This window comes from Phalacrocorax carbo, chromosome 3 (assembly GCF_963921805.1).
Source record: "Phalacrocorax carbo chromosome 3, bPhaCar2.1, whole genome shotgun sequence".
Taxonomy (NCBI): domain Eukaryota; kingdom Metazoa; phylum Chordata; class Aves; order Suliformes; family Phalacrocoracidae; genus Phalacrocorax; species Phalacrocorax carbo.
The window spans coordinates 61,647,417-61,757,719 of NC_087515.1; the positions used below are offsets into that span (position 1 = coordinate 61,647,417).

The 110,303-nt window shown below is 40.4% G+C and overlaps 3 protein-coding genes across 5 annotated transcripts; 2 read left to right on the forward strand and 1 right to left on the reverse strand.

The window, feature by feature from the left end:
• Positions 1 to 4,735: 4,735 nt before the first annotated feature.
• On the forward strand, positions 4,736 to 72,099 carry SYNJ2 (synaptojanin 2). 2 transcript variants are annotated; one of them, XM_064447099.1, is made up of 27 exons: positions 4,736 to 5,614; positions 14,436 to 14,522; positions 23,567 to 23,837; positions 26,276 to 26,501; positions 35,665 to 35,748; positions 37,593 to 37,654; positions 40,470 to 40,566; positions 43,811 to 43,983; positions 44,394 to 44,475; positions 44,693 to 44,842; positions 44,957 to 45,122; positions 46,430 to 46,621; positions 48,771 to 48,855; positions 50,085 to 50,225; positions 53,118 to 53,310; positions 55,035 to 55,193; positions 55,415 to 55,571; positions 56,848 to 56,965; positions 59,008 to 59,226; positions 60,412 to 60,490; positions 61,758 to 61,926; positions 62,312 to 62,464; positions 65,142 to 65,276; positions 66,476 to 66,588; positions 67,327 to 67,435; positions 68,776 to 68,978; positions 70,910 to 72,099. In XM_064447099.1, the coding sequence occupies exons 1-27, from the start codon at positions 5,494 to 5,496 to the stop codon at positions 71,708 to 71,710; spliced, it is 4,545 nt and encodes a 1,514-aa protein (XP_064303169.1). In that variant the 5' UTR covers positions 4,736 to 5,493; the 3' UTR covers positions 71,711 to 72,099. The 2 variants fall into 2 exon arrangements, with proteins under 2 accessions (XP_064303169.1, XP_064303170.1); XM_064447100.1 differs by lacking the exon at positions 4,736 to 5,614 and having other exon boundaries at positions 23,677 to 23,837.
• Positions 72,100 to 76,254: 4,155 nt separating this feature from the next.
• SERAC1 (serine active site containing 1) lies at positions 76,255 to 104,294 on the reverse strand. Of its 2 annotated transcripts, XM_064447101.1 has the most exons (17): positions 103,971 to 104,294; positions 102,409 to 102,500; positions 101,002 to 101,038; positions 100,554 to 100,690; positions 99,351 to 99,440; positions 98,288 to 98,419; positions 96,144 to 96,265; positions 93,973 to 94,101; positions 92,496 to 92,609; positions 89,546 to 89,708; positions 86,551 to 86,701; positions 85,577 to 85,718; positions 84,767 to 84,867; positions 81,958 to 82,055; positions 81,235 to 81,417; positions 80,610 to 80,753; positions 76,255 to 78,704 (listed from the first exon to the last, which is right to left on the reverse strand). In XM_064447101.1, exons 2-17 carry the CDS (start codon positions 102,497 to 102,499, stop codon positions 78,568 to 78,570), a joined length of 1,971 nt encoding a protein of 656 aa, XP_064303171.1. In that variant the 5' UTR covers position 102,500; positions 103,971 to 104,294; the 3' UTR covers positions 76,255 to 78,567. The 2 variants fall into 2 exon arrangements, with proteins under 2 accessions (XP_064303171.1, XP_064303172.1); XM_064447102.1 differs by lacking the exons at positions 102,409 to 102,500; positions 103,971 to 104,294 and adding an exon at positions 101,742 to 101,885.
• Positions 104,295 to 104,459: 165 nt separating this feature from the next.
• On the forward strand, positions 104,460 to 107,724 carry GTF2H5 (general transcription factor IIH subunit 5). The gene is made up of 3 exons (XM_064447103.1): positions 104,460 to 104,588; positions 104,973 to 105,091; positions 107,328 to 107,724. Exons 2-3 carry the CDS (start codon positions 105,057 to 105,059, stop codon positions 107,506 to 107,508), a joined length of 216 nt encoding a protein of 71 aa, XP_064303173.1. The 5' UTR covers positions 104,460 to 104,588; positions 104,973 to 105,056; the 3' UTR covers positions 107,509 to 107,724.
• Positions 107,725 to 110,303: the final 2,579 nt, after the last annotated feature.

The following is a 110,303-nucleotide window of genomic DNA, read 5'->3' on the forward strand; positions in this document are numbered from 1 at the left end:
AGGCGATCTGGGATCGCCCCTGTCTGGAGTTTTCTTAATAGCTGACTCATGGATAAGAGGAAGGCCTCTTTCACCTCATGAAAACCATATCCCTTGATAGGGGGTAATCATGGAACTCTGCTTTCACTGTTGATGTTCAACAAAGGTGTGCACAATTTGTCAGAAGATAAGGCATATGCTTACTGAGAAAAACTGCCAACCAACATACTGCATCTCTTTGTGTAGGTTTGAAGCAGTTCACTTTAAATTTGAACCTTCTATTTTATTAAGCATTTTGGTTTTTCTATCAGAAGTTCCAGAAAATTAGGCAAGAAGCAGTGGAAAACTCTGTGGCTTCCTAGTCCTTCGAATGTGAGAGAGGAATATGAGAGAGGAATACCTACAATTAATCACAAGCATGTCAGTCTGGAAGAAAGAGTAAAAATTTTATCTGGTTGTCTGGTCACTATTGCTGCCTAAATAAACGCTGTCTGACTAATGCCGCTCATCTGCACATAGTTTTGGGATGAAGGAAGTTAAGCTTTAAAACAGCTGCTGTTACTGAAAATAGCCTCTTAATAAGAAAAGGCTAGTATCCGTGAATGCAGTCAATCTGCCTCTCTAGATAGACCTCTTTAATTTATCTCACACACACATTTAAAATATAAGTGGAAGAGCAGGTGAGAAATGCCACTGACCTCTCAACAGCACTTCAAACACAAATTTTCATTAGCAGCATTTTAAAAGCAGTTAGCACTCCACCAGAGCATTTCTCAGCCACTTCTGGTACATGTTCAGAGCTTGAATTCACAGCCCAATCTTCTGCCAATCTGGAGCTACAGCCCGCAGCCAGATAGGCCCTGACTCAGTCTAAACCTAAAGCCAGTTGGCTTCCAGTCCAACTACCCTTAGCAGTTGAACTGGCACTGTTTATTCACTTGAGAAGTCTCACCCAAGCAAGGATCTGTGAGATTTAGGCTACTGATATTCTTAAAGTTAGGCATATGTTTTAGTGTCCTGCTGAACTGGAAGCTCAGGTCAGCTTTAACAACTTCATTATTTATAATTGGTTAATGGGCACTACTGATACTACTGATACAGAAATACTTGTATTAAAAGTTTCTTTTTCCTGCTGCAGGGATCCCAGACCTCAGGGGCAAGGGCAAGAGGAGCTTGTCAGGAAAGGTTGTAAACAAGAGTGGAAAGTTGAAAATACTGTCACTGGCTTAAGTGCAGAAGATGGCTCTGCATCACTCCTCTTACGCTCACGGTGAAATCAAATGTTCTTTGTCAAGCTCTGAACACACAAATAAAGCATACTAATTTATCACTTGTGCTTCTCATGCTCTTCAGAGTTATTTTTAAGGAAATGCTGTTGACTTTGTCAAGAAACAGTGACCTAGCTCAAAGTATATCATACTGTCTCTGTAACAAAGTACCAGATGTCTTTTGCACACAGAGTTCTTCACACAGTCAAGACAAGCGTAACCAACTAGAATAGAAAGATCTCTCGATTTCACTGAGAGTGTAAGAAGTGACATTAAAAACTCACAGCTACTTTCAGAGCAACATTTTGAGCACTTTAGCCTACAAGTGTTGCAAATGCTTCTCTGTGGCAAATTCAGCTTTAAAGAATAGTTATTCTAATATTAATTAGAAGATGTGAAAACAATAAAAGGTTTTGCATATTAGCAGCAGGAGTTACTAGTTGTTTTGAATGTCATGTGTAGGAAAAGCTGTGCTGAGGTATTTCCCCTAGTTCTTCTTTACTTACTGAAGTAAAAAGTTTCTCATAAAAGGCAAAACCCGAACTCTTTTCAATGACCTTGTGGGCACACACATTTCCTGAGGAATTTGTGACCACTGAGGCTGAGTGCAAGTGGCTAGAAATCTCCAGGAAATACCGTCACAAGTCATCTTTTATATTTAGTCTCAGAGCTTAAAAAAAAATTACTATTGCTTCCAGTAGCATAATATTGGAGACACAGATATTTTTTGTTTGTTTCTACTGTGTGTCACCAAAGCTTTCTGTACAAGAATCACAGATTGCAAATATCACTCAATAGTACATAAAGACAGACAAGTGATACTACAGGGACATTCACCCCTTCTACGCCTCAAAGCCTAGGATATGGGGTTCACACAACCCTTCCAGACAGCCAAACCCAATACGTCCTGCTCTCCCTAGTTCTGCTAAACTGTTTTGTAACACCCCTGTTGTTATTCTACTGATGCCTCTCCAGACAAACATTACAATGCCACCTGCTAAGATGAGCATGCAGGACTCTCTCTCATTAAGGCAGTTATCCAGAACCTGTAAACATCCATTACTATAGAGAGCTGGGAGCTGGAGTTAGTATAACACATAGCATGCTTCAGAGGTAAACAAGGGGCTGGCAGCAGGGGGGGAGGGAGTGACTGGAAATGTGAACCAAACTGAATAATGACTTGGAAGAAGATGGAAGTGTTCAGAAATTACACTGAGGTAATTTCTGCAGCTGAGATAACAGCTGAATTTCTAATGACAGCAAAAGAACTGTGCTTAAAAAGCTGTGTAAACACTGTGTGGACATTATCTTCAACAGAATTTATGCCACAGGTAAGTTAACAGGAACTAAACTTTATTTAGCAGCTGAAGGCTGTATCCTCCTACCACGGGAGGCTGGCCTTCTACCATATCAGGGCTGCAATTTTGTTTGAACTGCATTTCACATAGTTCTGCAGTCAGCAAACAGGAGATCTTAAGGATTCCCCCCCGTTCTGATAGGGAGAGGGAAGGATCTCCCTCCCCCTGCTCTAAAGATAAGAGCCGGAAAAGGTGTTGGAAGGAGAAAAGGAAAGCAAAGGAGCACTACTGCTGACAAGAGATATTCCACCCCACAAAATACTCCCACTATTCTGTGCATGCAGAATATGCACATATGCAGAATAAGGTTCCTATCTGAGCCCTCACTTTGGACGTTGTTCCATGTGAATGAGGTTTGTAAATTGTATGGCTTTATTCACCATTCCTCTTCACCATTTTCTGATAGGTGCTTTCTCAGTCTTATGTTTCTAAGGTAACTGACCTGCAACACAAAGTCTAACTTAACTGACTTACTGCTTTTTCAGTAATCACGACATTACACCTTTAAAAATGCATTTTTCCAAGCTGTGGATGTTTTGCAACCAGACCCCTCTGAAAAGATCTGTTCCTAACAGATTAAAAAAGACTCGCTCGCAGAGCCACCTGTAGAAGCAGTGCTTTGTCATACACACCGGTAAAGGTTTCCTTCCAGTTTCCTACCTTCATCCGAGTTTTCCTCTCACATCTTCATCTCCTCATATCGATTTGAGGTGCTGAAAAAAATACTATCCCAGGTGCACCAGTCCTTTATCTAGTATTTTGCCCAACAAATACGACAGTAAGCTTTTTATTAATAATCCTAAATTTTGTGTTCTTGGACTTTTCAGTGAAAAGCACTAATGACAAAAATTACTAATGAGTTACAAGCATGGGCAACAGAGAGTGACATACCAATGTCCTCCAAGTGACACTTTACTCTCATGATGGAGTTTAAAGATGACTATGAAGAATCATTCCTCAAAGCCAAAGACACACACACAAAAAAGAGTGGGGTTTTGCTGTTGTTGTTTTTAAATACAAAAGTGCATGATCCAGGGAAACTTTTTAAAATCATATGTGGTACAACTGTCTTAGGCCGCTCTGATCGTTTAAGTGATACTTTGAGTATTTAAACTCAAGTAAGTACTTTTCTTTAGGGAAAGAGGTCATGGTGAAAGATGAGAAGGATGTAAACGGATTCTTGGTCTGCCATCAGAAAGGCATCTCTTTCCTGTTTAAAATCGAGAACGGTTAATTTGCACTTTTTCACATTCCCCAAACTTTGAGCTGTGTGCTTTCTCACTTTTTTTCATCCTGGTCACTTAATTTCTACAGTTTCTGGGTCATTTCTTTCACATTACCCAGCACTCTCTATCTCACCCTACATGCTGTATCAAAGATTAGGATCAGGGGGGAAAAAGCCCTATGCAAACACCACTCCCACTTTCCCTACCAGATCCTTTCGAAATGCTATCTGTTTTAAGAAGTATAAACAAACCTGAAATAAGTCTCCTTTTCAAATTACTACTAGTCATAAAATAAACAAAACGGGCGTGCGACAGGAAAACAGTACCTGTTTTTTTCAGTTTGTTTCCATCAAGTTCAACAGGGGCAGGGACTGTTATATCCACCTGGCAGAGCACAGCCGTGATGTCCTCAACGTTAATGTGAAACGGCAAGAACAGATGGTAGTTCGGGTATTTTGACTTTCACGATTTTCTCTACATATAAATGTAAAGTACAATTCTGCCTTATTAACAAATTAGGATTGTGCTTGATTTACCTGTGTATAAATAGGACTACACCTTCTGCTAGTAATTACAGCAGGCTTCCTCTCGTCTGAACACGTTTGTGTACCTGCGCCTGCCTCCTCAATCCATTCCTTATGGCCGAGCTGTGGAAAAAAACCTAACACTTCATCCCGTACAGTCTCAACAGGGAATTGCGATGGGAATCCTGCAATATCAGCGGAAAACAAAAGACCAACAGCAGCGCGTACTTTTATACGAAGACACGCTCGGGAATCGCCTCACGCCGGGCGGCCGCTCCCCGCGGGAGGCGCGAAGGAGGACCGCCTCACCCCGGGGCAAAGCCAGGCGGCAGCCTCCGCCGGCCCGGCGGGCGGAGAAAGCAGCGTCGGCGCCTCAAGGCATTTCACTTATCCCGGCCCTCACGCTGCGCGGCCGCGGTGCAAAGGCCGCTGGGCGCTGGTGGGGAGCTTTGCCTCAGCCGCCGCGGCCCAGACGCGCCGCCGAGGGAGCGGGGAGCGGCCCCGCCGGACCGGGGCCTGTAGCGCCCCGCTGGGCGCGGCTACGCGGTGCGGGCGGTCGCGGCCGCCGCCCCTCCCCTCTGCCGCGGGTGGCGGCCCCTTGTACCTGTCCCGGAGGAGGAGGAGCCGCAGCCGAGAGGGAGAGGGACAAAGTTAACTGGAAAGTTTACAAGGGACCGCGGGTGGGAAGAAAAGGGCGGAGAGGGGAGGGGAAGGTGGCTCCCGCGCCGCTGGCCGCAGCCAGGGACTCCCAGAGGAGGAGGAGGAGGAGGAGGCGGCAGCAGCAGCCGCCGTACGGCCGGGCCGCCGGGGACACGGAGCAGCGGCGGCCGCAAACCCTCCGGTCCCCTCCCCTCCCCGCCGGCCGGGCGCCCCCTCGCAGGCACTTGGCGGCCTGCTGAGCTGACCGGCTTCTGGGAAGGGGACGCGGCCGCCCTCCTTGACCGCCTCCTCGACGTTCTCGCCGCCGGGCAGAAGCGGGCGGCTAGGACCGGGGACCCCACGATCGGACGAGCTCCTGCGGGGTCGTGGGGCTGCTGGCAGCCCCCCCGAGGGTCCTTCGCCACCGGCGCCGGGGGTCGCATCCCCCCCTTCGCCCCGGCACCCCCTGCTCCTTTGCTCCCTGCGACCGGCAGCTCCCATGGCTCTAAGCAAAGGGCTGCGGCTGCTCTGGAAGCAGGAGCCGGGGCCGAGCGCCCTGCTGGAGGCGCGCACCCGCCAGGACTGCCTGTTGCTGGAGGCCGGCGCCGTGGCGGCGCTCAGTAAGTGCCCCGCGGCGGGGTGGGCCGGGCCGGGCGGCTTCCCGCGCCGTGCCTGTGGGGGAGGCTGTGGCGTGGGGGGGTGGCGTGGCTGTGGGTACCCGCCCGGTGACTCTGCCGTGCCCGCGGGACTCGAGGGGTGCCGGGGTGCGGTTGCGGCGGCCGATGCCCGGGAGGTTTGGGGTACTTTCCCCTGCGGCGTGGAGGGAGGGAGGGGAGAGCGCAGACCTGGGCCCGGTGGGACACTGGCCGACCTTAGGGGGGGCTCTCCCACTTCACTGCAAACCCCGGCCTCCAGCATGGCTCCCCAGGCCTGGCCACTTGCTGCCCGGTTGGGGTGACCCCTGGCTGCCCTGCCATGCCACGCCACGCCACGGAGGGTTGGCCAGCATCTCCTCCCGGTGCCACGCCGGGCCCGATCCATGTCCGAACGTCTCTCCTGCTCTGGATGCCTTTATTCTCCTCACCAGCAGTGGCGGTGGAAGAAGCGGGAGAGGCCACCTGCCTATCTGGTGGCTGTGGGGTCTCTTACTGTGCAGGCCTTTACCCTACAGCCTTCTGCGAGCCTTTACCAACTGCAGAGAAGGGCCCGGTTGAAGACATGGGGCCCTGTGCCTCTTGAAGGAATTTCTATTCGGCTGCATCTGGTGCCAACCACCAGCGTAGACATCCATTTCACAGCAGAGTTTGTTTTGGATGACTGACTTGAGATTCATGTCCCGTAAAGAAAACGTGGCTTCTTGCTGTGGTGCCATACCTGCCCTTGTGGTTTGCGCTGTATATGGTTGTGTCGGGCTCTTACTGGAGGAGCTCGAGTCTCACCTGAGGCGGTGGAAGTCCTAAACTTGCTCAGGGTTGTCTGATCTTGTGTTTTGATATTTGCCACCCATGAGTTAATGCGATGCTAATGTTGAGGCAGACACAGGAAAATGAGGTGGCTGAGGATCTAAGGTGCAAAAAATAATGCAGGGGAGCATGTTGTGCTTGTGCTGTGTTCTTAAGTTGTTTACTGTGTAATACTTACCTGTTCCTGCAATCATGCCACTGTTCACAGTGCTGTAGAAGTCTATATACAAGCAGCTCAAAGGAAAAGGGGAAGACTTAAACTGAGAACGCTTTGTAATAAGAACTCTAAGTATGTTGTGGTTTATAAAATGTCAGTTCAGGATCTGGGCCCACTGAGCTGAATCTTCCATGATATGCAGTGACAAGACACCCAGACTAAAAGGTCTTGGGGATTGCATGAAGAAAGCCAAAAAGGTCTTCAGGTGGTAGCTGATTTTCACGAGAATAGTTCTGATAGTGGAAAAATTTTCACCAGTTGTGATAAAGATATGTTATTGCCACACTGTTTTGTGTGGCGCTTTTTTAAAATTTTGTTGCAATTTTATATTGTGTGATACTTTGGGGGTTCAGTTTCTTGTTAAATTAATTGGTAATAGTGGACATTAATGTGTGAAATTTTTGTAGGGTTTTTTTTTTTGTGTCAGTTTTCAATGAACTGACAAAGTGAAAAGTCTGGTACTACTGAGCAGCATTTTATGCGCTTTCCCTGATTCAGAAACCTGTTGACATTAAAGATCTCCAGAGATATCAGTGGGCTTGGGTCTGTATTGCATTGTTTTGATACAAATCTAAAGCAGCTCCACTGCCCAAAGCCAATGTGCAGGACTGAAATTGAGACATCAGTGTTCATCTAGCTGACCCCAAGCCGTTTGTATGAGCAGTAGTTGGAAGGATTATTTGCATTCTCATTGATTAAGGGAATCATCAACTTATAATAGATTTTTCTCCCCCAGTGTTGCTACCCACCATTTGAATTCCTATAGCTAAAAATTATGAGAAAATTTTGTGTGTGTTAGAATGTGCGTTAAAAGAATTAAATGTGTGTTAGAAGAATTTTGAAGTAGTGATCTGTACGGTGGCAGTGTAAAAGCCTGTTTGCCATGCCTTTTGAAAGTCCAGTGTCAGCTCTTGAGATAACTGTAATCATGCATTGGCATCCAGCCCACTCCATGTTAATAACTTTGTCATTTTATTTAATTTGGTTTCTCTTTTCCTGCCTGGGTTGTTGGTTCCTATACTGTAGGGAAAGCTAGTTTATCCAGTTGAGCCTGTTAGGTCATGGCTTCTGTTTATGCAGCAAAGGACCAGAAAAGGAGGGAAAGCCCTGCAGTAGGTATTGTGATGGTGAATCTACAAGAATTGGGAAGAGGAAGCTCTGCAGCCAGGGTGGTAACAGAAACAACATTAATTCTGTTTTGTTTGACTGGCCTTTAGGTTAACTAACCAGAAACACTTCAGTGGGAAGTTAACGATTTGTATTATGTGTGGTTTCAGATATACTAGCCCTAGGATTGTGTTAATTTTGGCTTCTCTGTCTAATTTTCCATTTCTTCAATAAAGTTTTTTTTAAACAATTGCATGCCTGTGGTGAGGAGGAATTATGCAACTGCACCTTATGCAAACTTCCACACTAAGTAAAAGCACATATGAATACCTGGAGCACTTAAGTTGTACAAGTTTATGCAGTTTTGCAGTAGCAGCCTCGTGTCAATAGAAGTGTAGAGGAATAATCGTGGATGGACAAGGAAGGCCTGAGAGCAAATTTCAGTCATTATTCATTACTCTTTTCCATAATTACCAAGTGTCTCTTTGCCCTAGAACAGGCAGGACATCACATTTTTTGAAAGTTCAGTTGCTTCTATAATACTTTGGTACTAGAAGAAACTCTAATGTTGAATTTAATCCAGTTCAAGTGTTTATACAGGCCATAAATTCTGGTAAATTCATAATTGAAATAAATCCTTTCACATAGGTAAACCAAAAATTTGATACAGTGTTGTGAATTGATGACTTTGTACTTTTTCCTCTCTCAGTATGTTATAAAGATCATGGTGGCAATTTTAGTTGTAAATTGGTTATATTTCAGAATTTTCTTGTTGCATACAGAGATTTAATACTTCTAACTCAAAAATATTTGCACATTTGATATCAGTAATGGCAAAGTATTACAGAGATCTCTAATTGTCTGAGATGTCAGCAATTTATAAAATGAACATGGGCCATAACAGAAATATAACCTAAGAAACTTTTGGAAAAATCAAGGAATCAAAAATCACAGCAGGCAACCTAGCTATATAACCCCAAACTCCTTAACATAATGTGTATAGCAATGTAATATAAACAGAACAATTTTCTGTTCTATCGTAAATTAAATAGTATTTTTGAAGATGGGAATTTTTCTTCCTCTTCTCATGGTGTCACTGTAGGGTGGAGGGTAAAACTCACTGCTTTGAATTTAACAGCACATATTGCAAGAGGCTTTTTCTGCCACTGGCAACTGTGAAACTTCAATCATCTCCAGAAGGATGGGTGACAGCCTGAAACTATTCTTCCAGGAATTCTCTGAACTAGAACGTTAATAATTAGATTTTGTGGAAGAAAGAGTCATGAAGGATCAAGAAAAATTGTCATTGATTTAGAAGTTTTTGCTTATTCGAGAGGGAGTATAGATGCGTATGCTGTTCCTACTTTTAACACATTACAGTTTTGAGGCTTTATAGGTGAAGTGAACTGCACAAGGCAGTTCTGAAATCCTGTCAAGGCAGTTGCTGAACTAAACTAAGGCTATATGCAGAAAATACAATTATTTAACTTTATTATAGCAGGTAATCTCAGTGAAATGATGTCAACAGGAGTGCTCTGCTATTGAAATTCAGCATAAAAATATGTTTTTGCAAGGGTAGAGCCCAAGGGTGCACAGAAGTTTTTTTTTTTTTGTAAGCACTTTGATTCTGCAGTTGCTTTTATTAAAGGATGTTACAACACCTGTTACAGTGGATCCTAAGTGACTGTAGTCTTTTGAAAATACTGAAATTCAAAGCTGTTACAGTGCATGTTTTTGCAAATATGGCTGAAGCTTTTCCTCCAGGCTTTCACCCACAGATCTGGGAAGTAAGCCTTTACCAGACGCAAATGTATATAGAGTTAAGGGGTGTGTACGCTCTGCAGAGCAGCTCTGTGCCTCCTCTGCAGCTTCAGTTGCAGGTATGTGTGTGGTTCCCTGACGTGGCTGAGTGAAATTAGGGTACAGCCTTGCAGGGGGAGGGATGCAAAACCAGGAGGTGTCAATTATTTATCTATGTATCTTTTCTTGAACAGAATGCAGTTTCTGTGCTGTACGTACATTCACTGTTTACAATAAGCTTTAGTTTTGTATTAAGGTGGATAAATATGCCACTGAGTGGGGTATGGAAATCAGACACCAATACCTCAGTAGAAGCATTGTGAATGTGTTTCTAAGCACTATACGCTATACAAAACAATGAGCCCTACAGCATCACTAATTTTTACTCTTATGACAGGATATTTGTATAGCTAATCTCCCTATTCTATCTGTATCCTAAAACTTCATGTTTAAATTAATTGGATTATTTGATTATTATTTTTTTTTAGACATTTTGGTGAAGTTTTCTGCAGTTCAGTGGTGTTCAAACTTTTTCCATTTGTAAATCCCTACAGAACTTGTGGAAGTAATCTACGTAGCAGAAGCCTTGCTTTTCTTGGTTACTCTGGCAATGGACACTTGCAAACTACGGTTTCTCAGGCTGAAATTCACTGCTATAGGTTACAGGAACAAGTGTGTGTTACAATTCTTTTGCTGTTGTTGAAATGGAAATTGAGTACACAGAAGAGGGAAGGTGTGTTGGTATAAACACAGAGTGTAGATTACAAGACTCATGATCTGTGCTAGGAAACTCTTAGTGGGTGTGAGGTTCAAATTCTACTTGGTGGTTTATGTCTGTGGTGGTTACAAGTTGCTGTGTTAATATATGTAAGAAACTACATAAAGATAATGGTCAAGCTCCAGAGAAATGGTTTGGGGACTTCTCTTTTACCTCGATGGCCTGCAGACCACAGCGCTGGCCAGCAGAAACCTGGTGGTTTTAGAAGTCTGTTCTTCTTTGGTTGTGAATAAAGTATTCATATATACACATGCAACCATGAAAACGTAATCCTTCACTAGAAACAGAATGTTTCCAGTCTAATACAGGAAGCTGGTGAACTGATCTTTCCAAAATGCCACTTTCTTGATTTGCTTGCTGTGTTTTCAACCAGAAGTACCACTTTCTAGAAAATTTGTAAATATATTGCTTAATGTTTTGAATATCCAGACTCTCTTAACTGTAACTCTGACCACAAACCTCTTCCCAACTCTGTATTGCGTGACCTCTATGGTATTTCAGAGTGCAGTATGACTTGCATAACGCCTGTGTAGCTCAGATTGAATGTGAACAGGAAGATTTGAGTAATGAAAGATAGTAAAAATAAATGAAAAAATAAATTAACAAAGTGCATTAGGCCTGTCTGAGGATGACAGAGAATAAGTTGGAGGCAAGTTAATTTTCTAAACTTATGTAATACCAGACATATTCTATGATTTCTAGGCAAGACACTGACAGTAGTGTCTCGTGTTTTGGGTTATTTTGTATATAAAATTTCTGTTTGATTATAAATTTGCTCTTTCTGAGGAAAATTCACGCCTCTTTCCCCAAAATGCTAAATGGCACAAATAAAAGAAACAAGCTACCAAGACCCCATCACATCAAACCTATGTTTGTAAAAGTACTTAGAAATGCTTCAGAATATGTATGTATAGTGGTACCTACAGCTAAGCGGGTTTCTGTTTCCAAAATCAGGCTTAATAATGAGCGGGGAGAGCCAGAATCTGTAACCTGGTCCCAGACTCTTTTCTTCAAGAGCTGTTTCTTCAGTTTTATCTTTAAGTCACAGGTATTACTGTGTCCGTTCTTAATGTTGGACTTGGAACAATGGTACCTTTCTGCCCTCTCCCTCTGGTCACTGGCCTTTCTGGACACCGTATGTTTGAGATCCGTGTTGGTTCCTGCTGAAATCTGGAGGATCAGCCCTGAGGAAGGGTTGATAAAGGAAACTACATAAGTCTGGCCAGTTCCTGCTAGCTGTTAAATGAAATTTGCAGCTTATACAAGCAGAAAGTCACTTGGATAGGCCATGTGATATATGTAGTTTTGTGTCTTTTCATGGTGTTTTTCTTTGGCTCTGAAATACCTTACACACAGAAAAAGATCACTTTTAGTTGAGTTTATTGTAGCTTAGTTTCATTGAATTAATGGGCGCCTCTTCTTTATCAAGGGTTAAAATATTGAGCTAACATGCCAACTTTATATATAATTTACATCAGGAGCTTTTATGTAATTGATATTAAGAAAAGTGCTTGAGGAATGCAGACAGAGTGCAGGTCTGTAAAGCTGTTATGAACGCAACACAGGTGTAATCATTGCAGAGGGGTGGAAACTCAATTATATGCTTAGTGGAAGGAAAGATTACTAAAAATATTAATGGAAAGCTTTAGTGGAGTTTAGTAATTACTATGCGTATTCTTTAATTATTAAGTAGTAAACAAGTGCACTGTGTGTTTGCAGACTTAACTTGTTCTCTAAGTAGAAAACTTTTCTGTGAGTTTCATCAGCTTCTGTAGTAGTATTGTGCATTAACTATAGTACATGTGTATGTATCCTAAGCAGTGCAGCCCAGGGTCCCGGACGTTTGTGTTCAGAGCCTGCTTCTCCCTTCCAGGCCGCTCTGCTGTACTGGTGCCCTGACTGATGGTACTGCGCAGGCAAATGTTCTGTCAAATGGCCTGTCCAGATGATGGGGTATTTCTGTACTGCTACTGGTAAAACGCAGCTATTTGTTTGTCCATTGGAAAAGTCCCATGCCAGGCGCTGGTATGTGTGTGTGGTGCTGCTGGCTTGACCTGGGGAGCTTTGGTGGCTTCTGTATGTGCCAGTGTCAGGTGTTCTTGCTGTTAGCAGCATGAGCTGTGTGTTGCTTATTTCCACACTGAAATAAATTCCATTCTTTTGGATCGTGCTCTTACCAGACACTTTAACAGCCAGTTTTCCAACCTGTTATTCTATTTTGAAGAGTATTAGTGTGCTTTCAAGATGTCTTCTAAATGTTTTCAGGTTGTGCCTAGGCTTCACGTTTGTGAGCTCCTGCATCAGTCTGAGATCGGAATCTCTTGCTATTTCTGCCGTTTTCTGTTTCTTCTTAGGGGTGGAATATTTGGAACAAGAATTTTGTTTGTGGTTTTTCATTTTTATTTTATTTTATTATGGGGAACGAAGATAAGCTTTTAAGGCAGAGAACAAATTTAAGAAAGAAGTCAGTATGGTGTTGGTGCTTTTTCTAGCGAAGGTGCCGTGGAAAGGTGCCATTTTTTGGTTAATACTTAAGGAAGGCCTGAGAGGGAGTCTTTTTTTAAAAAATGAAACATTGTTATATTTTATCTAAACTGTTTTTGCTGACTTTTTTTTGAAGTGCCAGAGAACTGAGCTTCCACAGTCTCAGCCTTAAGAGGTGCTTATACTGAATATTTAAATTGTTGCTGTCCAGAGGTTTACCTTACTCAATAAAAATCCCTTTATCTTCTTTCTGTTGCTTATGTTTTGTTTCGCTGTGGTGTGTGTGGTATCAATGTTTTACTAGTTTCTATAATTCACTCAGTATTTGGAAGAAAGCAAAATAGATACGTTGTGAAAGTCTGATGTCAAAAATAAAAATAGGAAAAGAAATAACAAGTCTTCTCTATTTGTCACGGATGCAAAAATTGAGACAAATGTGTTTTGATTTCCTTTGGGGCTTGCCTGTACTAAGGCTCCACAAGAATTGTGCAAGTGGAAGTGTCCTTCCTTTTACTTCAGAAAGTCAGTGATATATGAGATATTTATTTGTTTTCCATGCTTCTCACTGAGCTACTTGCCGCTTGAGGTTTATAAAGAGAAGTCTGTTTCTTTCTTTCCTGTTCTCTCATCAATTGCAAGCAGTTCAGTTTGAAACCTCCAGGCATAAAAAGGACAGAGTTTTTAAACTGCTGAAATTTATTAGGAGCATAAGTCTCTAAAGTATTAGCTAACCTCTGGAAGTACCATGTTGCTGTTAATCTGTGGTAAATGGACATTTGAGGGTCACAGCCTGTTTTCCTGATTCACGAGGCTAGGCTTCTTCCTCATTAGGAAATATATACAAAACGGAGACTTACTCATTCAGGAAGTGCTTTGGTTTTGCTTTAAAGTAGCCAGTGACGGGTTTGAGCCATGTGGCTTAATATGTAAATGTTCAGTTTGTGCCCATTGAAGTCAGTTGTTGCTGAAATACAAACAAATCTGACATCAGCATCTGACCCTTTAATTTTATTTATTTTTTAAACAGCTAATTCTTACATCACTAAAATATAAGTTTAATTCCTCTTGAAATCAACATCTTATGTGTCTGCATCAAATTATGTTATCTTGCATAAAAAAATTCTGATTCTGTCTGAAATTAAACTGTGAGGATCTGGAAACAGAAACCATCTCATCTCTTTTTGCACATTAAGAAGAGATATATTATAATTTAGCTTATGGCCAGAAAAAAATTTATTTTTGTTATTATTTTAGAGTGGTGTAAAGTTTATATGTGCCTGCATATTCACTTATTCTGAAACTGATGTGGCATCTGTACTGTAGAATAAGAAGGACATTACTGGTGATCACGTTGTTTGGAAGGGGTGGTTAGTGCCCTTCTTTCTTCTAGGGTGGCGTGTGGAGAGGTTATGCATTTCTGTCCCATCACGCTTTAATCACTGTTTTCTTACAGCATTTTAACCCCACCTTTGTACTGTAGTTTTGTTTACTGAGCGAAATCAGCTGGGAAGCATTGGTGTAGGCTGTAGCAACCTGAAAATTTGACAAAGACTGGAAAACTAAGGTTTGCTGCCTTTCGTTTTGTTTTTCAGCTCCAGAAGAAAAAGATGCAATTAAAGGACAATATGAAAAACTCACAGATGCTTATGGCTGCTTAGGAGAGCTTCAGCTTAAATGTGGTAAGTGACCATCTGTATGACTGAGATTGTAAAATGCCCAAACAATGCTAAAGGACAAGTGGCTAAAGTTGTCTGATTCCTTAACTTGTGAGTTAATTGCACCTTGTTATGTTCAGTCTTGAAAAGTTCTGTTTCTTTTTCTGTTCTGTGCCAAAAGCATACTGCTAAGCGATAGTCTAAGAATTTTTGATTTTTTTCTAACTTTTGTCTAACATTCTTAGCTGCCTGAAGATAATTGTCTTTTCTTTCCCTCCTACCACATTTGTCCAAGGCAAACTATGATATCTTACTTCTTTTTGAAGGATTATGTTTAAAGAGTGATTAATCATGGTCATCTGAGACTGCAGTAGTACAGATTCCCAGTCCTTGCTAAAGGACTGTTGCCTTGCTAAAGCCCAGTTGCCTTTCATTGGGTAATTCACATGGATAAGGATATGCAGAACCAGGCCTTTAACTTCATCTAGTATAGTAAGGTAGATTTATTGTCATTGCTGTAAATTTCTGTACAGTTTGGGAATCTTGATTTGGCAAAGGGCTTCCTATTACACTGCCTACAGGAATGTTAATGGAAATAGCATGTTTTAGGAAAAGAACTGCAGTCATTGATTTGAAGGTAATAGTACCTTATGCAGCAGACTTCCCATTCACTGATGAAAAAAATGCATTAAAACAAAAAGCACTATATGCCTAGTTACTATGGTCTTCTTACAGTAAGCCTTAATTTTGACTTGGAGGAATGACAAGACTGTTTTCCATATAACTCGATGCTTGGTCAAGGAATCTGCCAAATGCAGTGGTGGTGTGAGCCCTGTGATTTTAGACCAGTAGATATGTGTATCTTTTTATAGCTCATGTACCATTTTATGGCACGAGTAATATGACTCAAGATTGATCTGAAGAGGTGAGTGCAATCTTTCAAGATTTGTGTCATAATTTAAAACTGAAGGCCCATCTAGTTTTTTTTAAATGAATGTGGGCTTTTTGTTTGTTTTGTTTCTTGTGGAGTTAATTAGGCATTTCTGTGGAGATTAATGACGGTTTGTTAATGTAATTAAAAATGGAGGACTTGTGATTAGCTTTTTTTGGCACTGGACCTGTTTTTGTTCCTCGGAGTCTAATGAATCCAGTTGTAGTAAAGGAATGTAGCTATTGAATTCAAGCTCTTCAAGTTAGAGATGAGGGTAGTTTCTTGTACATGATGGGAACTAAATCTATCCAATTTTAGTCTTCATATTAGAAGGTGAACTATTTCAAATGGGGTATGAAATAGTCTCAGCTTTATTTTTTTCTCTTTTCTCCTTACTTCTTTTTGAACAACACCTGCTTAACTTCAGTGCCCTTAAAGTGTGAGGTTTTCCCTCTCTCAGCTTTGTCACTGCACCTCTGTCTTGTTCTAGCATTAAATTGCAAGTCCTGGTACAGGACTTCCTTTGGAAAGGATTGTTAAAAATGTTATTGGTAATTGGATAAAAAAGTTAACTACTGGAGGCAAACTTCTAATTGTGATTGAGTGAAAAGTCAGGAGGGTCATGCTGTAATGGTAAGCAAAGGTAAGCAAACATTTCCTGCTGTCGAACATGTTTAAAGAAGCAAAGATGATTGCATTCCATCTTCCCATTCAAGAGGTAGCCCGGGTTTATTCAGAGCCTTAGTTACATCTTCCATCTTACATGTGAGTTCCATTAGCTATGGCTTACATAAAAGATTAACACTAGAAAGGAATGCAATGTAACTTTTTTTCTTTTTTATATAATGTATTCTAGCAGCTGCAAACAAGGGCATAATTGGCCAGCTCTTCACTGAGCATCAGTGATCACATAGACTTTGTTCAGGAGTATCAGTATTTTTTCTGTCTGCTCTAAACCTGCAGACCATAAGTACTAAATTAACTGAAAATATTTGTGAAAGTACATTCCACTACGATATTAAAAGAGCGTATTTGTAGAGCAGAAGGGGAGACTTTTTGTCAAGATGTGAAAGATATCTCCATTAATTAATCTGTAAATATCACTACTTAGGAATCCAAATAAATCACATTGTATGCCTGCCAAAGTAGATTGTGCTTTTCACAAGAAAGTAGATGAAATATGTGAAACTGGCTCACAAAGTTAATGTTTCCCATCAGTAATAACATTCACTTCTATGTACTTATGTCTGTTAACATGACTCACCAAGTTCTTCTGCTTTCTTTTGTGAGATGGATGGCAGCAGAATGAATTGTACAGTGTTTCTGAGCTGTATCGCAGCCAAGATTTTGCTGCCAAAGAAGATCTAGCAAATACATCTTAAGCAAAGTGTTAAAAGAGCTGGCTTTGTGGTGTTTGGTTTAGACACTGATGTCAGGAAGGGGTACATAGATAAGGTAGTATTTTGACACCATCACCACATAGGTTGTTGTAATACAGCTGCTGTATTTGGGGAGGCATTCTGATTTAGTTTGTCTGTGTATATACTCTTGCTCTTGCACGTATGCAATGTGTAGTTGAAAGGAATAAGTTTCAAAGGCAAAAAGGACAGCTAAGTACCAGTTTTCTGTTCCTTTTGAACATTTCCTAATATGTAGTTATATTTAAAGGAGGGAGAAAGAGTATCTTTGAGACTAAAACTGTAGTTTGGAAAATCTTTGTTCTTTTCATAACTCTGCTATAGATTTCCTCAGATTTTCAGCTAGATGCTTAGAATCCACTCCTCTGCTGTGTTCTCTTGCTAATTTGGGAGGCAGATAAGAGGCAAAACCACCTTGCAAATTGCTTTTCAGTGGACTATAAAGTGGAGTGGAGGTATGTGTGGAGTGGAGATGGAACGGGCTGAGGGAACATAAGGCAATGGCATGACTCTGCTGGAATCGAGAAAGAGCAAAAACTGGAGCAAATTAATTTTTAAAAGGAAAAGGCAGTCATGAGTGAAATATTTACAGTTAAGAAGGACAAAATAAGAGTGGAATATTGCCTCATTTTCAATGCAGTTCATAATAAGCAACTCTGAAGTAATCCCACAAACTCAGGGGAAACAATTGCCTTGAATCATGTAGTACAGGTTATATACAGAAGCTGCAGCTTATTATTGTAGAGTGTGACGTACCAGAACTGTGCTTCCTGTTCAACTTGGATTAAGGCAGTTGGTTTCACAAGAGCTTTTTTAAAAATGGATGCAAGTTATTTTTGTCTTGTTTCTATGCCAAATACTCTCCATCCTCTGCCTCCCTTGTGCAACCTGATAAAAGGGCATTCAGCGCACATTGCTGTGAGCAAAACATCTCTTATGTTTCTTCAAAAGTGTTCTTTACAGATGGTTGTGGTGATTTATAGCTGTAATGGGGCAAAATAATGATCTTGTTCATGATGCATGAACATTTATACCCATCTATCTTAAAATTTGGTCCATAAGCTTTGAAAGATTTTTTTTCTTTAGTACTGTAGGTCAGTCTTGCTTTTTCGTACATGTGTTGATGTAGAAAGCATGATCATTAAGGAACACTTCACTTCTTGCTCTAAAATTATTTCAGAGGTTTCTTTAAAGCATTCCAGATTGTATTCTGAGGAAATGAGGGACATTTCCACAGGTATGATCATCACTTGGAGTTCTTATGTTCCTAAATCACTTTAATCTAAGGCTAATACGAAGCAGGATTGCACATTAAACTACTTGTAAAAAGAAATCTTTTTTTTTTTCTTTTTAAATTGTTTCCAAGGAGTGGGGGGGCTGGTAAATAGTCTGCAGCTGATGTGGTTGTTGGTACAAAGTGACGTGTAAGAGTCAGACCTGGAGCCTTGATCACTTCACAGGAAAGAGTTTTCCATGTTTTTGGGTTGCTTCTTATTGGCCCTAGTGCTGGCCCCATTCATCATGCACTTTGCAGCTGTCAGCTGAATATAACATGCTTTCTTCTACTGTAATGCACACGAAATCAAGGGAAAATTACCATGAATTTTCCACCCAGTGTATTTCCATTAATTACTTTTTTTGATAGGAGCTGTTGGGCTCCTGTTTCAAGAAATAAGACTGGAGTCTGGCCTGACCCCTACTCCAGATATGCAGGGAGCTCCTAAGAGCTGGGAGCCTCTGTAGACTGGCTTCAGTGGTAGTACTAGCAGGGCCACTGACTCGAGGGAATTGATTTACTGTTAATTCTCCCTTTGATCTTGAGGATACACTGCCAGTATTTTAAAACTCAGCTTCCTGACTTATTTGAGCTTACACTTAAGCAGTGACTGATCATTTCACGGCTTTAGGTTTTTTTTTTCCATGTTGTTGTTGATGTTCTGGACAGAAGAAACACAAATGCCTTGAATCTGTTTAGCTCCTTTCAAAGGCTGTGACCCGATAATATGCTTCCTGATGCTGCTGCCAGGTGGATTTGACTGGACTGTCTGGTGTATTTTTGTTGTGATTGGTGTTAGTCTGGTACTTCAAGTGCTACTTGCATAAAAGCTGTTTCACTGGAAACTTAAAAGGAGCAGTATTTTTAATGTAACTACAGAACTGGAAATGATAGTGAGCTGCAGTTTTGAGAAGTTAAGGCTGAAGGGATTAATAGACTAGTCTTGACTATGATTCTAGCTTTAAGAAATGTCTGGGTGTTTCAATTTGATCGATTTCATTAAAGTTGTGATATTTTTACAGGTTGCTCAGCAAAGTCGATTTAATTTTAAAAAATCTTCTCTTGTGCCATAGCCTCACAGATCTGCCTATCACAGGAAATTCCATGTTGTGTTGAAAGCAGAAATTTTTTGTTGGTTGTGTTTGTTTGGGTGTGGTTTTTTTTTGGTTTTGTTTTCTTTTTTGAGGGGGTGGGGTGGGTGTAGTAAACCAATGCATCTTCTTGCATTCTTCTGTAACATTTACTGGGTAATAAAAATGAATTGTTTAGGAACTAAAAGAATGTTTCAGTAAATTTTTGTCAGCTTAAAAATGTTATTTTCCTTGCAATGAATGAGCAATTACCAAATAACTTATTATCTGCAATTTTCAGAAATGGAGCAAGTTGATTATAAGTTTGCTTTTTATAAAAAATGACTAGCTCTGGTAGCAGCATCCATCCTGATTGAAGCAGTTGAAGCAATTTTTACCCTTAAATTTAAGTGCATTTAGGTATGGTTGTGGTTGATACAGCTGTTTCCATGTTAAGTATCTATTCTTTCTGATTTCTGTTTTTTTCAACAGGAAATATTATGGCATGTTGACATTTACATACCAGAAAGGAAACCACATTGACTTTTTAAGGTTTAAATTTAGAAGTAAATGGACTGATTTATTGCTTTAATGCATCTATAATAACAATCAGACTTTCAGTGACTGGCAAATAAGCAGAAGCATTTTTCCTGTGGCTGGTAATGTTAGGTTTCTGCCATATTAGGTGCTATTTGGATATGTACTACTTTTGTTTTATTCCTTGAAGGAGCATTTTCAATCTGACAAAATGCCTAAGTGAAAGCATGAGTAGAGGTAGCGTGGTTATAATTTCCATCACAAACTTGTCCCATATAAAAAACACTGGCAACCTGCGTTGAGGGGAAGCAATGTGAGGAAAAGGGTTTGTGACTGAAAGAAGAGATTCCCAGACATAAAGTGATGTTGCTGTCAAAGAAGGGAAGACGGGGAGAGCTTTGTTTCACTGTGTATATCTGTGTAGTTCAGTGGTGGGTAATTTCTTAGACCTTAATGGAGGCATGATTAAAAGATTAATAGCAGAGTAGTTTTTGGTAGCATTAATTTTGCTGTGTGAGGTTCTAAAAGGGTGAAAGGCTGACAGGAGTACTACCTCTGCTCACGACCCTGTGGCTACATCTGTGCTGTGAATAAAAATGGGGCAGGGCATAGGCCTGAGTGCTGTCAATAGAATATCATTATTAGCTTGCTCCCTATGCCAAGAGAGGCATGCACATCGGGCCAGGATCTTGCTCCTCCAGGCAGTGCAGTGATAGCCTAGAGCTGATTCCTAGGAGCACAGTCCAAATACTACCTGGGATGAAGGGGGTATCAGAGGATGGGGCTTGGGACTTTTTTTCCAAGGCACAGAGTCAGAGAGATATGTGTTGAGCTGGGGCTGTGGTATTTTAGGGTTTCTGCATTCTGGCTGGTTTGTAGCATATCCCGAGTGATATAAGCAAATTAGAGAGGTTAGAGTTGATCTGAAGACCACCTCAGCTTGCAGAGTGGCAAAACAGGCTAGCTTTATCATAGCTTAAAGCTATTTGTGTCTTTACTTCCTTCTTCTCCAGTTTTCTGGCCTGGAAGTGTGAACTCCTTTGCCAGCCTGCATTTGTTCAAAGGCATCATGAAAAGTGCATGAAGGATGAAGGCTGCTCTGTGATTTGGAGTACTGTAAAGAGACTTATTCTGTGTGTATGGAATCAAAGAATGATTTGGGTCAGAAGGGACCTCTAAAAGGTCCAACCTCCCTGCTATGGGTGGGGATGTGTTTCACTAGACCAGGTTGCCCAAAGCCCCATCCAACCTGACCTCGAATGGGGCATCCACAGCTTCTCTGGGCAACCAGTTCCAGTGTTTCACCATTCTCATAGTAAAAAACTTCTTCCTTATATCTAGTCTAAACCTACCCTCTTTCAGTTTAAAACCATTGCTCCTTGTCCTGTCACTACAGGCCCTGGGAAAAAGACTCTCTTAATCTTTCTTATAAGCCCCCTTTATTATACTGAAAGGTTGCAATAAGGTCTCCCCAGAGCCATCTCTTCTCCAGGCTGAACAACCCCAGCTCTCTCATGTGCATGTGGGGTTTCTGCACAGTGGCAGGAAAGGGTATTAAAGCTTCAGAAAGCCATCAATCTCCTAATGCTTCAGGAACAATGCAGTAGCTCCTTAGCTGTGATTACTATTTATGAGCTCATTAGCTTAGTAATTTGGGGGAGTAGTGATGCTGGACCTCTGCAGGTGTAGATGTGTCTCCCATTTTGGGGGTGAGTGGCTGAGTGGAGGAGGTAGTAAAAAGAGTCTAGAGTCTCTGCTAAGGGATGGCAAGTTTGTAGGTAAGGCAAAATGGTATAGTTTTGATCAGCTTTTCTGTCATGCTTTACTCCTACTTGTTGCCTTCTTAAACTAAAGCATTGCTTTGTTAGATCCAGTTATTTTCTGCTGGTTGCAAGCTCCTCAAAGGACAGAACCACAGATAAAAAGCCTACCGTTATTAATTTTTCGTTCTTTTTGGCTATTTTAATGTTGACTTTCTCATTTGATCTGTTCTGAACCCTCTAGGAAAGTTTAAGGTCAGTGAACACAATGAAAGTGCTTGTATTCTTTGTCTCAGCATCCCAGCCAGTCAGCTCTGTGAGTCTGTTGCTACTGGTTTTCTGTCCCTGAAGCTGACTGATAGTAAGGCATATTAATAGTGTTTCTATACATTGTTTCCAAATTCTCAGGAGTGAAGTTTACTTTGAGCTGATCAGTTTTGCATGGTTTCAGCAAAGTCACAGAAGCTATTAGCTATCCTGAGAGACAGCTAACTCCTCCTAACCGCTTCTGGATGCTGCAAGACAGTATTTAGTCAGATATGAACTCCCATGGTGACCAATGATATATTTCCTACTCTTAAGCCTTTACAATTATGCACACTCATGTGCGAAGGGGAAGAATAAACTGTCAGGTTTTATGTATTTCTAACCCTCTACTATGGTGTCATCTAGAAAAGTACAAAAGATGTACTTCTGAAAAACTCTCAAGAAGGAGAACGCAGCATACCCTTGTTACAGAAAGAAATGTGATGAACAGAGGTTTTTAGTAAATACAACCTACGCTGGCCTTTATGCAAAACTGGAGTCAGCAAAACAGAATGAATAAGATCTAATCTCCCGCCTTGTCCTGTCATTCCAGTCCCATGTGCCTACGCAAATATTCTGGCCCTGCTGCAAACCACCCCTAACTCAAGTTTCTGTAGACAACCTGCAATCAGGAAGCAAGGAAACCCCTGCTGGTGTTTCAGAAAAAAAAATTAGTTGTTGCGTGGGAGTTGGTCCACATTTTCGGGCAGCAGACCACCGTGGAGGCTTGAAGAGTGGTTCTACAAAGTGTTCCCTTTTGCTGTCTGAAACCATACTGTCCCACACTGTTGCTGTGCCCTTAGCTAATTAGCCTGCTTTTGGCAGGTCAGTCGTCATTTCTGCTATGCTAGAGCAATAAATCTTGGCTCACTTCCACCCTTTCTTACTAACTGGAGTGCATAGGATGACATTGTCCCCATTAGAGGCCAATTCAAGTGTATGAAACAGTTTCTTCCTCACAAAACCAGCGTTTTCAGAACAGTTGTTCTACTGTTTCTTAATTACTTTATTGTTTCAGAGAGAATGAGCAGAGGTTGAAATCCTGCTGTGTATGAGAGACCTGATTACAGTGGTGTTCTCAAGCTTCAAAACTTCTCTTTTAGTTTTGGGGTCCTGAGATTCAGCTGCTTCATGATTTCACACTTTGCTTCACAGCTGTGAGAGCTGGAATTCTTTTTAGTGATAAATGAGGTTGTCTTCTAATCATGTACACTCTTTTGTGACATAAAAACCCAAAATCTTAAGAATTGGTAATACTGAAACTTTCTGAATGGCTGAACACACCCAGCTTCAACTGAAGCCAGTAAGAAATCTGAATGCTTCGTATCTTTGAATTTTTCAACTGTCTTCTGAATTTTATAGCGAGGAATACACTTTATTTCATAAATGACCAGTCTTTTACCTTTCCCTTCAGTCAAATCCAATGAAAACTGTATGTTCTGTAGAGTGGTGAAATTTGACTTTTGATTAGCGTCCCAACGCCAAGCTCGTTGCGCCTCATAAAGTAAGCAGGAAAAACACATTCTAATGCAGCAAAGGATGGGAATGTGTAACTACTGTGGAATATTATGCAATGGCACTCACCTGAAATCAAAAGGAATTCAGAAACATAACAAGCACACAGCCTATGTTCATTTATTTGCTTTCTTCTGAAGCAAAGATACTGGCCTCTGCTGGAGCCCTGTCAGCATTGCATATGACAGGACTGATGCGAATTGGCATAACCTATGTCCACCTGTAACCCTTTTGTAACTATCTGTTGCCTTCTAGGTAACACTCGGCTGCACTTTCTGGTCCTGGTGACAGGCTGTACGTCGGTGGGAAAAATCCTGGACGCTGAAGTTTACAAAATTACTGCAACAGATTTCTGTCCTCTCCAGGAAGAAACCAAGGAAGAGGAGCGTGTTACTGCCTTGAAGAAAATACTGAACTCTGGGATGTTCTATTTCTCCTGGCCTAATGCAGGCTCAAACTTTGACCTGACTGTGCGGGCTCAGAAGCAGGGTGATAACCACTATGAATCTGGTAACTCGTTCTTCTGGTTAGTACTGCATGTTATACCAGTCTTCTGTCATCCTCATCTGTATGTTATTGGTGAAACATTCTCAGAGGGAAATGAACATATGCATTTTAGGTGTGCCTTCTCCATTTCATTATCATGTCATTTTACAGGGCATGTGGCTTTAGCGCATTCATGGTAAACCTGGGTCAAACAAGTAAATCCTGTTTAATTAAAATTAATCTGATAGTGAAATGCAATTCTAATAATTGGATATTTTGTGTTCTTAAGAAGGAAACGCAAGATGTATTGCTCACATGACAGAAACATGTCTCTGCATGTCATGAATAGTTTCCCCTGCAGTTCTTTTTAATAATTTGCTTTAAAACCTGCACTTGAAGTACCATCATCTGTGGTGAAATATCTTCTATTTCTTAAAAGAATATGTTTTTAAAGTCTGTAGTTTAATGTTTCAATAACGTGCCCTAGTTTTTATGTTGGAAACATCAATATTAGTATGTTTGCAGCTCAGTGTTAGTGTAAGTTGCACAGAAGGAAACTCTTGTGATACTCTGCTCTGTCCTTCTTACTTTCTTGTGCTTATAAAGCAAATAAAAAGTATTCCTGTTGTGGCAAGTATTGGTTGAGTGGAAAGGAAAACACACAGGTACTCGGTTTTGTCTTCCCTAGGTGGGTTCACTGTTGATGTAATTCAGTTTTTGCTTTACAAGTTCTGGCAGAATGCTTGAATTCCTTTACCCTCTTTTTTTTCTTATTAAACAAAAAAATAGTCACACAGGAAGCATAGATGTACTGGAAATAAATGAGGGTTATATGATGTAGGTGGAAAATAACTGGCAGAGTTAAATGTGGGTGTGCTACTAGAATGTGTGATCAGTCGTGTTACCCGAAGGTGAATATTAAATAAGCAAAAAATATGCAAAAAAAGTTCATAATGGATGATAAGTAAACATGAGAGCGCAGATCTTTCAGGCTAAATAATCTTTTTAACCAGGGTGTGATTTTTGACTGGTAAGGTCTAGTGTTTTAGTGTAACTCAGAAGAGAGATATATAAAACTTGTTTTCAACTGTGCTAATTATGCATCTCTCAAAAAGGCTCTCCAAGCATGTCAGGTTAGACACATGGCACAAGTGATCTCAACAGTGATGAAACTCCTAAGGTGGCAGTATCCCTTAATAAAGAAACAATATTTAAAGCAACTTTTCTTACCTGTACTGTCTTTTGAAACTTTTCTTTGTGGAAGATAAATATTTAAACTTTCCTTCTTTGCTGCTTCTGGCTAATATAGAAGTAGGCCTTGAAGAGGTTCCATTCTCCTACATGTTGTAGAACAGGGATGAACGGCAACAACATCACATTTAGGGCAAAAAGACATTCCAAAGAAAATTTATATTGAGGCAATTATGTGATATGGGAAATTTTAGACCAAACAATAGATACTTGAGAAAAGAAAACAATGGGATAGCCACATGGTGAAGAGTATCAGACGACCTTAGTTATAAGCAGTTATAAGCAACACAAACTGCCTGTTAAATGAACTGCAACAATAACAAAATTCTACTGGAATTTGTCTGAGTGAAGACTTCTTCTGTGAGTACAGTTAGGAGAAGGAGGTGGAAGAAATAACAAAAATTATTTGAGTTGCTTTTTTCAGTTACATATTTAGCTTAAAAATATAAGAATGTCTTGCACCTTTTTCAGAGAAATGCTGTACTCTAGAAGAACAATTCTTCAGGGGTTTTGCTAGATGTAATAACTCTCGTACAGATCTGCTGTTGAGCAATAAGTGGTCATAAAATTGATTTTTCTTGGCCCGTATCTGTGGCTAAAGGCACATTTTGAAAAATGAAATGATGAAAGCTATCATAATAGAAGAGACTAGCATCACTGTTAACCAGGCATTGTAGGTTTCTTGGGTTGTTGATCTTAAATAAACTGAAGGTTAAAACAGACATTCCTCTTAATTTTAGTAGCACTTTTTGCAATATCTCCATTGACTTATAGGTCCAGTTTCTGCTTGGAAAAATTTTCCTGAAAATCCTGGTGTGTTTTAAAATGGTTCTTAATCCTGTAGTGTATACTAAGGTCCAGGCAGTACTGTTCAAAAGTAATTAGCTTGACAGCACTGTAATTTATGGAAAAGGTTACTAAATATAAATGTATTTCTGGAGCTGAAAGAGGTGACTTTTGCATCTGAATTTATAAGACAGAGGTACAAGACATAAGGACAGCACCTTGGTGGTAGCTGTGCTATTTAAATTTGCCATGTTCTCTTCACTGTAGTAGTTCACAAGGATTTCTTCCTGATATTTCCTGGTTTTGCATAAAGTAAGGGTACAACAGAAAAAGGGTCCCAAAACATTAATTGCTTAAATTGGTGATTGTTGTGGGGTGGCACACATGCCTGCCTGTCTTATTTTGTTCAGTAATGTATCTTTATATTGTTGAACCTTTCAGGAACCAGCTATTGCATGTGCCCTTCAAACACTACCAGGTGAACTGCTCTGACTGGTTGCTTAAAGTGATCTGTGGTGTAGTGGACATTCGCACTGTTTATGCTTCCCACAAGAAGGCGAAAGCCTGCCTCATCTCTCGCATCAGCTGTGAGCGAGCTGGTGCCCGGTTTCACATTCGAGGGGTCAATGATGATGGGCATGTGTCTAACTTCGTTGAGACAGAGCAGGTAAGCAGATGTATCTGATAGCTTTGAATAATTTAGTCCACTCAGATGTTTCAGGCAGAGTTTCTAACAAGAATTAAAGTTCAGCAAGTGTTTTTCTGAAAAATGCTTAAAAATATGATTGCATGACAGATCTATTTGTTCTTGCCCATTAAACTTTTCTTTGTGATCTGTTCTTTTTCTGTGTTTCTGAGTTTTCCATGCACTCAATTTTCATTAATACTTTTGATTTTTTTTCCTGAATGTGAAAGTCTGGCCATTTGCTATTGTAATGAAATATAGACATGGGTTTTTAAACCAGTCAGAGAGCTCTGTGTGTTAGTTCATGCAAAATCAACATGTGTAACAAGAAGTTTCTTAATTGTGCGAAACTTGCTTAGAGTTATCAGTCATGAGGCCCATGTATTAGACAAAAGAATATTTTCAAATCTGTTCCAGAATAAATGTCACAATTCTATGCATTCTGCATACACTTCAAAATATATTTTGCAGAGAAGAACTGGTTTGAAAGATTTTCTATAAAGTAATGGTCTCTACACTTCATTTCTCTTCAATTCATTTTAAGTATCTCTATTAGTCCATACCACCAGGTTTGCTGGGCTGGCCATTGAAAGGCCCTTGCTCTACAGTGGCATAACTATATCTACGGTTTTGTATAAGACTTTGGTTGTGGATGCTGGGGGTGATTTTCAGTAAAGATTAGAGCTGAGGTTTGCTTTTGGCTCTAAGGAAGTCACTTAGAATCATATGAAATCTTATGATCATAAATATTCATGTTTCAAGTTCCTCCTGTCTGCCTTATTGGATTGAAGCCATCGTTGCTTGGTACAGTAAATTTTTCAGCTATAAAATGAGGATGCTTATTAACTTCCTGCCTCACAGGACTTTTGCAGACCAGTGAGGACAGCATTTATAGAAGGTAGGTAGTGTGTGCTGTGCTGTGGTGAGGAAGAACTCTCAGTGCTCAAATATATAATTCTAGTTAAGAGGAAGCTGCCCAGCAAAGGAGTTGAGCTCTCCGGGAGTCAAACCATCTTTGGCTAGTAAAGGAAACGGAGCAGAAACATGATCTTCTCAGAGTCAGGCAAACTCTAGTGCAACTCATTTTGGAAGAGGCTTTGATTTATATTCCCCTTTGCTTTGTGGGGGATTCTCTCCAGTGAAAGGTGGTTTGACACCCTTTTTATACTTACAAGGTAAAAACCTTATTTCCAACTGATGCCAAGACAAAATATATGGGTGAAATGCATTCAGCAGGCTCCCTTAATTGATGCAGCCAAACAAAATAACAGTCAGTTGGTTTTATTACACGTGATTTAGCTTACTACCTTGAAAGCGAACAAAAAGCAGTGGACCCTGACGAATCTGAGATCTTCTGTGCCAGCTGAAATGAATGCTTTCTTATTCAAGTATAATCACCTTTTCCATTTTGAATAGAAGTAGTAATTACTAACAGTCAGAACCATCATACAGAAATAGATGTCTCTATAAGCAGAATAGATAAATGGCTGGAGGTAGTTATGAACAAAGAACGAGGATCTGCTCCTAAAATTTGGTAGTTTTCAGTGTCTTCTGGGCAGATCTACAAAACTGTATGCAGTGTAGACTGTTGTTGCATGTGTATGTATGCGTCTATATGTAGGTGCACATACAATGTAAGTAGATTGCTTAGGTTATGTTCATGATGGGAGGCTGGTGAGTCATCTCTACATGACACAGTGAGTGTAGCATAGAGTACTTAAGCTAGCTGTGTCATTACTTGTTCCAGATTTATAGCTGTGTCATTGTAGGAGCGTGCCTGAGGGTGGCGTCCCACCTCAAAAGTGCATGTACTTTACTATTAGTATTTCCTCATGGCATTGTGTGAGTGTGGTGGCTCACACTCAGTGCTGTCCTTTCTGTTGTCCCACTGCATGAGGTAGGCATGCCTTCAGGCACCTGTTTGTCCAAAATCCAGCAATGTTTGGACACTTTCAAAATTTCCTCTAAGATGTTGCCATGATGGTGCCACTTTAACCTCGTCACCTGGTTCTGCCTAATGGCACATGTAGAGCTACCTTAGACCTGACAGTGCTGTGTTGCTCAGCAGGCGGCCTGGAGGAGTTGCAGACTGGTATTCCTCAGACACGTTTGATCCCCAAGGCATGTTCGAAGCATGCACAATGTTACATGTGTGACTTCCTGCCCAGCCGTCAGAGTTCTCATCAGGGATGTGGGTGGCTTTTTGCTCATGTCCTTCCTTTTACTGGTTTGACTGCATTTTCAGTAAGCTGGCCTGGCAGCTTTCCACTTAGTGTTCAGGCTTCCAAAAATTCTGCTTGTTGGATGCCAAACTCTTCCCCTGCAGTGCTTAGGTCTCTAATGTCAGCCTCTGAATTCTCTGCTAATAATTCTCTTTTGTGCCTCCGCTCAAAAGCAACTGCAAGTCAAGTCCTGCAGCATCTACATCTTTCTAGAAAGTCTGTCAGTGCACTGGGAGATGCAGATAGGTCTGCTCACCAAAAAGTGGAGTTTTCCCCGGAACATGGGAACAGAAGAAGGGACATATGCCATTTTAAGTAATAACTTGGTACAGTCTGCTATTTTAGTTGAGTGCCTTCTCATGAGCATTAGTGCAAAGTACATTACTCAGGATTTGAAGAATGTTCTCTTGCTGAAATGCAGAGGAAAGAAAATGTTAGAAAGGGTTATCAGCTTTCTTTCGGATCAGTCTCGCATTTGTGGCACTGCACTTAGCAGTTGTCTAATTATGGGAAATACTGCTGCGATCCTGCTCACTAGTTGGGTCAGAAGTAATTAATTCTATTTAATTACATTCCTGGAGTACGTTATGTTGCAAATGATTTGCATGAAAAATAAGATGGCCTTTGCATCCCAGCAGAAACCTGGGGATTGGCTCCTGGTGAGTGGCAAAAGAAGTACTTGGTTGCTGATGCTTCCTTTAGCTGGGGCTGGGTCAGGCTCTTCACAGGAACTGCAGTGCTTTGTTCCTGTTCAGCCAAGGGCTGCTGTGAAGAGGAAGAACTGAAGGCTTTTGAGTGTTTTGCAATTGGGTAAGCAAAAGCACACGAGCAAAGTGGTTATAGGGTGAAAGGCTCAAGTAGGTTGAAAATTATAACAAGGGTTTGCAGTTTTAAAGGATTGTGTGGTTTTGTTTGGTTTTTGTTTTTAAAGGAGAAAAGAAGGTTGCTGTTGCTAATGGTGATAAACACTAGTTTTACCAAACTGCGTGTCCTAAGAAAGTGAAGTTGAGCTAACCACTGGGATGCCTGAGATCCAGTTCAAGCTGGCATCCACTTACCATTAGGAAGGAAGAGTCCTAGAATAAATTCTCTCCTACTTTCATAGTAGACTACTGACTAATCGCCTATGAGGTAATATCTTGGCTGAATAACATTTTGTTTCCATTTGCTGCAGCCTGTACAGCATAATGGCATGCGGGCTGTGTGCTTTCATGGATAAATAGCACCCTAGGATTCTGAAAAGCCAGGACTTTTCCCCCCTTTATAGGAATTACTTCTAACGTTTTTCGTTTTTCTGTTTTTAGAAGAGGGAGAAACAATTAGTCTTATCTCCAGGCAGCTCTTTTATGCATAGATGGTATGCTTTTGTCTCCCACTGAGTTAGCCTTGTGGCATTTTAGCTCTGCAATGAGTCATTTTTTGTGGGCTCAGTTAACTGCTGTGACTCACAGTGTTAGAGAAGAAGGGGAGAAAAGTTAAATATCTCACTTCACTTTTGCTTTTAAAAAAAAAAAAAGAAGCCACTAGTAGACCTTTCAGATACTTGATCATTTGGCTTGCATCTTTACAAAGAAAGAAGAAAGAGAAATGGTAGGAAACACTTAAGGTAAAACAAAACGTGATGGGAAGAGAAAAGAGGGCTTTTTTTGAAATCTCTCTAATGTGTACTTACAGATTTGCTTCCAGTATTTTGTAGTGGGACATCAGCCTTTTCTACTTGCAGTGTTGCAGTTAATCCTCAAATAGTTTTAAAATCACACTGTTTCCCAGTGATAGCTTAAATGTTTCCCTTCACCCTTTCTTCCTTCCCTATTAATCCCCTAAAGTTGAGACTGTATCACATTCTTTTAATTCTTTTCTGCTGATAGTGTTGAGAAACGAGCATGCTTTCTTCATTTCCTTTGTCTGCCTGTCACTGTTTACATTTCAGCTCCTCCCCCAGTTATCCTCCAAAGAGTTGTGCTAAACTCTTAATGTCTTAGTATGTGACTTATGGGGAACAACTCTAATTTACCAAGGATAAATTAATGGTTTCAGTTGTTTTCCCCTTCGTGGAACTGTTCAATAAAAACATGGAAACCTTGACAAGGCATTAAAGGAAAATGCCATGAATTTGGATTAGCCTGCCATTTCTTCCATTTCAAGAAAAAAATGTTGGGCATGGATTAAGAAAAATGATCCCTATTTCACAATAACTCCTAGACCATGTTGGATAGCTCTTAAGGAGAGGAATGGATGCAAGCATGTGGTTAATTTATTTTCTGGATCAAGTTTTTGTATGGCCCCAGGCGGGGCAAAGAGGATTATTTTGGCAAGTATACCCTTGGATCCCGTGGTCTGAGTTAAAGGGACTCACAGAGAGGTATGTTTAGACCATCTGTTATCCACGCTCTTTGTGGGTTGTGTGGCAGAGCTGGGGATCCCAGAGCAAGCCATGTGAATATCCATTTCATCATGGACTGTGTCTCCATGCCTCTTGAGTCTGTAATGAATTTTGCCATTTGATGTTGTGACTGGATAATTATTTCCTTCTAAAGAAGCTAAGTGATGGAGATTAGGGAATACATTATTCCAAGTGATGAATGGGAGCAGCATGCTGGGATTAGAACACCAGCTGGTTGACATAGATGTTTGCTTCTTGCTCAGAAGTGGTACCAGTTTGCTTCTTTCTAGCAGTACCTGTGCATGAAGCTTGTGTTACCAGGAAAGGTCTCTGGATCGCAGGGGCAAGGTCTGGCTCTATGCAACAGAAGAGAAAGATTGAGAAATATCCTCTTGAACTGTCAGCACTGTCACCCTTGATCCTGGAGTTCGAGAAAGAGACCACAAGAAGAGTCTAAGACAGCAGAAGTCGAAAGAAAAAAACATGGCAAATTCTAACACCAGAGGTCAGAGGACAGGCAATCTATTATCGAGGTGAAGATGTCCTCCACATGGGTTAAGTACCCAGTTGCTATTGTGTTGTCTGATGGAAAACTGCAGGAAATGTGTCTGAAAATCCATCTAGCTAACTGGTTTGGATTGTTCTATGGGCTAGACCCTTTGAGATGAATGAAGTAGTCCTTGAGTGTTTTGAGGACTTGATAGGAATGAACATCCTCCCTGGGATAAGCAGGCAACAATTTGCTGTCATTTTGGACAAATGATAAAACATAAAATGATTTGGACAAAAGATAAGACTCTACAATAGTTCTATGAAGCCCAAAGACAAAGATTTAGGAGTATGTATCAACCCTGATGACAAAGCGTTGTCCAAAATGAAACTGATTTTTGCTGAACTTGTTAGAGGAAAACTTGTGTGATCTTCTTGGATATATTTCTTGTCCATGAGTTAAGGAAAATAGAGGACAGGAAAATTCTGGAAATAAAGCTTTTTAAGAAGGAATAGTTTATTCTCTTAACTGTTCATCTTTTGTGTAGTGCCTTAGAATAAGAGAAATGGATCTGCTAGAGGATGAGGTAATAAAGTCAAAACTAGAATGACAAAAAAGTGGGGCAGGTATGTGCTTGTAGGAAACATGACATTGTGAACAAAAAATGATCAAGGCTTGGAAGGATATGAGAAAAGAAATTCTGTAATATGCATAAATGCTGGAACTGCATAAGCTATGAAGTAGGAATATTTTATTTATGAGTGTAAATTTAACCTGGGTGTATTATCAGGGCTTATTTAAGACTTTAACAAATGTGGTTTTTTATAGTGTATATGGGTGTTAAGATGATGTCCATTCCTGAACTGGAAAGTCGTCTTAGTCTCAGTGTTTCAATGCTTAAGATGTCTGCTGGTAGGAAGGCTGTTGCCACTATTATTGTAATGTCAAGGGGCATACATAGTAGAAGGCAACATCAGGATCAGAGGTCATGTTCTTTGGAGTGGTGAATGAAGGGTAGTGGGTATTGCTGAAATTCAGGGAAGATTTACTCAGTTGTAATGCTTAATGAAATGGTTACAGTCTGTTGAGGAAGGAATGACTGGTAGAAAAGGGTGTTACGCTCCCACTCACTAAAAAATACTAGGTCTTTTTCCAACTCACTGGCAGCTTTGAAGAAAATAATTTTGGATTCATCTGGGTCATGAAAATGAGGTGAGAGGATTGTGAAAGACCACAGAATTGCTCCAGAGAACAGAATGATGAGCCCTGTAAGTGAAAAGAAAAAAAAAAAGTGCTAATATGGAGAACTTTCTCGTGAATGGCTGTGCTGGAAAGGCCATTCTCCCAGTTCAAACACATCTGAGTTTCTAGAAGCATAAAAATGCCAGTTTCTTTAAAATGCCCTATCATCATAGGGGAGTTCTATATTAGACCTCATCCTGACAGAGGATGTCCCCAGCCCATCACATCAGGACATGGGCATCCTGTTCAGATCACAGGAATGATCCCCAAATAGTTTGAATTTTTTTGTTATTGTTCAGTTCTCCAAATGGACAGCTTAATAAAGCAGAAAATAGTTAGCAGAGGTAACGGGTGAAAACCAGTGAACATAAAATGTGAGTGATAGTAGTAACAAACATCTGTTAACTCTTAGGATGTTGAATCACTAGGAAGTGGAAATGTGAGCATCTGATAATGCAGAATGGCAGAAACGTTTCATCAGGTTTTTTCTTCTGTACTGGGCATAAAGAAGGCACGTTATATATTCATGGTCTGTAACTGTGGTGAAATACTTTCAGTTTAAAGTGTAGCTCAGGAAGATGTTAAACTACAGGTATTAAAATTAGAATTATTATTACTATCTCTTAATCAGTGGGTCTAGAGAATTTGCAGCTGGGACTTTTAAAAGAACTGGCCAGAGATAATTGAGCTGTCGATTTTTTCATTTAGGTAATGGAAGCAGGATGTTCTAGAAGGTTGTAAAGAAAACCGATCCTCTGTAGCAAGCTCTTTGAGTGGCCAAACTGTAGTTCATATGAAGCTTTGTCTGTAATCATCATCATTAGGTGTTTCATTTCAACTCATTGCATCACTAAGATGATGATTTGTGTCAAATGTTGAAGTGAGCCAGTCCTGACTCGTTTCTGCATAGATTCAGGATGTGTTCGTCATGTAGTGTGAGTCAGGATAATGCTGGGGCTGTCAGTGGAGCTACACAGATTTGCTATACCTTAGAATTGGCTCATCTGGGTCCATGACTGTGAGTGAAAAGATGATTCAGTGTTTAAAAGTCACCGACTCATCTTGGTACAACCTGTCTCAGTGACGATGTGATAAAGAGGAAGAAGGTGGGCCTGCTCACTCCTGTAGTCCAGCTACAGGATGAACTCTTCTGAGCATAGACGTGCAAAGGGAGGTGCACCAGTGTGTTGCCATGGTAATTAGCTCCTGCACTCAGATATTGGCAGTGTTTATAAAACTTTACTGGGGGAGCATGCTTTAGAGCCAGTTACTCAAGCTGTGAGGCAGGCCTCTCAAGGAAGCTTCTCTGAGAAACCCCCTCTCTTGCAGGGGTTTGTGCTAGGATGAGATGCAACAGAGAAGGCTTCTTAATTCATTGGTGTGAGGCTAAAAACATCAAAACATATAGTTTTGCACTATACCTGGGCTAGCCATCATTCTAACACCGACAATGTGTCCTTGACAAAGCCACTTAAGTCTTTTATCTTAGTGAAACGGGGATAGTATGAAGTGCTCTGCAAAAATATTGTAAAGATTAGTTACATAAGACTGGTGACAGGATATTTAAATACCTACTTCTCTGGTGTAGCTGTACTTCTTTTCACATGTGTAGCTCTAAAAATTGTACATTGGTAGTGATTATAAAGATGAGAGGTCAAGGTAAATGAAGGCACTTGCCCTGAGCCACCCACCCAGCACACCTAGTGGCAAATCCAAAAGCACAAACCACATCAAAGTTGTAGAGTAACCCATTTTCATGTTCTTTTCTATTTTGGGAGCTACTAGCCAGCTGGCAGCAGTTGTGCTAAACGATATGATGTGGTTAGAGAAGCAGCTACCTGGATGACCTGCATACCATTCCTCCTTGGGGCTACAGAAGACTCATTGTCATGCATGACATAACAGAGATGTGTATCATGTGTATCATGTATCGCCCATGGAAAACAGCCAGGATTCCACTGCTAAGTATAGGCCAGGGGAGTGAGCCAGGCTTTGCACAGTTGCTCTGTGGTCATACAGAATCTGAAGATAGTACCTTTTGTGCTAAGCTAACGTATAATGTAACGCTTTGCTTGGGGGCTGGTGGAGGGGGAAGGCAAAGGGGGAAATCGGGCTTTGTACTTCGCATAGATTTGACTCAAAATCAGCTTGTTAGCAGTGATCATAAGAACAAGTATTAAGGGAGAGTTTGAGGTCTGGTTAGGGAAAGAAATGGGGATTTTGGAGCCTTTCGCTCCTGGAAATGCAGTAGATCACATGCTGTTCACTGTATCTCAGATGGGAGTGGCAAAGCCGCTGGTTTCACTGAGATTTATTTGGGCACTCTGACAAGGCTCAACACGCAGTGAAATAAGAAATAGTAAATAAAGCAAGACATAAGCTTATCCCACACCTGACATTACCCATCATCGGTCACAAGGAGCAATGACATTTTGCACAGTTAAATTTTGTGAGAGAGAGGGAAGGAAAGTATATGGCTGGTCTTCCTGAGTGCCTCCACCAGTAGATCAAATCCATCTTCATTGTGGATGAAAGATTCCTTCCTTCCTTGCCAGTGGTGGTGTGTTAAATTTTCTCTTATTTCTGGTGAGTAATGAATTGAATCTGCTGTGATGACATGAAAGTAAATATGTTGTGCTTTGTTCCACTGCCTGTGGAAAAGTGGCTGAGCAGTAAGTGGATACAGTGAGATACGTGGTTTACTTTTTTTACCCTTTGAATTCAGTGTCTTAAACTGTCACCTGATGAAGGGGTCACAGACTGATAGGTCTAACTGTAGAACTCCTTTCCTTTATTTTATTTTTGCAGACAATTTACTTGGATGATGATGTCTCCTCCTTTGTGCAGATCAGAGGTTCTGTTCCACTGTTCTGGGAGCAACCGGGGCTTCAGGTAAACAAATAAACAAAAAGCTTACTGTACATTTCTCTCTTGCTACTTACATGTTAGAAGTTACATAAAAATTAAATTTTTTTAAAGTGAGCTGTAAAACTTATTCTGTGAAAATGCTGAGCTCTTTCATTGTAGGTTTACTTTGTGGGAAATTTTGTGTGTTTAGATAAACAGAGCTAAACCAGACAAATGGCTATAGTTAACTGAAGTTTTTAACATTTTCATGTATTTGTGTGCCTCTGCAGGGAACTATTTGTAAGGGGCTGTGTCCTAATGTCCTAAGCTGAAGCTTACAGCAATATTTCTATAATTTTTCTGATTTGATTTGGAGTAACCTTCCCTTTTGAAATGCCTGGTTGACTTGATGATATTGACCTCCACAATAAAATTGGAGTATCTAAGGACACTAGGAGCTCTACAGGAGCACTTTACCTTGAAACAAAGTATAATGTCTGGATGGTGCATTTTCTAGGTTTCAGGTAAAAGGGTGATGCTGATCTAATCTGATCTTCTGCAAGACAGAGATGTAGGGTTTCATCAGGAGATTATTGCATCAAGCCTAGCGAGTTGCATATGGTCTGTGACTTACAGTTTATATACAGTTACAAGCTCAAATAGAATCGTCCTAGCACTCTTTGCATTCTCTGAACAGAGGGATAAGCAACTGGAATGAGTATGCACATATATGCATATATGTTAGTAAAGAGAATACATATTATAACTTTTTTAAAGATTCTTTAAAGATTATTTGATACTTTTTTATCATTAAATCTAGCACCTAGGTACCATTCAGAACTATTGGATTTAGCGCAAAAGCAAGATGACTAAAGGGTCTGTGTTGTTGTCTGTTAGCTCCATCCAGTGCAATACTTGATTCTTTTTATAAAGCAGTCTCCCTGTATGGTTCTGCACACATCCTGCTCATGGTGTAGCTGTATCCAGCACTGTTGTTCTGTATGTTATGAAGCCACAGATCTTTTCCCCCAGTATTTTTGGGTAGTGGGTAGCTTCTCTAATTAAACAGAATTTTCAACTTTTTAGTAGGGACACAATCTGCTTTTTTGCCTGATCTGGATTAGATTATCGAGCTTTCATTTATGCTGGTGAATGCTCATAACTCTTATTCTTTGGATGTGAGTGTGCTGGCACTGGTGTTACAAAGAATTGCAGAAACCCACCTCATGAAAAACAAAGGAAGATGATGAAGTACAGGAAACAATGCATGATCCTATAAATAATTAGCAGTGTAGTTTTTGGAGAGGAAAGAAATCCTCTGCATACTGTAGTAACAGTAACTAGCATTCAAAAGGAGCTTGAGGCTACTGTTGTTGACACCCATATTAAAAGTCCTATTAGATTGATGGCACAGGATTTCATCCTTCATATTTTCCAAGGACTGTTCTGATGCTTTTTCGTTTCTGTAAATAATGAAAGATGAAAGAACTCAGGACACACAACCCACGGACCTGGCATAACTGCAGCCTTTTCTGCCGAGGGAAGGGCAGGAAGAATGCTGGGCACGCAGCGTGCGTGTGTGAGGCAATGTGGAATATTTGCTAGAGGAAGCTGGCAAAGGGATGTGATTTGTTTGGCCATAAAAAGATGTGTAGGTACCCCTTTGTTTAATGGTAATTGTGTTTTCACTTGTAATTGTAAATGTTGTTGTCTAATAAAAGCTGTGGCTTTCGTATTACGGATATTATGCATCTGGGTGTGTGGAGTCTGTTAGAGGTGTCTGGTGCTGTTTTTCTCTGAAGGAAAAAGGGAGACATCTAGTGATTTAGGACTCCAGCAATTTAAGAAGTTGTTTCTCTCTTTCTCCCCTTTCCAATATTTTATTTTAGGTGGGTTCTCATCATCTAAAGCTTAGCAGAGGTCTGGAAGCTAATGCTCCTGCCTTTGACAGGTAAGCTTCATTCCACTTTGGCAACAACACAGCAGCCTGGCATTTAACCAAGATTCCGCAACTTTATGCCTTCCTAGCAAATCCTGAGAGATGTGAAACACCTCTTAGATGACATTGCCAATTCCCCAGGTGTTGCAGGATTATTAAGTGGGTTTACTTTATTTATTCACTTATTTTTGTTCATTTTCCTTTCTGTTTTCAGTGGTAATTGAATTAATTTGGTCTCCTGGCTTGTTTCTGTAAAAGCTAAGAAATACTGAGTGGTATGCAAAAGCAAGATCTGTGCAACCTTTTGTGAGCCAACAAATATGAATTTACATTTATGGTACACAGAACATATGTTCTTTACCACTGTAGCGCAGGTAGTTAAAAAGTAAACACTGCTTCCTCTCCAGTCTGGATTTGTTTTTCTCATAATCGTTTTACTGCTATACAGAAATAACAGTGTCTTATTCTATGATCAATATTGTATGATGTTGTCATGCTGATGCTTTTCTACTTTACCCAAAGACTGGCTTGTAAACCTTTTTAAACCATTAATACTCTGCTTGTCGGCTGGAAACATGAAAAAAATCCCATACATTAGCTTGATTCCTTTAAGTGTCTTACTATGAAGTGATATCCTTTGAGGGCAAATTCCCATGGACATCAGTGGGCACATTGCCTGAAAAGGGCATGAAGGATTTGGTCTGTGGGAAATTTTGAACTTGTAAGTGCCAGGTCATGTGATTAATTTCTATTTTGATTTGGTTTTGGCAAATCAGAGTTTATGTTAATTTTGGGAATGCCAGTTAATTCCTTGATTTCTGCAACTGTTAGTGAACATGGCATTGGTGACTGTTAATAGTTTTGCAGCACTGAAGACCCCAAAAAGGGATTAGAATCTAAAGGGATACCAGTCCCTGTTCCAAAGGGCCTTCGCCTACATACTCCAAGCTTTTTAAGGCTCTTAAATCCTACTGAATTCAAATGCCTTTGAGACTCATGGTCTTGTGGTCATCTGGTGCCATGATAACTTGCCCTGCCAATGTCCCTGTCTTAGAGGCTTGCATCCCACAGCAGAGATCATTTATAAAAGAAGACGACAATAACTTATTCAGCATCCTCTTGGGCTGCCCAAGGAATTGAGAGTACCTCAGCAAGGAACAACCATTCAGCTCAGAGAATCTTTTCTCTTTGACCCTGATGCAACTGTGAATAGCCTTCTTGTAAGAACCGTGACCATGAGGATCAGCTTGTGCTATTCCTTCTTTCCCGTGTGCGCAGTAAAGCCTTTAGGTCAGATGAAGTTAGAGAGATCTCTGCTTATAGATGTGCAAAAGGCAGTCCTTTGAAAATGGGCAAAGAATAAGTGACTGCTTATATGGAAGAAATGCTGAAACGTAACTACCTGCTATAGCTTTTCTGAGAGTGTTAGAGTGGACGTAGCCTGTTACATTTTCCCATCTGATAGGTTAATGTGTTGAGAAGGCACTGTGAGAAACAAATGGTAATCTTGTTCGTGGATCTTTCCCGTCCCTTCTCCATGAGAAATCCTTGCGGAGCTCTGGTTGCACTACTCAAGCAGATGACCTGAGCTTCAGCAGTTTTGTTGTAAGAAAGCAAGATGGGTGGAGAAGTAGGATCTTGATGCTGGTATCAGAGGGGTGCAAATGTTTTGGGAAGAGTTGGAGTACAGAGAACTGGTTGCAGAATCAGGAACATAAATTGCACCAGAAAATATATTTAGTCATGTTTTTGAAGGCTATGCTGATAATGTTTTCTTTCTTTTCTCCACTTCCCTGATTTTCTGTGTGGCTTATTTCTGGTTATGGGACTTAAAAGCACATGCCAGAAGACCTGTGCTTGCTGTTTTTCTGACACTTTGCTGTTGCACGTTGCTTTGCAGCATGTAATAGCTTTTCATTTGTGTGTTTATTTTATTTTTCTTGTTTATTTCTATCCAGCTTCCCCCTAAGTACTATTACAATGTTGTTAGTACATGATGGAAGATGGCTTTAAGATCTAATTGTTTCTTGATGAGCCAGCACAGCTTCTGTAGCATACGCATGCCAACCTGAAAAAAATTTATTGAGGGGAGAATAGGTGCCTCTGCACCTCGCTAAAAGCTCTTGACTTGAGAGTCAGGCTTTGAGGGGTTGGAGATATATGCCAAAAAACCCCCACTTCAAACTTGTCCTATTTTGTGTTTTTTTTTCTGAAGAATCTGGGCCAGGCCACTTGGCTAAAAGGACCTTTGGTCTGATCCAGCGCAGCAGTTCTTACGATTACTAACCTTCCTGCTTAATCTAATGAAGGTGAGAGCGCATGTCTCAGTGTTGCAGTAGCTCAGAGGTGTTTGAACCCTGTTGCCTATGATGTGTGTTTGTGCCTCTCTGGCCTTGGCACAGGAGACCTAAGCCCCATTGCTGCTGCTGCCTCTTTGTAGGCTCAGCCCTGCAAGATGCCGGGCAATTCCTGTTGAAGTGTAGTATCTTTTCCTCTCTTCTTGTCTTTCCTATGTAGTTCCCTGGCTGACAGCCAAGAGGTGGAAGCTTATAAAGGGCAATGTCAAAGCTAACAGTGACAGAAGCAGCAATGCTTCTTTTTTTTTTAAAGTTCAGTACAAAATACTGTGTCCATTAATTGCATACTCATCATTTGTAGTATTTTATAATTGCTTGCAAGGAAACTGAGGCAGACGTCTGTAGCTGCTGTGGCTGAAACTTTCTGCTGGATGGAACAACCAGTAATTTCTACTTCTGTATTTTGAAAAAGGTAGTAGGCAACATAACATGGTTTTGTTTAGTACTTATTGTGGTTACTTTTGCCTTAGGCATATGATGCTTCTGAAAGAGCAGTATGGAAAGCAAGTGATCGTTAACCTGTTGGGAAGCAGAGGAGGGGAGGAGGTGCTCAACAGAGCTTTTAAGGTAAAAGCAAAGATTTAAAAAAAAAATTTTTTTAAACTGCTGATTTCTCCAGAGCCTCCATGTTCTTCTGTTTCCCTTCTGGCCCAGTAGGTGATGAATATTATATCTTAAGAAATGATGTTACCTCTTTACTAGATGTTCCATACTGAGAGAATGGAGCCTCATAGTGTCACGGCTTAATTTCCAGCACCGTCTTCCTGCTTATTTCTTCACACATTTATGTACATTATCTTTAAGCAGACTTAAAAAAAAAAAATCACCCTAATTCTCCTAAGAGTAGTTCACATTTGCAGAAATGAATTGTGGTCAGCTTTGTCATGGTATGTAGTCACCTATCCAGTCAGGTCCCTCGTGGGATTGCCAGAACTGCTTGGGGGTCAGGCCCTGACCCTGGCTCGCTGAACATAAGCAAGCTATCTTGCTCTGATTGTAGTGGGAAGTAGCTGTCTTGCACTGATTGTGATGGGAACTGGTTGCCTGAGCACTAGATGACAGCCTGGTGTATGAAGAGAGAAGTTTTCCTGGCCCCTACATGTCCGTAGGCACAACTAATACCTGAAAGCATCTGGGTTATGCTTTCAGGGTGTCGGGCACTGTAGAATTAAAGCTCCACTGACTTCTAGTGCAGCATTCTCATGGCCAGACTTTTAAAACTAATGTGTACTTGAAGCCCTAGACTGGCACAGAGTAGGATTTGTGGCAGTGCATAGCTGCCTGTATCTGGCTGGAGGTTGATGGAAGTCTGCCTCCTAAAGGTCTGGTGCTTTAGAAATACGACATAGGTGCTTTGGACTATATCCTCCTAGGAATAACAGGAGGAATGGTTTAAGTACACACCTGTAGTTAGTGTTACGTATTTATCATTGGTAAAGAATGATACAACAGTTCTGCGTTCAAATGTTTATTGTGTGAAACACAATAGTTAAATAGTTCCTGATTTGTTTCCCTCTCTGTCAGAATAATGTACTTGAGACAAGGAGTATCTTGAGGTTTTTTTGGCAGTTTTTCTGTGTGACCATTTTCTCCTCCTCCAAAAGAGCTGGGGAGGACTATTGGCTTCCCCAGTGGAAAGTGGCAAAGTGAAAGTCTCCCCCTGTACAGAATATGGCCAAATAAAAGTGATTATGGCTAAAGCTTGCAAGGCAATGAAGAAAGTACATAAGTGAAGTCTGGTTCTAGCTTCTGTTTTCAGCTTCTTACTGAATTTCTGCATGTCACAGATAAGCCTCTAAAATGTCTTCATTTCCCTATCTTTAAAATAGTTTTTATAGTTTATTTTGCAAAAACATTGAAATTTAGGGGTGAGAGATGGTCACTTGCAAAATGCTTAGATAATTTATGAGGATACAAATTTGACTTTTCTTGTTAATTTAATACTGGTATTTTATCAAACACTTGCATTCTTGAAGACAGTGTTCTGGCCAGTATCATACAAACAGAAATTAAGTCAGAAACAGGGCACCTCTAGAATAAAAAGCTTGTATTCATTCATCTACTTTAAATAAAGATCTTTTTAAATTGTTAAACTTTATTGATGTTTAAAAATAAATCAATTATGTAGGCACTCTGTGAGCTGAACGAATTTTGACTGAGAGCACTGGAAACTGAAGTTTTGTACCCATTCAAAACAACCACCTCTTGGTCTTTTATTTGTCTTTGAGTTGTAATAAATGGATGTTTGGAAAGAATATATAGCTAATTTTTACTTTGATGATTTAAAAGAGCTTGAATTAAAAAGAAAGTAAGTTGTAGGGGAATTACTAGGAATGAAAACTTTTATCCTTTTCTGTCATTAGCTTATTTCTTTGTTTCTCCATCTTCCTTTGCTTGTATTCCTTCCTCTTCTCCCAAGTCTTGGTGTAATCTTAGTAATTCTTATCAGAGTTGGTCAAAAATATTCTTGTGGGTTTCCTTGATCAGCATGTCACCGCTGCCATTCATTTATGCAACAGGAACAAATGAAAAATAGTAAAAGACCAACTTACCTTCAGCTGTAACCTGAATCAGCTGTTACCAGAACAAAAATCAATACTGTTCCCAGTAATACTGTTCCTCTCATAAGCATCCCCTATCTGTATGTAATTATGTTTACAGTAAATCAGTGCTGTAGTGTAGAGTTACGAATACTCTGACAATGATTTATGCTGAGGCAGTGGGTAAATGGCATCCTAAAGTGCATTACTAGTGCCAGCAGCTGTAAAGGCAAGTTGAGGTGTCGACCACAGACAAGCAGATACCGTTAGAAAACCATTTTGGCTTTTCTAACAGTGCAGTGAAATGTGTTCTGCACGTCTCTCACCAAACGTCCTGCAACAGCTTTAAATTTCTTCCTGCAGGAAAGGCTTAATGGCTTACTTTATACAATTATGCTGGTGTAACTGCTGCATGTACACTTTTAATGTAATATCAGAATTGTTTTTTTTGGTTTGTGTCACAATCCAAGTGGAGTAAAGTATCTGTCTCTTGAGGTGAGAATGTGCAGGAGGGAAGGGAATAGACAAAGGCTTGCAAAGCTAGAGTTAATATAACAGATCTCTCTGGCTTTGTCATGGAAAGCAGGATGTATTATTGTCCTATCTATTACAGATACCTTAATGAAATCTGTGGTGATTACGGAAATGCATGTGAGGTCATGGAAATTGGAGATGAAATAATAAAGCTATTTGTGCCTCTTCTTTCACTTTTGTGGTTTGCCACAAACATTTTATAATAAGTTTCCTGGGACATTTCTTTCTTTCTTACTTCCTCCCCAGGCACCCGCTGCCTAAATTAGGGCCATGTTTTCCCATGTCTCAGCAGTTCAGGAATGATTGAGAAATACACCCATGCACTGTTATGCCCCTGTACTTTAAGCAGCTGTAGACACCCTTCCCATTAGGGTCCCAGTCCTGACCCTGCCCAGAGCATCGCTGTTGCTGTACACCCTCATGCACAGAGGCAGCAGCCCACTGCTGCAGGGCTGCCACTGCAGACAGCAGCAATTCTGAGGTGTACTTTGCAGTTACAGTTTGAGTTCACCTGCAGAAAAGTTGGTGTCTAACAATCCAGTTTACTTTTGGAAAGAAAACAAATAGGGAACTTCATTGCTTTTTTCATGTCTGGCCTTTCAAAATTCCCTATGAACTTCTCAATATTAAAAATGTGATAAACAGTCAAAGTTTAGTAATAATAAAAGCATGCTGGCATCAGTCCTTACACTGTAGCTTGAGCAGGAATTGTTTTCCTCTATTTTCTATCTAAACAGAAACTGCTATGGGCCTCTTCCCATGCGGAAGACACTCCCATGATAAACTTTGACTACCACCAATTTGCAAAAGGTGGGAAAACTGAGAAACTGGAAAATTTGCTGAGGCCTCAGCTGAAGTTGCATTGGGAAGACTTTGGAATCTTCACAAAGGGCGAGAATGTAAGTCCACGGTGAGTGTCCCTGCCCCTCTGTCCCAGCATAGCCAGGCACTACCTGTCTGGGCCTTCCCAGGTTGCTCACTGTGTTTGGACCATAAGCATAAATGACCATCTTGAAATACAGTTTTGAGGTAAAGTGTGGTCTTGGTGCTAAACAGATTATTTGGCTTGACTGAATGTCTATTGTTTGAAACCTGGAAAATTACCAGCGCATGGATTTGCTAATACAGTTTTGCAGATGTAGTCCAGTAATTAGACGTGTTAATGGAATACATTGTGCACGATGTGCCTGCACTGTCAAAACGTGGGTGGCTATATTCAGGCTGAACATCTGATGATCTTGTTCAATCCACTCATGGTTAGATGTTATTTTAAAATATCCCTTTTTTTCCCCTCCCTCCTCTTGTGTTTGGTTACCAAAGTCTGCAGACAGGTACTTTCCGAATGAATTGTTTGGACTGCCTGGATCGTACTAATAGTGTACAGTCCTTCATTGCACTGGAGGTGAGTTTGTCGGAGGACCTTTCATTGATGCTTGTACCACATACATTGTCTGTTCAATGGGGAGGGCAGAAAAGAGGGCATAAGCCCCAGTGATACAAGTCTGTCTTGCCAGCTCTATGATACAGAATGGTGCTGGCCAGAATACTTAACCTGAGGATAAAAAGCAAAAACATATTTAAGAACAACGTTGTTTCTTCTCCTTCTGCACCTAATCCAGGTCCTGTTTGCTCAATTAGAGAGCCTTGGGTTGAACTCTAAATCTATAACTGAGCGCTTTGTGGAATCCTACAAAGCAATGTGGACTCTCAACGGTCATAACCTGAGCAGAGTATTTACTGGCAGTCGTGCCCTCGAGGGAAAGCACAAGGTAAAAAAAAAAGAAAAAAAAGAAAAAAAAAAAGGCAAAACTGTTCATTCACTAGTAAAGAAAGATGTCTGATTTACTCTTCAGTATTGCACTGATGATTCCTGTCTGATGTAGGTTGGAAAGATCAAGGATGGCGCCCGCTCCGTCTCTCGCACCATTCAGTCAAATTTTTTTGATGCAGTAAAGCAGGAAGCCATCGAGTTGCTGCTCATGGGTGACTTCTTCAGTGAGGAATATGCAGACAAAGGCAAGATGCTCATGGACCACACTGCACTGCTGGGTAAGGCCAGTGTAAATCCTTTGTTTTCTTTTGTGTGTTTTTAGCTCTGTGATGTAAGCAATTGCACTGTTCTGAAAAAAATCAATAAATAAGCTACTTTTTGCACAAATCTTTTGTTTAAAACACTGCTCTCAAGTGACCATAACACAATTCTGTGTTCTGATTCCATTGTCCTTGTTTCTCATATTTCGTGTTGGGCTTCTAAGTATGTTTGTCTGCTCTTTGATGATAATCTCCTCTGACAGTTTAGAGGATTTGGACCAGGGAGAAAGATTTTAGGGCTATATTCCCAGTCTGGTCCTGTCTGAGTTTGTCTTGAGGAAGCCTCTTGGGCTCGGATTTTTTCTCTCTTTAATTTTGGCCTGCAGTTTGCACATGCTTTTAGCCATTTGGATCCTTAGAGGCACATTTATGTTGTTATGTTGGTTCATTCCCTGCTTTACTTGAGGCCCTGGTAGTCTACAACATATACACATTTGTTTACACCCATCTAGAGTAATCCAACTTAGCTCTCTCTGAGAAGATACTTGAGTGCAAAATATAGGATAATTATCCCCACAAGCAGTGTCAGGTGGTCAATTTGCTCCAGAGAACTACTGGATTTTAATAGGATAGGCATGAACCATTCAGTGCTACTTCAATCCTGGGGCTGTTCCCTGATGCAGACCACAAGGAAAATACAGATAGCTTCTCTATGCCTGACTGCCAGTGCAAATCAGGTAGTTGAAGATTAAGGTTACCTCAGGTGCTCACACAAAAAAAGCACACTGCTAATTTTCTATACTCATCAAAAATAAATTAATATAACAGTTTCCAGTGAGGAGTTCTGACCAGGCTAAAGAGCCACAACAGTGCGAGTTTTGGACTGATGTGCGACTGTGTACTGCCTTCCGTCTTCCACACCGCCCCGCCCCCGGCCCAAACTTCTTAGGGCTTGAATTTAAGTCATAACTTGTGACATGCTTGATTGCTGGAGGCTAAACTGAAAAGATTAAGGGAGGAAAAAGAATTTGTTTGCTTATTACTTGAAGAAATGCGGGAAAAAGTATGCTGGAAGCTGATTGACCAGCCCTTTACAAGCTTTCAAAGGGTACCTGGTTTCTGGAAGAGAAATTGCTGATCTTGTAGTAATTGTACTTATCTTGTAGTAATTGCCTATGGACTTATTCCTTAGCTTTTGTGTTGTTGCTGCTAGGGTAATGTCATTATTTCTCAGTGACTGTATGGTTGCTGTCTGTATGTTTTCTGTCCTTTTACATCACATTCTTCTTTTACACACTCTCTTTCTGTCTCCCCTCTTCCATCAGTAACTCCAAGTATTTTGAAGGCCATGTCAGAGCGTCAGTTTGAATTCACAAGCTTCAACCGTGTTCGTGTTGCCACCGGGACCTGGAACGTGAATGGAGGGAAGCAGTTTCGAAGTAACATCCTTGGTACTAGCGAGCTGACAGACTGGCTGCTGGATTCTCCCAAGCTCTCTGGAGTTTCTGAATTTCAGGGTAAGACTTCATAGTCAAAACGTGTAAGCAGTATTTGCTGGCATCTCTAGGGACAGTGAGTTGGGACACAGATTTGACCAGCTGTTCTTTCCAAAGGCAGTGCATCTTAGAGGGCATTTTCTGTCAGTTTTCAGGGGTGTATTCAGCCCCATGTAGACTTGTGCTGCCTTCCCTTAGCAGTGGAACAGTGCATGTGAAGGGCTCCTGACAGTCAGAGCAGCTCGTGAGTCTGTGCCAGGTGACTCTGCTTTGAAACTTCAGCAGGTGAGAATTCAGAGGTCTCTTTCACACCATCATAGGGTGCATCTGCTTATGCTGCATCCCATTTTTTTTTTTTTTCTTCTTCCATATCTCTGTCCTTTGTTCTTCATTGCGAGTGGGAGCTACGTGCTTAGGTGTCCTCAGAATGTCTCCTTGATATTTATCTGGAGCTAAACTTGCCTGTACAGTCTGGACTCTGAGATTGTCTGGAAATGTTACTATCAAAACCTTCAGACAAAAAGAGTTATTACATTTGTTGAAGGCAATTTCCTTTCTTTAGCAGTATAGAAAGCTCTTGTGCTTGTGACTTGCTTAAATTTGCTGCTGAATTTCTTATTTACAGAACAAGGTCGGGTATTGTAATTGATTTACAGATTTTATTAAGGAAAATGAAAAGTGAATGTTTTGTTGTTTAAAAATTGAGTGGTTGCAGAACTATGGCAAAACCTGTGCTTTTATTGTTACAGTGGAACATTTAGCTTCTTGCAGGCATCACAGGGATATTCCTGTGCCTAACCTCCAAGCTCAGGAATTCATTCGTCAAATCCTTGGCTACTTACACAAGCCACAAGAGTTGTTTGAACCCTTAGCGACAGAGTGCATGGATATGTGATTAGGTGCAGACAACTTCACCCTGAGCAGCTTGGGTGGGTGATTGGTCCAGTCTGTTTCAGAAACGGTTTAGATGTGTTAGCACATGACTATGTCTGCGATATCAAAATTTGTTGGGAGCCTGTCATGTGCTAGCCTTGCCAGGCCTTCCCCTGAGAGAACCGGAGGAGCAGGACTAAATGGTACAGGCAGCCATAATGTGATAGGTCTGCGCAGCTTCTGGAAGGGAGCTATGTAAAGGGGCAGAGCTGGGGTATGACCATGCAAATGTCTGTGTTTGTGGTAATGTCAGTGCAGTGCCTACACCAATGGGTAAGTGTTCAAAGACAAATGCCCAAAATTATTAATGGGAAATACACATATGACAGTGCCTGTCATGTTAAGCCAGTAAAGGAGGCTAGGTGCCATGTGCTATTTTCACCCTTGTGTCTACGTAGAGTTGCTGCATATTTTAGTTTTCTTTCAGTTCTTGTTTTCTGAGGCAGGTCTGATTTAAGTTCCTATGATTGTCTACTATTTAGGTCTTCATGTTGAATTAAGTTACGGTTACCTTGGTCATATGACAGTTTTTTTAAAAAAAAATCCCTTTAGGTGACGGACAGACATCATGGGTCAACAGATATGCTTGACACTATTATATGAGAGCATTGGATCTTTGGTGTATTACCAGGTTAATATCTACAGGCCTGGGCCAGGGAAGGGAGAGCCACCGTGCTCTAGAGTGACCTAACCTAACCTTAAGTTAGACTTGGAAGAAAGAAGATAAGAAGTAACTTCAAGGACTTCCTTAAATGAGTAGATAAATTTACTAAAGGCATTGAGAGGGAAGGGACATACTGGTGTGTGGACAGTAAGTTCAGTTACATAGCAATCAGTGTCAAAAAAAGAAAAGGAAAAGTATGATGGGTGAAATGATAAGTGGATGAAAGATGGTGGGTAGGGAGATGTTGTGGCTTTAGTGATGAGTGGGGTGAGGGAGAGAGAACATTGAATATTTTCTCATCTTAAAATTGCTACAGTATAATGCTCTGTTCTGAACTGCTTCCTGCAAGAGAGATGGAGACCAACTGGTGGGAGAAAAGCAGGAAAAATTTTCAGAGGAACTGCAGGGGTTGTTTTGTGAGATTATCTTAAAAGAGCTATGAATATGTATAGCTTGGCAGGGAATACACAAGATAGAACTACAGGAATGATCTCTGACAGAAATTAGAAAACAAGTCGTTAGGAGAAACAACAAAATAGTAACTCTTGTATGACTTTTCCCTCTTGCAAACAGATGATGATAACTGCCCTCCTGACATATTTGCAGTGGGATTTGAAGAGATGGTTGAATTAAACGCAGGGAATATTGTGAATGCCAGGTATGTTAAAAATAACCCCAAAATAATAAAAAAACCCAAACCTCAAAACAAAAAAAACCACCCAAAAAAAGAGAACTTTCTCCCCTAAAGGAACCAGCCAAACAAAAGTCTCCAGAATTGTGCTTTATATGATCAGGTGCATTGAATACTTCCTTCCAAGTCTGGTGCTTGTAATCGTAGCTGGAAATGTATTTGCCATTAGCCCATGGCACCGGGACAGTGCTGTTTCTCTGTAAACTTCTATACAGTAGAATACACTGTGTTTTCATAGTCTCTTAAGTCTTTTGTATTGTCAGAGTAGGGTTCTGGTGGTTGACACTCATTTAACGCTTGTCCTTAATCCCCTGTCTGATGTCAGAAAAATGTGCTCAGTGACTACAGACATAATTGGCATTCATGTGGGGATTCTAAACTGACTGAAACGTCTCTGTGGCTAATTGTATTTGTGAAAATTATGGCTACGGAAGGAGTTAAAGGTAAACCCTGAGCTTGGCTCATCAACATGTACAGTAGGCTGTGATGTATACCGGTCCTTTTGAATCTGAAGGAGGAGTAGATCTGGAACCCTGAACATAACGTTTCCCGTGCTGATTTGTCAGGCTGACCAGTTAGTTGTCTGTTTTGGGAATGACAAGTTACAGCAGTGCTTAGTGTGGCTTCTGGGCTGGCAGTCTGTCTGCGTGTATCGGTTTACTTTGGAGATGAGGAAACACTAGTTCTGCAGAAGCGAAGGTATATGCACCCACCCACAAACCTTCAGCTAAGAACAGCCAACAGCTGCGCATAGCCAGTCATCTCCCTGTCAGAGAAGATCTTCTCTTCATTGTGAGCACAAGAAATCTTACATTTCATGAGATTGACATGGGTTTTTGTTTTTATGGTTATGATTGCTACAATCAGCTTACAGTTACCTCCAGTGGATGGGGATATCAAATGCCATGTGAGCATGGGTCTTTCTAAGCATAGTAGACAAAATCCCTCTCACGTCCAGCAGAAGCAGGATAACTGTATTTTTGAGCTGTGTCTGGGCTCACTGACCCTGCTAACTCTGGGCTGGCTCACAAGTATGATCTGTCTCTGCCATGCATCCTACAGCACTTCCATTTCTGGAGCCAGCATGTGTACAGCTTAGTGGATGTCTTTAAACCTAAGGCATGGTTAATCTGCTCATTTTATTGACTGTACGTGGGGTTTTTTGATTCCATTAAATGATTTTTTGTTTGTTCCAGTACAACGAATAGAAAAATGTGGGGAGAGCAGCTTCAAAAAGCTATTTCCAGGACTCATCGCTACATTCAGCTGACTTCAGCGCAGCTTGTTGGTGTTTGTCTTTTCATATTTGTACGACCCTATCATGTCCCCTTCATCAGGTAAAAAAAAACAAACCAAAACCAAAATTGAAAAATACCCCAACCTGTGTCTTCAGTAACATCTGCTGTTGGAGTGTGGCCAGAGAGTGTGGGAGTGATTTTTCAGCTTGGTGGGAATTGTACAAACCTGGATTCCGTTCTCTGCTCAATGTGGGAGAGATGTGTTTCCAGGCAGCAGTAGTCTGGAGTCCATCCTCCTGGTCAAGAAGCCCCAATACCTTCCTCTAGTTCAGCTGAGAAGCCAGGCATGCTCCAGGTGAGCAGTAAGGGTGTAGCACCTTGTTTGGGTGCTGTCTTTCTGGAAAAGGAATGACCTGAGCTAGTAAGGCTGAGCGCCTTTGGAGCACCAAATAAAGGCAAGTGCCTGCCTCTGCCCAAAGGGCAGGTTTTAAATCTAACCCTCTCCTTAGTGTTTCCGTATGGAAACAGGGCTGGTTCCAGGTCTGAAAAGAATGGTGGAGAAGGTGGAAAGGGAGGGGGGAAAGAGAGCTAATTTTGCCCCCTGACATTTTATAGAATTGGGAGCTATAAGGGACCATTAAGTGATTGTCTCTCCTAGATGTCGCAAGAACCAGAACTATGTGCCTAGTTAGGAGGGTGCAGAGCTGTGTATCCTCAGCTTACTAGCACTGATGTCCCTGGAGACTGGTCAAACTCCTTTTGTTCCTAGAAGATTCTTACTTTTATTAAAGAGGAAAGATAAGAGTACCAAGCCACAGGGATTTCTGCATTAAAATGCCTTTGCCATGAGCAAGAATTATGCAGCTAACTGTGAATGGGTATGGAATGAGTAATTAATCCAAATTATCTTTGGGGATCACTCTGTCCTTAAAGTCTAGAGTGATCCAGACAGTGCCCCCTAATCCATGTTAGGGGCACTGGTTGGACACTGCATTTTGTAATTAAAATATCAAAAGCTGCGTCCTTCTTCCCTCTGGCCTGATCTACTGGGAAGATGACTGCAGAGCTTGTGCAACATCAAGTTCTCTGGGCTAGGCAGAGTAATGCAATCCAGGTAACCCTGATGGTTTTGCATTGCTGCCTTCCCAGTAACCTTTCTTCAACATGATTTTAAAGAATTACATATTTTTGGTGGTATGAAGTAATCCAGAAGAGAATAGTTTCTGTCAGTTTTTGACTTTTCACCTGTCTTACAAGAAATTAGAGTAATCCAGCAAGAAATGCATGGTTTAAATGGAGATCTGAAGCAGAACAGCACAGTGGCTCTCTTGCAGCTGTCAAACTGTTAGGAATTGGATGTAGCCCTTTGAAACTCAAGAGAAAAAGGGAAAAGTTTGATTTTAGTGACCGAGTTTCATCATTTAATGCTAATGTGGTGCTTTGTGCTATGTGAACATAATCAAACCTAACTTGTATGCTTGCGTAGTTTTTCCCATATCTAGAAAAGGAAAACAAAAATGATCAGAAGTGCAAAAAAAAGGCTTCTGTGCTTACAAAGATTGAAGAGATTAGGACAGAAGTTCGAGAATAGAGAAATAAAATGAGAGAATAGCTGAAGCTTATACAGCAGGGAAAGGATTGATGAAATACCAGCACTTGAATGCACAGTGGGTTATCTCAACATAACCTTTGCCATGAATGCAAGTCAGATAAATATCAGTCAGCAGTTGGGTAGGCAGGCAGCAGGAAGGGAGAACTCCTTAGCGTGAAAAAGACTGAACATGTGCATCTTTTGGAGCACTTGAAACCCACCTTTTCATAGAAAACATTGATGGTCCCCTTTGCCTCCCCGAGGGTGTCTTTTCTGGAGGTTTTCTGCAGTTGGGAAAAGAGAGGAAAAAGGGGAAAAAGTATAGAAAAGATGGGGGGGCACAGGAGAGAGAGGAAAATGAAGAGGAGGGGAAAAAGAGAGCCTGTAACATCTTGCATCATTGAGATCATAAATGCTTGACAATAACTCAGATAAGACTTAGTGGTTTTCCCCCTTTCCCTTGCTTAAAGCCAGTAATATTCTAGTCCAGATCTGCTTGACTTCTATCTGGAAAGTAAAATTTTCTCACTGGGGAGGACATGCATGGTGCTGGGATTGGTTACAACAGTGATCTCATCATTTACTTATCTGATCAGACAGGCATGCTTAATTCTCAGAGTAGACTGGCTATCTGGGAGAAATTATCCTGTGAGCAGGTGGTCTGCTTTGCCAAGCAAGTCATCTTTCTATAGTAAAGTGTATGCTAATCAGGACATTGAAATACTATGTAATTAACAACATGGAGGACCTAAGAAATTTGTCATCAGTACAGACCTCATTTTTAGGAGTTTAGGGATAAATAGTTGTATCTAATAACCACTGATTTTATTGCATCTGATTTAACAAATTATGGGTCATGACCTGTTGCTCTTTAATTGATTGAAAAAAACACACCAACTGCGAAGTTGGGTGTCAGCACATAGTAACACTAAAGAAATTGTTAACTGTCTGAAAAACAGATTACCATATGTTCAAAAGTAAAAGGAAACTTAATAGTAAATTTAGTTATTGTCACTCTCTTAAAGATCATGGGAGATGTAAACTTGAAGAGTATATTCTGTAAAAATTCCCAGTATTTCAGAAATAATGACTTGCTGACTTGCTGGCCTGTTTGGAAGGGACAAGAAGAGGAGGAAAAGACTTTAAAATAGTTTTATTTCTATACTATTGTATTATACTTAATTTGAAACATAAGTACATTAACATCATGAAGAAACTAAAAGATGTGCCTCAAAGCAGCAAGCTTCCTAGAGGGGAGAAGACATGGCATTGTAAACTGTCTTTTCCTGTATGTTGCTGCCAAAGTTAATTGAATGTTTGTCCCCACAGCCCTTTACTCTCCTCTCTCTCTCTCTCTTTTTTTTTTTTTTTTTTTTTTTTTTTTTTTTTTTTAAATACAGGGATGTAGCAATAGACACTGTGAAGACGGGAATGGGAGGAAAAGCTGGAAATAAAGGGGCAGTGAGCATTCGTTTTCAGTTCTATAGTACCAGTTTTTGCTTTATATGCAGTCACTTAACTGCTGGGCAGACTCAGGTGAAAGAGAGGAATGAAGACTATAAAGAAATCACACAGAAGCTCAGCTTCCCAATGGTAAGTGTAGGTGTATGTATGCTAAAAACACTGGAGATAAAGGCTGTATCTTTACAGCTGCTCTCAGGCTGTCTTTGATGACAGGTCATCAAAGAAGTCATCCCAGTGCCATGGAGAATGAGCATATAAAAGAAAATGGTAAAGAAAACATTTTAAAAAAAAAAGGAAGCATGTTTCACAGGAGACTGGACATCACCCAGTATAATGCTTGCTTTAAAAAAGTTCTGTGCCTTTCAAAAAATATAGTTGCTGGAGTGCTTGTGAAGAGTCCTCGCCTTTGAACAGTTTTGAAGTCGATCTTTCAGGATGCTGCAAGTTAACTGACAAATCTGTAAGGCCTCATGGGTAAGATCTAGGTGACTGGTGTTAGTGCTGGAGAGTATGATATTGATAGCTCTTGCTGGCACTAGTTAGTGAGGGTTCCTAAAAGACCACCTCAGTCACTCAGTACATCAGTGCTTTAGCTGCTCCTGCTTGGGTACAATATATCAGTTCTTGGTCACTGATAGAGTACTTTGTTCCCTTCATTTTGTCTTCATGAATGTGTACTGTCGAGTAACCGCTGGCTTTTCTCAGAGTGTGGCAAGTAGGCACTATTGGTCTGTATGAATAACTTTTCCCCTAAATCGTGTCAAATCAATCACCCTTGTGTTTTATTTCACACTTGTCTCCTCAGGCCAGTAGATAACCCGTGGGATTGTAGCAGTGCTGCTTTGCTTCCCTTAATATTGGTTGCTTTAATTTCCACAATGCTTGCTTTCTCAGACCTCTCTGGAGTGGTCCTAAACCAGGAGGGAATGGACCAGTTTGTGTATTCTGGTTAGCCAGCAAAAAATGGCATTTAGGTTGCAAAGCATAAAATTTTAACTCCCTGTTGTTTGCAAGGTTTAGAGGCATGGCACATGCAGCATATCAATCAGCTGTTTTATGTAAGAACTAATACTGACAGGCTGAACTTCCTGCATAGAATATCTGTTCCAAATGGCCATAAAGTTGTGCTTATGGTAGTTTTTCCTTCTAATACCTCATTAACTATTTTATGTCCTTTACATTTACAATAGCTAAATGTACCCTGTGTGTATAATGCATATAAAGAGTGCCCTCTAGTGCTGTGACAGCCACAGCTCTGGAACATTTCCTTTAAGAATCTTTGGGTTTAGAGGTTTATAGTTTAACTGGGAAAAAAAGAAAAAAGACTGGTTAGAGGATAGGATGTTAAATCTAGAATTGGAGTAAATTTTCATTGACATTTTATTTCAATACATTTACAAAACAGTGACATGCACTTAAGATCAAATTTGGAGCTTGTTCTTACTCGGGACCTTTGTTGCTGACTGTGCCTTGGTACCAAGAAGCACATTGTGTGTTATATTTAGAATATGTAAATATATGTATGTGAAAAGTATTAGGGATTTCAACGTATATTTTTAATATTCATGATAGCCAAATTGTGAATATAAAGTTGGTGTCCCAGCTTAGGCATACCTTCAGGAAATAGGGGTCAGAGTCTGACACCCTTGTTTACAGAATTCATCTTAGCAGGATGCAAAAGGCAGTGAAGGAACCAATCCATTTTAGCACAAGATGGATTTTAACAAAGAGAATGTGACAGTAGATCTAGTATTTAGTAATTCAGAGAGACTGAGTTGTACACTTCAGTGCATTTAAAAGGTGCTTTCATAAATGTAATTTAATGTTAACAGTGTTCTGTACCTCTAAACTAGGGGCGGACTGTGTTCTCACATGACTATGTCTTCTGGTGTGGTGATTTTAACTATCGCATCGATCTAACATATGAGGAAGTCTTTTACTTTCTCAAGCGTCAAGATTGGAAGACACTTTTGGAATTTGATCAACTACAACAGCAAAAATCCAGTGGAAAGGTAAGGCAGTGTGTCTCATTTTCTTGAATGCTTGCATGTTGGCTTGGTCTAATTCCTTGAAAGAGTGAAAAAGTTGCATTTTGAGTCCCTTGTTTGTAGTACATAAATGTAGTTATTTGTTTAAAAATCAGAATGTTGTTTGTTTGCAAGGAAGTTGATAGATCGTAATGGCACTTACCTCAGCTGTAACTTAATCAGGAAGATGGTATTTCTTTTCATAGATTTTTAAAGACTTCCACGAAGGGACTATTAATTTTGGACCAACATATAAATATGATGTTGGCTCAGAGGCTTATGATACAAGTGATAAGTGCAGAACCCCAGCTTGGACTGACAGAGTGCTTTGGTGGAGAAAGAAACTGCCTTTTGAAAAAACAGGTGTGTAGGATCTTTCCTCCTTCTTTCTCTGAAAGTTTAGATTTCGTCCAGAACCCACATAAGGGGATTTAATGTAGGGAATGGCAAGGAAGGGAGTTAGTGAGCTCTGGGCTGAGAACTGTCTTTAGATGTGACCCATAGGCTTAGTCAAATTGCAGTGGCTTTACTCAAGCAGATGTTCTTTTGGCTTCACCAGAATAACTTGCAGAAGTAGAAAGCCCTTTCTTCTTGAGCGTGTTAACAAAGGCTTCATGCTACAGGTTGAAAAGGTGCTGGGAGCTCACTGAGGAACTGAAAACAATCCAGCTGTAGCAATCTAGAAATTGTTCTGTTGCTTTTCAACAGAATCATTAGTCCACATAAAATTCCCATGTTGGTGGTCTGCAAAAGCAGAGGTAGGTTCCTTTCTTTAGAGCTTGTAGGCCTCCCACAGCTAGCTCACGTGGGTATATAACTGACCCCTTGTCTGTTCACCCACTTTCCCAGCCCTGCAAAGCTTTTCTAATTAGTTTTCTGCCAGAGTTCCTCCTCTTTACTGCTGGTGGCAAGGCTTTTCTGCCTCTTGGCTCTAATTCTTTTGCCTTGCTTCTTTTTGCTGCTGTAGGCTAGGGGTCTATTTGCCTTCTGAGAAGAAAGCGTAGCCCCAGTGCGATTGATTAGGCAAAATGCCATATTCCATATTAACTCATTTTCAGCTCCACAGAAAAGAGATACAGTTATCCATTAGCACAAACAGTTACCAAAAACTTCCCGTTACCAACAGCAATATAATACCTCACTCTAGCATAGTATATGGAGTACTTACTGTCACCTTAATGCATTGCAAAAGAAGTATTTGGAGGTTGGTTTTGCATGGGTTTGCTTTCTCCCATCTCTTGTGTATTATTTCTCCAATTCCTGTTTATTATTCAGGTTTGCAGTGTATTTTGCAAGTACAGTGTCTGTTTCTATGCTCAATAATGGGGCAGGAGGAAAAATACTAATGACTCTGTCAACCCAGATTGTACAGGTAATTGATTGGGTGGCATTTTGCAGGTGTCTTATTCTAGTGATCAACTGTCTCTGTTGCACTCCCTGTCCTTTGTGTTGTTTATTTCCTAGTCCCTCATTTGTAAATCTTTCAGGATACAAGCTCTTCTTTGATTGGTACATACAAGAACAAAAAAACCCCACCTCCCACTACTAGGGTCTGTGAAGTGCATCCTGGTAAAATAACTATTAACTGTTAATAAAACTAACTTCGAGTGAGTTTTAAATCATGTTTTGTGCTTCATAGCTGGAGAGATCGATCTCCTAGACAGTGATCTGAATGCTGAAACTAAAGTCAGGCACACCTGGACCCCTGGAGCCTTGATGTACTATGGGAGAGCAGAGCTGCAAGCATCTGACCACAGGTAAAGTCCTAAGCGAATAATCAGAGAAAAGGTTGCTAGGTTAGAATGTGTCATACTGAATTACACCTTCAGAGTGAGGGGCCGAGTCTGACTGTAACAGGAATTACACCCTTATCCTGTGTTCAGAATTTGTTTGGGGTTTTTTCCCCCTCATAGTGGGTTTTATACTAGAGTGGCAAGTATCTATGTTCCCGTATTGATTTCTGCTGCACTGTGATCTCAGCAAGGGTTGGATAATTATAGAAAACTGAGGGCTTTCTGTTGCTTGGTTTTGGAAAGCTCTGATACCAAAACCAAGCTGCTTTGGTGGACTCCCACTCTGCTTGCTGTGGGAAAGGAGGAGGTTGGGACTGTGTGGCCTGAAGAGGTGTAAGCCATGAACATAGGGCCACATGTGACCTCTTTGGAGTAGTGAAGTGTTGGGCTTCTGGGCTTCCCTTAGAAATGGACATGGGAGGAGGAAAAAAAAAGACCAGTGCCTCTGGTTGGTCCATATCACTAACTTCTCTTTAGGGATATGAATGACCTTTCTTGGTTAAACTTGTCACTGCTTCACTTCTCTGAAACAAATTATGTAATAAATACACCCTGAAAGCTCCCTTGCATTCAGAATAATCTTTGTCTCACCCCTTGCATGCCCTGTGGAAATGCTACAATATTGTTCCTCATAGCAGCGCTCAGTGACCCACAGTAGCTGGCTCTGTGCTTCTCGTGGTGCTCTTGCTGCGAGGACTGTTCTGTATTCCTCCAGCAATGGAAGAATATGCCTCTTGCAATCAGTTTCTCTGTGTCAAGGCTTTGACATTGCTGTGTTCCACAAAGCACAGTGGAACTGCTGCACTCATTATATAGGACCCTGAGGATGCAGTCTGTGAAACATGGCTGTTGTACATTGGTTTTCTATTTCAGCAAACCTGACTGCAAAAACCTGCTTTTTAATTACAGTCAGCAGGTTTGCTTTCCCAGGGTTTGTGCTGGAAAAAGGGCTTAGCTATATCTTTGTGACATATTGGAAATGCATTACGATTCACTGTGCTTATAGAAATAGTTAACACTTCCTATACATTTTTTTCCCCCCTTTGCTATTACTTTCTAGCTCTGCTGTTGCTTTCATATGTTCTGGTAATGTGTATTCCAGAGCCTGCTCTATTGCAAGTAGGAGGGAGCAATTTTGACATAGTTAGAAGAGTAGTCATCCCAGTTACTGCTTTGTGTGTATGTGCAGGTGGAAATCTGAGAATGTGGATAGCATCCACTGAGATGAGACAAGCTTTAGTCTTTCAGACAGCTTTCTCAATTTGATTTAGACTTAACACACAGAGAGGTCATTTTTAAGAAATGGCTGAAGAAGCAACTTTGCAGTGTATTGACACATTTGCTCCGTAACCACATTATATACTTGGAGTACCTTGTCCTTAGTTTTTGGAAGAAGACATCTTTATGTGGCCTCTGTTAGTCAAACAGAAAATAATATATTGCCTTCCCAATCTATAGATGTTTTGGGAGACAGCTCTTTGATAATGAGTGAAGTATCCTGGTATTTTTAGACTGCAGGTTTGACAGAAGTGCTACACACAATTGTTATTTGAATTCCTTTATGGTGTGTCCTCACTGTTACGTTCAGCTAGTGCAGGGCTGGTAAATATAATTAGCAGTGTTCAAGGCATGAACTTCCACTGCAGGAAAAATGAAACAACCTGCCAGACTCTGAACTTCTGGGTTATATTACTAGCCACAGTGCTTTTTTGCAGCAAGACCTTAAGTAATTTGTTCCACTTCTCTTTCTGTGTAGAACATACATAATAATCACTTCTTTCTAAGGTATAGCAGGCTTAATTAAGTATTTACAATGAGATTTGGCATTGTGGAGTTAAAAATCATCAGAGATGTATAGAATTTAAACAAGACACTGTTTGTCCTTCACACAACTAAGTTCTTACCTGTCCTACTGCTTGACATTGATTTTAATTTTATATAAGCATTTCCTATTGGATGATGTTGATCTTAATTTTAAATAAGCGTTTCTCCTTTGTTTCATGTAGGCCAGTGTTAGCTATTGTAGAAGTGGAAGTTCAGGAAGTTAATCAAGCTGCCCGTGAGAGTGTTTTCCAGGAAGTGTCATCTTTCCAGGGACCACTGGATGCCACAGTAGTGGTAAATCTGCTATCGCCAACGCCTGAAGAGAAAAACGAATTTCCTGAGGACTTGCGTACAGAGCTTATGCAAATCTTTGAGGATTATGGCACTGTTGTTCTGGTCAGGTAAGTTTGGAATCTGAAATGGCGTGTCATCTATTAAAAAACACAGACTAGAAATTCCCTTTTTGTCCTGACAGAGTTAACTTTGTATTAGAAAGTAGTATGCTGAATACCTTTACTGCATGTTGAATTCTTCATTAGAAATTGAATACAAGTATTTTGAATATCTTTTACCTGTTGTCTAACAGTTGTCTTAGCTGAAGTGGAGGAGAGTTCTATACAGTACGGTGCCATAAAGCAGAGGCTTTGATGTGAATCATCACCTTTATATCTGGGCCTGATTTCCATGCATTGCTTCTGCTGGCGGGTCCTTGGGGCCCTGCTTCACATCCTCCAAGGAGGTCTGCTCTCTTCCAGCACTCTTTCACACTTACTAGGATTTCCTGGCTGGCTCTTCTTTATTTTGGGTGTTATTTGGCTTGTTTTTTAATAGCATAGCTTCATGCAGTTTGAGAGGGGATTGTGATACCGTCTGACAGAGCAGTTTAATTTCATTCTGGTTGATTCTGTAGAGGGCTCCAGCATAGCTATGAGACTTCTGTTTTAAGAAATACAAGCCAAAGACCTGACAGTTGACCTGGGAAACAAGACCAGAAACTTGTTCATGTTGTATTTGACCCATTTCTTAATGGAGAAAACTGATGACCTGGTTGTATGGTTGTGTGGTTTTATGAAGTACCAAATATAAGTTGAGGGTTCAAAAGCAGCCCTGCAGGAACAGCAGCACTACTTTGCTTGTGAAGAAAAGGAGCAAGAAAAGAACATGCTTTGGTGGTTTGGTTTTGTTTTTGTTTCTTAATTGTCTTAGAGCTTGATGATGCACTAGTCTTTGGGAACATCACATGTCCTCTGAGGTGAGGGATATGCAGAGCCATGGAAGTTATTAGTACAGAGGGAGTGTGGATATCAGACTAGGTATCCTGTAAACAGCTGCTGAGATGTTTGTACTGCTGCTGCAGGAGCAACCCAGTAAAGGGCAGGGTGCTGGGATCACACAAGGGAGGGTGGCAGGGAAGAAGAGCCCAACTGGCATTCATAGATCACTTGCTCCTCCCCCAAAAATACAGTTGTGAGGAAAATGCAACTAAAGCCCAATACCTAGCTGTACAAAACTATCATACTTTAAGGCTTTTCATTCAATGGTGAAGTAAAATGCACTGTTTTCTCTCCTCTGCTTTTTTTAACTAGGATCAGTGGAGGTCAAATGCTGGTGACATTTGCAGACAGCAAGTCAGCTCTTCATGTTATGGATATAGATGGTGTCAAAGTAAGACTCTCCCAAACCTATAATAATTTCAGAACAAATTTCTCAAAAGTGGTTGCTTAGAATGAGGTGGTTGAGTTTCTAGCTAAATCAAGTAGCATTATTTTAAAGAAGCCTAGTGCTCGCACAGTCCTTAGCTTTCACAGCTGCTGAGGCTTTTAATGCAGTATTTCAGTTTCAGGAGGGCAGGAGGTAACTTTTCTTGGAGCTCCTAAGCAGTGTTTAGTATCTGGCCTCTTCAGAATACATGGACTTTGTCATTGTTCCGGCATTTGAAGCAGTTCTCCTGAGATGCCAGGAGGATGTCAAAGCATCCTCATGATTGTGGTTTTGGAGACCTCTTGTTTCTCTTAAGTGTATCAAACAAACTCCTTCTACCAAGCCGGAACAACATGATTCATTGGCCTCCATGGCAAACTCAGTGTTAGCAGTAGGTGTTTACCTTCCCATCCCCTGCTCGTTGTTCCCACACACACACTCTACAATTCATCAACCCCTTAATTTATGCTGACAAAACTGTTTGTGGGGCTGCACTATAAACTTAACATTGAAGTAACGGATTTAACCCTCATTCTTCTTTCATATTCGAAAGAAGTTTTATCTATTAATTTGGCTCATTTAATTGATGTCATTTATAGCACAGACCCAGACACAATTGTATGTGTATGTGCAAAAAGTGTGAAGGTGCTGGGAACCCGATTCAGGAACTTGCAAAGTAATTTTGCTGCCGAAGCTGCTTCCTTGGACACATCTCACCCCAAAAGTCATGGGACAACACATATAAGCAGCTGTGGTCTTAATCTGTGTAATAATATACTATCCATATACATCAGCCATCATATCTGGGATTTTCTGAGCAGAAAGTCTCCTTACAGATGGCATCAGGTAGCAAATTCTTGTGTGTTTTAAAGCTACTGACTCAAAAATGGAACCCTCCCACACCATTATTACTATCACAGTATCATTTTGACGATATTTGATGTTTCACCTATTTCTCAAGTATTTCCTAAATGCAGCAGCAGTGCTTTTGAGCTGAGAAGCTAATTTTCTTTCAAGAATATTGTTACAGTCTGAAAACTTGGTTATGGGGATAGGAAGAGTACTTCCTTTTCATTTAGCTTCTGAAATGAAGCTTTAGTTATATCAGTTTCTGAAGCAGTTATATAATAGACTGGGAGCACTTGCTTATTCTCATAAGAATCAGGCGTTCAGGTGTTCTCATTTTGTGATGTTGCTCGGCAAAGGGGAAACAATTCTTTCTTTGCATTAGGTCAGAGGCAGAACAGTGAAGATCCGGCCCAAGACCAAGGACTGGCTAAAGGGCCTTCAGGAGGAAATTGCTCGAAAACGGGACAGCATTGTCCCCATGTCCCCCACAGCAAACTCCTGTCTTCTGGAAGAAAATTTTGACTTTTCAAGTTTGGACTATGAGTCAGAAGGTGAGTAGCAGGTTTCTAAGCTAAGTTGTGAGAAATCGCTTCACTGACTTTGGTTGCACTGAGAAGGTACAGTATGAGTGTTAGTGGTATCTTAATTTGTAATGAAGGCATGCTTCTTAAAAAGAGGATTGTAACTAAAGCCATGACCTGGCCCTGTGCCTGGGAAGAAAACTGTTGCGTAGATTAGCCTATCAATTTAGTGTTATAACATATGTTAGCAAATCCAATGTATGGTACAGTTCTGTACAGCAACAGACTGTAATGAAACACATGGCTTACACAAGAAGCTTGCCCAACACGTGTATTAAATTAATTGATTGGTAGTAGAAAGAGACAGAGAATGCATTTGCTCACTAAGTCTTTGTTATCTAATATTTTAATTCAGGTGATATAGTGGAGGATGAAGATGATTATTTAGATGATGCTTTGTGTCAACACCTGGTAGCAGACACAGCAGAAGGTATGCCTGATGGCTGTGGACATTCTGCATCCGTAGGTCGTTCAAACAAATCTGGACGAAACCCACGGCTGTGTAAAGGTAAATAATCTGTATTCCTTAAAGTAAGACCTGAAGGTTTGTTTTTTGTTTTTTTTTTTTTCCTTTTGTCTCTATTTCCCTGTTCATTTATATTTTCATTGTAGGTCCTCTAAAGATAAGGATCATCCTTTTGGTACATGTTCATACAGTGCTCGACCACCCCTTGAGTTAGTGACTGTAACTGAGGCCCTCAGGCATAACAGCAATACAAATAATAAAGCTTAGATCCTCCTCCTCTCTACGCCAGGACAAGGCAGGAGGGCTGAAAAATGCTAGTTTCCTTTTATAGGAATTAGAGAAGTTAAGTCTTTTTATTCATTTGATGGTGTTTGGCACCAGACCATACAACAAAAAATTGTCCATTATTTTCTTAGTGGTGAGGACCAGAGCAAAATCAAACCAAAGGAATCCTGTTGATTCAGTGATGGGCTTGGCCTGTCCTTTGAGCTGTGGCAGTGCAGTCAGGTGTAGGCTGGACAGTCCAGGAGGTGGTTGTGGTCAAATGACTTACTTCAAAGAAGCCTAAAGTTTCTCCTTTGTTCCTAAATACTATTTTATTCATTTCTGAAGAAGTCAAGGTTCACACAACAGCCATATTAATACTTCTAGTGCTTCATAAATACGTTACCTTTTTTCCTGGTCACCTGGCTTGTTTGCTCATTATTGTGAAATGACTTGGTAAAGAGAAGGTAAAGCTGTCAACAGAATACAGATAAAAACTGCAGCAAGAAATAGCCGAGCCAGTGGTGGTCTTATATTGGGATGTGATTAGGACACGCTTCAGTGACCAACCATTGACAGGCTGGGTCACATATTAAACACCTCATGATGAAAGCAAGCGATTCAGTAGCTGTGTCTCTGCACTCTCTCAGAAGTGCTTTGTCTTCTGACATAAAAGTGAGAACTTTAATAACTTCAAAGGTTGAGTTAGAAGTTGAGTTCAAAAAGATTAAATGAAATTCGTAAGTTTACACAGACAGATTTTCCAAACAATCAGAGTGATATACAGCTTTCTTGCCCACCTTGAGTGATAGGGCTGGGTACAGTGTGGCCAGACCCAGAAACCTAGCCCTGAGCCAAGGAGTAATCTGTCGTTATTAAATACTGTGAAGCCAATCACTTTGTATTATAGGATGCCTTGCCCTCCAAACACCTCTGGCTTACTGTGTGATGATTCATTAAGCTACAGAGAATTGCAGTGATTCTTTTCACCCACACTAACTCTTCTCCACAAAAAATATCACAAAGTAAAGGGAGATTATAAAATATAGTTTGAAGGAGGTCAAGGTGGGGTCATGATCTCACACAACTCAGAATACGATATATTCAATCCATCTTGAAAGTCTCTGCAATTTCAGATGCCTCCATAAGCCTCCAATTCTGCCCACGTAACTCCTAATCAAAGGCATGATGATTGTGTAGCCAGTGTTAGACACAGATGGAAACCAGTGACAGGCAGAACAGTGCGTATGTGTGTTTCTGAGGTCAGAGAAGGGCATAGCTTCACAAAACTGATGTCCCTGGGAGCTGTTGCCTAAACCCAGCAGCCTTTTAGGGGAAGGGATAGAGTGGTGGTGGCTGGTTTTTGTCTTGTGTTCAGTGTTACTTCCAGAATTTCAAGCCATGCATTTAGGTGCCTGCATGACTCCTTGGATCCTGCTGATGAGCCTGTATCAGTAGCTTAGAAGTACTGAAAATGCAGAGAGAAGGTGGGGGGCAGGTTGTGTAGATCACAGGCTCTGTCTCTGTGGCTGCCATCCGCTGCTGAGTGGGTGTAGGAAACTGTGAGGCAGCTCAGTATTCCCTGCAGAGCACAGCTTTCTGAAAAACAGGAACTTGCATAAAAATGCCTGAAGTATGAGAGACTGCTGCTACCACAATTTCTTCCCCATCCTCTCCAAACCGCAGGGACAAAACTAAACCCAGTGGATTTTGGAGCCCTAAAGAACAGAGCTGCAAGGATGGGCTGGGAAGAGAGGTGAGAGAACTGAAGTGAAAGCTCTCACTTCAGCAGGCTGGGAGACTAAAGCAATCCCTACTCCTTGCCTCTCCAGCTGTCAGAGAGGCTTAGACAGGATGAAAGACTGTGTAATAGCTTAGACATGTAAGGTGCAGCCAAGCGCTATCAGATTGAGGCAGGTGTACCTGTTAAGAGACATTGCTGGAAAGCAGAGATGTGATGAGTGAGCCATTCAGACAGATTTTTCTCTGGCATAAAACATAACTTTTCTGACCACGGAGAGTTGTTTAATCCTCAGAGGGAATTCCTGTGTTCAGGAAGGAAGAGAAGGGCTTGACCATGACTAGCCTCCTCGTGGCTGCCGTGACACAGTTTGAGTGAGAGCAGGTTGCTGCCAAGTTGGGCTGTGAAAAGCTCAGAATCTGACAAGATGACTAGTAACCCTGAAATCAGATGGAGGCAGTCTTTGTCGGAACAAACAGTTGACAAATGCTGGAAAAGGAGAGAAAGAAGCATTTGACAAGAGGGTAGATGTTTCCTGGAGTGAGAGAAGGGAGACATTTGGGGAGAGCAAAACAATATGAAGGGAGACATGTTGTGTTGCTGAGGTATCTGATTGAGGCTTGCCATTCATGATCACCTCTCTCCTGACCGCCCAGATTTAGTGCGTTTCACCCAGTGGATGTCTAATACAGATCCTTTCTAAAATTTCCCTAGATGATACAGACCTGGCTGATTTGAAGCAAGAGCTGGAAGCGAGTGGGGAACGCCACCGCCGGCCTCCAAGCAGGTCTCTGTCCATTCCTACCAGGCCTCGGCCACTTCAGCCGCCGCAGAGGCCTCCCCCTCCTGGTGAGTTCAGCTTTCTTTAATGTTGTGTTGGTCCCAGCTGAACAGTTTTGCCTGCCATTTCTGGGTGGCAAAGAAAGTAATACCTGTTCTGAAATGTCAGGCTGTCAAGGTAGTTGTACTTGCTTCCCAGTCTGTTTCAGCCTGACAATGGGTGAAAACAGTTAGCAACAGAAGTTTGTCTTTAGGATGACAGACACTCCACAAAAAATGCCTTTAGTGAGGATGGAATGGCTCATACATTTCATACTAATCACTCAGGTTAGCGAGTTGACCAGCCACTTTGTAGCAATAAAAATAAATATCAGTATTTATGCCTGCTGACTTCCAAAGACACCGACTGTTTTCTTACAGTTTGGTTTTTTTTCTGGCTTAATTGTAATCTTCCTTTTAAAAAGCTTTGACAAAATACCTGTTCTGGACAGTTTTTGTCCTTTCCTGCTTTGCAAGCAGTTCTTGCTGGTTTTGTGTTTATGAAAGAAATGCAAAGTGGCTTATGATTTTCAGTGAGGCACAGAGAAGTGATGCTCTTTACCAGAGCTCTACCTAGCTGAGATGCCATCAGCGCTATGCCGCTCCTGTTTTTATGGCTACTTCTGGATGAATGTTGATTGCTAGATCAGCATAATCATCTTTGCCTTCTGTATGATGCATGCTATACATCATATTTTTCTTGCAGTCCAAAAGTCTGTCTTCTCTGTATATTTTCCAGCCTTAAATCAAAGGTTCTGTCAGACTCACTGCTGGAAGATGAGTTCTTCGGGGTTATTCCCATTCATTTCTGAGTCTGTTGCACAGGAGTGACAACACTGGTGTCTGTATTTCTGTGCCTGGAATGCAATGTTAATGCTCAGCTGAGGTTATTGAATTGATTAAATGAAAGCAAGACTAACAGGAAACTGCTTCCTGAAATGGTGTAAGATTTCAGCATTTTATTCTGTGTTGAGATTTTTTTCACCTTAGATTAGACCAGTAACAGTTCGGCCCATCACTCCTCCTAGATCAAAGTGTCTTGCTCTTGGCACTCAGACAGAGGGACTCAAGGTCTTGCCTAATATGTCTGTCCCTGGAGGAGCAGGGAGGGTGACAGCATCTCTCTTATTTATCACAGACAATTTCAAAGCGCATTGCTTTTGCTCAATTGCAGATAAAATGTTGTACCAGCTCTTGAATGTAAAAATCCATTTTTATTCCTCTTTCAGTGGGAACATCAGGCAAAAAGTCCCCCTCAGATGGTTCCCTCTCTCCAGGAAGCCACTCCACCTGCTCCATCCTGGCAATGGCAAAACTGCTGCCCGGAGCCCCTCAGCAGCCCGTGAGTCCTTCTGCTCAGCATGGCCACTTAGTGTTGTCCTCATCTCCCCCACCCACACAGACATTGAGCATCATGTACATGATGCGCCTGTCATACAAGGAAGGAAGTCCATCACGTGCCTGAGCTGGAAATGCACAGATGAACTTCTTGTAATATAATACTAGGCTGTAGGGCCTGCTAGGCACCAGAAAAATGTTATTAAATTTTCAGGGATGAGAAAGGCCGAAGAGGGAAAGAGAGAGAATGGTGCAAGACCAGGGCACTGTTAGTTTATTCCATATGCTGCTTTCTGACAGATGCTAGCTTGAATTTTCAACACCATGAAAAAGTGCTTTAATTCTTTTCTCACCTCTTTTTGATGGGCCATGCTAGTGCCCAGCATACAAGAAAAGTCTTGACCGTTGCCAGCAAGGCTGCTAGCCCTCTGACTGGAAGACCAAGAACAGAATGTGAAAACACCTCCTGACTCCTCTCTTGTTGGATGAGAACCCTAATGTATTGAACAAGGGAAGTGCTAAGGGTCTAGCTGTGGCAGTAAGCCGTTAGCCTGTCTGTCAGCTGGTAACAAAGATGTAATATCTGTGGAAAACTCCCCACCACTTCCGTAGTATTTCTAGATTGCTGAATAGCCACTGGCAAAACCAGAACTTTACAGGTGTGTGAGCTTAGCTGTAAGATTACCGGTGTACAAGAAAAACCAGTTTTCTCAAGATGACTCATTTCATATTTTTTTTAAAGCCTAAAGTCCGGACTGGAATAAGTAAACCTTACAACGTCAAGCAGATCAAAACCACCACAGCTGAGGAAGCAGAAGAAGCTATTAGATGTCTTATGGAAGCTAAAGGACGTGAGCACAGCTTTCTAACTGACTTATAAAGATCTTTATTTAAAGAAAACTGTAGGTGTATTCATCCTTCCCATCATAGCCCAGATGCATGTATTTCTATTCAGAAGCTCACCTGAACACTGACATACACATTCTTGAAAGACTGTACTTAGTGTTCTCTGTCAGTTTTGATAATACTAACCTTTTTTTCAAGATTACTTAAGTTGTATATTTTGTTGTAGAAGCTGTTACTAGGAGCACCTTGGGTTATTTATGGCCAGATTTATTCTGAAAAATTGAAAGGTAAAGATGGGATCTTCCTAAACGGATGGTGCCTGTGTTAGCTCAGAGTTGCATAAAGGATATTTGCTGCTCTATTTAGCAAATGCTCACTATTCCAAGCAGGACTAGAGAGCAAATACAGCTATGGGAGAAATAACCTGGATCCTGTTCACATTTGGACAGTAAGTATGGTTGTAACCTAGATAAAAGCTTGCACCGCTTCAGCTTGAATAGCTAAGCTGAAAGGCTACTCTGTGTGTAGGGTCTCTATGTAATCCCTGGAGAAGAGAGGTTCTTGCAAGAGCAGGTTAGAGCAGGAAACTAGCTTAGGTATTGAAACTTAGGCCATGTGAATATACCTCCCAGGGTTGCAAGTAGTTTTTCTGCTGATGCTATATGGATGAGAAAGAATGCAGCGTGACTCTGAGATAGCTACCTGAGTTTGCAAGGCTCTCAGTTTAGGAGAAAAACATCCCTTTTCACTTGTAAATAGAGCAAATGCAGTTAGGAATATTCCAATTTAATTAGAAATACCATAAAGGCATCTTGATGTTTGTTCCTTAGAATGTGCTGTACATTTGGTTTTAAATCAGCTTTACTTTCTGCTAATTTTGAATTTCACATGAATTTCAGTGTTGGTAAGGAAACTAGTCCGGTCAGCATCACTTCCAGTCCCTTGTGCTGTACCACCAGTTGGCATTTATATTTCTTCCCAAAGTGCCAGATGCGCTCAGTATCATTATCTTGATTACCCAGACAAGGAAACCAGGGCAAAAGGAGACTCAGGGCTTGAGTCCAATACTCCTGAACTCCCAGCCAGTCAATTCATCCACTTGGCCAAGTGGTGGCACAGCACTGCTGTTTTGGCACGAAATTATTTCAGACAGGGGAGCTTTTCCCTAACTGCCTCTTACAATGTGACAGGATTGCAAAGGTCTGTGTTTATTTCTAAAACCAACCTTCCCGGCCTGAGCACATTGCCTTTAGCCATGCACATTTTGGGAAACATGATTGTGAAAGAAATTATCTTCAAGCTACATTCCAATCAAGCCAAGATGCTAATTGTTTTTGCTTTTTAGGACTAGAGGAAGATGCACTAAAGCCCACTACAACTAGAAACCAAATGAATACCAAACCCGAGCCTCTTCCCAGCATCACAAAATCAGCACCATTGCAAGGGTCACAGGCAGGACCAGTTCTTGTGCCTCATCGCCCGCCACCCAAAGTTCCAGCTACGAAGAAGCCAGTACCTCTGCAAAGGACTGGAGCCAAGGCGGAACAAGTAAGATAGTTGCAGCAAAATGCATCCAGCCTCCATCACACAGTGTGAACGATGGCAAGAGGGGTGGGCTGTTACACAATTTGTAGGAAGTCTTGTCATTTAAAGTACTTAGCCAGCAGGCAGTAAAATGATTCTGTGTATTGTAGTCACCGAGGCATAAAACTGTACTAGGAGACCAGAAAGGAGAAAGAGCCTTGAGTTCCTTACTCAGCCATGTTCAGCTTTTCTATTTGTCAGTCCATTCTCTTCAATTCTATTACTTGTCTTCTGGCTCATCTAAACCTTGTCAGGATTTAAGACTCATCCTTTCTTTATCACAATGTTTACTTTTGACCACATCATGAGTGGTTGGCTCTGTATTGATTTGTGGCAGCTTCTTGATCAGTATGCTGAGCTGTGTCTTGTTTGGAAACGCCTAACTTTTCTCACAGACCTTATATTGGGATTTGGCCTTTCACATTGGATTCTGCATTCTGCTCGAGAGTTCAGGTTCTTAAAAATACAAACCTGTAGGTGTTGGGGTTTTAATTTGTCTCGTTGTCATGTCTCTACATGGAGATAATAGTTCTTCACTGCTAGAGCCGCTAAAATGAGTATTTAATGGTGAAAGCAATTTAAGTAGGAGAGAGACAAATACAACCTTTTATATTTTTCCTTTGACAGAACCTCTGCTAGGAAGCTCTGTTCTGAGTTGTTAGGACTCCTGCCTTACCTTCCTTTGTAAAGGCATTCACCCCTTCTCTATCATGGACTTTGTGCCATCTCTACTTAGCAGATTCACAAAAGAGAAAAACCAGACCACACAGTGTGTGCCCTTCCCTTAAACATTCAGTAACAAGGAATGGTCTGTTTATATTATGTTGTTGCCATTCCCAGGGCACTCCTGAAAGGTGCTGAGGGGGACAGCGATTTTGGTGTTAGTTACATGAAATCTCCTGCAGGAATATATCTATTTCAGCTTGGCTCTGCTTCAGACTTCCACTCCTTCCTCCATCTGAGTGAGTCCAGATGGGAGTTGTGTACTTGAAAACCTCTACCCAATCCACCTCTATCGTTAAAAAAGTATGCAGTCAAATGTAGGCAACTTAACAGCAGCAGATAGACAGAAGTGGCAGGGGATATGGCCATCACAAAATAGTGACTAAATATTTTGACTGCATTAAAAAGCCTGTATATTATCTTTTAATACTATGGGAGAGTAATAGAGAATTAAAATGCTTCCATTCAGTCACACTAAGTGTGAGAAACCTGAAGCAGCCCTTCCCCTCTTGGACTGAGCTGCGTTCCAGTTATTTATATATTTTCAAATGTTGCATATATATATGCTAGACTGTACTTTGAGAGCTTACTTTTAGCTTCCGGTCCCAGCATCAGTGAGACATGACAGAGCCATTAATGCATTTCTTGGGTTAGCTTAAGCTAATTGTCCTTCAACCATATGTATTTTACATACCCAAAGGCCTGTGCGATTGGCCCCACTAATTCAGCCCTCCCGATGCATTCTCTCTTAAATAATATCAGTCAGCAGAGAGATGTGATAATTTGGCCTGGAGCAAAATCCTAACATGAGAGAGAGATGGTCAGAAAGAGATGTATTTCTCATACAGGGAATGAATGTGCTGTAGGATCCTTGTCCTCGAATAGCACTCTGTAAACAACCACTGGTCCAAGGCACGATGCACAAGAACAAAACCAGGCAGGCATGGTGTAAGCCTGTGCTGTCAAGCCTCTGCTTTGTACTGCCTTGGTTTTTTTGTGTGTTTTTTTTTTGTTTTGTTTTGTTTTGTGCTTTTTTTTGGTTTTGTTTTTTTTTTTTCCTCCAGTTTCTGTCAGTTTTTCTCCGTAACGCCATCACTAAGACTTGCACTAGAAGTGACTCAGTTTAAGGTACCATTTTTGTTCTCAAATTTCTTGTTCCTTTTCCCCCTCAGCCTATGTCTACAGAAGAGCAATTTGACCAACAGACAGTGCAGTCTCCTTTTGGCTTGCCAGAGCCCTGTCTAGAAGCCGGAGCTATTCTTAGTCCGACCAAGATTACTCCAGTCCCTAAACCCAGGACGCCACAAGCTGGGAAGCCTCAGGAGAGCAGGGGGAGCAGTGAAGGGCAGCCCCCCACACCAAGCACGGCTGAGGCCATCACACTGCCTCCGCAGAATGCTTCCTTTGCCCCAAAGGTGCCACCGCGAAGAAAGAAGTCGGCTCCTGCAGCTCTTCATCTGCACGTTCTCCAGAGCAGTGACAACCCACTTTTTAGTGGGTTAATGTTCAACTCCAACAACAACAATCCGGGGTTCTGCCCTCAGACTCAGAACTCCCCTGTCCCTGCACGGGCTGCTCTCTCAGCTCCTACAGCCTCTGCCAGCCCAGGAAGAGCCACAGCTACACCGTTGGCACCAAATGCTGCAGAACTGATGGCTAACCTCCAGGGCCCTCCTGTACCAGAAAGCCAGCATCCACGGCTCTCAGGTACCAGCTCCCTTCCAGAGAACGCCAATCTTTTGGACCTGGCCACGGATTCTTCCTGCCCACTTCCCATACAGGCGGCATCAGCTACTCCTCCAGCACACACTCCAGAAAATTCAAAACTCCCCATCTTGAAAGATTTCAGTCACTGGGTTACATTTAGTGATGACGAAGACAGTAGTGTGCCGTCAGAAGGGTTCAACAAACTGCTTGTCTTAGAACAGAACAAAAATACCTTGATGAAGACAAATACTGATTTAGAATTGTAAAACGTTGTCCTCTTAATGTTCCTACAGAAATCAGATATGATGCAAGATAAAATTAAATCTTTTGCACAAAAGATTTTTATTTAAGAAAATAGATCATCTGTCCGTGCTACATTTCATTACCTTTAAACATGAAAAAGATACTGCCCCTGGAGGGAAGTGTATAGAGTATATACAGCCTAACATTATCTACAGCTTGTTTGAAACATTCTTTGTTATAAGTTATTTCTTTCTATTAATCCATCTTAAGATGTTTTATTTCATTTCAGGTACAAATCATGCACAAGAACACGTAATGTTGTATGGAAAAAGATGTTAAGAAAAACATTTTCCTGTGAAATTTATACATTAATCAATCTCTGTCACTTGAAATAAAGAACCCTTATCTTGAATAGTTAGACTGCTACAGTTGTTCTGGAACAAACAAACATCCAGAAGGGGAATACATACCAGTATAACTACAGCAGCAAGGCTGGTATTGTTCTGCTACTGCATTTCTACTGTGGAAACAAAGCTTAGACAGTATCTTCTTGTAGATCTTAAGGAGCTGCAGTGTTGGCAGGCCCTGGTACTTACCTTGTTAAACTCATTCCTGTCTAGAAAGTAAAACGAAAGGTGTGTGCCTTGAGGCTGTGAAGCAGAACCACGAGAAGGTGGTGCCCCCGCACCAGCAAGAAACACCCATGCTTACTCCAGACTAGGCAAGTGAACCCCATATGACACCAGACCTCTCCTACGTGCTATGCTGTTCGCGGCACTGTTATAACATGCCTCAGCTATTCCAGAAGGATGGGGTTGCCTCTCAAAACATTGCTCTGCCCTTCAGTGAGATCGGAGACAGCCCTAGCTGCTTTTCTGCCGGTTCCAAAACTCACCCTGGTTTTCACTCACAGCAAGCCAAGACCAAACAACATACTTTACAATTAAATAGTATGTGGACAATGGCATCCCTTTGTGAAGAAATGCTATAGTCCGCTTCTGTATGATCTGTGCAAGTACTGTGGAACTATGGTGAATAGTTGAGGCCAGCTGACGACATAGGTCATTAACATATTAATGTCTTCTGCTAAGGGCAGTTTAGTAATTCAGTAGTCGTGTCCCTCTTCCCATTCTGCCTCTTCGTAAGAAAAATGCCATGTCAGTTTTTTTATTTCCACAGTGCAGATGAGGGGAGAGCTGGTCATGAACCCCAACGTTATGCATGCGCAACACGGGCTGTTACATCCCAAAGCTAAGCCACAGGCACACAACTGGGGATGGCAGAACCCTCCTGCAGAGCCACAGCCGCTTATGGCCTAATAACAAGTTTGCCCACTCACAATAAAGTTCAGCTTGCACACCAAACTGATGGGGGGTAGAAGTGTGTAGAGCTACTGCTCTCGCTGTGCATTTCTGCTGATCACCAGCTATGCCATCTGTTTTGTACCAGTGAAGGAGCTGCCGCATGCTTCCCATTCACCTCTGCAGCTGCCACAGTAAAGCTGTGCTGCACCGGGGGCCAAGCAGCCCTGAGAAGCAATATGATCACTGATCATGAGCTGGGAAGGCTAAGAAATGGAACTAGGCATGGGCAACTGCAGCTAAGACGGAGGATAAATTTAAGCAGCACGCACACCGCTGTGAATAAAGCTGTTCTCGGGTGCGCTACATGGCCATACAGGGAGCATACCTAGGTGGCGGGTACAATGCACAGAGTAGGACTAACTGGGAAGCAACTGCAAAGATCTGTTCTGTGCAGGTTCTTGCAAACAAAAGGTTTAAAGGACAATCGTGTTTGATGGTTCAGAAAGTGACAGCCTAGGCAGGGGAAATATTCCCCGGTTAACCACTGCAGAAACTCCAGGCGAGTACTCCTGTGTGCCTGCTTTGCTTCTCCCTCACACTTGTCCAGCATTCCACCAGAGCCCATAGGACAAGTGTTGCAGCTGACCCTGTAAAGTCACTTACCCTGGTGGGCTGGCTCATCAAGTATTGCTGCTCAGCTCAAAGCCGCCTTGCTCTTCATAATGAAGTCACCTCTCGCTGATGAGCAAACCAGCAGGCGTGCTTCTCAGAAGCTTAAGATTTTGGCAAGGATCATCCACAGTGCTAAACGCGCCTGTTTTACCTGCACCAGCTGCGCAGGCGTTCGCCTTGCCTGTGCAGTAAAACTGTGCACCATAGATGCCATTTGTTCAAAGTAGGCAATTAGAAACGATAAACAGATTGCAACTTGTCGTGGTAACTTGTTAAGAGAAGCATCGAGATCTTTTATTATTAAAGTAAGGAGAACATTTTTAAGCAGTTGGTGAAGCTGAAAAAACCCTCTTGTTTTCAGCTGATTCTTGCAGAAAAAGTATATTAGAAAAAGCTCAGAGGTTTTCTTTTTCCCCCCAGGAAAATTAATTGGCTTGTTCTCAGCTTCTTGGTAACTGTGAATTCAGCCACATTCTTGCTTGTAATCCCTACCTGTTTCACTGCCAGTACCAAATTTTGAACGTAAGACAGTGTAAAAGAGGATGCTGCCTTTGTCTGAGCACCTGCCATCCTCTTCTGCTCCCTCATTTGCCAGATACTTTAAAAAATATCCCCAAAATCTTCAAAGGCCAAACCAATAAAACCCAGTGCCAAGCTTCTTATGTGAGTGTCGGTTTAACATGGTGGCAGGCTGGTGAGTAATCCTGAAGCAAGGTAGTTGTTTCCCTACAAGATGCCACACAGCCTTAGACTCTTCATCATCCTCTTAAAAAAATCCCAGTGAATATTTATGGGCACATTTCAGTATAAAACATTCAGAGCAGTAAAAAAGAAAGAGTGCGTTATATGACCATATCCAACATTTTCTGCAAAGATAATTAACAGCTCTAGGACAGCTAATTTACATGTTAATGAAAGTGTTAGCAGGAAAGCCAATTAAAGTGGATTTATACAAGTCAAATAAAATCTGCTTTATTACTCTCCTTGAATAAGAGAAGTATGTAGCCTTTAGCGTTATGTACGTGGCAAGCTGCCCACTAACATACGACTCCCTGCAGCTAGCTGGTTTATACTATCAGTGACAGCATACACTGTTCAATCGCAGCAAATCAAGGGGAAGGAACAGACAGTCCAGCTGAAAAGGTTACAGCAAAGAATGATGAATCTCCGGTCTCGATATCTTGCCTTCCTCACTGGTGCCCAGCACCCCAGCCAAGTGTTTATTTCAGAGGCAGGTGCTTGCGACCTGGGTTCTCGTTTTAATGCTCAGGAGAAGATAAGCAGGGCCAGACTTGCTCTGCGTTTGGGAAAGCACTACAGAAAACCCTGACTGCAGGAGATGGTGATTCTTTCCATCTCTTTCAGGATTAAGCCAGGCCTCACCACAATGTAAAAAGAGGCTATGTAACCTGAACCCTCCTCAGCTGGTGTCCTCAACTAGGAAACCCACAGCACAGCTCTGTCCTCAGCTCCGCTGCCCACTCTCACTAGGACGTTATCAATGGAAACCAACATTCTCAGGGATAGCGATCAGTCTTGAAGGCCATATAATGGCTGGTAGGGAGTGGCTATCCCATGATGTTTTTCACCCAGCACTTGGAAAGCTTAAAATCGTTGACACCGGCTGTGAAGCCAGGCATGAATGATTTACCAGATGCAAGTATGTAAGCATCCTGTGCTAATTTAATGTGAGAGGCTTTGGCAAGAGACTAACTCCATGCGAGCTTACCCAGGACCCTGTAGTACAGCAACTTCAAGTTGCTACAGGCATCCTGGTTGTTCAGCTGCATTCATGTTTGGGGTCGGTAAATGGTTCTCCTTGGTACAGCAACTGCCCGATTTAGCTTTTTTAGGCGGGTGAGCGCTGAAACAAAAAAAGAAAAACAGACCCAAAATACTCTTTAGAATTTTCACTCTGACACACAACATTTTTGCTTTCCTTTTTGTCCAGAATTGACGTTATCACCAGAAAATTTCTCCTTCCTAGCGAGCTGCTCTGCCTGGCACAAATCACAGTGAAAGCCAGCTTGCACTACTGTAATCACAGCAATTAAAAACTTGATGACTGTTGCTACTAGAAATACAAATACAGTTATACAAGAGTGCTGGACAACAAGTGCAAGAGGACTGACAAACTCCTATTAGCCTTCCCTTCCCGTCTTACTATTTTAGTCTTGGATGCCACAATGCAGGCGAAATACCATCTTCTCAGACAATTTGCACATACCTGCTAGCCACATCTGCAGCTGGGCTCCCAGCTAGATGGGATTAAAGGCATAGTTTGAGACCCAAGAATTTACATAAAGGCACTATTCTGAGTTAACAAGACACCAGGGGAGCACGAAAGCACACATTTCTATCGGGAAACGGGCACGAATGCTACGCAACAGACCAATGTCTGTATGTGGTGGAGGAGGCACTTTTGCAAAACCTAAAAGCACAACAGAAAAACCGTTCACTTTGGGAAAACTGATGACCAGCTGTGCTCCCCAGCACTATGCCTCTTACAGAAGACGCTACATTCTTCCAGCATGAGACAATGAATGAAAAGTAATTCAGGTCTTTAACAAAAGTGAACATGATCCAGAGCATTCATTTGGCAGATCATTCACCTTTAATACATTTTGTGGCATATCTAGTACAGTTTTAAAAACACATTTCACCACTATATTCCAAAAAAACCCCAAACCCAACAACACCTTTCCCCAAATATTAGTTTTAAAAGTTACACATATATACATAGAGTTACAAAAAGGAGAAAGTTGCCTCTAGAGTTGTGGTTACAGTAACAAAAGAGATGCATTTACTGAGATTAATGTGTAATGTAATTGATCTGAATCCCTGTAAGCCAAAAATCAATACAAGATTTGTCACGCTAACACACATTCCGTTATTAGCAGTCTTGTCTATTCACAATGAATTCCACATACCCTCTACTTTGTGAATACAAAGTGTTCTAATATATTTATACTCTGAAGTTTAAACCACAGTGTAAAAGGATAAACCTCTTTAGAAGTTACGACAGTTCTGTTACATTTTCTATCTGAAATACTGCCATGCAGTCTTCTCATCTACATCTTGGTTAGGGGGAGAAAATGCTCTTTTTGCTCCAGTGCAGTGCTGTACTTTCTCCCTACTGTTCTTGTGAATTTTACTTTGCAACTCCAGCAGGTCAGGACTCAACTTCCAGAAGCGCATTTTCAGACGTCGCATCCTCCCGGGCTGGAGTGCTTTCAGGTAGGAACAGCTGCGGTGGCTTCAGGACCTGGCAGGACTGCAGCGGCCACTGGTGCCTGCACCAAGCCCATGCAGAACTGCAAAGCCCATCCCACCTCTTTGGCAGCTTTCAGAGCCATAATTTTAAGGCCAGTGATACTAAATCCATCTCACATAAGTGATGCTAAGAGCCGTATTAAGCCTGTCATCAATACAGGCCTTATTTAGCAAACGGTCAGCTAGGGCAGTATCGCCTAATCATAGCCTATGTTTGTTTCCAGAGATGGTTGGGGGTGGAAAGAAAGGAAGGAAAGAGATCACAATTAGACTAGTCTGCATTTAACTACATTGTAAACTATTGAGGTCTTTAAAAAAGTGGTTGAGCACTGCCATTATTTTTTTTCTAAAAATACTTATTTCTCACCAGTACTGTTAAGGTGTCCTTAATGTAAACATAAACTCAAGTAAGACAACACTGCTGCTTTTCTCTGTTTCTACACCAATAAATACACTTGGGCTTGAAGAAACCCAAACATCTGGGATTTTCTGTATTTCCAGTGGGACCTTACGATCACCTGAAGTTTCTCCTGCTTTACTTTTTCTCTACCTGAGCACCAAACTCTAAGCATCACCTTTTTTGTCAGGGCCTACATTTGTCTTACTTGGCTTGAGCATTTTCAATGCTCTTCTTAAAATCAGCTGAAGAAAGAGTTTCTAAATAAATAACATGAGCCAGGGATTTGAATGTACCGTCTTCTCAGTATGTCCCAGGAGTAAAGCAAAAAAGCTAAGCCTCTGTTCTATATCTGCCATATGAGAAAGCACAGAACTGCCCTGAGTCGGACCATATACACACTGTTCTAAAGAAAGCAATATCAGAATTTGCTAAGATTAAGAGAGAGATCTACAAGAAGGTGAACAATTCTTTTGTTTTCATTTATACAAACAGAAAACACATGCCATATTTGCTCACAAGTCTGAATGGTCTATTAAATGAAAAGGCAAAGTACGAAGACCCCTGTAACTGGGCCACTAGACTGAAAGGCTACCTTCATTCACTTGGACAAATTTCTTCAGGTTCCAGTCAGACTACTCAACAGGGACAGTAAACCAAAGCTTTGAGACAGCCACGTGCTCCTCCACTTTGACACAACAAATAACCACCTGAGTCAATTTTTTATGACCCTCTCTGTAAGGCTTCAGTCCCAGATGTATATTTACCTTAAGGAGACCACCTACCTCCAAGAGCAAGTTGTGGGGTGTTTTTTTTTTTGCTAAAAAAAGAAAAAAACTTAAAAATCCTGGGCCCTCTCCACAGTCTAGTTGTGTTGCTCCAGAAGGATATCTGTAGACTAAGTGAAACTTCTCTTCCACTGAATCCCTATCCCCTCCCAGCCAAATTGCTGGAGAATTTACACACATTTTGTCGACAGATCGCGGTCACTCTAAGCCAACACACATTTTCTTTTTGCCAAGTTTGTAGGATTTTGGTTTGTATTTGTTCTGAATATATTTTATAAATAAGTTGGAGAGGTGTTTAAGTTGGAGGTGTACTGAAAACTATTTTAGCAGCAGATACGATTGACATAGCATCTTTGCAGTTCTGCAGATCCCCTAACAAATGTTAAGAGAAGAACTTACTGTGTTACACCAAATGGAGGAAATAAGCAGCCAAGGGTAGCAAAAACTCAGTCTCCAAGTTCTTGGGCTAAAACATCCTGAATGAACTTCAGTGTACGCTGGTACAGGAAAGCATCCTTCTTCTTTGGCTTACAAACATTTAGATGATTAACATCCACTGGAATAAGGTCTCCGATTCCTAACTCTGGGAGAGGGGAAAAAAAAAAAAAAGAAGAAAAAAGAAAAAACAACCAAAGTTTGTAAGATCACCTAGACTGAAAAGCACATCTTGCATTAGCAATTTCTCTCTCAAAAGCAACTTCTGTCTTCAGTTTATCCCTTTTGTCCTTGTTATTTTTCAATGTGCTAAAAGCACTCAGACAGAGCTATACATTGCCACAAAGCCCACATTGGTATACCTGGTATACCATTAGGTCAGAGTTCTACTATCTTTACTGGGAATACACAAATGTACATTTGTCCATACAGACAACTTTGAAAAAATCAAACCTTCCTTTACCAGCACCTGACTGACAGCTAAGTTCTGACTGAAGTTTAAGCACTGACATGAACAGGGATAGGGTTTAATCCAGGGTATCCAGATTCCGATCACCACTAATTGCCCATATTCCTTATAAAATACTTTGATGTGGAGATTAAAAATGGGACTAGCATATATGCCACAAATAACTATACATATTTCTGGGGAAATGAAAAATATACATTGCTTAACTGTAGAATACAAGTGTTCAGTGCTCAGCTACTGATTTTGGGGCACACTAAGGCATTTATTCTTTCCCAACAGTTATCACTAGTAGTGAACTTTCCAGTTAGGATGCTGAGACTGCCACATTCCAGTTTGTTATCTATTCACTCAGTCTCCTGAGAAATCCTCCCTTTTGCTTGGAACTCCGTATCTTTAACCATGCAAACTTACACTAGAGCAGGGTGAAGTTTGCTTCCATGTGCCCAAGCACGCGTGTAAGAAACAGTGAGTGTACTGCTTGGGTTTTGAACAAAACGAGTGGCATACTGCTGAACCATCAGACACCCTCTAAAGGCTTTCAAGAGCTCACATGCTGCACTGTGTCATCTCTAGGAGAGGAGAAATATGCTATAAAATTATAAGTGCACAGTGCTTATTTGTGCACCTTGTTATTCAGTCCTCTTTTTCATTTTATTTTGTTAAATAATAAAAAAAAAATGCCCAGCTTTTCAGTCCTTGCCAATAAAATTACATCAGTGACATTTTGGCAAACAATTGCTTCTTGACATGATGTACTGAAAAAATACTGCTAAGTATTGACTCAGGAAAACAGGGATGTATAGTCTGCCTTTTTCAGAGCAACTAACTTTGCATTTAACCTAGTGGATTTAGCTGGTGGAAAGCCTCATCTAAAATCCAACACAGCAATGGTTTCTGTTTAAGGCCTTATGGGTACCTTGGGCAGGGCAGAAAGTTTTGCTCAGTGAAAACCTGAAAATACCTGACTTAAAACAATTCTCCAAGTTGAACACCCATAAACAATGCAAGAAAGAGAACTGCCTGGATTTCCCTTCTCCTACAAAAGGCAAAAAGACGGAGGGGACTCTTCAGGAGGTGTACTCTATTGCTTGAGTAGCTGAGATACGGAAGATAAAGGATTCTTAACACTGAAAAACAGCTTTTTCCTTCTATTAGCAGTTTACTAATTTTCTTTCTTGTTTTTCAAAGGAGGAAATAGGTGGAATTTGTGGGAGCTTCTGAAACACTATTTAGCCTACCTTTACAAGGATCAACAACAGTTACTCATAATTACAAAGGAAAAGACTACAACAATGTAACATTAGACCAGGGTCTACCCTGCTTTTTTCAATAACAAGTGTTACTCACATTTAGAAAAACCAAACCAAACAATTGCTATTCTAAGATACAAATGTAGCTGCCTCTGATCTTCTCAGCAGGGAGACTGCAGTTTGAACTCAGAATAAAGTTTAAACAAAAAACCCCACAACATAACAGATATATTTTAATAGGTCTTCCTACCACAGCATTTATAATCCTTCCTGATTATCAATGCTTACATGAATGTACGCAAAATTAAATAGATTAAATGGCTATTTGACTTACTTGCTGATTCCAGAGGTACAACATGCAGTTTTATCATGCTGCCTATGTGTGTTGGTAAGGTTTCTGCAAAACTCAGCACTGAAAATTTCTTATCTTTGGCAAAAGACAGGAAGTCATCATTCAGCTTTTTAAGGGCAGGAGAATCTGAGAAAGAGGAACATAATTCTTGCAGTGTTATCTTGAACATAAGCTTATAGCATTTTCTGGCCAGACTGCATTCCTAGAAAGATGTTTTAGAGAAATTAATACTCCAGTAAACGGCATAGCATTTTGTTTGTAATCCCTTTTTCGTGCTATCATATGCAACAACTGTTTATTTCTTCATAGCATGAATTTGTTTAGAAGATAACGAGTCTAAAATCCAGCACATGTTGAGTTACTACATTGCTAAATGGCCCGAACTACTCTTCTATAAACTTGTTCCGACTCCCTTGTTCCCCCTCACCTCTGCAATCAAATGAGAGTTACTCTGAATTACTCTAAGTAATTCAACACATAACCCAAAACATTAAGAGGGGATTTGTTGATTTTATCCAGCTTTTTCTGACAGCCCGATTGAAAGAAAAAGCACCATGAACAGATTAGCATAGATCCCCGCTGTTAAATGGTAGCAAAGTGAGCGTACCCTTGCTGAGTTCTTTAACCTCCACAGACGGAAAGAGAAGATATCTGGCATTTATAGAATATTCAGCCAGCTGGGAACCATGGTGAGGTACACTATAAAATATGATTCCTCTGGTGTTGTTTACAATTTTATCCATTTCTGGATTCTTGGAAGCATCCACCAGCATCTTTTTGACTAGAAGACCTGGCAACAGAAACTGAATTAATGCAGGGATTTAAACCACTGTGAAAATAACGATCATGCTATATTATTCATGAAACAACTAACCATATTCTTGCCTCAGTGGATTAGTCCTTGCTTTGTCAAACATGTAACATTAAGCTGAAAAAAATCAAACGAACCTGAGGAGGCAATACAATAAAATGTCCATGAATCGTCCAAATCCAATTTTGGTTTGCTTTAAGTGTTGCTAATGACATTTACTGTATGCCTGGATCATGGAGAAAATTTTGCCTCTGGATTCCCATTTGCATGAACTTCAACTCATTGATTTTGCATTTTTAAATCAACACAGTAAAAACAAACAGCAATAAAAATCCTTTCAAATGTATATGCTGTTGAATATAATGCATTAAGAAAGTAGAAATCTATTTTCCATTTTTAGCTCTTTGCACATTTTTTAGATAAACTATTCTGAATAATTGAATTTCAGACTGAAATTGGCTAACAGCTTATTCTGAAATATAAGAGCAAACAAATATATCAAATGGGCAATGTGCTTACCACCCATGCTATGTGACACCCACACCAGAGGTCTGTCTCCAATCCCAGCAGCTCTGAGCTTGTCAAGAAGCTCATTGCTCCTGTAAGCAATAGACTTCCTGCAAAGAAAAAACAAAGGCAAGCACTTGTGAGGCATGGTAGGATAAAAGGCAATGTTAAAACAGTGCTGCATGCTTATGAAAGTGAATTAGGTACATAAAACATTAACTACTTAATTATTGTTGCTACACTGAAAAATGCCAAAAACTTTTGTAAGGTTGGCTTCACAAGGACAACAGGAATTGAGCTAAATTCAGCTTCTGGATCTTGCTAGAAATTTTTATTTAAATTTCACTCACCACTCATTTCCTTTGGCTTTAGTTCAACAAATCTTTTTATGGAGTTTCAGTTTCATTCACACATTGTAACAAAATTATGTTTTGATTTTATGAAAGCATCATCAATGCATAATGAACTTTATCCCCTGAAACAAGAATATACCTAATGTCTGGCAAAAATGTACTTTGCTAAAAATGCTCAAAATCCGGAGCAAGGTGCAGGAATTTAATAACTAAGTGCATGATCAACCGATATATTAATAAAATCACAGACAATGTCTGCTATACTTTCCAGACAATAATCTCCAAATGCTTTGTACTGGAATAGTATAAAAGCTCAATAATCTCCACTTGTATAAATGAAGAGACTGACCTCTAGAAAGGATAATTTGAAAATGAACCTATGATACAAGCAAAACAAAACCAATGCCAATTCCCAGTCCAAGCTGGAAAGTGCAACATCGTTACTCTTTGCAGTCTAACAAGAATCAAACATAGAAAACCCTTGGATAATGAAAAGGTCAGGGTATTTGGGCAACCACTGTGCAAAGTAATTCACTTCATTGCTTCTCAGCATTCTCACTAGAAATTGCTTTTATAACACATATGAAAAGGATACTCAAATGTCTCTTCAGCTGAACAATAGGCTTTAGGACAGCTGAGACATAAAAATTTGCTTTTGAGTGAATGAGCCTGTACACTTAGAGCAATCATAAGGTTGTGATTCTACTGCCACATCTTTGTTCCTGCTAGTTAAAAATATCTGCAATATCTTTCATTTTTTATTAACCATATCAAATTATAAAATAATCAAATACTATGCTTGGGTGACCATAAATAGCAGGTAATGTAATTTTCCATTTTGCAATGAAAAAGACATTATCATAAAATAAAGAAAGAAATCTAGGTTTATTTCTTTTTCAATTTTTCTTCCATTATACTTAATCCAAACGGACACAGAAAAAGAGTTCTCTTAGAATCACAGGCTTGTTTAGGTTGGAAAAGACCCTTAAGAACATGAAGTCCAACCGTAAACCTAACACTGCCAAGCCCACCACTAAACCATGTCCCCAGGCACCACATCTACAGGTCTTTAAATTTCCTCCAGGGATGGTGACTCAACCACATCCCTGGGCAGCCTGTTCCAGTGCTTGACAAACCTGCCAATAAAGAAATTTTTCCTAATATCCAATCTAAACCTCCCCTGGCGCAGCTTGAGGCCATTTCTTCTCATCCTATTGCTTGTTACTTGGGAGGTGAGACCAACACCCATCTCGCTACAACCTCCTTTCAGGTAGTTGTAGAGAGCAAGAAGGTCTCCCCTCAGCCTCCTCTTCTTCAGACTGGACAACCCTAGTTCCCTCAGCCGCTCCTCATGAGACTTGTGCGCCAGACCCTTCACCAACTTCATTGTCCTTCTTTGGATGTGAAACAAGGTACAAGGTCCCTCTACAAGGTCCAGTCTTCTTTGGACCTTGTAGAGATAACCACCTACATGTTTTTTAGTGTCATTGTTCTGCCTAATTTCAAATAAGCATGTTAACAGCCATATCTTCCTTATTTTTAACCTGCTTACATGCTTTCTTTAATGCAGTAATTGCATTGATCCTTTGTATATCCATATGGAGGAGGGAATGAACAAGTATCAAGTTCCCAGTCTATTATACACATGCTGAATTTTTTTCTCCCCTACACAAAACTTAATCAATTTTCAGATTCTTAACCTGTGAGCAGTCATGCACATGCCTTCACTGAAGTACAGAAGTTGAATCTACAGAACTAGTTACATGCTTAAGTATCTGAATAAGTGTTTGAAGGACTTGGATTAGGATCTGATTTAAAGACCACTGAACTCAATTAAGAAGCCTAATTATTCAAGCCAAATAATCTTTAAAGGCTCAAAGTACTTCTATTTCTTAGAATGAACGTGTTTAGATGTATCATCATCCTCTGACCTACCTTGTCATGGTCAGTAAAAACACAATTCCTCTGACATGGGCAATTACACTATCTGACCAAACCAGATACAGTTGCTGTATTTTATCTATCAAAGACTTATAAGAATCTCTTTCCAGGGAATAACACTTCTTGAATAAAATTATATGCTTCATTTTATCATGAGTGTAAAGGCATAATACAGTGAATTTTTTTGCTGTTTTTGAAGCATTATTGGGTCATTTTAGGTTTAAGAAATATTCCCCTTAAGATATAAAATTGATGTTATGTTTACATCAACTAATAGCATAATTTAGTGTCTCCCCTAAACATGAAGCAGAACAGACTGTAAGAACTTAACAAGTTGCCACGAGTAGTTATCCAGGAGGCTGAAAAGCTCAAGCATACCATGACTATACCTCATGTTTTTCCAAACTTTGTTTTCAAATGGAACAGGAAGAAATAAATTCACTGTTTCACACTAGGTGATCCCAAGGATCAGCTTTACAGGTCTCCCTCCTGCCCCTGCTCCAAACTGTGGACACTACATTTGTTACCTGTGAGCCTCAACAGGACATTTTGCTTTCCAGTCACTCAAATGGGTGTCGTACTCCACAGATATGATTCTAAGGGCAGGACAGTCTGAAGCCAGCCATGTCTAAATTAAGGAAAAGCAAAACCAAAAGGAGCTTATAATTGAAATACTTAAACCCTTGTGAGCAATTTACCAGCAATGGAGCAAAGACGTTGCTATGGGGACAATATCAAATCAGATTTCTGCTCTTCATTTAACCCCCAAATACATCTCACACCTACACTATTATTCTTTTATTACATGCTGGCGAACTCTAGCCTGTTCCTCAGCCACTAAGTAGGTAAAGGATGGAGATGGATAACTAACTCATGCATTCCTGGCTCCCTCTCCTGGTTGAAACAAGAATTACTAAGATTACCAACAGGACTGATAAATTTCAGTTTTACAGAGATACTTCAGTGGTTATACCATGTGAGTTGCTTGAAGCAGTAATTACTTATCAACAATATTTATGTAGCAATCTGCAAAAATTGAGGTACTCAGATACCTATGTAAGAAAGGACACTTAAATTAAAACGTAATTTTATATATCTTTTTCTCAGCAATAACATTCCACCAAAAAAAATGTCCTTTGCAAGAACAAAATTTCAAAATGTTCGAAATTTCAGCTGGCTAACAAAAATATATCAGGAACTTGGAAAGTGCTACTTGTATAACAGACTACAAGTCATTTGATTCAAAACAGACAACTGCAAGACAGTGTAATTCTAGATCCTCTCGACAGCTCTCATTAATGAGAAAACAGCAGCTGCATGTGAAAATGTCTTTTTACCTTTGGCCAGCACTGACTATAGTCCTCTTCCCCTTCTGAAGCCTTTTTATCCAAATGGTGGTCAATGTCTTGCTGTCGCCAGGTTTTAAATGCTGCTCCCAAAAGACCATGAACAAAAAGGATGTCTGCTCTGATGGGCTGACTGGTAGAGAAAAAGGTATTTTTAAGAGGTGCATGGTACATATTCTTTTAGCACATTAAATTTACACAGAACTTTTAACCTAAAGGATGCCAAAATGCTATTTTTAACACTATATGCGATTTTCTTGTCTTACGGACAACATTTCAAGACATTTCACAATATTTCAAAGAGGATGCTCAGATCAAGACAAAAAACCAAGGATCCACTCAGAGAGAGAGATACAAAAAGGCACAGAAAATATCAACCTCACTAGTGATATTCTTCTGTAGTGAAAACTACCATTCTCTCCAGCTACTCTTAGTACAGCTTGATAGTTCCAGTTTTATAATCAAATGAGATCTTTACTGTAACCTGACTAACTCCAGTGACCCAGGGAATAGTTGCTACTAAGTGACATACCACACTAGAGATTGGTTCAGTCCCGGATACATGACCACTATTAAAAGAAGCTGAAGCTGTAAATTTACTGTATCTTAGGTGAACATGTGCTGCCGCCAACAGAATAATTACAAGGCACTGTATCCCAAGGCAGCCAGTGCAAAGGTTAAACGGTTGCAACCCATGAGAAACAATCATTCATCTCATGCTTTGTGTTTGGATTTTTCCATGCAGTACAATAATACTCCTTTCATGGCTATGGACTTCTCCCATCACTTCTGCTGTTCTCCTGTTTGAGAATCTAAATTCAGTCCTCCCAACCCACCAAAGAACAGGAGGGGCAGGCGGCACGAGTACAGCAGCACTTTGATGTCAACTCTTCCAAAGTTTTATAGCTGAACAGTATAACGAGTAACTCAAAGTAGAGCATGTACAACATCTCCTTCTGCTTTACCTGCTACGATATTGTGGATGCAAGACATAAACACCATCTGGATACTTTTCTTTCACTGTGTCCCTGTCTAGATTAGCCAAAGCTCTGGATGCATGAGAAGACTGAATGACATGTGGGGATTTCATTACTTCAGCAAGTACTGAAACCCAACCTACATTGAAAAAAATAAAGCGGCAGGTTAACTAAGTAGAAACAACATCCAAATGAAAGAATTCAGAAACATAATCCTTCAAAGTATATTTGTGAAAATAGATGTTAAAACTTAAGAATGGTAACATCAAATCAAGTTATCTCAATCCACTCTCTTTACCACAAGAAAGCCAATGCTAGATAAGTAGAACCTCCAAAATGCAAAAATCCAGAGCGGTGAGGAGACAACATATTGTACTATTGTTCAGCTTATGATCTGAAGGAGACTTTTTTCTCAGAAGAAAAAGAAAGTGTATCAGCAGGTCAGTGCAGTTGTCAGAGACAGAACAGATCTGAAGCCTCTTTTGGCAGGTAAGATGCAAGACAGACAGAGAAAAGACATGTCCCAGAGAGAAAATGAAGTGCAAAGCGTAAGAAAGACATAGAAAACAACCCACAGGAATAATGGCAGGTGGAAAAATTGCTGCTTGCTGTGAGAGTACAACCATTTCTAATTTTAAAATCCAGTGTGTGAAAACCTGTTTAAGGTATTAAAATGTCCTTGCTATTCTAAATGTAGTATACTATTATACCTAACAAACATAAGAGAATTAATGAAGGAAAACTTTGAATACATTCCTCAATAAAATTTCAAGTCATAGCTACCTCAAGGAAAAACAGACCCTTCACAATACTTTACCCAACATGTAAAACATAGTTTCTTAGACATGGATGGGGATGTTCATGGACTACTGAGAAATGCAAAAGACCATCTTTTATACACACAGACACATATATTTCTTTAAAATCCTGATAAATCTTGTTGCTGCTAGCAAGAGTGGTCTATAAATCACAATTACATTGAAGTCAAGCTCATAAATAAAAGCTGGTAAGACTTTAAAGAGAGATTTTCAAATGAAGGCTGATTTGAAAAAGAAGAAACAGTCTACTTAGTGAGCACTGTTTCAAAATCATGCACAGTATATTGTTGTTAGGATAGCCAGTATGTTGTTAATTCAAAATAGTTAGTTCACTGTGGAATTAGGAAAAGAATGAACTGACATGTGAGTTCTGTTTAAATGCAAGTACCTTTGAGAACTGTGAAAGAATATATTTTTTAAGAATTCTTTATTTAAATTACACTTCTAAGCAGAACAGATGTTGACCACTGTGCAAGTTCTCCTTAAGAAGAACACTATCTAAAATCTATTTGCAGTTCTCCAAATACAACGAAAGACTGCCAAGCTAGTTTGCTTAAAATCAGCAAGGTCTCTGGTTTTGCATTTCTCTTAAATGAGCCAAGATGAAAAGTCAAAAATAGTGTTCAGAATCCTTCCGCCCCCAGACACCCCACCACAGCTACTACACAGTGCATCATTGCTTTCCTTCCTTTCTGTGCCAGAAGTTTTAGCAAAGGTAAAGAGCCTTAGAGGTTCTTCTTATGCATCATCTAGCAACAAAAGAGAAGTCTCATCAACTCTTGACCAGCAGTATCCAACTGCTCACCTCTGGAACCTGGTTCACTGTCTAAAATCCCGTTTGTACCAAGAGCTCTGCCCCAGGGAGCTGCTGACTCTTCTGTTACAATCTCTTCCTCTACATGTACGGTTTTAACAGCCATCATAAGAATGTGAAATGGTGCTAGAGCTCAGATCAAAGGCACTTGTAGTCCAGCTGTCTTGCTCCAAACGCGAGCAGTAATGGAAGTTGCAGAACAATAAAAGAATACAGCAATAAAAAGGGCAAGTACACAGTGTTGATTCTCCACTACACCCTCTCAGTTTTTGCAATCCACTTGGCTTCTGTGTGTAGAGCTTTATGGATTTTTCTTTCCATGAATTTGTCTAATCACTTAGTGAAGTTTCGTAAGTCTTCAACAATCACAAAGTTTTGTGGCAAGTTTTAGTTTGGGCATGCACTGTATGGAGAGAAAATATACTTATTTGTTCTGCCTCTTGATAATTTGATGTACAAGAACCTTTGGTCTTGCATTATGAGAAACTGCAGATGCCCATTCCCTCTTTGCCTTCTCTACCCCAGTGAGGCTTTTATAAATCTCCATCACATTCTCCTTCAGCTACTTTTTTCATAGTAAGTGTCTTAGTCTAGTTACTTGTTACTCTACCACAGTCTTTCCAAATTTTTAATCACCCTCATGGTCTTTCCTTGTGCCTTTGCTACTTCTGCTTTTTTGCAACAGAGAGATTAAAAACGCACACTGTGTTTAAGAGGCAGACACCAGCTCGGACATATACAAGGACGTATTGACATTTTCTATTTTTCTTTTGATCTGTTTCCTAACAAAACATTGGAAATTATTTATTTCGTACACAACTAGAAGGAATAATTTCATTATGATATTAAGGGTGTATGAAAAAAGGGGCATCAGAGCAAAGCTTAGAAGTTACTAGCATGAAGCAAGGGAGGGCTGGAAGGCATGTTTCCCTTTATTTCAAAAGGTAAGGACTGCAAGCTTGTCTGCTCCTTTACGAGACTAAAACACAGTTAATAAAAAAAATTAATCTACAGGGTAGATGATCTGTAAGAGTAGAAAACTCAAAAGATTTTTGCCAGTAATGTGAACTGAACATCAACCAAGTCCAAATTTTCACCATCCATCAGACTTAGAGCACCTCTATAGCACTGACACATATTGGTTAGACAGCATACAGGACTTTTTAATCAACACCATCTAATCCATCTGTATTTTTTTATTAAAAAGCCCTAACAACAACACCCCCCCACCCCCTAAATATAAAACCCACCACTGCCATGGTCCGTTGTGTTTTACAAAAGCATTAAATCATCTGAAAATTTTAGAATAGAAATCTGACATTCAGACCGCTTGCACTTGCTTTCTTTTTACCTGCACGTACTATAGATGAATGAAGACGTTCATCCAAAGCCATATTTCCAATAATACGAATTATGTTCCTTTGAATTTTTGCTGAATCTTTACGTAGCTGGTATATCCTCTGTAGTAGCTGAAGGCCTCCTTTAGCTTCAATTTTATCACAGTGAGAAGAAACCTACAATTATACAGTCAATACAATGACAATAAATAGATGTTCTGCAAAAGGTTCTTTGAGATGCTGTTAATTCAAAAATTAGGGAAGTTTAAGGAGCTGATAATGAAGCAGAGCCCTCATTAGATAGAAATTCTTATTGATCTAGCATTTATTATGCTATAGTTGAAGAGGAAGTAAGTATTTTAATATGCTAAATGCATGACTTCTATGGATTGACAACCTGAAAGATGCTAAGTACCATCACTCTACTCTCCTCCACATCTGAGGGAGATGAGAATGCTCTTCACTTTGCATGATCAAACTTCAACTAAAGTTCAAGAGTTTGAACAGGACAATTGTCTGCATTCATTAAAGCACTACCTTAACCAGAGCTACTTATCTTTCTCTTCACCACATAACTTGAATCATTATAATCCCTTCTCTTTGAAATGCAAAGGTATTTCTATACTCCAAATAGTACCGCTATCGTTATTGATCTTAAGGACAACGTAGATTCTAGTCCAAGTAAATGAATATGCACTAATTAGTTGAAGTGTCAACTACTGATATTGGCCAAATGCTTATGACTTGATCATGTTGCCTACAGTACTTAAAAATGTGTGGTAGTTATGGAACTGCTGGTGCCCTCAAGTCTGCGGCTTTCAACAAAGACAGATACACATTTGGAATGAGTACAGTTGTAACTTTTTAAAAACTGAAAATCAGGAATATAGAAATTCTGACTTAGTCTAGAATTTGTTATGTATATGGAAGAAGTGAAAGGAATATTGGCAAACTGCACTTTATCCATCCCTACCACCGATAACAATTTGGTATTCTCAATGCCGTTTCTCACTGATCTAGGCTTCTGAAAAATTAAGTGCCCACTGAAGAGTGCAGCAACAGGAATCAAGAAGAATCATTGTTACACAAAATCTTCCATCTCTTCATCTGTGTCTCCAAAGAACAGTCTTGTCCTGGAAACGCACTGTATCAGCTGCGTGCTGTGCAATATTCTGCCCAAAGGCAGTGATCCTTTTCTTCATAGGAGCTAGTATGGGGGTTATGTTTTAGATTCATGCTGGAAACAGTGTCCATAATACAGGGATGTTTTTGTTATTGCTGAGCAGTGCTTACACAGAGTCAAGGCCTTTTCTGCTCCTCAGATTGATATCCTGAAGAAAACGGAATTTTTGGAATTTTCTGCTAAGCTATAACAATGAACTATGTGAGCTTGGCAAAACAGAATTTGGCTGCCACAGATGGGAACTGAGAGATAGGGAAGCACTTGTTTTACAACTATATCCTTGAGGAGAGCTGAAAGACTGATCAAAGCAAACATCCCGCCTCAGAAGACACTGAGAACAGGATAATAAAGTGTATAGTCAAGGAGAACAACTAATTGGGATGTTGATAAGAACTAAAACAAAGTGCCCATTAGGGGAACTATCCTCATTACAATACTAAAAATCAGGCCCACAGGCCAGGAACTGCCCCACCTCTAGTAAGTCCCTTACTCTCTGCGCATGCATGGTAAATTAAAAGTGAGCTGTACCTTTATGTCGAAGCGAGAAAGAAATTAACCAATTATTAGCTGAGGCGTGTGAATATTAGCTGTGACCGACACATTTAACTGAATAAATACCTTGTAGTTTATCGGTGTCGGGTGCTAGCTTTGTGGGTTACCACCTAGCACCAATCATTTGGGTAAAAACGAATTAAATAAAATACCCCCGCTCTGTGTGTAGTTTGGCGTTTTGCACACTGGGTGAACGAACCTGCTTTTCGGGATAACAACTTCACCCCAGCAGCGAGCAGGCTGGGGGTCCACGAGAAGCTGGGAAGGGACTCGGCTGGGACAGCTGACCCCAACTGACCAAAGGGACATCCCACACCATATGGCGTCCTGCTCAGCATATAAAGCTGGGGGAAGAAGAAGGAAGGGGGGGAACGTTTGGAATGATGGCGTTTGTCTTCCCAAGTAACTGTTATGCATGATGAAGCCCTGCTTTCCTGGAGATGGCCAAACACCTGCCTGCCCATAGGAAGTAGTGAATTAATTCCTTGCTTTGCTTTGCTTGTGTGCATGGCTTTTGCTTTACCTGTTAATCTGTCTTTATCTCAACCCATGAGTTTTCTCACTTCTACTCTTCCAATTCTCTCCTCCATCCTACTGGGGGGAAGGGAGCAAGCTGCTGGTGCTTAGTTGCCAGCTGATGTTAAACCATGACACCCTTAAAGGACTGACCTTTGTGAATAGCCAAGGTTTGGATTCCTTTCTGGCTTCTGATTAGAGCGAATTCATGAGGCTACTTTGCTTTCTGGAAACCTGGCACTACAGGTAAGAAGAGACTGCTTGTAAGCTTTCTGAACTGATGTACACCAACTCACACAAATCCACACATACTTTGCACTGAGAATTTCACATCATCACTATCTTGCGTACTGAGAAGCTGCAGTGGAAACACGGTTTCCTTGTGACATCTCTCTCCAATGACTTTGAGTGCCAGTGGGAGGTAGCCCTACATAGAAAAGACTTGTTAAGCCATCTAGACTTCAGGCATTCTCTCCTGCTTTTCTGTGTCAGAGCTGCCCTTTTACTTCTTGGAAGATACATACAGGTATGCTACAGGGGAACTTATTTGCTGCCTTCCAATTCACAATAGTCTCAGTTGTCTGAACATCCTTACAGAAGGGGTGAGGGGTAGGAGACAAGGAAATGGCAACTCCTTCCCAATATATGAGAGAGCATTGGAAAGGAATGTTTATAAATGTAGCTTTTCAGCTATAGTTTAAAGGAAAAATTACCTTCGAATGCTGTACTAAAGCTTGCAAGCAAAAGAGTTCCACTGTCTCTGAGGGGATTTTACTCAATGTCTCACAATATGGAAGTCCATTTCCTCCAAAACACCATAAGCCTCCCTGAAATGAGAATCAGTAAAAATTATACTACATTCCAAATGGCTACATAAAATACGCATTTCTAAACTAAAACGTTACGTGTGTAATGATCTATAGAAATTGCTATAAAGAGTGCACAGCATGCATGCATTTTTCAAAATGTACAAACTACACAAGTACACCAGAAAAATATCAACTATTTTAACATATTAAATAGATTTTCAGTCAGTAGCCTCCATAGTCTATTAACTTCAAAACATACAATAAAGGGGGAAATGTAGGTTTTTCATTTTGTTAATGAATGTCTTCTTTTAAGATCGTTTACTTAAGCATAAAAAGCAAGAATCAGACTGCATCTAGACTTCCACAGTTGCAAAAATGAGAGGAAAAAAGGTCTTCAGCACTTAGCATAGTCTCTGAAGATCAGCCTCTCGCAATCATGCAGTAGGAAGACCAGCATAACCTCCCTAAAGAACAGTTTTTTAGAACAGCATGATTATCAAAATGCCTCCATGTGTGGTGTCTTACCAAAGCTCTCTTAGTAGCAAGAGCTCTGGCTGTGAAAACAATAAAGAAGTCATAGCGTAAAAACAGTACACATAATTGTGTCATAGGAAATAAAGAGTTATTGCACTCTGAATTCTCTAAATAAAGCCTGTCAGACATCATTATTAAAATATGACAGTCATTTTAATTATTGTAATCACCAATTTAAAAAGTCACAACTTTTCAATATAAAAATAAAATGCATGAGATAGTGGATGACACTGGCATTACAATTATTATTTTAAAGCAATAACTGCACTTCAAATGATGTTCCTAAAGCCACTTAGGAAGTTGTTGGACAGACGGAGTTGAAGAATTCCTAGTTTCCAAGTCCAAACAGACCACTACACTATTCCAGTTCTGGTTTTGGCAACAGTGACCTGTTACAGGGAGGCATTTCTATGTGAGTAAAGAGTTTACCACTTAAGGTGTGCTAACAATTTACCAGTTTTCTAGTAAGACTTAACAGAGGTAATCATCTCAGCATTCAAAGAACACTCAGACAACGGTAAGATGAAATGTGAAAAAATAATTTTATATGCACTGCAAGGGGAAGGAAATGTTCTAGACAAAATGTTGAAATATCTGCTTTATGGGAAGGCTTGTAAATAAAGACAGAATCTTTCACGAGACAGACTAGTACAGCTGGGAAAGATAAACAAGCTTTCAAGCAGACAGGCTGTATATAGAAGAGGTTTTATTTATATGTTGTATGGTCACAAAGTCTCTGTATTTCTCTTCCTCTTATAATGCTCAAAAATATGGAAATAGGTTTGTATCTTTGAGCCCTGCAGGAGCAAAGAAGCCAAATAGTTCTATTCTGCAGGTGGGAACTCACCCTTTGTGCAGCGAGAGTCTGACTACTTTCACGTAAAGCAAGAGATGTGAAGTACTGGACACACGGATCAAGACCAGTCTGAGGTAAAGATACTAACAACAAGCGAAGTTCATCTTCTATGGGATCATCCTGTGAGAAGTAAGCACAAATAGCTTTTAGTTCTCTTCAAAGCATGAAGCAAAACACAGAAAAGGAAGATCTGAAATAATGGAATCAGCCGTATTAATAAGGCCGTAAAATATGAACCCTGAACTTGAGTGCTCTGCAGCTTTGGTTTAATAGTTACACCTGTAAAGACTTCGGAAACTGATAATTCTAAAACCACCAACCAAGTGATGAAAGGTAAGCTTTAAACTTCACAGTTTGGTGGCCTTCTAATAGGTCCAGAAGGGCAGAGGAAAGAACTGTTCCTCTTGGCACAGGAAGCTTAAAAGTTCACCGTTAACTACATCCTGGTTTTGGTGCTCCTCCATTAAAATGAATGTATAAATTCCTAGTAAAAAATACAGACAACATTTCTTTTAATCTTTTCTCTTCAAAGCATTCATATAGATGTTTGTTTAGTAATCCAGGGCAGATTACAGGAAAACAGATTCAAAAAAGTAATTTTATTTGCCCATGGTCACGGAACTTGCAGTTACTCTAATCCTTGCTACAGTCAGAAATGGAGACATATTTAATGTGCAGAGCAACACTTGCTGCCACAATGATTTGCTTCAACTTCCTAAGCAACAGATTGGGAACTCTTAGCTTCAACCACCTCACAATCATAGTGCTGTGAAAACTATATACAGAACCATATACTAGTATAACCTACTACTTCAGGACTGACAGGTACAGATCCACTACCACCTAATGTTACAAAGATAAGAAAGCAAAAACTAACAATATCACTACCAATCAAAGCTGGTTTTCAATTTTGTTGGTTAAGATGTACAGGTATTCTCTGACAGGGACCGTTGCCAGCACTCATTCTATTAGCATTACGAAAGACCTCTTATATTATGCTTTGGATGCCAATTCTGTTTACCGAAGAAGCTGATATGATGACATGATTGAACAAACCATCATATATATATACACACACTTACTAATTCACATAAACCCAAAACAAGGTCAGATCTATCCAATACGGATTTGTTGGCACCCAAAAGCTGGCAAAAAAAGAGGTGGGCCTACAGCAGACCTAGGCATAAAGAAGACAAGGCTGGTAGAGCTTACTGCAAGTAAAGAGGATGGGGAAGAGCCACATCTCCACCTCAGAACCTCTGGAGGTATTTGGGAATTTAAGACAGATTTCTTAAAGCAGTTCTAGATGTTACATATTTGCTTATCTGGTTAAGTCTCAGTTACTGTATTGAGGTACAATGCCTTTCAGTAGCTAAAATAATTGAATTTTCTGTTGGAATACTATTCAATTAAATCTAATAAGTACTGTGATAACTGAAGTTAAATAAAACTTAGTTAATAGCAATAACACTAAGCTCATCTCCAAACGCTTTCTATAACATCTAGATTCACACATAAGTAGATTAAGATGTCAAAATGAGAAGACAGCAGAACAGGTGAAAGACAGTGAGTATGTCTACATTAGTGATTCAGTTTGTTGGAGGAATTTTTCAAGGCAGAAAATCTGCATTGCATCTGCACTTGGGAGTCACATGGTGCACTTGAAATTATTTTCCTACTTATATAACCAAGGTTAAAGCTGCATGCCAGAACACTAACTAGAACACCACACTAGCAATGAGGATGAAAAGGCCTCCCGCAGTGCTCTCTGTGCACAGGATTCTGTCAGTATCAACAAGGCAATCTAGGATGACGTAATGTAAGACTGCTTTGCATTGCCTATTACGTACAGACAGGCAGTGTGTACATCAGACTGGTAACTGGCTCAAACTTCACTGCTAGTAAATGTGTAATGTGGACATATACTCCGAGAACAATAATTCATCAACCCCCCATCCTTACTTCTTTCCTTCACGCCATTCACTAACGCAGATACACCCCAGGGGTATATCACTATATTATAGTTTTGTATTTTGGTCTTAATTTTTCTACTTGTTAGTTACTTTAGAAGAACTCCGCTTTAATATGGTTACCAACAACAAAAGTACTAAAAACAAACAAGCAAGCCAAAGTAATCTAATACCTACTTTTCATTTACTTACATTCTTTATTTTTGGCAATGGTGGTGGAGGCAGGAAAAAGCGAAGGTCAATATCTTTGGACCGAGCCAAACCTATAGCAGTCCTTTGATCACAGGTTTGGGCAACTGTACCATACTGATAATCTGTAGTACAAGAACTTTGGCATTAGGGTTATAACTAACTTTAAATATTTCATTTGGTTTTAAATGCAGTTTCTGATTGACTTTGTTAATATACTTGAAGACAGAACCACCTCTCTGTAATCTACATAAATAAGCTCTGATTTTGTAATCACAAAGTCCAAAAGACAAATCTGGCAGTTGTTAGACCAGCACTCTACTGAATTGAAGGCACCTGGGCACTAATTGTTCATTATAGACCAGTTTGATAAAGGTCCTCAGATATAAGTTGAACACAAGCAAAAACAAACGTTCAGTATTGCCACTGTGAAAGGAGTACAAGGACTACAAACCCAAGCTTAATCCCCTGGACTAGAGTTAAAATTTGAAAGGCATATGCACAATTTTTTTCTGCATACAGTATTAAAACCTAGAGTCTTAAATCCAAATGCTGCCAAGACACAGACACCTAATTTTAAATCACACAAAAACTATGTTTCAATAAAATTGTTCAAGACACAAAATCAGGTGACCTCAGAAAAGCAGGACAGCACCAAAGTACACTTTTAAGCAGCCCTTCTTTACTGAAGATACAAGATGACTTTCCGTTTCCCTACTGAAGGAAAACCAGACTTAAACAGTAACTACTGCTCCTTCCCAAAACCTACCTATTTAATAGCTAGAGAAATTGAAAATTACATACTGAAATTAAGTGGCAAACTGAAGGAAAAGAAAATATAAAGTGGATCAATACTTATTCTATAAAACTTAGTTTCTATCCTTGTTATTGCTCTACAATTCTACAACAGAACTAACAAGCCATCTAAAATACATTTTTCACAAACAGTCACAGATTGACTGTCTTTTTTATTTGGTGCAGGTCACTTACAGCTGCGAATTGAAGTCACTGAAGCGGTGCTCTGGACAAGCAGAATACTGTATTTTACAAAAACAGGTATGCTGAACAATTTGGTCCTAGCTGTGAGAAGTTAGCACATGTTTTCGCTGTTCCTTGGACTCCGTTCTGGAATATCAGGTTTAAAAAAAAACCTGTTTCCCCTCATGAGGTAGTTGGCAAGAATAATTAGTGTTTGTGAAACATCAAATACTACGGCAATGAGTACTACAGAGAAAAGGAGATAACAGAAAGCGACTAGGTCCCCAAGCACTGGCCATCTTGTGCACTGAGATCACCTGCTAACAGTGTTCTCCTATGAACACGAGATGGTTATACTAAATTAGTACACACAGCTTCAGTTTTGATACAGCCTAGCTTTCAAATGTTTTCAAACACAGCTTTTTTGATGTAAACTGCTTGAGGTAATTAGAATTGTATAGAGGCAATCTGAAACAAGATAAATCCCATGGTGTGGAGTTGCACTGGAAGAGTGCAAGGTACCCAGCTGACTGGATTACCAGAATAATGAGAGTCAAGATTAAAGTGTCACCTAGTTTATATGGACTAGTGATGGAAGCGGGAGAAAGACACACCTATACTCCCCTCCCCTTTACTTGGGGTTTCAAGGACATTCAGGGAGGACATATTACTGCCAAATAATAATAACTAGGATGGAAAATGGCTTACAAATAGTGCTTGCACATACAAGTCCTCTACCTCTAGTTTGTCATTACTACCTATTAGGTCCTAACCAATTTTTATTAACTGAACCATGGTCTTGAACCCACTCCCATACAGAGCCCTATAAAAATTACTGTCAGAACTAGTGACCTTGTTAGCAGTTCCAATAGAAAAGCTAGGGAACTATGAACATGACCTGCTCTCCCACACCATGGCAGTGGCTGTGATTCTCTGGTGGGGAAACAGAGAGAGGCCTGCACTGCAGATACTCACTCTGTGTCAGAGTATTAGGAAAGAAGAATTACTTGAAATGTAAGCAAACCCCCCACATTTTAGACCAAATTTCAGAGTGTGTTTACACTCCTTGCAGCTACTAGCCTTTTTTCATGTTGGTAGCAGACTTGCAACAGCTAACTGAGACTTTGTCATCTTTCTGGGATGAATTAGGCTACATCAGCATACGTTACCATGCCAGTGACTGTTGTTTGCCAGGTCTTGTACAGCCTGCAGTCGGACCTCTTTGTCTTCAGACTGACTTCTCTTTAAGAGGAGCCATAAGGCACATTCGTGATCTTCTCCATCAAAGGTACTGAATTGTTCTTTTACCAGGAAACAGATAAAAGCCAAGTTATTATTAATGATATTTTAGCAGCCATGTTTCTATTCATTGAGTAAAAAAGCCCTGTTTCTTTTAATATTTGAATATTAGTTGTTAACAGTAATTTAGAGTGTAATCTTTTAATACTGAATTAGCACAGTAAACAATGACAGAAAGGCATTAGGAAAATGCTGATCCCTAAATTAATAGGATGGTTTTGATTCATTTCAGTGGCGCCAGGTTGATATTTCATATATGTTATACATACACACCCTGGCTGGCACTTACCAACCAGAATTCTAGCTTCCAGCAGGAGTTGGAAATCCTTAGCAACTCTTGAGGCTCTGACCTTGGACAATTAATTTCATTGGACCACAGTGGAGATACATATTGTTACAACCATTTAACAGATACTTAAATGAGAACAGATAGCATGCCTCAGGAGCACAGTTTCTTATATGAATTGAAATTCTTATTTTAAATTACACTAAAAAGCAGGGACACACTGTTACAAAAAGACCGTGCTGCTTTCATTTATTATTGGCAATTCTGATGAAAGCATAACACACTTTTCTAAAATGAAATTTTGAGAGTGTTTCGTCCCCCAAGCACTTTTTGTACACAAAACTGGTATCGGATATTATCCTCGTACCTTAAGCTTCAAATCTCTTCTGAAACAAACAAACAAACAAAAATCTCAAATTTCTTCCTAACCATCACTTTCATTTACTTTAAGAAAAGGAATGGGTTTAATACATAGAAAATATATTAATGTACTATATTAATACAGAAAATTATAGTAATATTACCAACATTTCAAACACAAAAGAACACGTTAAGCTTGTAAGAAAAATTATTTTACTTTTTAAAAGGTTTATGCTTTATTACTAAAAAATAATAATCATAGATGAAGCCATGCTTTCAATACCTACCATTAAAAGGTCTCCGGAAAATTTTAGCTTCTGTTTCAAGAATTTTCCTCACAGCTTTATGGATTTCTTTTCTGGCTTGGTATGTGATCCCTGTGAGAGTATTTGTAGATTACTGGAAGTCTGAAAGACAGTTCTATTACAATATTTTGTGTGTGTGCGTGTCTATGTACGTACATACACGAAGAGATTTGTAAGATCTTGCACCTGGGAAAACATAATCTGGGAGTGCAGCACAGAGTGGGATCCACCTGGCTGGGGAGCAGCTCTGTGGAAAGGGACCTGGGGGTCCTGGTGGACAGAAAGCTCAACATGAGTGCAAGAGGATGCCGGGTTGCATCAAAAAGGGCACCACCAGCAGAGAGAAAGAAGTCATTATCCCGCTCTAGTCAGTGCTTGTCAGGCCATACCTGGAGTACTGAGTTCAGTTTTGGTCCCCACTATGCAAAAAAGATGTGGACAGGCTGGAAGGGGTCCAGAGAAGGGCCACCAGGATGATGAAAGGACTGAGAAGCCTGCCACATGAGGAAAGGCTGAGAGAAATGGGTTTGTTCAGCCTTGAGAAAAGAAGGTTTAGGGGAGACCTTGTCACCATGTTCCAGTATGTAAAGGGTGGCTACAAAGATGGAAACTCCCTTTTTACAAGGGGTCACGTGGAAAAGACATGGGGTAATGGGTACAAGTTGCTCTTGGGGAGATTCCAGTCAGACAAAAGAGGAAAACTTTTCACAATGAGAACAACAGCCACTGGAATAATCTCCCCAGAAAAGTGGTGGATTCCCCAACATTGGACACCTTCAAGAGTTGTCTGGACAGGGTGCTGGGCCATCTTGCCTAGACTGCGCTTTTGCCAAGAAAGGTTGGACCAGACGGTTCTTGAGTATTATATACACACTATATAAATATATATTATCTAAATATATATAACCCTGGTATTCTATGATATATACATGAAATACACACACACACACACATATATATATGGACGTATATATACAGAATTACCTCATAAATAGAGAACTGTATGTACAGAACTATCTTAAAAAACCAGCTACCAGCTTAAAATAAATTTGGTGACATTGTGAAGATTATTAATTTCATAACACATCTCAGGAAATACACATTTCCTTATATAAGGGTTACTTCTAGAAACATTCTGTTCTCTTAAAATTCTGTTTTTAGAATCCAAACAATTATGCATTTTACCTTGACATTCACTTTGATTTAGAGAAGTTGAACGTATGTATACATAGGATTTAAGTTTTTCTTGATGTATAGCTTGAGTATCAATTTTCAGTAACTTCTTTAAGGACAGGACTTCATAAGTAATGAATACAAAACCTCTTTAAACAAAAGAAAACCACATATGAATATTAATTTTAAAAATCATGATGGCAAAAATACGTTAACAATAATTTTGGTATCAATATCCAGATTTTACCAAATATATAATAATAAGCAGATTATTTTAATTTAGCAGAGTAAAGACCCTAAAATACTTTAAATAAGTAATAACTATCAGAAAACATGCTTAAAAACTATATTCTATCATGTCTAAAGGTCCCCTAATATTGTCATATTTTTTGAAAGATACATGAATTAAAAATTTAAGTGTACACTGAAGTTACACATATGCTTGTCAGTTACAACTTACCCTAGTATAAGTGATCCAGTTACCTTTGCAATTTTTCCTTAAAAAAATAAAAAAATTCATGTCAAACAAAGTTGCATGCATCACCTCAATATAAACACAGTTAGCATTTGATTACCAGACAATAAGAATTTCAGCCATTTAGAGTAAGCTTTTTAAAAATTTTTCTATTGCTTTCTAGCTTTCAGGAAATCATTACCTATATTTAGAAACAGAGAAAACATTAAAATATTACTTGATCAGAATTTCCTGCTCCCCTAAGCAAGATGATAAAACACATATCCCGCCAGCACTATTTACTTTGAGTATTGCTACCTATCAATTACCTTCATTGCTCAGCTACAGAAATCAACAGGAAACTTTCTCTGCCTGCATCACTAGCACTCATTTGGAACTCCAGATTATTTTAAGGCATTAACTTTTTCTTGCATGGTGTGGATATTTCCTCCATGTATATGAATACATACATACATACATACATGAATACATACATACATACAGGAGTATGTATGTTCTTTGGAAAGTCCTGCAGAAATTCCCCAAGAAAGAATATTTTAAAAAATAATTCAATTTAATCTAATTTATAAAGCAAATATCTGAATAAACACATGCCACTTGCAACAATTTCCCTTTTAAGTCTGACTCCTGTCAGATTTGAGCTATTTTTTTCTGGATGTAAGGATCTCAATACAGAGAAACTCTATTATTACCAGAAGCAGCCAACCCAGTGGAACACATCTCACCTATCATGAACAATTTCTTTTCCTCATTTGCCCCACAACCACAGCCACCAGGTTCTGCTTTTGTGAGACCATAAGAATTTTGGCATGCAGACAAGAGGCAACTAGACGTTGAAGAAAGAACTGGTAGAGAAGGTTGAAAAGGCAAAAAAATGCAACAATTCTTGTAAAGCAGAGATGGAAATATCCTATCTTTTAATGCTCAAAAACAAAACTTTGGAATTGTAACAATTATCATTCTATACAGAAGGCATCAAAGAAAGCAAAGACTAAGCAGGGAAGACTGAAGAATTAATACCAGTAAATAAGGAGGAAGAAACAATAGAAACAAACGTTATTCAAACTTTATGGACGTAATTGTTTCATGGCTGTAAAGGTTAAAAAAAAAATCAGATACAAAATGGAGTTTAAGATAGTTTAATGAGATTGCATCTGGGGGGGAACCCCTCATCTCATATTCTAATCCCAGATAATCTGCTGGTGTCATTTTACATATCATGCAAAGCAAGGTCAGAAGCAGACATCCACTTTAGGCAAATAAAAGCTTTTGATCACAAAGTATTCAGGGATTTAAATCTTTTGTATCATTTAGTTACGCATGGCGTAATACCAACACAGGTTCTTCCTTTTTATTAACACCTCAAAACAATACATATAGAACTGTACTTACTGATATCATTCCATGGTAGGTGTGTTTTTGTGGCTGGACCAGAAGTTCCTATTTGTCTATAGCAAAATATACAGTAAGCGGCCACTGACATCCTGTATATTTAAAAAAAAAAAAAGAAAGTAATGATTGATTTGAGAATCACATCAGAAACCCAGTAGCACTTTCCTTTCCTGTCTTTTTACAGCAAAGGTCATGACAGCAAAGGTCCTGATTTACAGCAAAGGCCACAATAAGCCATATTTATGTCACTTCACCTCATATAAAGCGCTCTAACTAAAGAAGTCTATAAACTCCTCAATTTAATAGGCTGCATTTCAATTACAAGAAAATGTTACAGCAGTTTTTCATACAATTATGCATTACTGTTTATTTTAGTGAGTAGGTATCTCCAATTAACTTTTGTGCTTGTAAGTCTCCTTTCCTACTTCTCAGTAGCTCTCCCTTAAATACTAGATACGGTCATATCTCCATCACGACATTACTCAATATGACATGGGCTTTAATACAACTTAGTAACCACTTACTTTTAAAGCTCATAATTGACTGTGTTAGCAAATAAGTCTTTTATTTTGACTAACAAGGCTCCAAGAACTACTACCTGGTTTTGCCTTTAAAGGGCAAATCAGACTAATACTTCAAGAACATAAATACTCTACAGTTCATAAAAGTATTGGTTTTCAAATGCTCTGACTCCACAGGCTTGTGAAACTCATAGGGAATGCTTACAGGTAAAACATAGAAGATGCATCTCCTTCTAGAAATATTCTTATACATACAAAAGAATGAAAACCTAGCCATAATGATGATGAAGAGAACCTTTTTTAAAATTAAGGACTTAGCAATTCAACACTATGAAGACACAGAATATTGACAGACTAGTTGCACTGCATTCACTGAATGCTGAAATCAATCACAACAGACAACTTTTTGGTTTCTGTCGTGTTTATCCATTCACTTCAGAGTACATAACACTGTGAATCACGTCTAAGACTTTAATAATCAGCCCCCTGGAGACATCACCGCCACCTCCAAACCCTCTGTTTAATCAGTGGCAGTTACTTTACTATCTTTATTCATAGAACCACAGCCTTCACGTTAATTCTTCTACATAACTGCAGTCTGTTACTGCAATAAACATGTAGTTCAGTGACAGCAGGTGCCACGATTCCCTGAATTCATAACATGCACCTGCAAACACAAGAGGCCAAAGCGAGTACCATTTCTTTGTTGCCGGGAACTTCTGTTCAGGTCTTAGAGCGAATATGCTTGGGCATATAAAAACATGATGCAAAAGGACCCATTTTGCGCCCTGTTTCACAGTTGGTTCAGAAGCTCCGCCGTCTGCAAGGAGCTCCCGCACCGGCCCGTGCCGATGGGGCTGCGGGGTACCAACCTTCCTGCCGTTACCCCTGCGCGGGGCAGGAACGCTGCTGCCTCACAACTGGGGGGCATTTAAAGAAAAAAATTACAACTTTAGGCAATGCAACACCTAAACGGCCAAGGAGCAAAGCGGGGATACCTCTGTGCCTCTTCCCAAAGAGGGGACAAAACCCATTTGTTACCTTTCCGGCGCTCCCAGGGAGCAGGCGAGGCCTCGGGCACGGCTACGGTTCCTGAAGGTCCGTGAGAAGCGGGGCTCCCCCGGGGCTGCCCCGCAGCCCCCCGGGCGGGTGGCGCCCCACGGCAGGCCGAGGCTGGGGCGCCGGCGCAGCGGGCTCCCGGAGGAACTTCGAGGCCGAGATCGTTTAAATGATAATAAACATTCAACCGGGAAACCCCCCCACAAACCCTCTGAGGTAAACAAGCACCCCCCTTCGGCAGGCGAGGACGAGACCCCCGCGTCACGTCGCGTCACGTCGCGTCACGTCGCGTCGCGTCCCGCCCCAGAGCCCGGCCCTCCGCCCCCCGTTACCGGACCCCCTCCCGCCGCCTACGCCCCACCGCGCCCCGCCTCGCCCGGCCCGGCGCTGCCTATACCTTCCGCCGCTCCGCCCCACACCCGGCACCAGCCCCACGCGCTCCCGTGACGCCAGGACGCTGCGGGCGGCCCGGCCAATCGGGGGTGCTGCCGGGAGCGGCGGTGGGAGAGGGGAAGGCTGGGCATGCGCCTGGCGCGCCGGCGGTGGCGCCTCCCTCCCTCCCTCCCTCTGTCGTTAGGGTAGCGGCCGGCGGCGGCAGAGGTAAAGGGCGGGTGGGATCGGAGCCCCTGGCGGTGGCGGGATTTGCCGGCCGCGAAGCCTCCCTGCCCGTTCAGCGCTCCTGGCTGTCCCAAGGGTGGGCTGGGGCTCGTTACCTCCGTCCAGGCTGCCCTCTGCAAGGCCGCGGCCTGTCTCGTCCCCGGCGGCGGGAGGGCCGGTAGCCGGCCGCGGCCGCTGGCGGAGCTCGGCGGGCGGGGTGCTCTCACCCCTGCCCTGAGTGCTCCAGGGGTGAGGGCTTCAATTCTCAGCGGCACACCTGAGCCGGCCCTGCTGCCCGGCCTGGTCCCATCTCCAGCTTGGCCCGGCCGGCGAGTTGCCATGAGGGGTCGCTGAGTTCTACCGAGGCGTTGTTTCTTTTTCTTTCAGGTTTCGTTTGTTTACGTGTGTAACCCAAAGCAAGAGTTGTTCTTGTCACCGGCTCCTTTCAGCACTCGCAAGAGAAGTGCGAAGATGGTGAATGTTCTGAAAGGCGTTCTGATTGAATGGTTAGTGGCAGCACTTATTGCCTCTTGTGGGGTCGAAGTCTACTTATTTCTTTAGAGCTGGAAATATTCTAAGTAACTTGACAGTCTAGAATGAGGAAAAAAAAAGTAATTGTTGTGAGGAGGGATGATGCTGAACAAGCAGACAAAACTGTGGCCTTCAGGAGAAGAAGGAGAGAGGGAGTTCTGGGTAATCCTAACTCCAAACTCCTTTTTGCTTTTCAAGTAATTGTTTTCCACTTATGCTTAACCATTAGATGGTCCCTCTTGTTCTTTATATTGCTCACAAATAATGGTTTTTTGTTGTTTGTGAGCAATGTGTTTCTCTAATGATTCTGGAGGGAGCAGATAATCTTTCATCCTTCCTTCCTGTCTTTTTTTCAATCAACTCTAGTCCAAATTCTGTTCAAGGCTGACGTGTAGCTCTGTTTGTAGATCATACTTAAAAGGAACGTGGTTGTTGTTTGTAAAAAGTAAGCTTTTGATGTATATGTAGTGAGCGTGTTCCCGTGCAATCTGAAGTCTCCAGGCTAAGAAACAGATACCTCCAAAATAAAAACAAGCATCAGACAAGATTTGTGGGGATACTGCATAGCATTATATAACATATAAGATTTCTGCTGTACACTTAGACTGCAAAGATATTAACAATAACTGCATAAAAGCTGAACAGCTTTGAACCTCTTGTGCCTGCATGGTGCATGCTGCTGTGAGCTTGCAGCAGATGTCTTCTGAGCTGACTGGATGTTAGCCAGCTGAAGTCTGGATGTCTATAGGCTCTGAACTGCTCACACATAGCCAAACACTGCTATAACAAAAAGCCTATCTTCTCTAATTTGGCTCCATGCTAGTACCGTCACAAACCTTCTGAAGCATGATAAATTGCCTGCATGCAGCTGAGTATGTAAGGGTGCCCAGAGCAGAATTCTCGACTGATGCCTGGCAAGAAGTTCTAAAATCTCAAGCAGTTAGCAGAATATTGTATTTTGCACCTTATGTGTTTATTTTACATAAACCTAAAGATCTGTGTATTTTTATTCAGCTTGATGACCACATCCCACTCAGTATTAGCATTTACTCTGTACTAATTCTAGTCTTGCTTCTGCAGGTTTGAGGCCAATATTAAAGATTGTTTTTTGTGTTGCTGGGTAGGGGGCAGGAGAAGGGTTTGGTCTTACAGTGCCTGCCTTTGTGCCACATATGCTTTTAGGTGAGGGAGAATTGGTCCTCATACTGCATTTAAAAGAGAGAAGGTTAGCCAAAGAATTCTTTTAAGATTTACTATGTTATTACAAATTCTTTTTAAAAATTACTGTGCTGCCAAAACAACTATGTCCATAATCTGGAAAGTGTCCTGACCTACATGACTGCAATTTCCCATATTTCTTGCGCATATTCTTCATCAGTTGTTGCAATCATATGCTAAGTTTTACTAAAGAGCATTTTTCCTATTTTGTAAAACTAGTATGAGAATAATATTGTCTGAATTCTTCAAAATTTCAGTGGATCAAAAAGCTTGTATTTTGAAGACACTTTATCTAGCTGCTTAGTGTAATGCAGCTGTTTCAGTCACCTGTAACTTCCATACTTCCAAAACGTTTTCATCTGAACATTTAAATTTAACTTACATGGTGACATCATGAAAAAGAAGGCACTGGTCAGATGCAGTGTGATAAATGTAGAATTCATACATGACCACTTTTACCCTGTGATATACTACTTGAGTGAGGGCTGTGTTTTGAGTTTTGGTTTCCTTTAAACAAAGATATGCTTTAAGAAACATGGTTTTACGGTGCTGTTTCCGAAGATAGAAATATAAGTTCAAACTTGCCTCATTAAGGGTTGGTTGGGTTGGGTTTTGGTGGTGGGGTTTTTTTGGTGTTTTTTCGTTTGGTGTTTTTGTTGTTGGTTTTGTTGGGGTTTTCTTGGTTGTTTTTTTTTTAAGCTGCTTTAACAGCAGCATAGGGACACTTCTCTGCCAATCAAGTAGCCAGTTCTTTTCTTTAGACTTTGTTATCAGTTTATTTGTATCTCTAAAGTAACCCAAGCAATTACTATTGTGAAGGAAACAACTTTTTCAGTAGCTTCATAAACTTTCTTTAAATTGTGAGCAACTCTTGAAATTAATATTAACCTCCCAAAGAACTTTGTCAGTGTCTTCAAAGGGTGGGTTTTCTGTTTGTTTTTAAGTGTATCTTATTACAATGAGGTGGGATCTGATGTGTGTTTGTCTCTACAGTGACCCAGCAATGAAGCAGTTTCTGCTCTACTTGGATGAGTCAAATGCGTTGGGAAAGAAGTTCATCATACAAGACCTGGATGACACTCATGTCTTTGTGTTAGCCGAGTTGGTTAACTTCCTCCAGGAGAGAGTGGGAGAGTTAATGGACCAGAACTCTTTTCCTATTACTCAGAAGTAAAAAGACTAGAGAAATGAGGTTGCTGTGAGTTTTGAATAGTGAATTTCAATAGCTTGAGTTGTTACTGTTTTAGTAGATACACTGCGGTTAGTAAGGTCTACACAGGAGTGGCTACTCTAGAAAATGGATCATCTTCATAGACAAAATATTCAAACTGGATTTTATTTCTCATTTGGAAGATAATGGTATCTTTATTAAAATCCTTAAAATGATGTACTTGAGGAGTGGCCTAGAGAATTTTTGATGTATGGTCTCTGTTTTTCCTTTAGGATTTTTTATCTTACAAGATGGTATGACCTCAAAATTAGTGTTTCTGTACTGGAGTGGTATATGAACTCCTCTGACATGTTACATTCCTGTGGAATTGGTTAAATATGGTTATAGTGTGACTGATAGAATGTAAAGAATGTCTGTTAAAGTGTGATCTGTGCTTGATGGAACATCTCTGTAAGTTGAAGACATGGTCCGATACTGCTTTAACTTAATGGGTTTTATACACCAAAATGAAAGTTGGTGTGTTCTCTTGTGGGGGTGGGAGTGTTTTGTTTGGTTTTTTTTTTTCCAAACATTTTACAGATGCCCCATACTACTTGCCTACTTTTACCAAGGCTGTGCTTTCTGGGTTTGGGGAGTAGAAGGGTGAGTCTAGTATTTTGGAGGGGAGGCAGAGATATGGAGGGATGGGGACAACAAAATTCATTACACCAGATCATCCTATTTTAATTGTAAACTGATTACCTGCATATCAACAATAGCAAATTAAAGGTGTAATGTAAATGGGAGACTAATTCTTTAGACAGAATTGTATTTTTCCACTGAAGCTAATACTTTGTCACAGTAAGCTGTGTGATCAGGAAGGGGAAATAAATACTTGGTTGCTCTACCTGTGAAGAAAAAAGCTGGTTTTGTTTCGGGGTTTTTTTGTGTTGTGGTTTCTTTTTTTGTTTTGTTTGTTTGGGTTGTTTTTGTCCCTTCAGCTTAGCTCTTCCTCCCCTTTTGCACTTTGCTGCAAGGAAAAAGCCTCATAATTTCATAGGGGGTTTTTACACTGTATTTTTAACTCACTATCTCAGACAATGGCTTATTTAGTAAGTTAGCTAGTGCATGATGATAAAACCTGTGAAGTTTTCTACAAATATGGCAGATATTGATACAGAAACAAGAAGAATAACATGTATTACCACTTCTCTTATCCTACTTCCTGCTCCCTACTCAAAATAGTCAAATATATTGGATCTTTAAGTAATAATTTCTAAATGAAAGACTTCTAGGATATGACTTCAAAGGGAAGCTTGGTTTTCAGAGCTGCTCACGTACATCAGATAGATGCCATCTTTTTATTTTTGCGGGAAAACCAAGTGTAAATAGGCTTTTCTAAGGCACAGTTTTCTTTACTGACTCTCCCACTGTTGCTTTTTTCTTGTCTGGTAGACATCAGATTAGTTGTTAGTTTTGTTCCCCGCCCCAAATAGGGAAGCTTCAGGAGAAAGTTTCATTAGATGTTTCTAATCAAAAAGCTGTCCAAAGAAAGTTCTGTAGAATTGCATATATTCCAGCTCATGTGGATGAGCAAATAGCTCTGTGGAATTTAGCTTCATGTGGTTTCTGGTACCTGCCCTTCTCTCTGACTGTATAGAACAAGGGGTTTTGGTCCAAGTTGTTCCATCCCTTTCTTTTACTAGTGGATGCCTCTCCAGTCATGCAGATCAAGAACCAGCTCCGCATCTCACTTGAAATAAACAGTTGAAATCTTCTATGAATGGTTTATGGTTCCTTACCTCATTCTTGAGCCTGGTCAAACATTGCCCATGTAACTGTTATATTGTGGAAGATTATTGGATGCTTATTTAATGGAGTGATAATCAGTAGTCTTAACATGGCATGATAGCTTAACACAATTTAAGTGTCTTATATCCTTTCTTTGGAATCCTAGTTTATTTTCCATCCAGATTTTGATAAAAGGTAAATGATCCCTCAACTCTCTTTTCAAATGACAGTATTTAAAAAGTCATGTTAGAATTACACCTGTTAAACTTCTCTCTATTTAGTATGCCTAGTGCTACATTTCTGTTGTGATTTTCCTTTTAAGTCTATGGTAAATTTCTTGCTTTTTTTTCTCCAGGTTAATTGTAGAGCTTTATTGTTGCATTACCTGTCTTAGGTTATATTTCCAGTTATGTTTCCAGTGATAAATGGCTTAGGTAACACAGAGGGATAGGAGTTCCAAACTGTATAAACTAAACAGTTAGATGTGCATTCTTATACTCTTTGCTCTCAGTCTTTTCCAAGCAAACATTTATAGATTTTAACTTCTAAACTTGTCAAGACTTAATCCTTCCTGCAACCTAACCAGGTCTAACTGATTCTCTGCTGGAAGAATAAACCTTCTTTATACGGAAAGGTATAAAGAAGCAAATTGGTATCTCCTTATGGGGTCTAAGGAGATGAGTTCTTTGTAGTTTCTATCAAAAAAAGGGTCTTGAATCATGTAAAATGGTGAAGGAAATCCAATGAGGAAGCTTTTAGAACTTGAGTATGTACACATATTAAAAAAAACCTTAAACATCCAAGGGTTTCTGGGGTTGAATAAACTGGGACCTCAGAAAGGCACACTTTTTTAAATGCATATAATCCTGGAACTTACATGCTTTTAAAAATACATACAGGGGTGTGTGTGTATATATACACATATATATCCCAGATGGGAGAAAAGTAGATACTAACTTTATCAATATCAAGACATTTTGAGATAGTTAACATTTTACACTGAGAGATTTTAAATGTTTTTGTTGGCT

Coding starts and splice junctions, on each gene's coding strand:
- SERAC1 (XM_064447101.1), bottom strand. CDS start 102,499: ATGTCAGTGGCCGCTTACTGTATATTTTGCTATAGACAAATAGGAACT. Junction 80,754..81,234: donor GGTTAAAGAACTCAGCAAGG/GTACGCTCACTT, acceptor CCTCTTTCTCAG/ATTCTCCTGCCCTTAAAAAG. Junction 78,705..80,609: donor TGTACCTCTGGAATCAGCAA/GTAAGTCAAATA, acceptor CCCCTCTCCCAG/AGTTAGGAATCGGAGACCTT.
- GTF2H5 (XM_064447103.1), top strand. CDS start 105,057: ATGGTGAATGTTCTGAAAGGCGTTCTGATTGAATG. Junction 105,092..107,327: donor AAAGGCGTTCTGATTGAATG/GTTAGTGGCAGC, acceptor TTGTCTCTACAG/TGACCCAGCAATGAAGCAGT.
- SYNJ2 (XM_064447099.1), top strand. CDS start 5,494: ATGGCTCTAAGCAAAGGGCTGCGGCTGCTCTGGAAGCAGGAGCCGGGG. Junction 26,502..35,664: donor ACTTCGTTGAGACAGAGCAG/GTAAGCAGATGT, acceptor TTATTTTTGCAG/ACAATTTACTTGGATGATGA. Junction 46,622..48,770: donor TGGAGTTTCTGAATTTCAGG/GTAAGACTTCAT, acceptor TCTTGCAAACAG/ATGATGATAACTGCCCTCCT.